At 41.4% G+C, this 144,179-nt stretch overlaps 2 protein-coding genes and 2 long non-coding RNA genes across 10 annotated transcripts; 2 read left to right on the top strand and 2 right to left on the bottom strand.

Annotated features, from left to right (window-relative positions):
• Positions 1 to 26,725: 26,725 nt before the first annotated feature.
• WNT8A (Wnt family member 8A) lies at positions 26,726 to 31,955 on the bottom strand. Its single transcript, XM_005295877.4, has 6 exons — positions 31,306 to 31,955; positions 31,180 to 31,213; positions 30,826 to 30,964; positions 29,774 to 29,899; positions 29,276 to 29,418; positions 26,726 to 28,160 (listed from the first exon to the last, which is right to left on the bottom strand). The coding sequence occupies exons 1-6, from the start codon at positions 31,374 to 31,376 to the stop codon at positions 27,600 to 27,602; spliced, it is 1,074 nt and encodes a 357-aa protein (XP_005295934.1). The 5' UTR covers positions 31,377 to 31,955; the 3' UTR covers positions 26,726 to 27,599.
• Positions 31,956 to 34,103: 2,148 nt separating this feature from the next.
• On the top strand, positions 34,104 to 44,789 carry LOC135973308 (uncharacterized). The gene is made up of 2 exons (XR_010590117.1): positions 34,104 to 34,186; positions 43,239 to 44,789. It is a non-coding gene; the product is annotated as an uncharacterized LOC135973308 (long non-coding RNA).
• Positions 44,790 to 47,087: 2,298 nt separating this feature from the next.
• Positions 47,088 to 62,692, bottom strand: LOC101933335 (uncharacterized). The gene is made up of 2 exons (XR_255892.3): positions 62,555 to 62,692; positions 47,088 to 52,924 (listed from the first exon to the last, which is right to left on the bottom strand). It is a non-coding gene; the product is annotated as an uncharacterized LOC101933335 (long non-coding RNA).
• FAM13B (family with sequence similarity 13 member B) lies at positions 62,549 to 143,882 on the top strand. Of its 7 annotated transcripts, none has more exons than XM_005295879.5 (24): positions 62,570 to 62,836; positions 81,569 to 81,735; positions 83,035 to 83,225; positions 83,723 to 83,935; positions 87,881 to 88,058; positions 88,587 to 88,731; positions 95,925 to 96,082; positions 107,739 to 107,780; positions 108,939 to 109,094; positions 112,944 to 113,079; positions 122,528 to 122,595; positions 123,300 to 123,354; positions 123,802 to 123,949; positions 127,646 to 127,711; positions 128,854 to 129,061; positions 133,948 to 134,077; positions 134,761 to 134,842; positions 135,157 to 135,386; positions 135,904 to 135,987; positions 137,896 to 137,991; positions 138,863 to 138,946; positions 139,045 to 139,217; positions 139,671 to 139,772; positions 141,506 to 143,882. In XM_005295879.5, exons 3-24 carry the CDS (start codon positions 83,069 to 83,071, stop codon positions 141,627 to 141,629), a joined length of 2,835 nt encoding a protein of 944 aa, XP_005295936.2. In that variant the 5' UTR covers positions 62,570 to 62,836; positions 81,569 to 81,735; positions 83,035 to 83,068; the 3' UTR covers positions 141,630 to 143,882. The 7 variants fall into 7 exon arrangements, with proteins under 7 accessions (XP_005295937.2, XP_042706847.2, XP_005295936.2 ...); XM_065555050.1 differs by lacking the exon at positions 62,570 to 62,836 and adding an exon at positions 68,235 to 68,762; XM_005295880.5 differs by lacking the exon at positions 127,646 to 127,711 and having other exon boundaries at positions 62,549 to 62,836.
• The last annotated feature ends 297 nt before the right edge of the window (positions 143,883 to 144,179 follow it).

The raw sequence follows: 144,179 nt of genomic DNA, 5'->3' as shown, positions 1-144,179 counted from the left end.
TGCAAAACACATTTTTATTGTTTTTCCTTTGTAGTTCACTTTTAGGTGACATGTCCAAGGTTACACAGTAAGTGGCAACGCTGGCAACAGAAGCTCCATCTCATCTACTAACTCATTAAAGTGAAGGCTTGAATGACAAGGACAATAAGAGCAGGGGGAAATTAACCACAAAGGTTTTTCCTTTTTATGCCATTTTCCATTGCTTGCTATGTTGTGTTTTAATAAAATGCACTTGGCTCTCAAACCAAGGTAGCAATGTGATATGTAAGGACTGGAGCATAGCAGGAAATAGGTAGTTGATTAGATTTAAAGGTTAGTGCACTTCTCTGTTTCAGCAAGGCCCACCATTGCCTCGGGTAGCCCAGAAAGCTCTCAATTCTGGAGATCCATTCACTGCGGGCTTGGTGTGTCAGCAACATGATTGATATGTAGTTTCCTAGAGAGGATGCCTGCCAAATTCTTGCGTTATTACCTCCTGCTCTCAGCTCAGGGGAGAGCCTTTTGTTGGTCTTCCCAATCAGAGGTGAGGCATTGTTACAGACAAATGGGCAAATGACATTCTAATGATAACACCGAAGGACCAAGAATTCTCTTTAGTTTTACTTCACAGGCGTGTTTCACAGCTGAAGCGAGATGATGCTATTGTATGAAATAGTTTGCATGACCTGTTAGAAAGATATGTTTACATAGTTTTGTCCTGTGTTCTATTTCCCTCCTCAAATTATCTTAAAATGTGTAAAAAGAACAGGAGTACTTGTGGTACTCCTGTTCTTTTTGCGGATACAGACTAACACGGCTGCTACTCTGAAACTTAAAATGTGTGGCAGAACTAGCGATGGAGAAAACTAGTTTACTCATCCTTAGTTTAGTGTGTGACGCTACTCTGAAACCTGACAGTAAAAATGGGGAAGACTTTTATTCTCTCTCTCCCTCTGACTCCATATCAGATTTGCTTGATTTTAAGGTTTTGTTTTGTTTTTTCAGTTCATCATCTTTTCAAAAATCAACCTCACATTTGAAACCTGAGCTGTTTTTATTTTATTTTATTTTTTAATTCCTCACATATAATCAGAAAAAAATTCTGCAGAGGAAACTTGGGCTCAGATTGTGAACCCCTTACTCTCATGGGTGAGCAGTTGCTCACATGAGGCAAACTCTTGAAGCCAGTGGAATTTGTGTGTGCCAGGGCCTAATTTAGCTTTAAATTCTTTTGGCTTTGGAAAAGGATTTTCCAAATTACCCATCCTTCTTTGTAATCTCATTTATAGTCAATTCCTAAACTCTCATTTCCTTTATAAGGAGACCATTATGTTCTGTGGCATTTCCAGAAGTTGTACTGATTGTCAGGTTGGGAAATTCTGCACTTCCAAAAGCATCTTGTTAGTGCTATGCTGGCCAGCGTTTCTTATCTCCTTTAGGAGTTGTAAAAGCCTTTTCTTACTGGGTGGCATTTCTGTTACAGCATGAATGACAGCAATGTTTTGAATTTATTTAGTTTCTGTGTTAGGCCTTTTCTCTTCTTTCTATGTGAGAAGATTCCCAGGAGTTTTTAACATACGCATGTGGATAAATCTCCTGCATGCACCATAAAGTCGTTTGCCGAAGACCAATGGAAAGCAGTCATTACAGACTGATGTTTAAGCTTCTGAGATTAACACAGTCCCGCAATTGCAGTTACTTATTTTTATAATGTGTAATTTAGCAAATGAGCTGTGAAAAGTCTTAGGCATGGCAAAGGCTGCTTTAAAAGCATTGGGCCCAACTATGCTTTCAGTTGTACTAGTATGAATCCAGAAGAGTGACTCCATAGTCTGCGTTCACAAGGAAAAATGAAAATCTGTGCAGCTGTGAGATCTGCTCAGCTGATTTATTATGTACCTGAAGTGCATAGTCTGTTTGTAGGGAAGGTGTAGAGAACCCTCAATTCCCACTGAAATCAATAGGAGTTGTGCCTGGTTACTCCAGTGCTGATCTTGGCCAATGTGCAGCAACACCTTCTTATGGCAAGCAGCACTTTGATGGAAGTACTGAGCCCAATCAGTGGTGGGTTTGCCCCTGCAAGGAAAGTTTGATCAGGCCCACTGAGTTTAAGACCAGTTTCCTCCTTCCTTGCCCACCACAGGTCTGGTAAGCACTGAAATCATTCTTTGTCAACTTATCACTTCCAAGGGAACCATCCCATTAGGGCGTTTCAGGATACATTTTTCTCCAGGGGCCTCCCATGCAAATATATGGAATTGAGTTTTGACCATGACTGTCTTTGTTTTGCAAACTTCTCTTGTAAACAAGACACCATGCTGACTTGCCTGAATAGCACCATCAACTCAATTCAATAGGAGCAACAAAGGCTTAGGAAATGAAATCCCCATTCAATTTCCTATTCATGTAAATGATAGCTTATCATACTGATTATTAGGTTCATGCATTTAAGATCAGCCTGATGGTTTTAAAGTCTTTTATTGCTTTTTTTATGAACTGCAATAAAACATATTGCCCGCCCTGAGCAGAATGCATCTGCATTGAATAAATGTTAACTGAGTGCTACAAAAGCTGCAAACCCATCATTACATACAGCAAAGAATGCCACTGAACTACAAAGCCAACATGAAGCCCCTTCTTTGCCATTTCAATTGCTAGTTCACTTCTGCAAAATATTTCTTTTAAATGACAACAGATCCTCTGAACTATCAATCGTGTTATTTACAAACGTATTTTTAAAATACATGTCTCCAGTGAAAAGCACCACCTTGTAATCAAAGGACAATAAGTGCTAAATATTTGACCTGGCCCAATTTAACATCGACTGAATTCATTGGGAATCTTTCTGTTTTCTTTGAGCTGGATGTGATCCCTAACTGCTAGAGCAGAATAGTGCATGTCAAGGCTATTAGATTTTAATTCTGCCTCTGCCACTGAATCTGTGTGGCCAGTGCCTCGATTTCCCTATCTGTAACATAGATGAGTAATTATCCGCCTCCCATCCAAGCAACAATGGAATTGCAAGGCTAAATGGTCCCGTTTTCAAAGAGATGGGGCTAATGCACATCCACCTGTTGCATGCACTAAACTTTGGAGTGGAAATTTGGGTAATTGTGGAGGGAAATGGGAAGTGCATATGCAGTAACCTGATCTGCACATGCAAGTACCTACTTGTGTACAGAAGTGCTGAGTTTCACGCCTGTATTTTGCATAGTTTACTAATTGCTCAGGGCCTTGATAATTTGGTCATCGGTGTTTGTAAATGTTTTGCTATAATGGCCCTCATCCAAATATCTGTAGAGAATACATGAATATGAAGTGGTATCAAGATTTTCTTAGTGTAAAGTTGGGATCACTGCTTTACTCACCAGTGCAGAGGTATTAGTGAGTCATGCTGGGTATCCCAAATCAGTGCCCACGAAACCAGGTTATATTGGCCAGTTTACTTTAGTCCAACAAAGGCTTATTTTTAACAGTAAAGTTTATGGAACTGCAAGCTTATAGAATCAGTAAATTGCACATCTGGCTTGATTTTATAATCCGTTCTGAAGGTAAATGAATAGAATATGTTGTTTTGCAATCACTATCTTATTCCCAGTGCATTACTTTAACAACGGAAAGGAAGAAATCTAATCTTTGAGGTGGGCATAGAGGGACAAACTACTACAGTAAGTAAAAAAAGTCATAAGAAAAGCATTTGTATGTGTGTGCGTGAGCATGATATACACAACCAGGGGTTCCATTTCTGCAAACAAATACGGCTGAGTGTATTTCTCACTTGCAGATGTCTCATCTGTCCATGTTAAAATATGAGGCTTACGGAACAATTCATCAGTGGTATAAACTAGCTCCAGTGAGTTCAATTGGGCTACGCTGCTTTACACCAGCTGAGGATTCATAGATTCCAAGGCCAGAAGCAGCCATTGTGACCATCTAGTCCAGTGTTTCTCAAACTTGGGACGCTGCTTGCGTAGGGAAAGCACCTGGTGGGCCGGGCTGGTTTGTTTACGTGCTGCGTCCACTGGTCTGGCCGATCGCGGCTCCCACTGGCCACGGTTCGCCACTCCAGGCCAATGGGGGCTGCTGGAAGTGGCGTGGGCCGAGGGACGTACTGGCCGCCGCTCCCAGCAGCTCCCATTGGCCTGGAGCAGCAAACTGCGGCAGGTAAACAAACTGGCCCGGCCCACCAGGGGCTTTCCCTAAACAAGTGGTGTCCCAAGTTTGGGAAACACTGATCTAGTCTGATGTCCTGTATAACAAAGGCCATAGAACTTCCTCAAAATAATTCCTAGAGCAGAACTTTTAGAAAAACATCCAAATCTCGATTTTAAAAATTGTCAGTGATGGGGAATCCACCACGACCCTTGATAAGTATCAGAGGGGTAGCCGTGTTAGTCTGGATCTGTAAAAGCAGCAAAGAGACCTGTGGCACCTTATAGACTAACAGACGTATACATGCATCCGACGAAGTGGGTATTCACCCACGAAAGCTCATGCTCCAATACGTCTGTTAGTCTATAAGGTGCCACAGGACTCTTTGCGGCTTTTACAGACCCTTGATAAGTTGTTCCAGTGGTTAATTATTCTCACTGTTAAAAATGTACACCTTATTTCCACTCTCAATTTGTCTAGTTTCAACTCCCAGCCATTGCATTGTATTATATCAACTACATGTTGTATATACTCGCTGCATCCCCAGCGACCTCTTGGTTTTCCTTTCTCTGTTCCTTTTAGTTGCAGCCAATAAGTACTCAGAAGAAGGGATCTAAATGTGAAAGCATAATATAAATGAATAACACTTGGAAATTATCTGATTCTTTCTCCGCTTGAAAAGCTCAGAACACACTTCAGCCCAATAGAGGTGTCCTGCCACAGCTACGTAAGCAAAAACCACTGGCGTTATGTCAAATCCTGCTGCTGCTGCTGGGGACTCTTTCACTGTGGATCTTCTGTTGGGGTGATGAAGTAAAAAGGACAGGTAGAGGGAAGGCAAAATGGGGAGATTAAGGAATATGTTTTTCCATTCAGCTCAAAATGGGGTGTATGTAATATAGCCATAATCTGCTTTCATCTCAGTTTGGCTTTTAGCCAGCCTCCTCCTCTGTTCCCACCAATCACTTAACTTAAACATTTATGTAGGCCTCCACCCTGCAAACACGTATGTACGTGAGTAGCCACATTCAACTCGCCCAACTCAGTGTGAATACTTGCGACAGTTGCATTTTTAAGTGTTGGCAGCTCTCACGTGGACAGCTTGGGAGATGTCCAATAGGCTGGGGGGGAAACTGAACTTCCCAGCTGATGGTGCTCCAGTTGCTGTTGTCTGGGTACACACAGTAAACAAACAGCTCCTCCTCCACCCTGAGACGTGAATGGAAAGGCTATTCGCTAGGGATGGGCGACCCAGTGTGGGATAAGAGTATTGCGCAATCCATGTTTAGACTATAATATCAGATGTGTGCTCTTGGATAGCTTATAGATTTATGCATACAGAAGATATTGAGAGAGATCCTCAGCTTGTGTAAATGACTGCAGCTCCATTGAGGTCAGTGGAGTTACACTGATGTTACACTGATGTTACACTGATGTGTACCAGCTGAGTATCTGGCCAGCTGTCTAGATACAGAGTCAAATTCCCTGGCGGTGTAAACTGGAGCGGCACGACAGAGAACTGGGCCCATATTTATCCATCAGAATATATACCTTACTAGTGAGAAACTGCCTTTCATATTTCTGTACTAGATTAGCTGTTTCGTTATAGAGACTGCTCCTTAGTTACAACTAACAAAGTTGGAACATAGAAAGATCAAAATCACTATCATTTGCATCTGCGACTCATTTGTCCATGCAAAATAAGACCAATGGGTTTTGCACAAGTAAAATCTGTCATTTGTGCCAAAAATGTTACATGCAAGTGATGGTGTGCTGGGATCTGAACACTTGGCCCAGAGAGGCTAGACTGTTCAAGGTAAGAGAATTTCCGTTTTTGAAGAAAAAGAATAAAAACTGGCTTATAAAAGTTGCTTATCTTTTAGGCCCTGGCGATTTTGTAAGGCAAATCCCTTAAGTCAAGAGTTCATTGTTTTCAATTTCATTTCCAACATAAAATGGACAGTCTTTCCTAAAATACACAGATCAAGGATTTTCTTATTTCCCCTCAGAAGCAGGTTTCTGTAACCAAAACATGTTAACATTTCTTCTGTTTTGCAAGGGAAAAACCAAAAGGTTCAATACAACGAATGTTGCAACTCTGGGGGTGTTTTAAGTTCAGGTCACAGCAGGGGGTGCAGACTCATAGGGAGAATGCAATAACTTTCTGCATCTCTTCTTTGAAAGAGGGAAGAATTAACCCATTCAGCTAAATTAGTTAGCAAGGGACCCAGAGCTGAGGGAAGACTAAAGACTCCTGAAGAATCTCTTGGTAGAAAGAATCTGAGTTGGTTTATTAAACCCAAAGATCTTTGATATTTGGGATATTCCAAAGCCTATAGGCTGAGTAATCTGTTACTTGCTTCACAGTGCCATCATGTTGCCTTTCGTTGGATTCCCACTTCTGGAAAGCAGTCACCTCTGCAGTCACCCTACAGTTTTGGAAACCTAACACTGTAACAAAATTGCTGAAAGCACTGAGGCAGAGCTTCCAGGGAGGACCTTTGAAGGGCAAAGCTGATATTTTGGATGACCCGGATAACCAGGGTAGAGCACAGTTAGTCGTGTGTGTTCTGAAGTTACAAGACTTACATGCTTAACTCACTGAGCATAGCTATGAAAAAATTGACTTAAAAGTTTATTATGGGCTTTATCTGTTCTTATTTCTTGCCTCAGCCATCCCCTGGAAAGTTAATTTCAGGACTTGGTATTCGGAACTCGGTTCCATCCCCAGTTTAGCCACAGACTTCCTGTTTGACCTTGGGCAGATCATTTAACTCCTCTGTGGCTCAGGTTTCCTATCCGTAAAATGGGGATGGTGATACTTAATGCAGTTCCACTATTCATGGCATTGGACCCAATAATATGGTAGTAGTTTTGAAAAGTTCTGTGATATGCTGGAGGCCTCCTGAGAACAATTGGACTGAAGTAGATTGAAATATCATTCTGTAGGAAGACCAATATAAAGAACAGGGTCAGCAGAAATCTCTTGCCAACAGCTTGTGAGGTAGTTCTTTTCAGTATCTTTTCCAATGCACTAATCTACCTAGAAGCCAAGTTTTGATTTAAGTGGTAGGAACAGATCAGTGGCTTTACATATGATGGCAAGATAGTTAAATTGTTAGACTTGGTTTACAAGTTAAATAGAGCCATCACTCATCCATATGTTGTGTTTCAGCCTTAGGCCTATTAGTTCCAGTGGTCTGCCCTGCAGGAAGCTAAAGACCAGGCTCTTCCTTTGTCTGTTATCCATTCAGACCCAATCACTAAGCCTATCTCCACTGCAGGGGACATAAATTCCCTCCTTTCCTGAACACATCCTTCTCTTACATGTCCATGTTGACGTATCTTGATCTGCTTCAAAGACGACCAAGAACTGGCTTTGATGGACTTGTTCCTCAAACCCTGGCATGCCAGCACATTTGGACAATATTCTGAAGTCCTCCCTCAATTTTTCTTAAATGATAGTTTTGTCTCATTAAGAACTCACTAAAACCTGAGTAAGGACTTCAAATTATGGCCCATCGTGAGCACCAAAAAGTCATAAAACTCAAAACATAATTAGAACATGACTATATAGTGCACATACCAGTGCATAGGATTGTATGGGTGTGTCACTCTTACCTAATTAGAGCACAGACGGTGCTATGAAATGTACCATTCATCTGCAGGGGACTGCCCGAGTCAGTATACTTTAAAAATTCAGTGACTATGAAGGAAAATGTCATGGTTGTAGTCCATAAGGTAACTGGAATCTCAGATAAATTCATATTCAACTGTAAAAACAGATTACTCTGTCCTATACCTTTGCCACCAGCTAATCTGACAGAGTCTAGGACACAAGTTGTCCACTCTTCCAGAGAAGTAGGCAAATGGTCAAATAATATCAAAACCAGTGTTGGGGGTATTTTTGCTTAATGGGAGCTCAAGGCCAAATCAATAGAATCTGGGCTTCTTGTCGATCCCAGATCACCCCTCACATTAGAAGAAGAGCAGGGTGCACTGAGCAGGAATAGAAAGGAAGGTGAGTTTTTCACCATTAATGTCATTCTGTGCTATCTATTTTTCTTCTGTCTGTTACCACTGATACTCATGCTATTAGGTTGCCCTTGTAATTCTTAGCTTATCACATTTAATACCACTTCAGGAGCTGGCCAGCAAGCTGGGGGCTCTGTAAGAACACATCAAAGGGAGATAGTTGTGGCAGCCTAACAACGGCAAGTTTATAGATGAGTGGAAACATCTCAGAGGGATCAGGAGAATTAAGATATTTAGGGAAAGGTTGCTGTGCTCTGAAATTGATGATCTTCGGGTGGGGGGGGGGGGGGGGAACCAAAGGTCAGTGACTTGCTAGATCATCTGGTGAATGTGATTTCTTCCGAAAATTATGCAGTGGATCTCAGTGGTGCATTTCAGCCCTCCAGCCTTTTCTGAACCAGAAATGCAGTGTGGGGCTAAATTAATAACAAATTTTAAAAAGTTAATCAAGCTGTTTTGAAACTCAGAAAGGTTCAGACTTTGGGAAATAAGTTCCCTCTTCTATATCCTCCTTGTAGAAGAGACCTGTCTAGGTCTGATCCTGCAAGGTGCTGGGTATCCTTGGCTGCCAGTGATGTAGTTGTAGGAGGTGCTTGGCTAGAGTTCCTACAGAAGGTGCTCAGCAAGGGGTAGCATCAGGCTAAGAGGAAGAATGGTCCATTATCTAGGATAGTAGCCTGTAAATTGGGAGACCTGCGTTGAATCCCCTCCATAGATTTCCTGTGTGACTTTAGGCAAGTGACTCAGACCTGGTCTACACTACAGCGTAAGCTGCCTTGCATTGACCTGCTTGTGCATGTATGTACACTTAAATTTGTCTCCCACCAATAACAACGAGGAGTCCTTGTGGCACCTTAGAGACGAAAATTTATTTAGCCCACGAAAGCTTATGCCCAAATAAATTTGTTAGTCTCTAAGGTGCCACAAGTACTCCTCGTTGTTTTTGCTGATACAGACTAACAAGGCTACCCCTCTGAAACCTGTCTCCCACCAATGTAAGCTCTCCATTACACTGACATAGTAACACCACCTCCCTGAATGGCCCTGAGCTATGGTTGATGTGTTGAGGTCAATGCAGCACGAATGTAGGCACTGTGTTACTTACGTTGGTCCTAACACTCCTCCTGCAGTTGTCCCACCATGCCCAACACTGATCACTCTGGTCACAGTTGTGAACTCCATTGCCCAGGAGTGATTTAGACCGGAAGGTGCGCTCCCCTCCCCATGAATTTTTGAAATGCTTTTTCCTGATTGGCCAGCTTGCTGAGGTCACCTAGCATCTCTCCATTATTGTGTACAACGGCCCAGCCGACCATGCTGGCTACACACTCCAGACACACTCTGGCTTGGAGTACACAGGAGATATTGGATATCATGGGCCTGCGGGGAGAAAAGGCTGTGCAAGCACAGCTATGGACCAGTTGTAGAAACCAGACATCTATGAGCAGATTGCCACGGGGGATGCAGGAAAAAGGGTACGACTGGGATCAGCAGCAATGCCGCTTGAAAGCAGAAGGCCATGGAGGCCAACAGTCGATCCAATGCCAAGCCACAGACCTGCTGCTTTTACAAAGAACTGCATACCATACTTGGTGGAGACTCCACAACACGCTGCAGACCACCATAGATACCTCAGAGGAGCCCAAGTCACAGGCCCCTGGTGTGAACAGCGTGGAGATGGAAGAAGAGGAGGATGGGGTCATGCAATTGGGAGGGACCAGCCAAGCCACGAGCCAGGACTTGTTTGAGGCTCCACCACAGTCCAGGCAGTCGAGCATGGAGGAGCCTAATGCAGGGAAAAGGCACCTCAGGTAAGCGTGTAAATTTATTTTCCATTACCGTGATGGCACCCCCAACTTAGCAGGACACAGCTATTGACTTTTCATTAATTTACTTGTGCTAGAAGAGGTAGCGGTACAACAAAGAGAGCTGGAGTTGTTTGCATCTGTTTTTCATTCCCCTGTAGAGTTAGGTGGGGTAAAAGGACACACAGAGCAGTTTGTTTATGTACACAGGGATGTCCCTTGAATTCTCCTGATAGATCTTGACGAACCTTTCATGGAGGTACTCCGCAATCTTCTCCCAAAGATTTCTAGGGATGGCAGCCTTATTTATTTCTCTGCAGCAGGAAGCTTTCCCATGCCATCTGGTGATAACGTCGGCAGGCACCATTGCAGTAAACAGGCTAGCAGCATACAGGCCAGGGTGGCTTCGGGATGCCAGCAGCAGTTGTGCTCTCTGTGCCTTTGTTACTTTCAAGAGCGAGATATCAGCTAAAATCACCACCACCTCTGGAAAATGGTGCCAGTATTGAGTGCTATTGCCTTGTATTCATAGTTTCATGCAACCAAACAATTCCCTCCTCATTTTCCTCACCCTGGCAGGCCACATGCACCATGGCTGGAGCTGTGAGTGGCACGGTGCACAAGCACTCTGAAGCAGAAGTGTCAATAAGCAAGTCTTGTTTAAAACTTTAGGGGAACAAGTTTCTGTTGTGACTATACCGACAATGGTACTACTTTGCATTTTAGCTGTAGCTGCTGCTGCTGTTGTGGCCTCGAGGGGTTCCCCCTCCACACCCATAGAACACCTGAGCCAGATAAGGAGGAGAAAGAAGAGGACTCAGGATGACATGTTCAGCAAGATCCTGCAAGCCAGTGCTGCATTAGACCATGAACAGAGGGCCTGGAGCATGAATATTGCAGACTGTATGGAGAAGAAAAGAGTTGACAGGAGAAAGGCGCAAGAGACAGAGAGGGAGCTGCACCAAGACATAATGGGGCTTCTCCGGCAGCAAACACAGATGCTGCACACTCTTGCGGACCTACAGGTTCAACAATGCCAGGCTCCCCTCCCTTTGCAGTCCATGGAGAACTCCATTATAGCACCTCCCTACAAACACCCTCCCGCCCAGCATTCCATGTGGCATACCCGTCCCACTCCATACCGGGGGACATTAAGGACAACCAACTTTCATGTACACTGACCTGTGAGAGCCATGGTTCATGTTTGTATAGCTAAAATGGACATGAATGTTCCTTCCCCTGTTCCATACATTTGTTAAGGTTTTACTGGATTTGCTTTTAACTTGTGCAGAAATTTTTTTGAAGTGCTTTTGTTAATTAGCAAAACTCTATTGTTTGGAAAATAAATCATCTTTATTAGTTGACAACATATGCTACCGACTGGCTGGTGGCACTCACTTATTTGACATTGTACACTTTGAAACAACTCATAGGATCATTGACAAACACAGAGTAATAATCATAAATGTACAGCAAGTAGCACAAAATTAGTAGGTGCATTGTCAGTGTTACATTCATAGATCTGCACCAAGCAGTTCATAACAGGCTCCCAAACTGCAGGGCCAGGTAGAACCCAGTAAACCCCAACACATTACGGTGACCCACTGTTAAAGAGCTCTTTCAAAGCCTCCTTGAGCCGTATAGCTCCACATTGAGCTTTTTTGATAGCCCTTGTATCTATCTAGACAGCCACTCCACCGTGACCCTGGAGGCAACTTTTCCTCCTTTGCCTCACAGATATTACGCAGGACCCAGCAGGCAGCTATAATCACTGGAATATTTTTCTCACTGAACTCCAGTCTTGTGAGTAAGCAAGTCCAGGGCCCTGTCAGTCTACTAAAAGCACATTCAACAGTCATTCGGCACCTACTGAGCTGGTAGTTGAACTTCCCTTGATGCTGTCCTAGTGATTGGTGTATGGCTTCATGAGCCAAGGGAATAAGGGGTAGGGTGGGTCCCCAGGATCACTACTAGCATTTCAACATTGCCGATAGTAATCGTCCGGTTGGGAAAGAAACCCCTGCTTGTACCTTTCTGAACAGTGCTATGTTCTTAAAGATGCAAGCAGCGTGCAGCTTCCCTGACCAAACAGCATTGATGTTGGTGAAGTGTCCCCAGTGATCCACCAACGCTTGCATAACCATATTAAAATAGCCCTTTCTGTTGGCATACTCTTTGACAAGGTGGTCTTGTGCCAAAACAGGGATAAGCATGCCGTCTGTTGCTCCACTGCAGTTTGGGAACCCCGTTGCTGCAAAGCCATCGAGTATGTCTTGCACAATGCCAAGAGTCACAGTCCTACGTAGCAAGACATGATTAGTGGCCAGGCACGCTGGCATGACCGGAATCCCCACATTGGATTTTCCAACTCCAAAGTGATTGCCTACTGACCGGTAGCAATCTGTCATTGCAAGTTTCCACATGCGATTGCCACTTGCTTCACCACTGTCTATGCAGTTCTCAGTCTGGTGTCCTTGTGCTGGAGGGCTGGGGCGAACTTGGCACATGGATCCAGCAATGTGGCCTTGATGGATCCAAAAATTCTGCAGCCACCACTGCTCATGATCCCAAACCTGCATTATGATGGGATCCCACCAGTCAGTGCTTGTTTCTTGGGCCCAGAAGTGGTGCTCTTCTGTTTGCAGCTGCTCCTTGAATGCCACTAACAACCTTAAATTGGTTCTCACTATGTTCCACACCAGTCTGATCTCCAGGAAATCATCATATTCCCTGCAGCTCTTCTTGTGGCTCCACAGATACTGGCGGATCGGGCGTCCGGTGCTTGCAACACTCATGACAATAGTGCAGAGCTGTGCAGGCTCCATACTTCTGTCAGAGATGGCAGACCGTGACAAGTCCCACACAGGTTTGTGAGATTTTTCAAAATAAAGTAAGAAAATTATGGGATAAAGGAGATGGCATTATGAGGTGGAGAAAGTTGCATGATGGGAACTTGACCCTGCAGTGCCAGTCACCTCTGTGTGACTTGCTTCTGCCCCACCATGCATAGACAAAACTTCCCAAAGGACTGTGCTGGAGGGTGGCAAGTTGCATCCTGGGATACCTAGTGTAAGGCTTCATGGACTAAAACCCAGACTTGCAGAGCTTGGGGCAGCACATATTCCCACATGGCTACTAGGAGTGCATGCAGAGCTATAACCAGGGAGCATATTGGAGATTAGGTACCACAGGAAGTACCGCCTAAAGGATCCAGAATGACAGTTCTCTGAGGCCCTCTGATTGGCCAAACTCACTATATCGTCCTGGAGGATGGCCCAGGAAGTTGTCTGGGTAACTGCACAGGCTTTTGTTCTGCTGTGGTTCCTGATCATCCCTTGCCTTCTGAAATCTGACCGTAGCCTGACTCTTGCTTACTGATCCTGGCTCTGGCCATTCCTCTGTTCCCTGACTGCTGTCTTGTGGCTGTGCTTGATATGTGGACACCAGCCCAGCCGTGACTACTAGGCAAGACTGCCTACAGCCCAGTCCGTTACACCGTGGTGCACCACACTGTGCATTGAAACACTCACTCCTGATGAGCGTATGCAGCGCCAATGCAAGGAGCCAAGCATACACATGCACAAGAAATATACTAACTGTGCCGTAACTTGTGCTGGCAAAAGTTTGTAGTATCTTAGTATCTCTGCACTTCAGTATCTCCAACTGTAAAACAGGAATAAAATTACTTTAAAGGTTGTGGGGCTGTCAAATAATAGGTTAATGGGGGCTGTATAAGTTCCTAAGAAAAGCTCTTAAACTGACGCCAAATGTTAATAATACAACTCCTCAATGGGGATGCTGTCTTTAAAAATAACTGGAGAAATGTTTACAGGTTTTGGAGAATTCTAGAAGGGCTCCTAATGGGCACGCTGCTCTGGTTAAAAAGCAGTAATTCAAACCATAATCCAGGGTGGCATTTATCCTAGTGAATAATATCTGAAAGATAATATTGCCATGGTTGTCAGCACATCCTATGTTAAAGTAGCTGATGTCTTTTCAGGAGCTCGAATCCCATCTCCAATACAGAAGTAGCCTGTCAAGGAAACTGAGGCAGAATTTGCTGGATGATGTAATGGGACTGTAACCTTCAAGTTAAACTAAAGTAAGTGCTTACAATGAAAGGATGGTTGTATTTTCATGTGTACTTTTAGTAGCCCAACAATACATAGCAGCCTATGGATACATAGCTGTACTTCCATTGCTAGGAAATATGAGCTCTAGGGAGATAACCAAGTAGTTGGGAGGACATAGTTCCCCAAGGGTGAAGCCACCATCTGGTTGCAGTCAAGTTTCAAAGAAAAGAAATCAAGATTTTTGTCAGCAGAGAGTTTGATTATCAGGCACAATGGCTAAACATACAATACTGTAGTAATCACAGTGACATGAAAATGGGTTACTTTCAAGATGATTTGCTACAGTACAGTTCCACACAGTGCTAGAACCCTGCTAAAACAGTGCTGTGGTACGTATTTAACCAAGCAAGAGGGGTATTTCAGGACTTTATTAAGAAGTGATGTGCATTTAAAAATAGGAGTGCAGCTTTCTAAATGTCTTACTCTGGAAAATGGAATGAGGCAGAATTCTTCAGGCTAGACTAGCATTTTATATCTTAGCACTATGATTAATGATATACCAGATCCCACTTACATAAATATCGATTAAAGAATAGATTTTCTAAAACAGTTACTTTGTCCCTGCACCAATACAAATTACAAAAAAGTCCTTACTACTAGCAATACAGAGTGAATACCTTCTACAAAATGTCTCTTAAGAGAAGACTTTTTATATCCCTAAAGGTTATGGGGTCAACAGGTTTCTTCTTCATATAAAAATTATGATATGTTGTCATATTTATCTATGTATCTATTATGCTGGCTTTGTGTACTACACCTTTAAATCTCTAAGGACTCTGGGGCTTTGCTAGTGCAATACCAGAGGGGAAGTGGCTGGTGCCTTCCCTATTTGGGGAGCACTGGGGTGAGCTAAAGAAGGCCTGGCATAGAACCTCAGGCTTGCCCTATATTGTTTTCCTGGTGTGATGGGCCTTGTGGGTTGCTGCAGGGGTGCAGAATCACCTCAATGTAAGAACTGAGGGCTGGCAGCCATTTTGTGTTCAAGTCAGTACAGACTGTTACAGAAGCTAGATACGCTGTGTGCTCTCACTTAGAGACTTTACTCTTGTTCTTGTTTTGTCATTCTCGTAATAAACCATTTAGACTGAAAATATCTGTGTGCTTGGTGGGAATGGAGATATACCATATGGGGAAATCCACTGAAATAAAAAATCAGTTTTGGGGGGGATGGACTAGATGACCTCTTAAGCTCCCTTTAACTTCCAGTCCTACATTTCTGATTCTATAATTTCCCACCTGTAGGTGACATTCTTCCTACAGATGCCCATGCACAATTACCCATCTGTGTGGGAGCTGGTCTATGTAAGGGAGAACTTGGCTATCACCATTATCAACGTTGCTGATTTATCAAGTGCAGAATTAGCTTCAGAACCTAAGCCAGCACAAATGATTTCGCAATTATAAACACCCAAAAGATGAGTTCTCTGACCTCCTAAGTAACTCAGGCAGATTTTAGAGATCACTGTCAGGCTAGATACAAATGATAAGCCCTGGGGGGGGAAAATGGAGGGACAGGGTTTGATTTTGTAGCAAAATTCATTCTGATTTCAACTGGTGCAGGATAAGTGTCCCTGTTTGATGACAGCTTGTACATTTATGGGATTTGAAACAGACTCATGATCCGTCTTCCAGCATCCTGCCTCCAATAGGGGACAATGCCAGATGTCTCACCAAAAGGTGAGAAACTCCTATAATGAACCTAACTTTGCAGTACTATATCTTGAGGGGAAGGTTCTTCCTGGTGCCAGCTGTGATCAGTTCATGTCCCAAGTGATAAGGATTGATAACCCTTGTAATTCTATTGTAGTGTAGAGGTTGTTCCTATTCTTATCAATGCCTGATCTTTAATTATTTAGGAATTTAGTGAGCTATTTGCCCCAATAATATCCTATAACACTGGGCTTTTCTGTTCATCTGTTTTAAATGTGTTTCCTTTTTGATTTTGTAAAGCACCCCCTTATTTTCTGGAACAGAGTAAATGGAAGTGCCCCACTGATAAGAAAGAGTTTTTAAAGCTAAGTTCATCTTTAAAAGACCAGAAGAATAGCTGTACTGGGTCAGACCAATGGTCCATCTAGCCCAGTATCCTGTCTTCCGACAGTGGCCGGTGCCAGATGCTTCAGATGGAGTGAGCAGAACAGGGTACTCTATCGAGTGATCCATCCTCTGTCATCCAGTCCAAGCTTCTAGCAGTCAGGAATTTCTATCAGTAGGAACTCCTGCCGTTACCAGTTCTCTTGAATGCAATATTTTCTGTCAAAATTCCACGCTCTATCAATATTGGTTTAGAATGACATCCATGCTGAATATGATCATAGCATTTTGTGTTATAAGCAGTTGTATTTTTGTGAAGCTTGAGAGAGACACTCCCAACAGGTAACAAAGAGGGAAACTGCTCTGAACTGTGGAAAATGCCTCACTCAGGGCAATCCCTCAGAGAGTGAAATAATCTGAGATGACCTAAGGCAGGCTCCCTATTGATGTGACATTTTCTGGGTTAAAGTACAGGAAGTCTTGAGCATCCATCTTCATCACCCATTTATGTTATCTCTCTGAAGGTACCTGGCCTGTATTTGAGGAGCTCTGGAAACCCGAGGTGCAATTTAGTGCTTCCAACTGCCTAAAAGGAATTGGACTGTGATTTGTGACAGTTGTCTGGTGATTGATGAGATAAAGCTGCAATATATGCATGCCCTCTTCCTATCCCCTGATCATGCAGGAAAAGAGTTGTCTCAGACACTTACAGTTGCAGATCTGAGAGATGGGCCTGAACTAACATAGCTAATCTGATCAACCCCGAACTGTGGGCTGTTTGAAATCTAGCTTCAAGTCCTACAGTCCTGAGCCCCTCTGCCGTAGATGTAAATTTTAGATATGCATGATCCAGTGAAGCGCGCACTAACGCTTGCTGTCTCTGCAGACACACCAACATTTCATATGGGAATAACATCTGTCATGCTGTCTTGTGAAAAGGGTGTTTGTTGCCTCACGTGCCTGACTGAGGGTTACATTTGCAATTTGCTAAGAGCCCCAGGGCTAAACTTGAACTCTGTCACAGAGGTATGGGCCGCAGCAGTGGTGGATGTAACCTCCCTATTCAGTGCGAGTACTCCTCCCCAGCCACTGCTGCCTCCTTGCACTGCCGAGGGGGCATTGACCACCCACAGAAGCTCCCTTTGCCCCGGCACTGCGGCAGACCCGAATGCACGGAGCTGAAGAGTGAGGCTGCCCCACACTCACCCAGCAGCAGCTGCTCCTGTCCTGTAGAACTGGGCCTGGCCCCCTGCTCTGGGCATTGTGATCTGGTGCACAGGGTCGTGGCATCATTCAGGTTTGGGCCAGCAGGGCCATATTTGAGTGGGTGGTGTTGCGGCATGGCACATGGGGTCTCAGTGCCCAGAGCGGGGAGCTGGGCCCAGCCCTGCAGGTCAGGAGGAGCTGCTGCTGCTGGGTGAGTGTGGGGTGGGCTTGCGCTTCAGCCCCCCTCTGGGGTCTTTTCATCCTGGTCCAGTGTAGAGGGTGGAGGGAGCTGCTGTGGGTTGTTGGTGCCACAAGGTCACAATGCCAAAGCAGGTAGCTGGGCCCAGCCCCGTGGGACAGGAGCTGCTGCTGCTGCAGGGCTTCTGTGGGCGCAGTTGTGGCCATGAGCCACCACTAAATTCTCCCCTGGTGTGTGGAGAGCACAGTCCCCAGCCTGCAGTGCTGCATCTTGTTTCAAGGGCTGGGATTGTTCAGCATTTTGCAAGAGGTGCTCAGCACCTCATAGGGTTGAGCCAGCTAGTTCCCTTCCTGCTTCCAGCCAAACCAGGACTTTCTGTAAGTGATCCCAGGCCCACACAGTGGTTGAGGAAAATTGGCCGGCGTGAAAAAGAAGGATGGAGTGAGATGTGTTGAAGTGGGAATGGGGAGTTGGGCCAGAGCAGGAATTGTGTGACAGGACTGAGAGTGGAGTTGTCATGTCTGTGTGAAGTACATGTTGAGGACATAAACGGTTGCTACAAAGAGAAGGGAGAAAAATTGTTCTCCTTAACCTCTGAGGATAGGACAAGACGCAATGGGCTTAAATTGCAGCAAAGGGCAGTTTAAGTTGGACATTAGGAAAAACTTCAGAACTGTCAGAGTGGTTAAGCATGGGAATAAATTGTCTAGGGAGGTGGTGGAATCTCCATCATTGGAGATGTTTAATAGCAGATTAGACAAACACCTGTCAGGGATGGTCTAGAAGATAATACTTAGTCCTGAATGCAGGGGACTGGACTAGATGACCTCTCGAGGTCCCTTCCAGTCCTACGATTCTATGTTTTATGCTGTGAGTTGCATTCCTGAACAATCAGTGCTGGCACCTGTGAGAGATTTGGGCAGATGCCACCAGTGTTGGAATTTGGACTGAACTATGGAATTGGGGGAACAAGACCCACCACCTGAGTCTGTCTGATTCGAATATCTGGGCTTTATTGCTGTCCAGAGTGGAGTAGGGATTGTGGGAAACCCCTTGCCTCCTTCAACAATGCCCCTGAACGGTATTGTGAATAATAATGAGTAGTGTGGCTTGGGGTGCTCTGCATTAATAGATAGCAAAAACATGTCCAAAAAATCCTCTTCAGAATACACATGGGACAAGGTTGATCTCACAAATGATAACAAGAGCTGGTGTGGATAGGCACTATAGGCCTAAGCAAAAGCCCATTGGAATCAGTGCCAAGAGTCCCACCGATTTGAACAGGACCAAGCTCCTAGGGGAGCTGCTCTGCATTTCAGAACTTGCCACTTTGCATGCTCCAGTTCTGTGTTGAGACAAGCCTGTTCAACAGGGCCACACTTGCAGTGATTTTGAGATGCAGTCCAATTGTCTCCAAAGAAAAGAGGCTGAAGCCAACAAACTTATTTTGCATATGGCCTGTGTTTGAGCCCAATCTGAGGTGAAAGGTCAAAGCATTAACCCTTTGTGTCTCTCCCCACTGTTTTTTACAGTCTTTATTCCATCATCATCGTCATCTTTTATTGCATACCAGGGGTTACTGAAACCATTTGAGGAGGAAATTAAGGGCCATATACTGCCTAGGCTTTGCACACATATGGCTCTCGAAGATCTCTTCTCTCCTGGATGTGCCAATATATAGCTTCCATTAATGTTAACAGGAATCACAAGTAAGCACTGAAGGGAGACTAGAAGGAAGCACTCTTAAAGAAATGAGAAGAAATCTAAAAGGCCACTGCTCAGTTCATTCTTCCCTTCCACCATGTAACCCTCTTCTCTGAACCTCTTCCTTGGCTTCCTCGCCTTCCACAACAGGTTCCAGCTCCTTGTCCTTCTAGGTTCTGCACCACTCTGCTCCTGACTACATATCTGCTCTCATTTCCTCCTAGTTACTCTCCGGGAAGTCTTCTCCCACTCTTGGCTGCATTCGTCGTCCTTATGCTGCCCACTACTCAGGGGTGAAAGTAACTTAAAGGACTTACTGGTATGCTGGAGTCCTGAGCTGGGGGTAGGGCCTCCCCTGGGAGCCCCAGGGTGATGTAAAGGGCCAGGGGCTCCGGCCGCCGCTACTGCAGTGGAGCCCCAGGCCCTTTAAATTGGCGACAGAGCCCCAGGGGCTCCCGGCTACCACTGCTACCCCAGGGCTTGGGGCTCTGATGGAGATTTAAAGGGTCTGGGGCTCCGCTGTGGTAGCGGCGCCTGGAGCCCCTGGCCCTTTAAATAACCACCGGAGACCCACCGCCGCTACTCCAGGGCTCCAGCGGTGGGGCTTGGGTGGCAATTTAAAGGGCCCAGGGCTCCACTGCAGTACTGTGGGCCTGGGGAAGCCCGGTCCGGTCCGGTCCGGTGCACAGGCTCTTGCTAGTAGGCCGGACCGGACCGGCTTACTTTCACCTCTGCCACTACTCTTGGGAGCTGCCTTCTACTTCTCAGGCATCAAGTGTTCTCCCTCTCAATAACCCTCGGGGGCGGGGAAATAGTTATGGATCCAAGCCATACAGCTGGCTCTACATCTGAATTTCTCCAAAGATCAGGCCCGTCTCTTCAGGAAGTGCTCTTCATTTTTGAAGCTTTTCAGTGCTGGTCTTTCTGAGGGTCCCCACTCGATGTAGAACTGTCTTCTGGCCTGTCACGGGTCTAAAGACTTGTCTGATTAGAATGACATTTTAGGCAACTGGGGGTCAAGGGACTGTCTCCTTATTTGCTCATGAAGTCATGAGTTTACTGATGGCACTTTAGCGGTCTGGGTGGAAATATCAAATTTATATGCAAGTTATATTTATTTGGTTGTCTCCAGTTCCCCTTACCCTTCATCATATTGCTCATCATCTTAGGTCGTATGCTCTTTAGGGCAGGGAATGTGCCTACCTCTGGTTACAGCTTCTAGTACAATCCTGAACAGGGCATCTGGATGCTATTAGAATATAAATATTTAATAATTATGAAGTTGTGTTCTCCAGTCATTCAGAGCCCAAGTTAAATACCTTCAATGCCAGGTATTCTCTCCCCTCTGAAAAATATCTGGGCAATACCTGTAACACTTGTCTTCGGTTTCGCAAAAGCTAGCAGTTTTGTAAATGCTGAAACTATTAATTATCTGGACTCTAATGAGATTGAATTGAAAAGAACTTTATATGGTTTCACTGCATTGTGCTGGCTATCACACATTAGATAGGCCTTGATAGTGAATGGATATCAAAACTCACACAAAAGTAGTTCCACTGTCTAAATGGAAACAGTTAATCTAGACACTTGCTTACCAAAGAGCTGCGTTAATGAGATCTTATTTTTGGAGCAAATCTTTGTTGCTAAAAAAGAGGGTTTTTTTCAGTGATGTCTTTAACGTGGATAGTCTTATAGACTAGTTGCAATATATTTCAGCTTCCTTCGAGCAGTTCAGTCTAGAATGTTCCTGAATACAGCACTGCTGTGTATGTAGGGGAAAAAAGAGAGAGAAAAACAACAACAGGAGAGTGGAGGGGGTTAAGGATCATTGCCACTCATGCACCTCCTGCTCTCCAGAACCCAGGAATAAGTGTGGAGACAGCACTTCCCTGAATTAAATTTGTTGGGAAGTGCAAATGCTTGGCAGCTTTGAAAATCAGGCCACTTTGGTTTAGGGGCCATTTTTTAAGCACACACTTGTAAAAATTTTAGCTAAAAATTACAGGTGGGATTTTCAAAGGCATCTAATAGGAGATGGGCACCTAACTCTCTTGAATGTCAACAGGATTTTGGTACCTAACTCCTGTAAGATCCTTTAAAAATCCCAGCCAACAAATCCTGCATAGTGTATCTCGCAGACACCATCATTGTCCTCCACTCCATTCATGTATATGGAGCTGACAGAGGCCATCCAAGTGCTGATTAAGACCCTTTAACTTTGTCATGCTAAAGAAGGTTTTTGCAAGTCGAAAAGGGCCAGTGACTTTTGTTTGAAGGCTTCAGGGAATTGCTGGGACTCATTGGTTTCACTAAACAAGAGGCGGCATGACCAGCGAGTCTCGCTGCATATGAAAAAGTAACTCACCATGTTCAAGAGAGGAGATTCTTACACTTGTCAGCTTGAGTGATGGCGATTCTCTACTCTGAGAGCCATAATATTCATGTCATACAATTGTCAGAAGCGCTGGAGATGGATGGCCAAAGAATATATTTTCCTGACACTTTAATATGATGAGAGGGGAGGATACAGCACAATCATCCAATACAGAGGAAAGAACCAGAGTGGGGCCCTGGCAGAGCAGACAAAAGGCCAACAGAGTGCGCACGTAGCACGATCTGTCCTCTGCAGGACACAAGCAACTGAAGTGAGGCTGGCCTTAATAAAGGCAGCGATTGTCTGTATTGGGAGAGAAACTGAACATAAGACTGGCCCTACTGGGTCAGACCAAAGATTCATCCAGCCCAGTATCCTGTCTTCCAGCAGTGGCCAATGCCAGATGCTTCAGAGGGAATGAACGGGGCAATTATCAGGTGATCCATCCTCTGTTGTCCAGTCCTACCTTCTGGCTTCATATGCATGCAGAGGGAATGGTATTCCTGTGCAAATGAGCAGTCATCCTCCAAATTTCTTTGCAAAGAGCATAACTTCACACTAGCTATTTCAGGACCCACCCTTCATGCCCCTCATGCACCTGTAATAGGCAACAGGCCCAATCCCATTCTCTTTGCAGTCAGTAGCAAAAGCTCCTGTTGATTCCATCTGACTGACATTGATCTCACTTACAATGGTTCTATGCAGATGTGACTCTTTGTTTCAGTGGACTTATTTTTCATTCCCAGTGGGCCCAACTCTGATCACACACCAGTGTAAACAGAATTGAGCCCAATCTGAACACGAAGGTTGTGATTCTGCAGCTGGCTTGGGCAGATGTCCCATTAACTTCAGTGGGAATTCCCATGCAGAGTGGCTTTATAATGACTCGTTCCAGCCTGTGAGGAGATGGTTTGGTAGGGAGGTAGCAAAGGTGTTGGACTGTGGTGCCACGAGTCACCCTGGAAGTGTTCTCTCTCACACCCCCACACACCATTGACATTGACTGGAGTTCTGTGTCTGGACAGGGAGCAGAACTTCGGAGAAGAGATTCAAGAATCACTGCACGGAGCTGAGAGGAGAGTTTTGACCTTAAACTAGCAGTTCCCAGAGACCCAGAAAGCTTCTTGGTTTAGCCTGTTCACTGTATAAAACAAATCAACATATGAACTGACTTTTATCTTCTCTGCCTTCAGCCAGTGGCTTATGCCACCCTACTTTTGTCTTCACCAGTTGTCTCTCCATGTAGACTGCAACTCCTGGGGTAGAGATCTTTTTTTCATTATACCTGTGTACAGCACCTAGCACAAAGGGGCCTTCAGCCCTGACGGGGGAGTATCATAAAACAAATAACGATTTTTCAAAGTATTCTATAGTTCAGTATGACTTAAATATAGTGGGCCAAATATATCCCTGATGCAACCCCATTCCAGTCAGTGAGGTTGCACCAGGGATGAATTTTACTCAGTTTATTTTTAAAACTCTCTGTTTATCACTAAATGTGGAGTACAAAAAATAATGATTTTGCACAATAAAAGCCACTAACAGCACACTGAAGAGGAGCGTAAACCCACAACACTGTGTATATGTGCGTGCTGAAGATATGTAATCACTGCTTTAGGCCAATCAAAAGTCCAGTCATGAAGCCATTTATAAAATACATTACTTTTCCCATACCAAATGTATTCCACATGAAAAAATTCCTTGCAAAGACTATCCGATTCTGAAGGCTCCATGTCCAGGGCTGCTCTAAGTTACTCTGGCTAGAACAACTCCCCTAAGAATCATCCCCTGGGTGAGGGTCAGTGAAACATATCATGCTCCAATTCTGCCTCCTCAAGTCCCTATCACCCCCCTTCCCGTCTCAGAAGAGCATCATTTCCCTGTGTCTTCTAGATGGCCCCAACAAGCTCCCCAGTGCTGAGTGGCGGAAGCAGGCAGTGTAAAACTGCCTATAAGAACTCCTTACACCATGGCATGCCTCTTTAGGGCAGCTTTAAAGTCACTTGGTCACCTTTGCTCCAGCAACATCAAATGACCTTCTGGGCCATTGAGAATCAGGTCTCTAGGTCTGAGCTGACTTCAGTAATAATGACTTTTAAAAATATGGTGATTCCATAACCATTGGTCTCATCAAATGTTTTCTCCCTCGATGTAGTCTGAGATAGAAGGTTTGCGAACAGATAATAGCAGGCCTTATTGTAATCTTAAAAAAAAAAAAAAAAAAAAAAAGATGTTGGGCATCCTATGTTATGTTAAATTTTGCTGGATAAAATGTAGCGAACTGGGCAGCAATTTAGGTAAAATTGCCTTTCAAAGAACTAAATCGGTCTGCTGGACTGGGTCTCAGGGGCAACCTCAAGGACTATTAGAATGTGACAACTTGTATACATGACATTTGCAAATGTGAATATTGTTGAAAGTGAGTAATAGCGCCCTGGGGTGTAATGGCTCTCTGTCAGTGTGGTGATGGATTGAGATGATCTTAAATTTCTATTGTTTCTTACTGAATCCGGCAGGGATTGATTGAGTACTGTATCTAAGCAACGAGATGGATGGAGAAAGAATACTGAAGGACTGTAATATTGAGCTTTATTCAAGGTGCAACTTTACTTAATTTGTTTATCATTTGTGTCTTAAGGTCTTTTCTAATGACTAAGAAACAGACATTAATATTACCTCTTCAAATAATAATTAATTCCACCAGAGTTAAAGTATCTTTATGCCTTTGGTTGGAACATATTGCAAGTGCATGATTATTGGTTGTTTATATAGTAATATTGGTTTGCATGGTTCTATATAAATAAATAGGAAAACATGATGGGGCCATATTGTGTTCTCAGGTACAACCCCATTGAAATCAGGGGAACTGGGCCAGTGCAAATGACTGGAATTTCAATTGATCCCTCTCTCAAGCAGCTGACAGTCCACGATCCTGATCCTGCAGACACAGATGAGTTTTACTTTTGGCCTGTGAGTAGGGTTGTCAACATTGTATTTCAAAAATAAAGGACTGTTTTCTCAGCATCCCCACCCCATCCATCCTCCCAATATTATCATAATCACCAATAATAATAATGATAATAATAAGCAGTACTCACCTACATTCGGAGAGGTATTTCTTGCTGCTTTTTGCAGCACTCAGCAACTCCCCATCTTGTTGTACAGAGATGAAAAAATAAGGGCTGTCCCTTGTAATAAGGGACTGGGGGAAAAACTGTACCTGTGACTAGCCCTGTTGAAGTCAATGGGACTATTCATATGTGCGAAGGTAAGCACTTTCATAAGAGTTTGCAGGATCAGGGACCAAATTAAACCAATAACATGACTATAGATTCTGGAGGAACAAGGAGTGGGGAACTTAGAGCAACTCTTCATTTAAGTCTAAGGAGAATAAAATACAAAAGGGCTCAGATCTTACAGACTGGGGTTTTCAAAGGCACCTAAGGGAGCAAGTTGCCAGAGTCTATAGGATTTCACAACCCCAGAAGAGCCTATCCCCCTTAGATGCTTTTGAAAATCCTAACCTAGTGAATAGCTGTCTTGTGATCTGCATAAAACAATACACACCCTCAAGTCTCCCCCCCCACCCCTGGCAAAAACAAAGCCCTTTTGTGTGATTTCTGGTAGAAAACCTTCCCCAAGCTGCTGTTAAAACTTTTGGTCTTAGGGCAAGTCTACACTACCACGATACATCAGTGCACCTGCCCCGATGCAGCTGCACCGCTGTAGTGTGTCTGGTGAAGACGCGCTACGTGTACAGGAGAGTGCTCTCCCATTGGCATAATTATTCCATCTCAGCGAGAGGGAGAAGCTATGTCAGCTGGAGACTCTCCCACCGACAGTGCGGTGTGGACAGCATGTAGGTCGATGTAACTTGTGTCGCTCGGGGGTGGCTTAGGTACATCAGCTTAAGCAGTAGTGTAGACAAGCCTTCAGTCTCACAATTGGGTGCACATGGCACACTTCCTTCTCTAGGCTCTTCCTGGGGTCAAATCTTTTTTTGGGGACCCCAATGTTTCTTGTGTCTATCTGCTTCCACACAAGTACTCTGATGTGCCCTACACAGGAGCTGGTCCTTAGACAGCTCTGACCATTTGTTAAAAAACCTTATCACAGTGCACTGATTTAAAAAAACCAAAACCAGACCTGATCGTTAAAGGTCAATATCTCTGTATTTATTTTAATGTCCCTCCCACAGGGGCAAGGGGTTATTGCTGGGGACTGCTTGATCACTTGATTAATGTATTTATTAACTAAGCTATTTTCATTGTATATCAAGGGAATCAGCCAATCTGAAAACAGGTAAATAAATACTTTTAAAATATTTTGCTTCCTGATTAAACCTCATATGTCAACCTCAGACTTGGGCAAAACGAGGAGCAAATTAAACCCTAGAAAAAGCGGCGGAGGCGTCTCTAACATAAGCCTGTTGATTCAGTGGAAGGATGAATCGGGCCCATTAACTTTTGCAAAGGCAAAATTATAACTGCAATGTCACAAATGAGGAGGGCAGAATCCGCACTTAAGAAATAAGCGACAATAGCAAGTGTCTCCTCCTGTTCTCCCAGGCATGCATGGCATCAGGTTGTTTATAAGAAGCATCAGCAGGGAACCTTAGCAGACACATTCACAACTGTCCCCAAGTTTTCGCTCATGCCTTCTAGTTCAAAGGGCTCATCTTGTTCCTTAGAATAAAGAATTTTGCAACAAGTGCTGATACTTACCACATCAAAGCACAACGGAGTTTGCATTGTTTGTAGAACGTTAGGCCATAGACAAATTAAAGAGACATGTGGAGTTTCAAAATTTACTTTAGCAAGCCAGTGCCTGCATGCTTAGTACTCAGGGAGGGTTAGATACTACAGTGATAGGACCTATAAAATCCTCTGTAGCGATTTAGAGCCTAAGCTAAAGCAAACTGAAGTAAGTGGAAAAGCCGCCCATTGACTTCTAGGCTTTGGATTAGCAATTAAAACTTGTTGGAAAAGAGGCAGGCTCTTTTATAAATATATTCATGCTGTACTTTTATGAGTCCAGGAGGAAAAAACCATTGATTTAATTCAAATGTTTATTGCAAAATTTAGTCCAAAATTATAACCTTTTGGGTACCATCAGAAAATATATACAGCAAACAGATTGTGTTGAATCAATAATACAACTTGCTTAATAATCAATATTATGCAGAGAGGGGTGCCAAATTCTTCTCTACTGATTTTTTTTTCAATTGGTGCACTATAAATTTCATCCGATATAAATTAGCTGGAGACTCTCTCTCTCTCTCTCTCAACCCGGACAGTTTTATATATCTGTATCGGATGAAATAACACAATATATATTGCATGAAATCTGTATATACTGTCTGTAAATCTAGGAAAGCACTTAAGGTGAAAAAAGTTGTAGTTGTCCCAATATAAACCATGATGTTGTGAAGACCCTTCTCACATCAGAAAGTGCGTAAGTATTGCATTAAAAATATTTACAAGCAACACGTGCATCAACCACACAGGTTCATATTCTGATCTTAGGCTTGTGCAGCATCACTGAAGTCAACAGGGAAGCACATAGGTACCTGGGACCAGATTTCAGCCTGGAACAGCGAGATTCTGATCTCTGTTACACTGATGCCTGCAGTTACTCCACTGCCTTCGGTGGATTTACTCCAGATTGACAGTGGTTAAATGACAGCTGAATCAGGCCCACAGACTATCATCTGATATCACCAAAAAATGAAACTACTTCTTTATCCAGATACACAAATACAGTGACTATGAGGAAGAAGCGTGTTACAAGGAAATATAAAAACCAGGAAAGTAGGCAGGAAGGCCCTAGGTCCACTAGGGCCCTTGGCCTGCTCCGTGTAATCACACAACATCGGTTGTGTGGAGTACACCCACCTGACCCTGCCTGGACAATCCCCACTTATTTGGAAGGGCAGCTCTTTGTCATGAGTCCATTTGTTAACAGCAGCGAGTTGCCGATTATCTCTTGTGCCCCCTGTTCCGCCGCCTGGTGGTGTTGGGGGACGAGCCATCTCTTCTGGAGCAGTAATGCTTGGTAACCACCTGTTTGCACTGCTGGCATTTCACCATGCAGCACCAGTGGAACTTGCAATTGCAGCTGGTGACAATCTCAGTCCTCTTCTCCTCCACTTTCAGGCCGCACTCAGTGCAGAGCCTCCTGCAACTCCTCCTCTCCCACTGAGACAAGTTCTTGCCACTCTGCAGGCATTCCCGCCCCTCGGTGCCATGGAGGCCCAGACTGGCATTCCTGACGCAGTAATCAGGAGAGTCTTCCAGGAAGACGAGTTCTGTGGCTAGCACAGTGCTGAAGGTCTCTGCTGTGGCCCCACGGCTGTCGGCACTATTCCCAGCTCTCATCCTCCTCTTGTCCATCTCCAGCTTCTGGGCCTGGTCATATTTGAGCTTCAGATAATTCCCAATTTCTCGAAACTCAGCAAGCTGGAGCCAGCAGGTCTGGATGCTGCAGCTGCCCGATACCCCGTGGCACTTACACGTCCTCTTCATTGTTGCTTTCACAGCCTGGGATGAAAAGGCAGAGCAGTTAGGAACAGCAGAAAACCGCAGCACAAACAGGATCTGTTGCAATAAAACCTCAGATAGTGGCATAAGGGGTTGCTCATCTCTCAGTCATCAGTTCTAATCCAGCTCATGCTGGTTGGGGCTGAAAGTCATTACTGTGTAGTGGCCCATGTGAAATGAACTGGTGCTCTCAGTCCAGCTCCTGATGGACATATGTTCCTTGGCTAACTGGGAGCTGGCAGAGATGTTAACATTCAATGGGCATGAGCTACTTTACCCCCACAGGTGGAGTCTCTCCAGGCCTCTTGTGAAGCAAATTGGCAAGGTAATGCTATTACCTGGGCTGTCCCAGATCTGTGGATAACTTCATTTGCGGAGCTGTCAAACCAGCACCGTCCACGCAGAAGATATGAAATAATCTTAGATACAGAATAATACTAAGTATTTATGTAGCACCTTTAATCCAAGCACTTCACCAATAACATCTACCAATCCCTCTCTATGATAATTATAGGGTGCCAACACTGTAGTATCTATGTCAGATTGTTAGGCTTTGATATAGCCTGTGAACTAGGTATGCTGAATGTTGTCATCCTCATTGTACAGCTAGGGAAACTGGGGCACAGAAAGATTAAGTGACTTGCCCAGGGACCCACTGTCAGAGCCAAGATTAGAATCTAAATCGCTTGGCTCCTGCTATCCTGCTCTAACCAACAGACAACATTTCCTCCCCTAAAGAAGGCCTTGAGCTGCACATGACAAAAGATGAGAATAGGGTTTGCTCTATTTTACTGTCTGAACAAGTGCTTACTAGCTACAGGACTCCAAAGACTAGGTTTCACAATTCTTGAGAAATGGTGCATGTCACTATATTGGCTGTTGGCTTTGCTTTGAACTGAAGTCCAAGTGAAGCCTAGTGCAATAATTTTCTGATGTCCAGATTTTAAGGCCTGATTCCAAAATCCTTACTCCTTATGCACGTGCAGTAGTACTTATTCATGCAAACAAGCAAGTCAATGGGACAACTCAGGGTTGGAGAATGGGGCCTTAAAGCTTTGTAGATGTGCTGATTATGAAGATATTTTGGATACAGACAACCTTTTTTTTTTACTTACAAGTCTCCCTGCTTCATTGTTATGCAGATTCATTAAAGCTCTGGCATCTTGTCCTGTCTCCAAAGCATCCACAAATAGTTTGGAAATTCTCTCGCCAAATTCCACATTATCACTGCAGCCTCCCCAGACCCATCCTCGGCCACCTAGGAAAGGACGCATCGTTCACAAATAATAACTATGTGCAGAAGCTCAGGGCGTAGGTGGATTTCAGTACAATATGTAAACCCAGAGCTCTAGGAAACATGTTGGAGGAGCCATTCCTGCACTGGCGGGGAGTTAGCTGGATGAGAAGAACCACGGAATCATTTCAATGTGTAATTCTTACGAATGTTAAAAGCAGGAACGGTCCTTTGAGCCAATTTCTCACTCTGTTACAAGGAAGTCAATGGGGCTGCACAGTTGGAACAGAGTTGAATGTAGCCCTACACTTTTTCCAAGTTTGAAAATTGTGATGCCAAAAGCAGACCAGGGTACTAGACCAGTAAAATCACAGCTCACCTACACGGCCATTCCTTGAATCGTCACAGCCACAGTTGTCAAAGTCTCCCATGCTGCAGTTTCTGGTGAGCGTGTACATTACTCCAGCCGAGCTGATGGCATGAACAAAAGAGGTTTCTCTGGTAGCTGGAAAGAGACGGAAAAGAGATTCTGTCACCCTCAAGAACAGAAACCCTCAGTCTCATTTTACTGGTAAGAAGGCCCCCTTGTGGAGCTTCCAACAGAGCAATTGCTGGGGGGAAGTCTTTGCATAAGGCAATTAGGACAAAAGATAGAGTGGTGCAGGAATTAAACCCTCCAGAGAACATGGCAAAGTGCTTGTGAATTCTGTCTTCTGCCAGCTTTGTTTCAGTTCCAACAACGGTTACTGGTATGACCAAGTGTCACCTTGTGTGTATTTACGTATGGAAAAGAGTTTCATGGTGACAGTGAGATTTTATATAACAGGCCTGATCCTAACACCAAGATCAATTATCACTGACTTCTCTTGATACCCAATCAGGGTTACTCTGTAGCAGCTTTCTGTCCCTGTCTGTTTTCTGATTTGGTGGCGGGCTGCTGCTTGGTCTTCTCTACACAGTAAAGTTGCATCAGTTTAACTTAAATCAGTTTTTAAACTCATGCAAACTCCTCTCTGGACACACTTTTTAATTTCACTTTAAGAAGTTTCATTTCATCTTAAACCTGCTCCCATCATAGAGGCTAAACTGCAAGAAGCCACTCTTAAGCTGAAGTAAGTGTGTGTGTGTGTGTGTGTGTGTGTGTTCATTGGTTGAACTAATTTGGGTTTAAAGTCACACCTGAGGTTAAACTGGTGCAACTTTCTCATGTAAACAAGCAAGCTCTTAGTGTGAGGCTGTGTCTGCAGTTTATCTGTCTGTTGAGCCTCCCTCCCTCCCCGCTCCAAAATTTGCTGTCATCCTAATATATGTATCTATATAGTCTAGATCCTACCTAAATAGAAACGGGCTGTATCCCATACACAGAGATGGCAGGAAGGAAAGGAAGGAGCTGTAGGTAAATCCATGCTCTGCCTCTAAATATACACTTACCACTCCGCAGTCTGTTATGAGTGGAGAGCTGCAGGGCACTTTCTGGGCAGTTCCAGCGCTCCCAGGTGAACTGGTGTTTACATTCTTCAATCCCGCTATGGGCCCCCACAGCCACGCTGGTGGAGTAGGTCAGATACGCCTTGCATAGAAAAAGAATGGGTCTGAAACTCCCAAACCTTTCAAAAGGCCACTTGAAAGCAAATGCAAATGGGTTTCAACTGTTTCCCCTCATTACACAGAGGGAGCTGGTGCCCATATGCACATCAGTAAATGTGGTTCCTTAGAAAGGCAACATTTGGTTCGCTAACAGGAAAAATCTATAATTAAATTCATAATAATCCATGTATAAATTACCTTTGGTCCAGTCATCAGAAAGTTGTTCACAGACCTGTAGCAAATAAAACAGGATAAGTGAGATAATTTAACACAGACTCAGAAGCAACACCAAAATGTCCTCGTTCAGCTGGGCTGAGCCCCTACCATGCTGACGTGTGGAAAATAGCACAATAGATCCCAATGCTGGTGAAGATGATGAAGGTGTTGCTCTTCATGGCTGTCAGCTAGGGTGAAGTTTTATTCCACTCGCTGATCTACAGCTCTCCGCACCAGCGATGGTTGACTGAGCAGGGCAGCTCTGCTTCTCTCCACACCCAAAGGGGGGATACTCAGGACAAGGAAAGTGAAAAGAATCCAAATCGCGGATATTTATAAGGTGAAGTTCTGAATGGCCAATACCCCCTATTCATTTGCTACCCAATGACCCTATGTGGTAAAGAAACCTCTGATCCAATGCGTGACAAGATAGCAAAGGAAACGCCTAAAGCTGCACTTCAAAAGCCCAGGAGCAGTTGTCACCCAGAGCCTGGGATGATTCTCAAGGAGAGTAAACTTCCCTAACAATGGGCAACCTTTCATTCTGTTAAACACACCAGCATTCATCTCTCCCTGTCTCCCTCTAGCTAAGGTCCACTTGCCTTCTTCATGATACTTTGCCTCTGCACAGGGGCTCCCTTCCCTGGCTCCTCTCAAATAACAACCACATTTCTAGAGTTCCCCCACTAGCTTAGTGCTCCTTGCTAGGAGAATTTCCTGAAGCATTCAGTGCCAGTTTTATTAAGATCTGTTGGGCTGGATCTCCTGGATTTGAAGGGATTTATTTAAAGGCAGATCCCCTCGCCCCCCCCCCCACACACACACACGCACTTTCATCGATTAAAGAATTTGTGTTCCATAAGGGCAACCAGATGCTGCAAAAATGGCATTTCATCCCTCCAGGATGTTTGGAAATCTCACTCATTTACATTTCTGCAGCCTGAGAGCCCTGTGCGAAGAGTCGGTGAGAGGTTTGCTCCGTGCCTATATCCCCATATGCGACACACTTTTTTTTTTTTAATATGAGGACAGTTTTCAGGGAGAAGCAAGTTCTGCACAGTAAAGTTCACCACACTGCTGGCTTCAGATGTGTGAGCCTCACAGGTATCCATCAGCACAGGACTGGAGGAGCCGGAGTGTCTTCTCACCTACGTGGGTGTAAGGGGGGAGTAATTCACTGACGTTAAAAGAGTTACACCAGTATACAGCCAATATTTGGGAGAGGAGAATCCGTCCCAAGGATCCGGTCCTGGATATAGGTATGGGCAATATTGTTAAAGGCATCAAAAACCAATAGTGTCAAGGCTGGAGTGATGTCTATTGGTGACAGCAGGCCTTTGTTAATAGGTACTCTGGGGTTCTATTCCTGGGTCTGCCACTGAATTACTGTGTATCTATGGGCAAGTCATTTAGCCTCTCTCTCTTCTTTAGTGTTCCCCATGTATAAAATGGAGATTATGATGATTAGCTACCTCTAGGGTATGTTGTTGGTTTAATAACTAAATGTGTGCCAAGTACTTGGTGATCTTCAAATGAAAGGCACCATAGAATTGCAATGGATTAGTTAGGCTGCCTTATATCTATGAAACACTTAGCAAAAATATACCCAATTGCATCTCACTGTGTCTGTAAGTGTCACACACCCACAACTACAAATATGGGTCAGCTCCCTGCTCCTTTGGAAAGCAGAAGGAAAAGATCATTTCTACCTCTCGGTGCCAGGTTTATTAGCAAGCAACAGAAGAAACTTATCACCCTAGGTCATGTGTAAGGGAGACCTGGAGCCAGTGTAGCAAAGCTGCAAACAACAATTTTGCAATTTGAGGATTAAAACTGTAGGTTGGTGAGAATGTAACGAATGCAAAATAAAAATACCTCTTCCCGAGCCCAGAGCGTTCACAGCCCTAGTGTATTCCTGTGGGGATGACAAAACTGGGGCTGAGTTAACATCTTAACTATTAACATCCTGAAATGACGTCTTCCTCGTACAGAGCTGCAGAAGGGCAATGTATTAAGACTAAAGTGTCGCTAGCGTATTTAGAGAAACTCAGTCATTTAAGCCCAGGTATAATAGCTTGGATTATATGATGCATTTTTATATCCAGCTGCCTTTTCTTGTTTTTACTGCCACTATCTATGCAGGCATGTTAGTGTTCATTATCTGAGAGAGATTGTGCAACTCAAAGATTTTGGAGCGTCAGTTACCTCAATTCATACTTGATCCTCCTAACCATGTGATAGAAAAATAGCTTTTAGGGGAGGGGCACTCTTCTGGGGGAGATTGTGTTATTTGACGGGGTCTCTGTCAGGTTAAAAATCCTACATTCAAACCACACATTTCCTTGCCTGCCTGGGATATTAATAACACCGTCTACTCTTAAAAACACATGAATCTTAATCTCCTATAACTTTTAGCACCTATGCTGGTTGTTGACTAGGGTGACCAGATGTCCCAATTTTATAGGGACAGTCCCAATATTTGGGGCTTTTTTTTATATGGGCTCCTATTACCCCCACCCCCGTCCCGATTTTTCACACTTGCTGTCTGATCACCCTATTGTTGACAAACAAGAGAACATGTTCTTACCAGCCTGCCAGCTCCAATTAATTATTCTCCATTTACAGCAGCATAGCTGAAAGCAGAACCTGCCCCAGTGTGTGTTCAGGGCAAGAATAAGACTATGAAGCCATAACTGGGTAGAACTGAAATATTCACATTTTTGTAGAATTCTCCCTCTCTCTCCCCATCCTACCTCCAGTGTAAAAGTGAACAGAGCTCTAGTCACTTGACTGGCATGAGAGATTTCTCCAGATATTTATAGTAACAATAATACTTTGCACTTCTCAAGCTTTTCATCCATGGATCTCAAAGCAAAGGAGGGTAACTAGAATTATTTCCATTTTACAGGTGGGGAAACCAAGGCAGGGAGCGGTGGAATGACTTGCAGAAGGTCACACAATGACAGTGACAAAGCTCCACTGGACACAGGTATTTTGAAACTAAGCTTAGTGCTCTAATCACTAAATCCCTAAGTCTCATGCATGGGTGAAGTTCACTAACACCTGTGTGAACACTGACCATTTGATCTGCCTGGTTTTGGCATCACCCAGAAATCTGCTTTGAGTTTTAGCTTCAGATAAACCTAAAATCTCAAAGCAAAAGTCGTATGAAATAGTGTTGTAGCTGTCTCAGTACCAGGATATTAGCGAGACAAGGTGATCCAATAAAAGGTATTACCTCACCCACCTCGTCTCTCAAAGCAAAACTCGGTTACTTTCACCTTGTTTTATATCAAAACCCATTTTCACTTGAAGAGGTTAGATGAACCTTTTGACACACCCAGTCTGAGCAGAGCCTAAAGCGACAAGCCACTTTGCTCCACTTGGGTGGAGCAAAATGTTCAGTGTCTAATGTGGTCTAGGTGACTGTGGGTTGATAAACTGGCAAACGTCCGTCCATTATGTTGGGCAGCAGGATGCCAAGAACCAGTCTTGAGTCTCAGTTTCAAGTTTGCAATGAAACCAAGTAAGGTTCATATTGGTGTCAGGTATCACTGGAAACAATTGATCCAGAGAACACTGTGGTTTGGTAGATATTGTCGAGTTTCAGCTGAATTCTGTTGGCTTTACTGATAAAATGTTAATATGGTGTTTCTGGGGTTTTTTACTGTTTTGGTTTGTTAATCCACTCATGGTCTGGGCTTTTCACAGCCCTTGGCACAGGAGATAATCAGTGTAATGAAGTATATGGACACCTTCCCTATCAGCTGTGACATTCATTAAACATGCAGCCTGTACTTACGCCTGTGTGCCCTATTGACTTTAGTGTGTGCTTTGTCACCCAGATCATGGGTATATTTTGTGAGATTGCATTTCATTGCAATTTTTTTGTCTTTCACCAGGAACCTAAAGGCCACATTTCAGAAATCCGATAGGTGGAATCCTGTGCAACCATGAAAGGGTTGTTTGTATGAGCTCCCCACATTGTTTTTGTTAAGATAGACACACTTCTATTGTGGAAACACTGGTGTTTGGGTTGGGATCTGGGTTCAGATCTGCTGGGTCATAGCTGGTCCAGCTGGACTGGAAAGTAAACTCAGCATCTTGTACTGGATTAGCATTTTGGTCATTTGGGCTTTCACATGTGTGATAGCAGAATTTGGGGCCCTACGGTTAAATAAAGAAAAAGGAGAATTGGAGCCACTATCCGGCATGGTGTAACTGTCAGGTTAACCCAATTTTGTTTCCTCTTTGAACAATAATTTTACAAACTGTATATTAAGTGTGGAAAAGTGCATGGAGGGAGTGGATGTGGGGTGCAGCAGGATGGGGGAGAGGAGGAGAAGGTGTCGGAGGTCTTGAAGAGATGGGCCTGAACCAAAATCAAGACCCAAACACACCTGCAATCAGAGGTATTCAAAATCTGAATCCCAATATGGAGTTTGCAAATAGCTCCTCTCTTTATAATGGGCTGTAGAAAACAGCCTGTGTTCTGGATTCCAGTGTGTATGAAATCTGGATCCATCTACACATGGCTGTGACTTGAACCCATCTCTAAGTGAGGATAATTCTTATCAGGGAGATGACCGTAACGTCAGGCTCAGATGAAAGGGCTGTATTGACTGGAACAATAGTGTTTTTCTCTGAAATATTAATGAAGATGTTTCTGTTCATATTAGGATTTTTAACTCGTGTTTCCAAAAGTCTAATTGTTGGTCCTGAATTAAGCTGACCATGCAGTTTAACTGGAGGCTGATGGCGCAGTAGTTTCTGGGACAGGTGAACTGGAGATGTTTTTGTCAGATAGTGGACAGTGTGGAGAATTCACCCAGCACTAGAGACTGGGAGAAGGCTAATGCTCTGTTAATATTTATATTGCAGTAGCACTTAGAGGTCCGAACCAAGACAAGAGTCCCTTTGTGATAATTGCTTAACTACACACAGTCCCTGCCCTGAAGAGCTTACAGACTGAATAGACAAGACAAACTACAGGCTGGGAGAAAGCCACACAGCTGGGAGTAGAACCCAAGTCTCTAGTCCCAGGTCATTGTAGCCATTAGACCCTGAGGAACACCTGTGAAACATGTGGCAGAAGCAATACCAGCCCTGCAACCACTACCATGGCCTCCGTGCAATCTAGCTGGCTATGTCTCCAGGCCCATTAGAAAATCCAGTATCTTTGCTTCAGCACTGGTGCAGCTAACAAGCACTAGTGTGGTCAGGGCTCTAGCATTTCCAGCGATGTATCCATAAAACCAACCCAACACATGCACCCGGGTGGTGGAAAGCTGGATAAAAACAACATTGGCTATATTGTTCTTAGCAAGTGATACATTCAGACCCCCAGCGTCAAATCCTGCCTTGCTGGCTCCGTTACAATAAAAACCCACCTGGGTAATTAGAAAGATCCCCCCTCCCTTCCTGGAAGGCTTCATTTTATTGTGTTCACCTGCTTTGTTCTCCATGGGAAGCCAGCATGAGTCCCCACGTGTAATGCCATATACTTGTTTGTATACAGAAACCCTCCCAAGCAGGGTGTCTGGATGGCTCTTTCCCTACCACATTTTGTGTTGTTTTAAAATAGTCCCTTGCTGAGAGCCCTGGCCTGGGTGAAATCCTTCTGCACATGCAGTTCCACACAGGAGCATTTTTTTACTCTTCCCAACTAAAGGCCCCAAATCTCCCATTGAGGGAAATGGGGTGTAATATTTGCCTTGGCTCCCCATAGATTGCCACGTTCCCCAGGCAGGTGAGTAGCCTACGGTGCTTCATGTCAGTGGGAGTTTTGCCTGGATAAGGAATATGGGTGAATTAACTAAAGTTGAACTGCAACGTTCACATCAGAACTGAAATGTGCAAGTTTAGGCTGCAATGTTGAAACCTGCCTGGACCGAGGCTCCTAACTCCATATTTAGGCACCTCCCTGGAAATGGCCTGAATTTCAGAGGTTCTGAGGTCAGTGGGAGCTACAGCTGCTCAGCACCCCTGAAAATCAGGCCACAGTAAGCAGCCGGGTTTCACTATTTGGCATGAATTCTTTTGGTTCCAATTAGTGAGCCAGATTATTCCCTTCCAGCACCACAAACCCATTGGAGGCGTGGGGGATCCTTCCAAACGTCCACGCGGTTCACCATGCTGACAGCCTGAGGCATTGTCTCCTGAGTGGGAGGAGAGCGCCGTTTCCCAACTGTGAGCCTGAGGAATCCCAGCCCCAACACCATGGCCCTTCGAGCGGTAGCCCCTTCTCATGAGGCCCTTAGGCTCCTTCTGCCCCATGGCAGCGTAGCTGGGAGAGCAGAAGCTGTGACTGGAAGTTAATGCTGCAGGGAACAGTGTTAATTTCCAAGGCAAAATCCATGTGAATATCCATGATTATCCTAGGGGAGTATGCTGCTCTCTGGCTCCACCCCTTCTGCAGCTGGCCCCGCCTCACTGACATTGTGATTAGAATGCATTTGAGTCCCTTGGTACCACGCAGTGGAAACCAGCCTTTCATAGATTCATAGATTCTAGGACTGGAAGGGACCTCGAGAGGTCATTGAGTCCAGTCCCCTGCACTCATGGCAGGACCAAATCCTTTGGCCCAATGGCCCAGCTCCTCAGGTATTTAATCAGGGAGCTAGGCACCCAGATACCTTTGAGGATCTGTTCTTATGATGTTTCTTATGTAGGGCTGCCAACTCTGACTGAAGCTATTCCAGGAGATTATTTTCCCCAACATGATGTAATGTCATTTTCTTAAAATATCCTATTAAAATCTCCTGGATTGCTTTCAATGGTCACCAGGAGACCAATGCCGATTCGGGGAGATTCCAGGCCAGTCCTCGAGGGTTGGCAACCCTATTCTTATGTGTTAATCAGGAGTGATACTTCTTTGCTTTTGCAGGCCATCTGCAGGTCCCTGAGTCCAGTCCCCTGCACTCATGGCAGGACCAAATCCTTTGGCCCAATGGCCCAGCCCCTCAGGTATTTAATCAGGGAGCTAGGCACCCAGATACCTTTGAGGATCTGTTCTTATGATGTTTCTTATGTAGGGCTGCCAACTCTGACTGAAGCTATTCCAGGAGATTATTTTCCCCAACATGATGTAATGTCATTTTCTTAAAATATCCTATTAAAATCTCCTGGATTGCTTTCAATGGTCACCAGGAGACCAATGCTGATTCGGGGAGATTCCAGGCCAGTCCTCGAGGGTTGGCAACCCTATTCTTATGTGTTAATCAGGAGTGATACTTCATTGCTTTTGCAGGCCATCTGCAGGTCCCCAGTAGGCACAGAGGTTCCCAGCCCCCATGACAGCCCCTCCATAATTGCTACTTCTTGTATTACATCCAAGTGCTGCAATCAGGATCAAGTCCCATATCGCTGAGTCTTGTACAAACACACGTCTCTGCCCTGTGGCAAGTAGTGCTTTTAATCCAGAGATCGCCACGTACTTTGCTGAGCTTTAATGACTGGCCCAAGGTCACACAGCCTAGATGCTTAGGTGATGGATTCTCTACAACTACCCAAGACTTATGGCAACTCATTGGCAGAGCCAGGAGTAAAGCCCCGTTTCCCAGACTTCCAGCCCCATTCTCAGGCTGCTGGACTACTGTCAGAGTCAAAGGCCAGGGAAACAGTTCACGACGAACTGTACGTTTTCTCTCAAAGATTTTTTTTTTTAAAGTGCCACCTCTTTAGCCCTCCAGTACAGTTAAATGCTGAGATTAGCCCTGCCATGACATGGGCCGGGCCCTGTTTGCTCTGGCTATCTCTCAGGCTGGTATATGTTTCTAAAACTCATTCTATGGAAATGCTAGCTGGAGGAATTTGCAGCCTGTGATAAGATATAGCTAGTGTGAGAATTCAGTTACGTTAAACATTGATCATACCAGACCCTCTAATGGGCATTATCGACAGCCCCTAGACAGAGAGACAGCCGCACAGGAGCCTAGCCAGCACCTTGTTAATGACAGGACCAAGGCTATGTGAACATGGGACCAGACAAAGGACATTTCTCCCCCCACCCCCATACATGACACGTCTTAAAACTGAAGTTGTGTTCTCCTCTCGTGATGTTCCTACCCCACCCCCTCTTCCAAGCTTCTGCTTCCCTCCCTCTCTCCTTGTCCCCTGCCCCTTCCCCAAAGGAACAGACCCTGTTCTCCTCAGCCAGGGAGCAATAAGCAGATTAGCTTGCAGACTCAAATGCCTTGATAAAGTTCTTGTCTGTGGTTCTGCAGCACAGAGGCACCAGCATCCTGTCTGAGCTGGGAGGGGGTGATCACACGCTCCCTCCCGAAATTCCCCTGGTAGTGTCAATGGAATGAGCAATTCCTCACTCCCTGGCTAGAATGCTTGTGAAGTTGTAGCTGCTCCCTGGTCTTGCTCCCCACCCCAGAGGTGGTTGGGTTTTAGTGACAGTAACTGTATTGCAGAGTTCATGGTAGCCCGGAGACAAAATGGCCAGTGGAGAGAGAAGCAGAGATGGGTCAAGAGCCATAGGGGGAGGTTTTCAAAGGCACAAAGGACAGTTAGGGACTCAACGCCCAGTGAAAGTCAATGGGAGTGGGGCATCTACCTGCTCTTTGTGCCTTTGAAAAGCTCCCTGGTAGGTTTCATTTCCAGCTCTACTGCTGACTCACTGGGTGAGACCTTAAGCAAGTGATTTATGGGGAGAGAGTCAAAGGCACAAGGGGCCAAATTCAGTAAGAACTGGGTGCTTAACTCCCTTAGGCCTCTTTGAAAACCCCAGCTTTAGGCTCTCTGTGCCTCACTTTCCTCATCTGTGAAATGGGGACTGAATACATCTCTACCTTTGGGCAATCCTGGGGCTTTCTGCAAGTTTTTTGCTGCATTCAGAGCTTTCAAGAAATAAAAAAGGTTTGGGGATAAAATTTTCAACATTGACCAAGTGACTTAGGCACCTCAGTCCCAATGACTTTCAATGGAACTTAAACACCTCAGTCACTTTGGAGCCATGGAAAGTTTTACCCTTTATCTTTTTCCCCTGCAAAGATACAGCCATCCGAGAGTTAACCAATGGGCATCTACCCTGGTAACCAAGCAGTCCAGAGAGCCAAACAATAGCAATCACAAAGAAGTGACCGAATCCACCCCCCACTTTATTTGCTTCCATGGGTGTGTGTGTATGGGCGGGGGTGTCCCTTCAAAGCCTACAGGGCTCGTTACATAGTGACATTTTGAAGTAGGAGCCAGTCCTTTTTTTCCTGCCTCCTTCCCTATCCCCCATTTTTTTAAAGGAAAATGAAATGCAAAAATGGCCATGAATGCAACTTTACAGACATTTGTATAATAAGGGGATGGGTCTCTGTTGGTGAGCCTTTCTAATCTAACAGGCAAGACTCAAGAAGGGATTGGGGACTGGATACAGAAGAAGATTATTTAAAAATATATAATTTATTAAATGTCTCATCCCACTTAATTATTTCCTTCCAAGCCCTATTTTAATTAGCCCTTAATCATTTCCCCTTTGTGGCCTGCCCCTATCTTTTCATGCTCTGACTCTTTCTTTTCTCTACCTCCCACAGACTTTGGGTCTAGTCCCAACTCTGCCACGAACCTGTTTTGTGGTGTTGGGAAAATCACTTTGCCTCTGTGCCTTAGATTCCCCATTTGAAAAATGGGGGTCGTGATATTTTATAAAGCACTTTGAGAGCTGCAAGTGAAAGCTGCTATATAAAAGCTTATTATTTATGTCATCCCACTGCTAAGCAGTAGGAAATGTTGGGGCCTTGCAAGTCAGCTTTCTGATGGAGGAAAAATCAGTGACATGGAGTATAGTTATCTTCGTAGTGCCACTTGTATCTAGTGTTAATAAACACCAGTCTTTGAACAGAGGAGGTCACAAATGGCATATAGCTAATCCCTTCAATCAGAATTCTCTGCCCAAAAACCAGTGCCAGGTTCCCAGAAAGCAACTCTGCACTAAGAATTGAGTTTAGTTAGACTGAGGCCGAGAGCAAACTCTCCTGCTGTTGGCAACAGTTTCCCCAAAATAATGTGCATCACAAAACTAACCACAATACCACAATTCTCCAAGGACTGGGGATTGCACACACACTAAGAAAAAGAACTTGTGTAACAATGGCACCTGGTGACATCTGCCCTAACAATAATCACAAAGCTTCATCCTCCTTGCCTCCCCATGCCCTTTGTTCAGTTGCAGATGTTTGATGTTGTTTCCATTCCTAACTGGAACAATGAACTGTGATCGCTTTAATATATATTTAAGCAGTTTGTGGATCAATCCTGTACAGTATCTCTTCAATAGACTGAGGACTGTGATATCTGTGAGAGAACATAAGAATGGCTCTCCTGGGTCAGACCAAAGGTCCATCTAGCCCAGTATCCTGTCTTCCGACAGTAGCCAATGCCAGGTGCCCCAGAGGGAATGAACAGAATAGTGATCCACCCCCTCTCGCCCATTCCCAGCTTCTAGCAAACAGAGGCTAGGGACACCATCCCTGCTCACCTTGGCTAATAGCCATTGATGGACCTATCCCCCATTAATTTATTTAGTTCTTTTTGGAATCCTGTGATAGTCCTGGCCTTCACAACATCCTCTAGCAATGAGTTCCATAGGTTGACTGCATTGTGTGAAAAAATACTTCCTTTTGTTTGTTTTAAACCTGCTGCCTATTAATTTCATTTGGTCACCCCTAGTTCTTGTATTATGCGAAGGAGTAAATAACACTTCCTTATTTACTTTCTCCACCCCAGTGATGATTTGATAGACCTCTATCATATCCCCCCTTAGTTGTCTCTTTTCCAAGATGAAAAGTCCCAATCTTATTAATCTTTCCTCAGTCAGAAGCTGTTCCAGACCCCTAATCATTTTTGTTGCCCTTTTCTGAACCTTTTCCAATTCCAATATATCTTTTTTGAGATGGGGTGACCACATCTGCATGCAGTATTCAAGATGTTGGCGTACCATGGATTTATATAGAGGCAATATGATATTTTTTGTCTTATTATCTATCTCTTTCTTGATGATTCCCAACATTCTGTTCGCTTTTTTGACGGCTACTGCACATTGAGTGGATGTTTTCAGAAAACTATCCACAATGACGCCAAGATCTTTCTTCAGTGGTAATAGCTAGTTTAGACCGCATCATTTTATATGTATAGTTGGCATTGTTTTCCAACGTGCATTACTTTGCATTTATCAACATTGAATTTCATCTGCCATTTTGTTGCCCAGTCACCTAGTTTTGTGAGATCCTTTTGTAGCTCTTGGCAGTCAGGTGATATGGCCACTGGTGACCAATTCTCTGTATTTGATGTTTTAGCTTTAAAAATGGTAAAAAAACCTGTGGTTAGACGACGCATGTCAGCTTCCTGCATTCTGGATTTCTTCCAATGGGGGACTTCAAAAGTAAATTTCCTCTATTAACAACTCCCAACCCTGAGATCACAAGTGTTAACTTTAGCTTCTAGAGACCGAAATGCAACAGTTTTGGAAGGGGCACTTCTGTGTGAGGCTGCAATAGCATACTTTTTATATGGTGGGTGAGTCTCTCTAATATCTCTATAGGTCTATATCTAATATGTCTCTCTAATATCCTGGGACCAACACGACTACACCAACACTGCATGGAACTTTTTATGAGAGCGTTAATTTCAGAAAGGATAGAAATGTTGTGAATCCCCCAGAGATTTTATGAAAAGAGAGCCTTTCCAGTTAGATTGTTTTGGTTTTTAATGATAAGGCTGGCTGTTGATCAGAGCAAATGACAACGTTCTGCTCCCAAAGATGAATTGTATTGACTTCGTATATTTGCCTACTCTGTTCCAGGAAAGAACTAGAGAATGTGCTTTCTTGGTAATATTTTTTTGGTAGCAAAGCACCATCTAGTGGAAGAATACAATATTCCAGGTACAGAGTTACTTTGCAGCAGTTGAAAATAGAGGGAGAAATAAAACAAGGTGTTTTATGGTCTAACCTGCCTAAATATCCTTCTGCTCTGATTGCATAGTCTTTTCTGAAGTGTGCTATCTTGTTGGTTTCTCTGACTTTCCTCTCTATATATTTTCAGGCTACCCAGATAGTGAAGCACATGCAGTTGCTGTATGGTTGACGTGGCTGCATTCTTCGAAGGGAGAAGCACCTGCATTTTAGAAGGTTTTCTTCTAAAGATAAATTACGCTTGTCTGCATATAAACTCTGTGAGGCCAGCAGATGACAGATTCATGTGCTTGTTTAATATGAATTGTAATCAGTAAGGACCAGAGCTTGTTCACACTGGAGTTAAGAAGAGTTTGGACATTAACTTCATTGAGAGCAGGGTTCAGTGATGATATTAGCTAGCTCTTATGTAGGACTCTCCATCAGGAGAGCTCAAAGCCCTTTACAAAAGAAGTATCATTATGCTAATTTTATATATGGGGAAATGACTTGCCTAATGTCACCCAACAGGCAAAGTTGGGGACAGAAGCCAGGACTCCTAGGCCAGTATAGGCTAGCTACTAGGCCACACTGCCTCTCACAGATAAGTGAATACAAACTACTTAGAAATTGCTTATGTTTCTGCCTTTTCTTTTTAAAGTGCCTTAACAAACACTAATAATGGCCAAGGTATATCCGCCATGACAATGCATGGCTGTTCTGTAGCGGAAAACATTTCCAGGGTCCTAAAGTGCTTTGTCCATTTATTAAAGCTAGAGTCAGGACCACTGAAGCCAATGGAAGTTTTGCCATTGACTTCAGCAGAAGGAGGTTCAGGCCCTAAGCCTCTCATCCCCTTGAAGTTGGTGGTATTATATGTATCTGACAGATGGGTAAACTGAGGCACAAAGGGTAAGGGCCTGATTTTCAGAGGCACTGAGCACCCACAATTCCAGCTGAAGTCAATGGGTGCTCTAGGTGTTTAGCACCTCTGAAAATCAGGCCCCAAGTGATTTGCCCTATGTCACACAGTGGGTCACTGGGAGAACCAGGAGTACTTGCTCTCTGTTTAGTGTTCTAAATGCTAGACCCCATTTCCCCTTCAATCAGCAGATGAATCTTTAGAGAGGAAGCCTGGGCCATGGTTAGGGGAGTAGTCTAGGACCTTTGCGTGCCCAGTTCAATTCCCTGCTCTGCCATGTGCTTCCTGTGTGACCTTGGGTTAGTCCCTTAGCCTCTCTGTACCTCAGTACTCCATCTGCTCAATGAGGATAATAGCACTGCCCTGTGGTGAGGCGAACTACACAAGAAGCTAATAAGATGCCCAGGCATTATGATGGTGTGTTAGTGAGATTTCAGTCTTCTGTAGGCACTAACGATTTCATTCCATATAACTGTGTTAGTGAGATTTCAGTCTTCTGTAGGCACTAACGATTTATCACATACGAGGTCAGTGTCTTTAAGTTAAAGGCTATATAGAGGCCATGGAAACAGCATGGATGACAGTGGGAATTCCAGGTGCACAGCAAAGATAGTGGGGGACATCCTGGCTCCATGGAAACCAATGGTAAAATTCCCATTGATTTAAATGGGGACTGGGTTTTACCTGCTGTATGTGACTGTGAGTATCATTGGATTTGCAGTCCTGCAGTAGTTGTTTTAATATTGTCCCTGTTGTACTGAGAAATAAATAATTTCTTTGGATTTAGTACAGAGCTCTCTTTTGTAAAAGCTTGTCTCGTCAATACGCATCAAGGTCGATTCTGAGCTCACTCGCATGCCGTAATCAGTCACTGGATTTACATTCATGTTACGGAGATCAGAATCTGCCTAGTATTTTAATATGGATGTAGGATCCATCTCATAGATCGCACGTTACACAATGCACTGATATTAGAGGTTAAGCACACGTCTTTCCTCCACGGCCTTGCTTTGCTGAGTGCTTTAAAACACGAAGTTTACCAAACCGGGCTTTGGAGGAAGTTGCAGCTGTATTCCCCCTGCCATACAGGTGTAAAATAACATGACTAACGCTTGGTCAGCACAGTGTGACGCTAATAATCACACTGTATTTCAAATTGGGGCCAATTCAGTCTCCAATTACCCATTGTGAACATTAGAGCAGCCCGCGTGCTGGCAAAGAAAGCTGAGCCTGGTGTTCTGACATTTCAAAGTAGTTAGGTATTTTTAAAGCACACTGCAAAAAAAAAAAAAAAAGCTGTAAAAGTCAAATTGGGATCCAAGCACTGGGCATGGTGACTGGGCTGTTAAAAAAGAACCCGTGGGACAATAAAATGGTGTGGAATGCACTTTGGAACGAAGCAATGGTGATTTTCAGTTGGGTGCCTTAAAATAAAGATCCATATGCAGCCCCCCCCCCCCCCAAAAGGCTCCCTTCTTTGTTTAAAGCCAAGACATATGTGGTCCACACCCTTCTGCAAAAATGTCTGATGAATATCTTGGAGGCTCACACCATGGGAGTGAGGTTTGGGCATGCGTATGTTTACAAGGCAGCTCTCAGTGCGCTCACAACAACGTCCCGCTCACCTACAGCCCGTGTGCACTTTCCTCCAGGGAAATGCTCTGCTTTCCCATTTAAAGCCAGCTGCAGAATGAGTCCATCCTTTCACTACATCGCCAGGCACTAGGCTGGCACTGGGTGAAAATCAAACATCAGTGACCCTGGTGTAAATCTGGAGTAACTGTGGAAGTCAGTGCAGTGACACCAGATTTGGGCCAGTGTGAGAGAATGAGATCTGACTTCCTCTTCGGCATGTTCCATTCCTCACCACCCCAATCCAGGACTACCTGAGCCCTAGTCTGGGAACATGAGTGCAAATAGGTAGCGTGGTCAGCGGTTGAGGAGAGGAAAGGCAGGTACCAGGTGGTAAGGGTTACCTGCACCCTTAGTTCTAAAAGGGGACAGCCCTCTGAAGAGTCCTGTCCCCTGCAAAATCTGGCCAGGGGCTAGGGCCGAAATGAAGCCGTAGCCTAGCTGTGGCGGAGTCCCTGGCCTTGGCAGAGTGATGCCCTGAACCTGCCATAGAGACCTCCTGAATGGAGAGAACAATACGCTCTTGTCATTTGCTGCCTCTTTCTCACGTATGTAGAATCTCTCAACAGAGTTCAATAACTGTTTTCCCAGCTTCGGACACTGGAAATGCTGGGTGCTCTCTTTGCTGAAGGACCACGGCAAAGGTTTCCCTCTGGGCTGGCAAAGAAGGAAGGAGGACAGGGGAGAATGGAAGGGGAAGCCCCCTGCTAATTCCTCCCCCAGGAGAGAAGAGCTGGAGTTTCCAAGGGGCAGTTGGGCTTCCTCCATCCCTCCTCCCTCAGCTGGGGATGCCCACGGATGTGCTGCATACTGCTTTCACGTCTGAGTGGACCTCTGTGCTGGTGCTGCAGGTGCACAAATAGGCTTTATAGATACACAGTTATCTTGCCTGATTAGATCAGGAAATTCTTATGACCTAAACAAAACCAAAATGCATGCAAAGGGCAGATGTGACTAGTTCAGCTGAAGGGCAAAGCCCAGGCTGTATCTTATTGAGCTGTGGGGAGGGGAGGTGCTGGACCTGGCACCCAACATGCCCTTGAGCCATCCAGCCGGCACTGAGCCAATGTGCTCTCTTGCTCCCATTGTTCCTGTGTGCTCCCTTTAGAGCTTGCTGTCAAGGGTGGGTGCGGCCCGGGGCCCGACCACACCAGCAGAACTAGCCCCTTTGAGGGGGGCAGGGCTGTGCCCAGGACTTCATTTGCCACACCACCACCATAAGCATTCAGAAGCTGCGCTGGATGAGTTGAGTCCAGTAGGGAAATGTCTCCCCAAGGCCTACTCTGCACTATTGCAGCCATGCAACGCAGGGCAGGGTTTTGTCTGAAGGATTTCACTGCCATCCACAGGCCAGAATATCCACGCACAGCACGGTGTTGCCAAGTCTCACAAATCTCATGATATTTGATGGCTTTCTTAAAGCCCCAGCTCCTGGAGTCCTGTGAATACATGAGAGGCTCAGCTCTAATTTTATTTCAAAGTGCCCTGATACATGCAGGTAAAAGGGAACGAGGGAACAGTGTTTTGCAATGCAGATATATGTTGAATAAATAAAAACAAACAGGTGACTCTACTGTCTCTTTGCACTACGCTTAGGGCCTGAGCCAAAGCTCATTGAGACGCAGTCTCCCCCCTACACGCATCACTGACTTCAGTGTGCTTTGAATCAGGCCTTTACTGCTGTGGTTATACTTTACGTTACATCTAGAGGTGGTTTCACTGCTGGGACACATCTGAGTGCTAAATAGGGAGGCTGGGTCGGTGGCGTGAGTCACAGAGGCTTGCCGTCTAGCTGGCTGCGAGCAAGTGGAGTTGCCAGAGTCCTGTCTGCTTTGTCTACCACAGCGTCCCTCGAGAACATGGTTTATTTTGTCTAAGCAGTGGCGTGTGCTGTGTAGGAGGCTCCCTCTGGCTCGGCAGGAGTGAGTGCTTTTTAAAGGAGCACTGTTTACTCCAATTTTATCCTCAAACAAACTGAGAGCTGGCCAGAGCCACCAGCTCCACACTTGCTTTTCTTTGGAGTCTTTGCTGCCTTGTGCATTTCCTTCTGAGTCCTACCCCCAGCTCCCACCCAGCTCTTCTGTCTGAGCTCCCCTGGTGCCTTTGATGTTCCCATGCAGCTTAGATCCTTGATCCCGCTAACCTTCTCTATTAGATGCCTCTTTCCCTCAGGCCCGGCTTGCTCCTTACGCCATTCCCTCAGCTCGGCCTGGCTCTCCCTCACATGCCTTCCTTTCCTTTTTAGGGGGAAAGATCTCCCATGTCTTGGGAGCAGCGGGAACTGCATAGTGGATACAGTGTTGTCAACTCTTGCGACTTTTTTTAAGTGCATGCCTCACAGGGTGACCAGATGTCCCAATTTGATAGGGACAGTCTAATATTCAGGGCTTTGTTTATATAGGTGCCTATTCCCCCTTCACACACACACCCCCTCCAGCTCCTATCCCGATGGTTCACACTTGCTATCTGGCCAACCTAATGCTTCACCACATTTGGTATGTGAGAAAGTTTGGTTCTGTATCTGAAGGTGTGGTTTGTGCCCAGCTCTAATTACTGTACTACAATGCAGCTGTTTAATGAGCTGTATGATACTGCATAACTTCTCTATTTATAATTATCCCCCTAGGAATGCAGGGGCTCCTGTGCTGAGCCACCCTGTGATCAAGCGCTAGGATCCTGCATAAAGATGCAGAGTAATTACAGCTGACTCATGCTGGCAGGTGGATGCTGTTAGCTCCAGCCAGGATATGAGAGTGGAGAGCAGCTTTCTGAGACAGAGTGGGAGCAGGCTTTGTGCTGGCAGTCAATTAGCAAAGCAGTGTTTGGATTATAATGTTTGTGTTTTCTGCCAGGAGTAGCGTGGGAACTCCACCTGCTATGGAGGGCCGGAAGGTAACTTGTTGCTACATCGCTTGCAGTAAGAGGTTGAGCTAAATAATGAAGGGGTGTTAGTTATGTAGGAAACTTATATTCGTTTCCTCTAGCTCATAGAGTTCAGTGCTAGAACTATCCCTAGCTAAATAGCTGGTTTGTTGGCTGGGGTAGAAAATATTTGTGGTACCCCCTGAACGGCTGAGGGGACAAAAAACAAACCTGATTCGTCTGTCCTCCCCCTAATGGTTGATCTGATGCCCCAGGAAGCTGGCATCCAGGGTGGGCACCCTGATAGCTACAGGGCCAGTCTAAGGGGCAGGCAAAGTGTCTCACTGGAATAAGGCAAGGGAGGGCCTTAATTTCTGAAGTGACACTGAAGCCTGGTGATATGAGGTGCACAGGTGACAAAGTCAGAAATGGGCAAAAAACAAGTGAGGGTTACTAGCATGTGAGCACAGTAACGTGGTGTGCGTTCAGAAATTCAAATGAGCCAAATCTCCTGATCTGATTATGGGACTGAAGGGATTTCAGCCAGCAGCAGAAAGGACCCCTTGCAGAATCAGCGTCTTCAAAACTGGCAGAGATTCTTCGGTGGGGGAAAGAAGTCAGGGTTTAGGATTTATAGCCTTGCTAGAGCTGCATTTCAGGGATTAAAGGAAAAACGTGTATGAAGCAATACCGATTCCTGCATGGCAGAAAGCTAACAAACCAATGAGGCGGCCATGAGGGAAAGCAAGTCCCCCCTCCCCCAAGTCAATGTAAACTCCTCCCTGTACTGCTCTATTAGCTGCAATATAGTAGGAGCCTGATCCTGCTTTTGTTGCTGTGAGTGGTGAAGCGCTCACTGATTTGAATGGCAGCAGCATTGGGCCCATAATCCAGAGGGCTTGGGTGTTACAGTGAGTTAGCACGTTTTCCTTTTGCCTCTGGAGACAGGGCTTCATAGGCTGGCTCCTGACCCTAATGGAAGGGGGAACCCCCTGCCAATCTGCCCTGACTTATGCTACTTGTAACTCCACTGTGTAACTCAGACCCGCTGTGGTCACAGCTGCCGTCATGCTGGCCTCTCAGCCTAGAGTAGGGGCTGTGAGAGCTCTGAAAACTAGCTGGGGACCAGAGAGTGGGGATCGGTGTCTGTCAATCAAAGGCCAAAGCAAGTTCGATAGAACGCGGTTTCAGCTATAACATGGTAAGATTTTTTGGCTCACGAGGACAGCGTTATATCGGGGTAGAGGTGTACTACTAATTCTTTGCTTTGTGAGCACAAAATTCACAGAGATGAAAAATTCCCATCACTTTCCTATTTTGGCCAAATGATTCTCTCCCCCCTATACTCAAGTACATCTATTAAAGCAAAGTGGCCAGGCCTGTGGCCTGGAACGTGGGTTTCTCCAGAGGAAGGGGGAAGGCTGTTTTCCTGCAATGTTTAGAGAATTGCTACTGTCAGTGGCACCAAAGGAATTTTTTTGTGATTACAACTTAATTTGAAGAGTACAAATATTTCTAAAGCTCCAGATACAATCTCCAGGCTGCCAAGAGAATGAAGGGCTTGTCAACTGAAATAAAACTCAGTCCAAGGGCTTGGGAATTGACTGGCATGGCTTTTAGAGGTATAGAACTATACTGGTATAGTTCACCACATGGATATTCTGTTCTGGAATACCAATCACTCTTATGCAGTAGAATTACTCTGCTCCCCAATGGCCCATTGATAGACATAGCTATGCCAGTCACTTCCCCCATGTATAAAAGTCCTGAGTTAACTTCCCTCCTGCCTCCCACTAGAAGGACTGTGATATGCTGCCTAAGCAATTTCAGAGAACTATAATGGCTTATCTGGCTGAGTGGGATTTGTTTGAGTTTCCGGGAGCTGTTGCTTCTCTGACTAGTAGAAAAACGTAATGTCACACTGAGGAATCCTCATATGGAGAATCAAGTGGATGTTTAAAGTAAGATATTTGTGACTTGTAACCAGGAATGAAGTAGATAGTGACTTTTTTTGCTTTCTCATTTTCTAACATCGCACGGCTTTCCTCTGCTTCACTTCTTGATCTCCCGAGTTTCCCATCTCTGCTTTGAATAGTTGCTTATCCTAAACTCCAGCTAAGATGGAAAACAACCCCGAAGTCAGGTGTCTCTGGGGAATGTGGTCTTCAGAGGAGGGTGTATGAGATTGTTGGTTATAATAGCAATGTATGGCTCATGATAAAATGTCAGTGCTACTGACAATAGTGGTTTATGTTCCGCTGTGTTACAGCAGTTAAGTTGGAGTAACTCCATGAAAGTCAGTGGAGTTACATTGGTATAACTGAGATCCCTGGACCTCTGTGTTGTAAGACAGAGAGCACCATACCCTCCTTAGACAGTGCAGTGTTTGGTTTTCTGCTGTTGCTGGAGATAATCTGTGACATGGCTACAATGGAAATTTATTGGCAAAGAATATAATTCATGGAGCTGATTTATTTTAGAGGCATTGAAACTAAACAGTACCCTCCCCCCCCCCCCCCCGCCCCAGCTCCCTGCCTGCCCAGTAACGTTATCCAGGCTTTCCAAATATTGGGCTGATTGTATGCTGTTTGTTGAATGGGTCTATGTTTCAAGTAACTCCAGAGAAGTCACAGCACCAGTGTGAATGAGACCAGCACTTGGCCCAGGATCCACCCCAGTAACCCATCCATGGGCCAATGGGTATGCTTGTTCTCAGTGATGCAGTGAGCGGGATAGCAACAATGCAGAATTGGAGAACAATTCCTCCCACAATGTTAGGTCAGACTGACCTCCCATTGAGGCAGCAAAATTTAACTCATGGAGTTACTGCCCAATGGTTCCCATGCGGGGGAGGAGAGTTGGGAGTGCTTGAGTGGGAAAAGAACAAGGCCTCCCAGCTCTTCCTCCAGGGGATCTAGGTGTAAAGGCAATACCACATCTGCAGAGTTTTCTGCATGGGAAGCTCCTAGGCACTGCTCCCTCCTCAACCAGGGGAGGAATGCAATCCCAGAAGGAGTTATTAAGCCATGTTGACTCCCTCCCTGAATTCCATGCAGCAGTACAAGGGATGGTACCATGGAGTGCTTCTTTTCAGCCCTGCCTCAAACCCTGCAGTGCCTAAGAGATTTTGATGGGGATTAAATTGCCACATGGTTGGCATTCCTTCCCTTCTGCACAGGCAGTGGGAGAGCTGTGCAAGCAGGCACCATGTTGGCGGAAATGCTGGGGAGGTTGGGGTTGGGGCTTGGTTTTGTGTCAGACTTCAGTATACTGTGACGATAGCCTATAGCTGGAATTTCACTCAGCTGCTACATACAGTAAGCTCTTTAGGGCTCAGAGTGTGGTAGGCTCCAACCTGGCTGAGGCCTGCAGATGCTAGTTTAAAGCAAATGATTAATAATACTTGGAAGGATTTCAGAGTTGCAAACCTATTGTGTTGGTAAGTTTCAAAGAGCAATATTTTCTCTTAGACATGGACACATACACTATAGAAGGCTCATACAGGACTTTGAGTCACAGTCCTTCTAGGACTCTGCAAAAGCAAGAGTTCATCGGTTTCAGAATACTTAATTAAAACTCCTACTTCCCCCAGAGACCAAAAAATAAACAACATTTGTTAAAACAATGAAACTGGCGCCGAACAGTGAACTGAAAACCGACCAGGAGCAACCCCTCCCTGAATGAGAAGCCGGTCATCTTTTCAGTTTTACATTCAGGATGTGCTTACTTTGCTTTTCTGTTCAAAGCTGCCAGATTCGAGAACAAAACGAAGTGTCAATAAAGTCCTGTTCTGATCAGATTGCAAAATGCAGATTTGTACAGAAACTCTTTGAGAGGGGATATAGGTGCCTTTTCTTCTGATATGATGAAGTTGAGTCCTTTCCATTCCCATAGAGCTCATGTTATTTCTTTATACAGGCTTGTGGACCAGTGTGCCGGTTGCTTTGAGCAGGGGATCGCTGTGTAGGTTTGGAGGGGAATGAATCCTCTCATTAGGCAGGGGCAGGCACTGTTATAGGAGGCCAGGCACTGCCATGCAGTTCTGCAGTCACAGACCCACTGGGCATTCCTCCCTACCCCTAAATCTCCTCCCCAGGTCCCCCATACTGCCACAAAGCAGTGCCTCTCAGAATGGAGGGTGTGGTATACAAACCTTCCTTCCTCTTGCAACTGAACCACAACTGCAGTGGAGAGAGGCGGCCAGGATTCCAGACAGTGCTTGGCTGGTGGGATTAAGCCTGATGTGGTGGCTAGCACTACTGCACCAGCATGTCAGGAGGTCCCTGTCCCAAGCCAGGACTTGGCTGTATACCCAGACAGAAGGTTTTTGGTGGTACGGGAAGTGCTGCCATTCAGATGATCTGTTAAAAGAAAGTCTGGCTCCACCATAGTGTCTCTGGATGCTGTTAGGTGGACACTTCCTGCAAAAGAGGAGACCTTGGTTACTTTTCTGCCCAGCCATCCCCCTCTAAAGAGAACCACTCACCAAGGTCGCCCAGGAGTGCACCATGGCTGCCATTGTAACAGTTCAAAGATATATACAAACCACATTTACAAGCAACCACACACATGCAGGGAGAGGGCTCACAGAATTCTGCTCTGGGGGGTGGGCAAAAAAGCCCACAGGGCACTGCCACTGAGCTAAAGAAGACTTCTGGTTATCTGAGGGTGGGAGTAGCTTTCACCTACAATCTAGGCTTCTCCCATCTACGGCAAGAGAGATAATTACACTTGAGCAAGTCTGACACATGGTAGCCAGGAGAGGGCAATGGTACACACTTGCTGCTAACCCATGATTAGACTATGTGCCTATCCTTTGGGGAACTACAGTATATAGTCTATTCAGTGAGGGGTGTTAACACTAGAATCCAACTATGTATCTGTTTCTTAAGAGACTGGTAAAATAAGTTAAACCCAGAGGGGCTGATCCTGCTTCTATATAGGTAACCTTCTCTTCAATAAGAGCAGGAGTAGTCTCACAGTGAGTATACCAACACATAAGTACAGACAAAACATCAGTTAATGACTTGTGTAGTCAGAGGACCAACTTAATCCCTGGTGCAACTCCTCTCACTAAGAGTTAAACCAGAGAAGGATTTGGGGCATTAATCCCCTGATTAGTATTCATTTTGTATATTGAGTGGAATACACCGTCTGCTGGTTGCCTTGTGTCCAATCAACCTCAGATGCATTCACTTTCTTTACATTTCACTTTCTGCAAAATCTGGTTTGTCAGACATGAGGGGTTCTGACGAAGGAAGAAAGAACAAGCTGGTGCTATATCAGCCACTGTAAAACATTTTCTGCTTTAAAAATGTAAATAATTGAAAACTAACTTTTAAAACCAATCTAATGTGAGTCATTCTGGGATAAGTCTCCCAAGAGTTCAATTTTTCAAAACAAGCAGCAGGAGAAAGTATTGGCTGTTTCTGAATCAGTGTGTAAAGAAAGTATTCAAAAAATGGAAATTTAAGAATATCTTTCTATTGAATGAAAGACAATGCATTAATTTACAATAATCTCCCTTCTCACTTAGCACACACCAATATTTTCTAGAATATCTGTTAGCAGTAAACCAACAGTGAAACCACAAATCCAATAGGAGCAAATAATTTGAAATATGATTTCTCACTGACTGGAATTAAAAAAACAAAAAGTTTCCACTTGCCTGAAACACACTTTAAATATATACATGCACTTCTGGCTTAGCTGGTGTGAATAGTTCTGCTTAACAATGGGAGGACTGGTTCACAGAATGCTTGGTTAACTCTTGCACTCAATATTCAAGTTGCATGCTCAATGTTTTTGATTAGATTTTCCTTTAAAAAAAATCCAGCGAATGTACCTGTATTAAACACTTTTGCTGTCAACACTCTCCTGCGTTAACTGCTGTTTTTTAGAGTAGAAATTTAGGATCAAAGTTATCCTGTATGTAATTTCACTGACTTCAAGAGAGCTTCCCTCATGGATGGATTTGGCTCAGAGATGGCAAATAAAATGATTCCTTATCCCTTCCTTAAAACTGTCTGATGTTACTGCAATCTGCATTGAAGCACCAGAAGTAAATATTCACAGGCGCAACCAAGGAAAAGCTACTAAAGCCATATGCTGTTATCGTTTTGCTGCTTCATGACTGAGTCAGTCTGGGGTTCAGAAAGTCGTACTAATCCCTCCTCTCCGTCCCCTCGCTATGAATATTGATTCGTTTGCTGCTCGCCTAGCTCAGCCCTTGTGCGAACCACTGACCATGGCTGCAAAAAAAGAGATGAAGGCCATTAAGGGAAAAATCAACCTGCACAAAAAGGAGATTCAATTCTGATTTTTAAGCCACTCGACCAAGGATATATAGAGCTAAAGTTTTCTCCCCATCCTTCACTTGTTTTATGGGGCCCGGATCACGAGTTATCCTATAATCTAGCATTTGCAGTTAAAAGGGTATGTACCATAGTATAGTATTTAGCCCCCAACTCAGCAGAACACCTGAGCATATTCTTAAATCCCATTTAAGGCAATGGAACTTAAGCACATGCTTAAATGCTTTGCTGAATTGGAGATATAGGAAAAAATTAGGGCCAAATCCAGAGACCAGCAATGGCTTGAGTAGGGCTGCTAGGAATATGTGTTGGAGAGGAGGGATAAAGAATCTCTCTCCCAGTCACGGAGGGGCTACAAAGCTACATGGAGGCTACTTCAACCTAATCTCTGGAGAGATCCCCACCATCCCTTGAAGGAGAACAGGAGACTTGCCTATGAGCGGACCCTAACTCGGTGCAAGAAGCCCTTGCAGAGCCTTTCCCCTGCTTCCCCCCTCATGCTACTGAATCCCACTGGTTCTGCTGCCAGAGGAACTCCCTAGTTTCAGAGAGAAACTACTCTATATGCATCCGAAGAAGTGGGCTGTAGTCCACGAAAGCTTATGCTCTAATAAATTTGTTAGTCTCTAAGGTGCCACAAGTACTCCTGTTCTTTTTGCGGATACAGACTAACACAGCTGCTACTCTAATACCATGGAGAATATCATGTCTCTGCATTACTGATTCCCCCCCCCGAACCTTGAAGAGTGGTTGGTAACTCCTTAGTGTACTTTGCTTAGCCTTGAAATGCATTTTATCTTCTAGGATAGCTGAATGAGAACACACAGTATGTAGAACGCAGTTAGTTCCAAGCATTACAGCAGTGTTTGCTAATGCCACTGCACTCAATTCGTCAGCATCTCTGTGATGATAAATCCTACTGTCAAGGGGGTTTAGCTGCACCCCTGGACATACGCTGCAAGATTATCAGAGTAATCCTTTTTGCTGTTCAATCTGGCTACTCTCAGTCCAGTTATTTTAAAGTTATTGATTGGGAAAAAAAAAAAAAAGAATTCCTAGCTGTTTGGAGCCTGATGCAAAGCCCATTTAAGTCAATGTGGAGTCTTTCCATTGGTTTCAGTAGCCTTTGGATCAGGCCCTGGGTGAGTCTGGAGACTGACATTAATGCTAATTCCCTTTGTGCACTGAGGAAAATGAATTAACGTGTATTTATAAAGAATGCCTCCTGGCCTTTTGGCCAAGATGCACCTACATTAAAATCATGACCATAATATACCAAATAAACTCCTCATGAGTGCCCCCGTTTACCTACTGGGATCAGTATTACAGCTCTCCAACCTACTTCCACACTCTTTAATGCATCCTCTTGTCCCCCCTCCTCAGGAACCAGCTAAGCCTTGAGGTATGCCCTGGCAATTAGCAGACCAAGAGGGGTGCTCTGTATATGCGTCGTCCAACTTTTACATGTAGAACCAAACCTAAGAGCAAGTTATTTCCACCCCCACCCTCCCTCTGAAAATATAGGCGTTATTGGGGTTGACAATGTATCTTTCTATCAGGTGGGAATGAACAGGCAGATGGCTGCTGGAATCTTCACTATTATATGGTAACTAAGAGTTGGCATTGGAACAACCTGACTGTCCCTTTAAAGGGTCACATCAACTTCGTCTTATTATGCAGGTAGTCAGACTAGATAATCATAATGGTCCGTTCGGACATGAACATCTATGAATCACACAAATATTTTATTTCTATTGTAACAAGTAGCAGTTACGGTTGTTACAAGTAAAAGAGATGAGGGGAAAACACTTTGGTTTTTCAGATGGTTGGGGTTCTGCATCTGACCGGACTTTGGCCAGAGTTTTCAGACAGGCTCAGCTCCCTGGAGAGATGCCAGACTTTCCAAAGAGAGGCGACCCATTTTTCAAAAGTGCTGAGCAACCAGAAGCTCACATGCAGAGCAACGGGAGCTTTTTGACAACCTGGCCCCCGTTGCGGGCACTGAGGTCTTCTGAAAAACTGGCTGAGCCCTTTGAAGAATCTGGTCTCTTGTGTACAGTCAGTTTCACTCTTTCCCCTGCATAGTCAGTCAATCCCCAGTCTCACCCATGCTATTTGTATAGGGGTCTTGCACACAGCAAAAGGAGGGAGTTGTTTTATTTGTGTGACTGTAAAATCACCAATTGGTTGGAGAATTTTGGGGCAGGTCTAGTATTTTAAAAGTAGTTTCAGGTACTTTTTTTTTTTTTTTGAGCTGACTGGTTTCCCTTTGGTTGTAGCAGGACTAGCTAGTAGTATTATGTAATTATGAGAAGAAACATGCCTAGCGTGAATTCAAATCATCAGCCACATGCAGGGATAACACCTTTGCTGCTGCATGTTGCCTCTGCTAAGTTTCCACAGTTTGTTAGGACATTACTCACTATGGTGAAATAAATGTACTGGACTCAAACATCACTTTCATGTTTCCGGATGCTGCACACAGTACAATGCCACTTATTTTCCCATATAAATCTTTGGGCACAGTCTGTCAGAAAACATTTGAGGGACAGGCAGACCAGAGTGCACTGCACAGAGTTGGGTACAGTCAGGGGTTATATTAGGGAAGCTGAATGATGAGACTTGCAATCCCAGTGGAGTTGGTTGTATTTGCTAATATGATCAGCCGTTAAATAGTTAATGATATTGCTATGAGAAATCATCAATAGGCTTCAGAGTCAATAGTTTAAATGAAACAGAGGCAGAGAATTACCAGCTCTCAGAGCTATTGTTATACGAGTGAAATGTAGCAATCTCTGTGGTGCAGACTGTAAGCTGACCAATGTACTGAACACCGCAACAACCAGGGACAGGAGAAATTTTGCCAAGCCCAACAGAGCAAATCCCTCCACTTATTTAAAACAAACACATGCACCACACCATGGGAACTGTACATGCCACAAAAACTTGATTACAGCCTTATTTATAAGGTTTTGAGGAAAAAACACCTCTTATACAGCAAAAACTGCATTTTACTTAGACTTTCATCCTTCTGTGGTAAATTGAGTCAACCCTTCCTAGGTTCCAGTGCATCATAGCTCTCGTGATACTCACAACACTAAGCCATCACCTCCCGCAAAAGGCTACTTGGAAAGACTATCAGGATGCAGTAATAGGGAAAAGGAAAGAGAGCTCAAATGAATAGGAAAGTTTAAGGGGGGATCGATAAGGCAGGCAGTCTCTTTGCTCCTGGGCTTGTTTCCTCGGCTGCAGTGATTTGGAACAGGTGAACTCAGTCACTGTGGGAGACACCCTGTACTGACGCCTTTGGCTAGTTGGGTTGTAGCATTCAGAGGCCCTGAAGGATGCTGTGTTCAGCCCTCTTCATCCCATCAGACATGAGGCCTGGAGGTACCAAGTTTCAGTATAACACAGATGGACAGTTTCTCTTTGGGTAATGGATGCAGAGGAGGTTGATATGAGTATGGAAATTGGATTGCTAGCCTTTCTGTGTGGAGAGGAAAGGGGACAAGGTACCCTTAAGAGTGCAGCATTTTAGAGGAATAGATGCTGTGGCAGATCAAAGTCTGTAACTGAGCCAATAAATTGACAACTGATTTTTATTATCATGTTAGTGCCGTCTCAAAATAACACCCACTCAACTAGGAAAGTGATTTTATTTTCATAAATATTATGGTATATTTGGTGCTCAAGGTAGATTAATTTTGAGATTATAGAAGGAAATATATGCTTTTATTTTTAAGATCAGAAGTGCTGGGCCTGACCCTATGCAGTGCTCGGTACTCCAGTTCTCATTGGCTTCAACGCAATTGAGGGTGATCAGCACCTGCCAGGGTTGCTCCGTCCCTGGCAGAATTGAAAAAGAAAACAGAACAGAGCTTCACTGAAAGGATTTTCTTAGATCACGTTGTGCCTTTTGTTCCGTCTTGCTGCCAGTAAAAATATCCATGTTTGGGAACAGAGACAGGTTCCCAGGCTGAGACAAAGAATTCTGGGTGTGCAGCTGAGGCAACAATCCCTCTCTCTGGCAGGAGGCTGGTCACGTCGCAGTACTGCTATGTCTAGATCACCTGACACTTGCCTTCCAGTATATGCTCTTATTGTTTCCTTGACTAAACTGTTAAGCCTTGTTTATCATCTCCACTAGTGCTAATAAAACAGGCCCTAGTGTAGACAGCCCTACTGCTCTAGCTGTTGTTTTTAGCTCCATGACAGTTAGACATGCTCTGAGCTTGTTTACTAGTGTAAACAGTCTGCAAATATCTTCTGAACCCAGGGCTGTCTATATCTGGGCTCCCACTGTCGCTATACAGCAGCACAATGAACTGCAACTAGCATGGATAATATGTACTTAACCTATGCACTGGGACGTTGTGGGGCTTAGTTTGTTAGTAAAGGCCAAACTTTCCAAAAGTGGACTTCAATTTTGGGTGCTCAGACTGAGATGCCTTAGGCCAGATTTTTGGAAATGCTGAGCACCCACACCTATAAATGAAGACTATAGGAGCTGCAGAACTTCTGAAAATTAGGCCCAAGGCATCCCAAGCTGGGCACCCAAAAACTGAGCACCCAGCATCAGAAGCCACTATTGAAAACTTTGGGAAAGTGTTTTTATATCTTAATATAAAAGGAGCAGAGTCAACACTCAGTCCAGGAACTTAGCCTCTCTTTCTTCTAAACAAACCACTGGAAAGTACTTCACAAGGCAGCATGTTGAAAAGTCGACTCCTGTACTCCACTGCCACGAGAAGTGGCAGCAGTCAACTCACCACGGTGAAGACATCACGGTAAGTCGATCTAAGTGCGTCGATTTCAGCTATGTTATTCACGTAGCTGAAGTTGCGTAACTTAGATTGATTCCCCCCCAGTGTAGAGCAGCAGCCTAGATCTGCGTATATTTTTCCCCTACAGAGAATGTTGGCGATATCTGAAAGAAGGTAGGAGAAACTGGCACAAAAAGGTGCACTCAGAGTCAGTTTAGAGTAGGAGTATACTGTTTCAGATCCAAAACAGTGAAGCCAGTGCTGTTCCTACCTGTCTGATAGGAGGAGCCTCCACTGTCTCCCTCCCCACCTCTTCTGTGTCAGATTTCCTTTGGTTTTACTGCTGTCAGTTGGCCAATCTAACTGCAGAAGTGTCAGCTGGAGTCCATTCTCTCCTGTGCATCATCAGCAAAACTGCCAGCTAAGTTCTGATTCCAATATCTTTATTGCTGCTTATGGGGTTCAAATCAGAAAATCCGAGCACAGCTTGAATTTCATACACCAGGCTGAGCTCAGTGCTATAGTGAGAAAAACTTAGTAACTGTTAAAGTGGGAAAATCTGCTGTGGAAGCCAATTGACAGTGAATAAATATAGATCCCACTAAGAGGTCATTTTCCCTGACCATAACATCATGTTAAAAACAGAGCTCATAATATCATACTACTACTTTTGGCAGAGAGACAGAGCATTAAAAATGGGAAAATTTCACATGAAAATGTGACTTTTTCTGTCCAATTTTGAATTCAAAACTTTGACCAGGTTTACAAAAATACATGTTTAAAATTAATATTCCCTTTTAAAAGATCCCCAAACAGTGTAAAGTATGGAATATGCAGTTAATCTCACCCTAACAACCTTAATTCTGATCTGTACTGCTAACTTCCTATCCTTTCATATCATCTTTGTAAGATGAGGTCCTTTTCGAACAAGGACTTTTCTGAATGGATTTTTGAGTAAATGTTAACTTCCTTAACACTTTAATAAATCTGCAGCATATGGTTACAGCCAACTTACACTTGGAAAAGCTGCTATACTTTTACAGTCTCTGTGTTGAGAGCAACTATTTATTACAAAGGACTGGGGTTTGAGTACTGTTTTTCATGTCTCCAGTGTGGTCCTCTGTCACCACACTAATCTTTACAAGACCTTAATTTAAAGGACCTTTGAGATTTGGGTTTAGGAAATTTTAATTCCTAGATATTCTAGTTTTTGGTTCAAATAACATTCTTATAATCTGGTAACATGCATACTTTTCAGGAATAACTGTTCTCGATAATTGATTCAGAAAATGGTAAAATCTACAGTTTTTCTGTACACTACAGATACAAAAAGGGCAGAAATCCTGTGTCAGTAAAGTACATATAAATAATGTATACATTTAATGAGGCCTTGGGCCTCAATTTTGTGAGTGGAGCTTTGAACCTGCCTGGAACCCTACTGAAGTTATTGGATGTCACAATCACCGGAAGGTTAACAACGAGGTGTTCCAGAAAAATGAATTCTTACTTCATGGGGTCATTGCTTAAATTATCCCAAGTTTCAATTTCAAGGGATAATGCTACCTCTACACTTCTGGTCATTCTGAAAGCAGTGACAGGGGGCCATGTTATAGTTATCTGGGTAATCTTAACTGCAATGCCATGCTTTTTTTGTGCTTTGTCTAGACTGGGGAAATTTACCCACCCCCCACAAATCCCCCTGGTTCTCCTGACTCAGTGAGAATGGATTTGTTAATTTCCTTTGTATAGACACATCCTTAACATGTGTGTTCAGGACTCCTAGTTTGATTTCAAGGCATTGCAGAGCTTTGGTAGTTTACCTAAAGAGTGAGGTTCTTTCAAATCATTTTTTAAAAGATTACAATTGAGTCCGCTCAATCTAAACAGGTGCTCAGATCGCTATTAGCAATGTGCTTGGCCCTGTATTACCCACGATGAATACCACAATCACACTTCTCTCTCACTTTCCATGCCATGCACACCAGGTAGATTCCTTCCCTGGGGCATTCCTCACATTTTAAAAATGTTTGGAAGTCACTCTGTGCCTGGGAAGTATTTAAAAAGAAACAAAGCTTTCTGACTGGGGACTTTGCTGGGCACAAACAGAGAAGGGCTTGATACTCACTACTGAAGCGCTACAGCACATTTTCTACTGTTTTCCATCCTCCCATTTGCTTCCATTGTGTCTATCATCTATTCCTTTTCTCCCCATCTCACTCCAAGTCTCCCTTCTTCTCCGTCCTAGCCCCAGCTCCCCCATCGTCCACCCCAGCTCCCCCTCTCCTCTCTGCCCTCAGCTCCCTCTTCCCCTCTATCCTAGCCCCAGCTCCCCCATCGTCCACCCCAGCTCTCCCTTCCCCTCTATCCTAGCCCCAGCTCCCCCATCATCCACCCCAGCTCCCCCTCCTCCTCTCTGCCCTCAGCTCCCCCTTCCCCTCTATCCTAGCCCCAGCTCACCCACTCCTCCTCTTTACCCTCAGCTCCCCCTTCCCCTCTATCCTAGCCCCAGCTCCCCCATCATCCACCCCAGCTCCCCCTCTACCCTCAGCTCCCTCTTCCTCTCTATCCTAGCCCCAGCTCCCTCTTCCCCTCCGTGCTAGCCCCAGCTCCCCCATCGTCCACCCCCAGCTCCCTCCTGTTTCCCCCGCTCATCCCCCTCCCTCTCTACCCGCCAGTTTCCCCGGCTTTCCCTCAGCTCCCCGCCTTTTCTCCTCCCTCTCTACCCCCAGCTCCCTCTTGCCCACTCCTGCTTTCCCTCAGCTCACCCCCTCCATCTCTACCCCAGCCTCCCATCCCCCTCCGTCTCCACCCCCTGCTCCCCCACCGCGCCCCGCCCCGCCCCCTCTCTGCTCTGTCCCCGCTCCCCTGCCTTCCAGCCCTTCCCTCCACCGCCCGCCTCTTGCTTCCCTTCTCAGCCCCCTCCCGCTGCACGTGACCCTAGGGGCGGCGGCGGCGCGCGCGCGCGCTGCTGCACCTGTCAGTCAGCGCGTCACTTCCGCCAGTCGCCGCCGCCGCCGCCGTTAATCCGTTGGGGACCCTACTAGCCGAGGAGCTCCAGCTACGGAGGGGCCCGCGGGTCAGATTGTGTCGGGGCTGGACTGCTGCTTCGTGCTCGGCAGCAGCTGTAGCGCTGGGAGGAGGAAAAGCCGAGAAGAGCGGCGGGGCCCACACCGGACCCCGGGGTAGAAAGAGGCGGAGGAACCTGCTGCTGCTGCTGCTGAGAACGGCGGGGAGGGAAAGTCATCACCTGGCAACGGTGAGGGGACTGGCACCGCGCATGCGCCACTGCCAGGGTCTGAGGGGAGGGGGGCTGTGGAGCGGTCAGGTGGGGGGAGGGGTAGACTCGAGTTCTGTTTGGAACCTGCCCGAGGAGCTACCCAGGTCCACGGCCTATTAGAAAATCGACCAAATCCGGGGGTGGGGGTGGCTGAAATGCAGCTTCTTTATACCCTGGCCCTTGTGGGAAGTTCTGCTGCGCTTCAGGAGCCTTCTGGAAGCAGCTCGTTGGGGTCCTGTAACTTCCTTCTTTCTCAGCCAAGGTTACAGAAGTGCAGTGTGGCGCCTAGGACTGTTCGGGCTTGGCCCCTGGGAGAAGAAAGAGGCCAAGCCCAAACTGTGTTGGATGTTTGTTGTGCTGTGGGACGTCTGTTTCCCTAGTCACAGTGTACGGCCTTCATCCTTCAAGCCAGCACTGACAGGCAGCAGAGGCTTCTTGCCTTCTTCCCCAAGACAGCCTTTGGAACTTGATCCCTCCATCCCACCACAGATCAGCCTTATGTCCCGTGAAGGAACTTAGGTTGCATTTGAGTTCAAAACTAGGCAAATCAGGGACTTACACTGATTAAGTTGGTACTGGATAGATCTGGGCTCTGTGGCTGTAGTGCCCAAGTCTTCTATGGGCTCTGAGGCCTCATCAGCACTGAGACTGTTGTTTTGGAGATTTAAGTCTTCTAGTCTGATGCAAAATTCGGCCTCGAAGGAACATGTCCGTGTGGGTCCTTCATTGGTACTGAGAGCTCCCTAGGGAGTTAAACTTATTACTAAGGCCTGGTTAAAAATTAGATCAACCTATCTATGTTGCTTAGGGCTGTAAAGAAATTTCTCACCCTGACCGCTTAGTTAGGTTGATCTAAGCCTCGGTGCAGATGCGGCTAAGTCAATGGAAGAATTCTTCTATTGACCTAGCTACTGCCTCTTGGAGAGATGGATTAACTACGTTGATTAAAAAAACCTCCTTCTGTCAATGTAGGAAGCATCTATACTATGATATAGCGTCACAGCTGCAGCACTGTAGCTGATTCACTGTAGTATCTGTAATGGAGATGTGCCCCAAGTAGGCACATTTTGGTACCAAAGTGCTGTGTTCCTTTTGGAATGAGTTGATATTCGTGTTCCCTCAATGGTAGCATGTTTCTCTGTGGTAGGGAAGTCAGCGCTGCAATATAAAGCTGTTGGTGCAAAGTCATCTTTATTGCAGTTTTCTCAGCCTTTGGGAGGTGGGGAGGGGGAAGTATGTTGTATTGAAAATATTTTGACACTGCTTGTAAGCACAAGGGAAAGAGTGTAGTGGCTGGAAATTAAATATACTACAATACATAATGAGGTTTGTTTAGTACTACTATTCCTTGGCTACATTCAGTCCCTTCTGTGTATAGAAAGTGAAACTGAACTTATTAAAGCTAGCTGTTAAGTTTTACTTTATATTTCTGAGAAGTACTCAAGGATGGAACATATGACAAAAAAAATGAAGGGCATCCAAATGCTGGTCAACTTTAAACAGGATGATTTTTAGAGCAATTAAGGTGGTGGGAGGTGAGGATAGCAGACCCCTACAGCAAATATTCCATAAAAGGTAATCATATTTGCCAATACTCCGAAAGAAAGCAAATACCTTTTGTCCTTTGGAATATGGGGAATTCTTGTTTATTTAGCTACTTCGTATTTTCTTTTCTGGTTGTCTTAGATACCCAGTAATAATTTACTGTTCTTACTTTTGGTTGCACATCCTTATTTTTGATAATACCAAGATTCTCCTGCTGACTATGAATGACAGATTAGACATTCTGGTCCACCTGCTTGGATCTTTACTGAGATTTTGGTGGTTTTCAATAGGTATATTTAACAAATCCTCAGACACCCTAATTTAAGGGTGCATTGTTTCTTGTTGGGCCAAGTCCCTTTCTGATATCAAGCAGGAAGATTTACTTCTACTTGCATTAATATTTTGAAAAAGAGAAGTAGGAAAGCTCTGGTGTATGAATGTGTCTTCCTTACCCGTCTCTGGAAAGTTTGCTTAGTCTTTTTTAGGAATAGCAATAAATGGAGCATGGTCTGAATAGTTTTCTGGTGTCTGGCAGGGGAGATAATTTTAAAATAAACTAAAACCCAGGATCTGAAGCCCTCTGGATTTTGTACCTACCAATCTTGGCAGCCTTTCCAAAACAAAAGGCATTAGGCAAAGTCTCAGATTTTTTAAAGACATCTGAAGACTTCCGTTAAGAAGTTTTGGTGATATCGAATCCGTAATCTGCTTAAACAAGTTTTATTTAGAATAATGCTGAAAATAAGTGTCATTTGTACCTTTTGAGATGCATAGTTCTGAGAGGAAGGTCAGTGGCATGATGCCCAGGAGCACTGAGATAACTTGTGCTGGCTTGCCTGCTTATAAGCATGAATGGTGCAACTGATATGTTTTGTTTTCCAAGATCTTCTGCTATTTCTGATGTATAGTGAAATAGTGCAAGACATATATTTGAAATATGGCTTATTAAAAAAACTCAAGTTATTGGAGAATTCTGCAGCAGATTTTAGTAAATTCTGACACAACCATTGCATCAGAGAACATGCAGTATAAACCACTCCCTAGTTTTACACTGTAATAGTCAATGTTAAATGGAAAAATCCAGGGTTCATCCTGACTTAAAAATTTCGTCTGCATAAGGATTTTTGTCCCCCTCAATGCTCTGGGCTGTGCAACAATGGTAGAAACAGAAATTTTAAAAAACTACATTTCACAGTGGAAGTACTGAAAAGATAAGCTATCCATCCTGCCAAAAACAGACATTTGAAATTTAAATGGGGATTCTTCATGTCTTTAACATCCGTGCAAGCTGTACTAGTCAGGCAAAAAGTGATTTGTGTAAATGACTTTCCTGAAAATCTAAGCTTCACACCTCTCTTTTAAGGCAATTTAGAAAAAATAATGAAAATTCATTAGAACAGACACAAAATCTGTTCCTCCAATCTTGACACGATTGCAAGAATAGAAGTAACACATTTTATCGTCTCATGAAATAAAGTTTTACATATCCTGGACAAGTGAATGAGTAGAGTTTGTGTTTCTTATAGAAAACAAAGTGGCAGAAGTATACCTTGCACTTGGAACAGAAGGTGGGAAGGCTTGGTGATCCTTAGTTCCTTTGGGAGTTCATTCCTCTTTGAATACACAACCTTTTGAAGAGCTACCTTTGGGTCACAAGCCTCCGTCTGAGCCTCATTGAAAGGGCAGCGCAAACTCCCACGCTGTGGGTGGATAGAATTTTTCAAAATTGAAGGTGTGAAAGGGGAGTGAGTCTGGTAATCCTTTTTCTGAAAAGGAAGCTGTGGATGTGAAGAAGAGAAATCCGTACAGAATTAAATTCTACACGTAACGCCAAATAACCTTTGCTGCTGGCTAAACACCTGGCTAAAAGAAATAATTAGTAACTCACTATTGGAGGGTGAGAGAAATTATTTCTTGCAAGGCTGCTAAATGTTTGGATTGTGAGGAAGGAAAGTGATGATAACAGAAAAAATGGGCGTACCATTTTAGAATCAGTTATGTTTTTGCTGGCCACTCTAGGGATAGATGCTGTTCTTTAGAAACTTATTTTATTTAATGCTTATGCAAGTCTTTGAACAATTGATATTCCCCTCTGCTCGCATGTTTGTTCATTTATTTATATATATATATATATTGAGGAATGTGACGGGATATGGTGGGGGTTGGTTTTTTTGTATGCTGTTCTAATAGTGATCTGCTGAATAATCTGTGTTTGTAATTTTTCATGCTGAAGTTGGAATCCAACCTAGAATCTAAGTATTATTTCACTTTGTGAGAAGCTAGCTAACCTTTTGCAACCCCTTTTTGTGCCTGTTTCTTACTGAACATGTCTTTCTGCACATTTCAACACATTTTCTTTAAAAAGAATGGTATAGTGTATTCCTTGGTAGAGTTAGGGATTAGTTTTGATTTCTGGAATATATTCTTGATCTATTGTTGGTAACTGAATCTGAGTTGAACAGACTTTCACACTGCTCTGAGAATACATAGAGATCAAATCACAGATTTATATTTCAGTGCAACTTCTATTATATATTTTCTTTGGAGTGCAGTTAGAATATAGTTTCTACAATACTGTATGTCATATCAGTTTCATAAAGAGATAAATGCATTAGAACCTGGGTACAATGAGTACATCCTTTATTTTAAGTGTGTGGGAGGAGCAGTGTAATGCTAGAAGTGTGCAGTATTTTGTAGATGTATCTAGGTCTGCTTTCTGGCTGTAGCCAAATAAGGAGCATTATTGTGATATGGTAATTAATAGCTATTCTCTCTTTAATTTATGATTCCTCACCTGTGTATGCATAAAGGTCCTTCTAGTCTCTTCTTTGGGTATTCTGGGTATTTGTCTTAAGTACAGAATATGTGTTGGAAGGGAGAAAAATTTAATTTAAACTATAATTATTGCATCACATTTAAATTCTTGTCACTACAGTAAAGTTTATGGCCCTGCTCCTGCAAACTATACATGGGCAGGTGGCCTAATCAGAGCCCCATTTAATTCTATTAAATATAAGAATGTGTTGGTCAGGTTAATTACTTGCAAACAGCAATTGTAAAGATTTTAACAGTGTTCATTATATCCTACAAGCTTCTCTGCTCAGACAGATTCCCTTTCCATTCCACCTTTCCCTGCAGTGTATTAATTAAAACTTTACTGCATGCGTGTTTGATTACATAATGTAATACTTGGACAAAATAAAGCTAAATGTATTGTGATTGGAGTGGCAGCTGGTTTGTTTCCCCTTCTGCCCCACTTCCTATACTCTATCTGCTTTTTTTTCTTGCTTGGGTGTAGGACTTTATATTTAATGAGTATCCAGTCTGTCATTGCCTAAGACCCTCACTGCTCTAATCTTTCCAGGTCGCTTTCAGTTTGATTATGTCATCCTGTGTATTTTTTACCCTTTCAGTTTTAGTGATTTTTGTAAATTTGGTTGTGGTTGAAGTTGCATTAAGAAATGCTGAACCACAAGGCTCATTGGCAGTTGTTCGTTCCTTTGCAGCAGCTCAAATAGCTGTGGAATGGAATTCTGTATGAACAGTGCATGCATGCACGTTCAAAACTTTCTGGGACTGTAGGACCACCTTTTTGTTTCAAATGGTCATCACCATAATAGAGGCAGTCTGCCTGTCGCAAGTGGACCAAGCACTGTGAAGCATTGAGTCCTCATGTGTTTTTGTTCCCCTACTGAGAGGGGGGGAAATAGAGACAAATCTCTATAATGGGATAACATTATTTATAGTTATAAGTGCATTATGTACTTGCATTATTTGCCTTTTTGGGGTGGGGGAAGCTATGTGAAATAACTTGATTTCTGAACAGGAATCAGTCTGTAGCAGTTACAAAAATTGATTAACAGTCTTGTTTACAGAATGTGAATCTCTTTAATTGCATAGCTCTACTGATATTTTCTTTCTGTTAATATATTAGTTACTCAATTGTGCGTTTTTTATAATGCCATTACATTTATTAGGTTTGTATTATCTGATGGGGGTGGTAAGTACAGGTGCTTTTTTTATGGAGTGCTGTTTTTCATTATTGTAGGGCAAGTAAGACAAACATAATTAGCTCCTACACAAGATACAAAAGGCTTTTTATTTATTAACTAGTGGCTGTTAGGAATGAGATGTGATCTGTGCTAGCAGGAAGTTTCTTTACATTTCTGCACATGAGCATTGGCAGCAGCTGAGGGAGAATCTGGCAGTGTTTAGTGATGTGTGTAAAGCAGAAAGCAAGAAACCTCCACTTTTGTTTTCTGGTGGTTTAATTCATTTTTATTGAAAAACTAAAATTACTTAGGAATCTTGTTTTTAAGTTGCTGAGATATGCTGTTAAAATTCCCCTGGATTTGAGCTAGTAAGTGAATAAAATGATGTCTTTAATATATTAGTGAGCATATTTTCACAGAATGATTGATTTTTAGTGGTGCTTGGACTAGTCTTTAACAGATTGCAGTGTTTCATCGGTGTATTCTTTGTGAAATGATTGTAAAATTGCAACCTAGTGCTTACGTTTAAATCAAATCTGTTGGTATTGGTTTAGTTTTTTATTAAGTTTACAAATAGAATATACAACTGTACAATAAGTATTTGAGATAAGACTGGTACATTTTTCTAAATTTTGAGTGTAATTACTATAAGCAGTGCTTACCTTTAATGATAGCCACTAGAGGTTATGGCAGTGTTGAATAAGACCTGTTTTTGTTTGATTTGTGAAGAAAATGTAATACGGATTCTTCCTCTGAAAATCAAATGACTGTAGACTGAATTGTAAAGAGAAGAAAATACATATAGAAACACTCACCATCATTAGTCTGTTTTTTGTCTACTGTTTTAAAAATTAATTCCAAACAAGTATTACATAATACTTTTATTAATATGTGGTTTAAAAAACTGGTTGTTTGTGGTTGCGATGCAATTGTTCCATTACATTTCTTCCCTATACTGACAGAAGTGCCAATTTGGCTTATTCTAAGAGTCACTATGGGAATGCAATTTTTATTTCTGACAAGTACATCATTCTAACAAAATATTCTGTGTTTATATTTGTTTTGTTATAATACTAGAAGGCTTAAGTACTTTCTGAGGCTGTCTGGTTATGCAGGAAAAACTGATGGCAGCGTAATCTGGTGTTTGGGGTCATTCAGTAGAAATCTAGTCTTGTGTATATATTGATACTAAGTTTATAATGAAAGAACAAGCAGTGTGGATATTTCTAGCTCTTTTGATGATGTACAAAATTGCTGAGGCTTGTTTCCTTACAGCCAATGTATTTCAGTTAACTGGTTAGATAAGGAACATGTGAGTTAAATAATCATCAGGTTAGGGACAGAGCGAGAAATGAAATGTTAGTATCTTTTTGATAAGGCAGTCATTTCTGACTAAGCTATAAAAATCGTCTCACGAACCTACACATTAGACTTTGTACCACTGCTTGTCTCAGATCATCACAAATTTAATAAATCAGTTCTTAAATAGACCAAACGGTTAGATCTAAAACTATAATTGAACACAAGCCTTTTAATTGGAGACCTGTTAACTCAGTTTTACACTAGTATCTACTGGTGTTGTGTCATAAACTGCAAATAGGAAATAGGTACAATATACTATCCGCTCTTATATAGCGCTTTTCATCTTTAGATCTCAAAATGCTTTAAAAAGTTCAGTAAGTAACATAACTTATTATTCAGTTCTCAAACACAGAATCAACAATAAAATGTTCTTACCTTTTTATGCACTTGAAGTTCATTTAAAAAGCATTATTTCATTGGTGGGTGTGGAATACTTGTAATTCTCTTGCCAAGATAAGCAAATACCATTAAGATTACAAAAACCAAGGCTTGTAATGCTGTTTCCCTAGCCGACATTGTGAAGTATTCATTCACCATAAAAGGAATATAGCATACCAATAGATAAAAGTCAAGAAGTTCAAAGTACAGAATGAAACACACACTTTCACCCTAATGTGTAACTGATATGATATTGTAGCTGATATATTTAATGTGACTTACTGTTTTTTCATCTCTCTAATACTGTAATATTCTGTAATACTTGGTCATGTGAGGATGAATCTTTCTATTTTATATGATTAAGTGAAACTTTAGCATTTTTGGGTGATTTATATAAAACCTATCCTCACAATATAGAAAGTATTCTGGATTTGGAGAAAACCCCACATTTGTTTTTTCACTAAAACACAGCCTAACAGGTTTTTATTGTCATGCTGAAGTATTTGCATTTACCCTTTTTGAAGAGGACGTAATTCCATTTTAATTCTAATATATGGGATGAGGTGAAAATGTCAGGGTACTATTGGTTCCTAATCCACAGTGGCACTCTTTCTAGTGTCAGTGGGACGTTTGCCCAAAAATCAAGGGTGAAATTTGTGTGGTAACTACATTTTTCGTTACTGGTTTGTTCAGTATCTTGTCCCTTGGCATCCCTTAACGGGAAATGTGTTTCATCTTTAGGATCACAGCTACTTTTTTCCCTTCATCTTTATCTTTCTTCCCTTCAACTCCTAATTTCTCCCTTCTCCATCTGAACTGTGAAAATGATTGGGAATTAAATAATACAGGCATTTAAAGCGTAATTTTTAGGCTTTGGGGTCAACGCCCTGATATAATCAATGGAGGGCAAGGGAGTTAACACTTCTGGATTGTTGTTTCAGGTTGTCCACATATTCAAAAAGGCAATATTGCATTAACTTATTCTGGTGGTTCCCAAAAGTTATTGCTTCATGTACCATCTTCTTAATAAAAAAGATGTTTGAAGGTATGACAAGCAAACTTCTCTTTTTAGTGCACATTTACTTTAGGACTTCACAGACTTATTCTATGTATTTCCAGACTTTAGGCTTCCTTAGGAATTTATTTTACTATAAAATGTTTGATTATAAAGTCCTTTTTTAAACATCTCTGGTTTTTAGACAGTGCATCAAAAAGAAACACAATGAGGCAGACATAATTATTTGTCTTTTGTATTATTCAAATTACAAGAAACAAATGTCATAGATGACATCTTGATATATCTTGGTATGTAGCTGAACTGCATTCGTAGCTTGATTTTTTTTAACTTGGCTAATTTTAAATTTGAAGTTACTACTCCTTATCTAGATCATTGTTGAACACAAACCAAAGTTCACTTCGCTTCCTGTTTTACAAAATTTAAATAAAGAAAAATACAAAACATTTTGAGTAGCTCGGGGGAGAGGGGGAAGGAGGAAGTGCCATTAAATGTGGGGATGGGGTGTGTTTGTAAAAGGGCCAGTGGGCCTTTGGGGGAGTGGGGACTCTGCTGAAAGTGGGGGACTTTACTTGGGCATAAGGCAGCTCCACTCCAGGTGGTCTCTTGCTGCCCATCAGTTCCTGTCCTGGATGTCTGTACTGCTAGGAAAACTACACAGGGGCTCCTCCTTCTGGGAACAGGTTTCAGAGTGGTAGCCGTGTTAGTCTGTAGCCACAAAAAGAACGAGGACTACTTGTGGCACCTTAAAGACTAACAAATTTATTTGGGCATAAGCTTTCGTGGGCTAAAACCCACTTCATCAGATGCATGCAGTGGAAAATACAGTAGGAAGATATATACGGAGAGCATGAAAAAATGGGACTACAAGCCATCAGGAACAGTATCCCCAATAATGTCATGGTAAACCTGGTGGCTGAACTTTGTGACTTTGTCCTTACCCATAACTATTTCACATTTGGGGACAATATATACTTTCAAGTCAGCGGCACTGCTATGGCACCGCATGGCCCCACAGTATGCCAACATTTTTATGGCTGACTTCGTTCTTGTCCCTTAACACCCTTACTCTACTTGCGCTACATTGATGACATCTTCATCTGGACCCATAGAAAAGAAGCCCTTGAGGAATTCCACCATGATTTCAACAATTTCCATCCCACCATCAACCTTAGCCTGGACCAGTCCACACAAGAGATCCTCTTCCTGGACACTACAGTGCTAATAAGCGATAGTCACATAAACACCACCCTATACTGGAAACCTTCTGACCGTTATACTTACCTACATACTTCCAGCTTTCATCCAGACCACATCACACGATCCATTGTCTACAGCAGTGGTTCTCAAACTTTTGTACTGGTGACCCCTTTCACATTGCAAGCCTCTGAGTGCGACCCCAGCCCCCATGTAAATTAAAAACACTTTTTTGTATATTTAACAACATTATAAATGCTGGAGTCAAAGCAGGGGTTGTGGTCGAGGCTGACAGTTCATGGACCCCCCCCCATGTAATAACCTCACGACCCCCTCAGGGGTCCCAACCCCCAGTTTGAGAACCCCTGGTCTACAGCCAAGCTCTAAGATACAACCGCATTTGCTCCAATCCCTCAGACAGAGACAAACACCTACAAGATCTCTATCAAGCATTCTTAAAACTACAATACCCACCTGCTGAAGTGAAGAAACAGATTTGACAGAGCCAGAAGAGTACCCAGAAGTCACCTACTATAGAACAGGCCCAACAAAGAAAGCACCAGAACGCCACTAGCCGTCACCTTCAGTCCCCAACTAAAACCTCCCCAGTGCATCATCAAGGATCTACAACCTATCCTGAAGGACGATCCCTCACTCTCACAGATCTTGGGAGACAGGCCAGTCCTCCCTTACAGACAGCCCCCCAACCTGAAGCAAATACTCACCAGCAACCACACAACAAAAACACTAACCCAGGAACCTATCCTTGCAACAAAGCCCATTGCCAACTCTGTCCACATATGTTTTCAAGGGACACCATCATAGGACCTAATCACATCAGCCACACCATCAGGGGCTCATTCACCTGCACATTTACCAATGCGATATATGCCAGCAATGTCCCTCTGCCAGGTACATTGGCCAAACCGGACAGTCTCTACGGAAAAGAATAAATGGACACAAATCAGATGTCCAGAATTATAACATTCAAAAAACCAGTCGGAGAACACTTGAATCTATCTGGACACTCAATTACAGACCTAAAAGTTGCAATTCTTCAACAAAAAAACTTCAAAACCAGATTCCAATGAGAAACTGCAGAACCAGAATTAATTTGCAAACGGGACACCGTTAAATTAAGCTTGAATAAAGACTGGGAGTGGATGGGTCATTACACAAACTAAAAACTATTTCCCCATGCTAATTTTCCCCCTACTGTTACTCACAGCTTCTGTTTGAAATGAGCCATCCTGATTATCACTAAAAAAAGTTTTCTCCTGCAGATAATAGCCCACCTTAATTGATTAGACTCATTAGAGTTGGTATGGCAACCCCCATTTTTTCACGGTGTGTATGTGTGTGTGTATTCCTACTGTATTTTCCACTGTATGCATCCGATGAAGTGGGTTTTAGCCCACGAAAGCTTATGCCCAAATAAATTGGTTAGTCTCTAAGGTGCCACAAGGACTCCTCGTTCTTTTTCCTCCTGGGAAGAGACTCAAATTGCAGCCAGCCAGCCGCTCTGCTGCTTGAAGAACCAGGTGTGTCTCCTTAGTTCTGTCACCACATTTTTATTCACTGTGACACCCCCTGCCCCAGCTTCACTGTGGAGATAGGGGGTGTGCATGGGGAATTCCCTTGTCTCCCAGCCCTGCGGGGGCCAGGCTGCAGCCTCTGTAGTGCCTCTGTAGTGCTGCTCTGCAGCAGCTTCCTGTATGGGGGCCCTTTGATCTCGGGGCTGCCTGCAACCAGGCCTTTTTCAGCCACTTTGAACTGGGCTTGCAGCCGTTGATTGTTTCCGATGGCGTGATATGGAACTTTGGGAGTTCACCTCAGTATCTTGAACTATGCAGCTGGATGGAAAGTGAAAGCTAGGCCTAGCAGAAAGCCTGCCATCTGTGTGCCTCTTGAGAGTACAGCACCCATCTGCGCTGCCGCCGTGCATAACACACTGCAAGTGTTGTTCATTATGGCCTAAAGTGGCCAGGAGAGAGTGCATTTTGCTTCACAGGCATTTTCTGGCATGCTGCAGTGCATGCGACAACTGTTCTTTTGAAATGGAAAGATTTTTTGATTTTTTTTTAAAAGAGCTTTTAGCATAGCACTTGCAACAAGCTTACATCACTGGTGGTACATGTAGTCCAGTTTGGGAACCTTGGATTATTCTCTGTTCACTTTGGAAAGTTTTTTCTTCACAATCATGAAGGTTAGATTTTTGTTTGTTTGTTTTTGTTTTAAAGGAAAACTTAGTTTCTAAAGAGCCGGAATATCATGTGGACTACATAAATATATCAGTTGGGCCAGATTAGGTTTGTGAGATATGAGTGTATTGTCTCATTGTACTCCGCTGTCTGTCTGTCCATCTGTTGTGTCTCGTCTTACATTTTAAGCTCTTTGGGCCAGGACTATCTGTTTTCTGTGTTTGTACATCACCTAGTATATTGAGGTGCTGGTCTGGGGCTCCTAGGTGCTATGAAAGTAGACATACATGATTCATAAATTTAACATACTTGAAAATTTAACACTGAAACACTCTATTCTAAAAAACTTTGAAAGGAAAATGAGGAGAACATCAAGATAATTTCTAATTACTTAATTTATTCATAATAAGAATCTTGAAGCCTGCAAGGGAAGAGGAGTGGTGATTGAGAAAGAGAAGGCAGTGCCTGGGGTTGTGAGCTGATGGGGACTTGATTTGCTAGAATCTCCTGGAACATGGGCGGAGAATGTGATAGTATGGTTCTCTATAAAGCTAGATTTCTGATGATAATTTTTAGACTTCTTTGTCAAAAGCACTAGATGATGGTTCATGATTGTAACTTAAGTAAACTTGGAAGCTATTGATCAGTATTGCAAACAGGTAACTAGCATTTAATTAACAAACACCGGTGTTGCAGTCCGAATCTTTTTATGGATTTATCCAACACAACATGCTTGGTAGGAAATGAGAAAATTGAATAGATTTGAGAAATTACACTGCTTTACAGCCAAAATGCTTCTGAAATAAATGTAGTCAAACTTTACTAATTCTGGGTCACTGAGAACGAAAATGATGCTTAAAATTGTTGATTGGCTCTAGTTTTCAAGATATGCTATTGGGTCAGTATTTACGACCCTTGACTTGGGAATGGCGGAGGATAAGTGAGTTATAAAGGGAAGGGATCTCAATTTAAACCAGAAATAACTAAAATACATCTTTGACTGGATCTATGAATAAATCTATGACTGGGTTTGGACAGTACTTGCTTTTTAGGCAAAACAATGAATGATGCAATCTGAAGCTGGTATTGCGTCATACATGATATGAATTGCATCATGTTATTCCTAGAAGTCATGGATGATGCAATCAGAATGAACCTTACATCACTCTGCTGAACAAATTGCCCTATATCAGCTATAGAAATCATACAGTGTCGTGCTCTCTTATTTGTCAGTGTTTGATTTTGCAGAGGGACACATTTCTGTTTAGCCAAAGTGAGCAGAGATGCCTCGTACTTGTGTGAACAGTGCAGATAACTTCTGCTATGTTTGTGGTGAAGTGACTTTTGCATCACAGAAGCGCAGTATAACCACTATGGTTAAGAAAGCCTATCACCTTTATTTTGGCTGCAAAATTGGAGATCAGGACAAGAGGTGGGCCCCACACATCTGCTGCAACACTTGCGCAACAAATCTTCGCCAGTGGTTGAACAGGAAAAAGAAATCTATGCCTTTTGCAGTGCCAATGATTTGGAGAGAGCCAACAGATCATACCAGCAATTGTTACTTCTGCATGGTGCCTCCAGTTGGGAAAGGTGTGTCAAAGAAGAAAAAGTGGACTGTGCATTATCCAAACATTCCATCAGCTATACGCCCAGTACCCCACGGAGAAGGACTGCCGGTTCCTGATGCACCAGAATCATTCTCACTTGAGTCAGACGAGGAAGAGGATGAAACTTCTGGTCCTGAACCATCAATGTCACAGGACCCACATTTTCTCCCATCCTCCTCCTCTGAACCACACCTCATAACACAAGGTGAACTGAATGACCTTGTCAGGGATTTGGAACTACCCAAGAGTAATGCAGAGCTGTTGGGCTCCAGACTACAGCAGTGGAATCTCCTGGCAGGTGATGTTAGGGTTTCCATATTCCGTGACCGTCAAAAGGATCTTGTCCCATTCTTCTTCATGGAAGGTGATCTTGTAGCCTGCAACAACATCGATGGTGCGATGGCAGCCCTCAACATAGTTCACGATCCAAGTGAGTGGAGACTGTTCATTGATTCATCAAAGACGAGCCTTAAAGCTGTTTTACTGCATAATGGCAATGTTTTGCCATCAATTCCAGTTGGTCATGCAGTCCATATGAAGGAAACCTATGACAACATGAAACAACTTTTGAGGTGCATAAACTATGACCAACATCAGTGGCAGCTTTGGCGATTTGAAGGTTGTTGCTCTCTTGCTTGGTCTGCAGACTGGATACACAAAGTACTGCTGTTTTCTCTGTGAATGGGATAGTTGTGCAAGAGATTCCCACTACATCAAGAAAGATTGGCCACTCCGACAGTCAGTGGAGCCTGGGAGGAAAAGTGTTCAGCATCCACCACTTGTTGAATCAAGGAAGATTTTGTTACCACCCTTACACATCAAGCTGGGTCTGATGAAGAACTTTGTCAAGGCCATTGACAAAACACAAGCAGCTTTCAAGTACCTCCGTGGAAAATTTCCAAGGTTAAGTGAAGCTAAGATAAAGGAAGGTGTCTTTGTTGGTCCTCAGATTCGTGAACTTCTTTGAGATGATGCATTTGACCATGCACTGCGTGGCGAGGAAAAGATGGCATGGAAAGCCTTCCAGTTAGTGGCAATAAATTTTCTCGGAAACAACAAGGCAGACAACTACAGGTTGTTGGTGGACAACCTCCTCAAGGCATACAAAAGCCTTTGTTGCAACATGTCACTAAAGATACATTTTTTGCACTCTCATCTAGATTTTTTTTCCACCCAACTGTGGAGCAGTGAGCGACGAGCACGGTGAGCGATTTCACCAGGACATTGCAACAATGGAGAAATGCTATCAGGGCAAATGGAGCCCATCAATGCTTGCAGACTATTGCTGGACAGTGACAAGAGATGCTCCATTTAATGAATACAAGAGATAAGCCAAGAAGCGCCGAGTAGACACTGAATAGGACTAAACTATGTACAGAATAGTTTTTTGCCTTTTGTTCCATAATAAATTTTATTTATATAACCCTTTTGCTGATTTTTAAAGTGTTACATAAACAGGACAGGTGAAATATTATCATGTAAAGTAACCATAAACACATGAAAAGACCTAGGTTTACAATTTGATTAAAACTGTACTACTATCTACACAATATACATAGACATAAAATGTAAAAACTTAAATATCTTAGAAACAGTAGCCAATCATTTGTTTTAATTGTCATATTTGAATTCAGCACATCAAAATACATAACAAATAGCACATTTTATCTCTGAAGCAGATGACTTCTCAAAAATTGTAGACCAGTGTTATCTGTTTTCATTACTTTACTGTAAAATATTAGCGTTTTTAAGAGTTGCTAAGTAGCAAGGCAGAAGGGATTTGTGCTCATTTCATAGAACCAGAAAACTTATTTCTTCTGAGTCTTCAAGACATGGCACATTGGATAAAACTTTGTTTATTGAAATGTAGCAGAGAATATTGATCCTTTTTGATGGCTCTAAAATTGAGATAAGTTTTCTTTGCCAGCTTAGTAATCGTCATTGGAACATAACCCTAGTAGTGGATGTTCCTCTCCCATGCCTTCGGCAACTCTTTATCAGCTTCATTCAGGAGTAACCTCTGTTTGTCTTGGCCACCTAAAAAATGACAAATAAAATTGTGATTAGAACTTAAAAGTAAAGGTCTGAACATGAGAAAAATGTAGCCTTGGTTTATACTAACATCACTTTCAGTGTTGCACAAAATGGGCAATATAAAGAGATGATTTAAGTTTTGTCCTGGATATATTTTTCCAAACTTGCTTAAACTTGCATAATTACCATTAGCTGCTGCAAGTGATAAAATAGAGGAAAAAGAAGAACCTATAAGAATCAGTATTGATCGTTCAAAGATGGTTGGCTGAACAGGAGAAATGGCTAGATCATTCCTAAAGGTTTTCATCCATACAGGAGAAAATGCATTCTCACTTTAACATTACTGATTTTACACCTGAAAAGGAGTACTGCAGAATATTTTGTCTAAGCTGATGATCTTGTCTAAGAATTCAGAGAGAACTATGACCAGGAGAAACAATGAGGAGTCCTTGTGGCACCTTAGAGATGAACAAATTTATTTGGGCATAAGCTTTCGTGGGCTAGAACAGCCCACGAAAGCTTATGCCCAAATAAATTTGTCCGTCTCTAAGGTGCCACAAAGACTCCTCATTGTTTTTGCTGATACAGACTAACAAGGCTACCACTCTGAAACCTATGACCAGGAGGACTGTCGTTTGCTCGGACAACAAAAATGGAATGCAAAAGTTGAGAGATTCTCAGATGCAGTCATCTGAAACTCCTGATTCTTCATTTCATTTCTTATTTTTTTGAGAAAGAAATGCCACCTAACACAGCTTTAAAATATGCTGAAATTTTAAAACTGCTTCCAAAACTATCCTCACCTTCTTGGTTGGTCGACCGAAAAAGGATTGATAGTCCATGTCCCCAATTACATTTGGTAGAACTCAGGTGATAGTGTCTTTACATCAGTATGTTTTCATCCATCTACCATGACTGTTGAAATTTACATGGAGAAGAAGGAAGACTTTGATCAAAACATACATTTTACACAACAATAGGGATTTTACAAACAACCACTAAATTTACAAAAGTAATCAAGAGTTTTTGTAAGGATTTGATACATTACAGGTGGATGACACTACTGTAACTGTCTTGGTGGAAATCTGGCTTGAGCTAATTCATTACTAAGAACTGCATAAGGACAGAATTAAAAATGATTCATAAAATTATGGAGCCTTTCCATTATGTAGTAATATGACTGACCCTCTAACAATTTCAGAGGTTAATCCCAGAACAGTAAGAAGAGACTGAAGCATGGCTGTGGGAACATAATCTGAAGTTTCCTTTCTTCTTTACTAGTACACCTCTACCCCGATATAACGCGACCCAATATAACACGAATTTGGATATAATGCGGTAAAGCAGCGCTCCAGGGGGGCAGGGCTGCGCACTCCAGCGGATCAAAGCAAGTTCAATGTAACGCAGTTTCACCTATAACGCGGTAAGATTTTTTGGCTCCCGAGGACAGCGTTCTATCAAGGTAGAGGTGTATTCAGTATTAAAGATCCAGTCTTCCACCCCAAATCTAGCTTTACAAAAGGAAAAGTTCTAGAAGAAAAATCATGGGGGGAGGACAGTCAATTCAGTATTAATCAAGCATAGTTTTTAACATATTTGGATTGCTCTAGTTGAAATTTCATAATGGATTGGGGTCTGGAAAAGTGAATAAATTGGTGAAACTGTCTGGGTTGAAGATAGAAAAAACAAAACTGAGACTGTATTTAGTAGGCTGGGAACTTAATTGTGTTCTTATAGAATTGCAAGCTTTTCATTATAGACAATGTGTACTTTATATTTGAGGAATGCTTATAATGTGCATTGCATAGTGGTTTTTGTTTCATTTCATATTCAGTGACATTTTTCACTGGGTTTTTATTGTTTTTTTGCTAGTGGCTTTTTTTTTTTTTTGATTTGGGGAAAATTACAGTAACGTTGCCACATTTTACAAAATATGCCTTTTGTGCACATTACATATGAACTAAGCTGTGACTAGTTTACCATGAACAGGAATAACCACATTGTGCTGAAGGTAAACATTCTTCATTTAGCAAATGCATGGCAACTCCTATAACTTAAAAAGGTGAAAAATTGGGTTCAAATGGTCACCTAATGTATTGTTGTTTATTCCATTATGACTTTGGGGGTGGGGGGAAATGTGCCTTTAAAGAAGTCCTTTAATATGAATTTACGTATATAGTGATAATATCTTTATATGGATAACACTTCTTAAGGGAAAAAAAAGTTCTTAACCTGTGTAACTTGGCATTTAAAAATGTCCATAAAGTACTTACTTGGTAAAGGATCATTGTTGAGTGGACTGCTTTTCAAACATTTTCATATTATTTGAGTTAAAGTGGAAAGGAACTTTTTGAGCTGGCTTTCAGAAACACACATTCGCATGGTGATATAAGGAGATGTGTGCAGAGCTTGGAAAATCTGCTCGTTAGTGGTGCGTGGGGAACTTTCCCTGGTGAATGAAGGTGCTGAAGCCATCAGTTTCTGCAGTGCTAAGCTTCCATTTAAAAATATTCCCCTAGCCTATCTACCTTAGAGAATCTACTTTATTGCAAATTGAAACTTATGTTTCTGAGGTTAGACAGCTCCAGCATCTCTGCTGCTGCTCATTGCTTTGCTAAATACCAACACAGTAAAATTATCCAGACCTGTTGGCTCACTGTCAAGAATCATGATGCAGTCAAGCTGCTGCTTGGGAAAGCTGAACAGCAGCGGAGACTGGCTTTAAAAGAAAAAAGGTCCATAAAATGAAGGCTATAGGAGTAGACTAGTGGAGGACCCTGATCTTTCCCCAGCAGCTAAGAAGCAGAGGTGGGGGTTGGGAAGAAGGGTTGACTGCCTTCCCCTTTTAGAAGGTGGAGGGAAGTGGAGATTTAAATGCGTGAAAACTACTAGCCAGAAGCAGATATGAAAGATGAACTTTCTAAGCATGGGTATAAAGCCTCACTTTTCCAAGCAGTGGGCAGAGTGGGCTGGATGTCTTTCAATGCATTGTCCTTGTACCTAGGTGGTCTGTGCTCACTAATCCTGTTTTTCATATTTACTTCGTCTTGTAGGTTTAGTCCTCCAGCTAGGAGGTGTCTGGCACATCTGTAATGCTCACTGCATTCATATTGTCTCTGGTTACTTGTGCTGATTATTAAAATTAAGGTAGCACATGATTAAGCTTCGATTAACTACTGTGTGAACAAACTGGATTATGCATATCTGTTGTGTGTTGCTGCGTGTGAGCCAGGTTGGTGGAAGCATGAAGTTGGTTCTTAAAAGTCACATTTGTTTTATCTTGAGCCTGAGAATCTTTCCAAACTAATATTTGGACTTGCAAGTATTTTAAAAAAATTAAAACATTAAGGACCTTCCAATATTTTTCATATTTTTAGATTAACTGCTGAAGTACTGATCGAATTCTGCTCTTCTTCAATGAGGAACTACCGGCTCATCTTCTGCCATAATCTCAAACAACCGTAAATGACAAAAGAATGCTTGGTCAGTGAGGGCAGCTGGCGTAGAAAATATTTTTTAAACTTGGGTGTTTAAGTACTCTGAGGTAAGTTTCCTTACACTGCTATTAAGTCTTGCTTTTTAAAAATTGAAGTAGGAAAGTTTGTGGATTCTGATCTGCCTGGTGCGTTGCAGTGTGACAATCCACTCATCAAGTAAGGATAATCCACTTGCATGTAAAACATACTTTTAATTATAGTCTGTACATATAGTATTTTCCAAAGGGGACTTGAGTGGCCACCTGAGTCTAACCAAGCATATTTTTTCTTTTGCTATTCTTTCTCCAGAAGAGGGCAACTTCCTCTGTTATAACAAAAGTAGCTTATTTTGAGGCATCTCTGAAACAATAGTATGCACCTATTTTATATACATCTTTCCCAGTACTTTTTAGTGTTCTTTTAAGACACCATCCTTCTGTGCCTGTATTGGTCAATGACTCAACTAAAGGAGTTGGATCAGTAGCTGCTTCTTAGGATTCAATTACACTGCCTCCTCAACATTTTCAATCCCTGTTAGATCACTAGTGGAGCAAAGATCAGCAAACAACAACTGGTTTTCTGCATGGTAGGAAGAATGCTACCACTAGGTCATTGGTCAACCTGAGAGATCTTTTTCATGGGAATTTTCAGTAAAAATATTCTGAGAGCGAGACAGGCATTAAAAAATTATTTAGAAATTGGTTTAAACATTAAAGCCTTTTGCAAATACATTTTGTGGAAGCTGAGTTGCATAGGCTGCGGTGTCTTCAGATTCCGTGGAAATTCTGGTGGTATTGCAGCTTTAGAACACCAGATTTTAGCTTTTCATATAGCTCCATCTTGCATAGTTACGTTGACAGAACAAAACTAGACAAGACTATTTTATACTGGTAGGTTTTGGTAGTCTCGTCCAGCTGTGTTCTTCTTCATCAGGTTTGGTGCATGGAAGTTCAATTTAATACACTCAGAAAATTCTCTGCGGTGGATTGTCCAAAGCTTATGAACAAGCTTAGTTAGAAATAGGGTGGGGAAAATCAGACTTTATCTAAAGCAAGTTGAACATTACTTGAATAATTGTCCAGTAACTGGAATTTTCCTGAATGTCAACCAGCTTTGCTGCTGATTTATCTGATTTGATTAAAACATATCTACAGAAATTAAGGATCAAGAGGAACAATCTCCGTATGTTCTACTGTGCTTGGATCAATGATCCTAATGAAACTGTTTCATACTTGTGATCCAACAGAGATTGGAAAGTATTTAAATACTAATGAATGTACTTGTATGTAAAATATCAGTGTCTCATTTTCTTAGTCTTCTAGTCCCATCGTAAACATTTTCTTAGTTTAATTCCTTTCATTTGACAGAAAAGACAGCTTTGATTTTTGGCTGCAAAAAGATATGAGGAAGAGCTCCTCCCCTTCCTTGAGTAACTGCAACTCTGTTCTAGCTAACAAAATATTTGGAATTCCACTTGATGAGCTGCAGCAAGAAGGGCAACCAGACAATGAGGTTCCATTCATAGTCCGCCACGTTGTGAACTATATTGAGGAACATGGTATGTATTTATCCTCTGTATTTTAAATGAGGAACACATCTTAATTGGTTTTAATTAGCATTACTGTTTTTGTATTTTATTCTGGCCTTGAGAAACTATTATGGTTTCATGGGTCAAACTTTTTTTTAGTTTCTAATTTCCGTGTTGTATGTGTTTCACTCCTTTACTTCTGCAGTTACATTTGATTGAATTCATAGTATTTAGAAAAAATGGTACCCAACCAAGTACAGTACTTTGTAGGAAATTATCTTTTTGGGCTGGAGAATGTTTTATCTGGCTATTGTACTTTCAAACAAGGTACACGCATGTTTGGGTGTTTGGTTTTCAGAGAAATTTTACAAAATAACTTGCTTTGCCATTTTCTTGTAAAATGCATGTGTTAAATCATGAATCTACAATTATCAATTGTAATTCATAAAAATGATTGATTTGTAGTAAACATCAGATAAAACAAGAGTTGGGACTGAATTTATTTTTGCAACTTTCTACTGATTTAGGAGGTCTGGAACAAGAAGGACTTTTTCAAGTCAATGGGAATGCTGAGACAGTGGAGTGGCTTCGGAAAAGATATGATAATGGAGAAGACGTGGACTTGGTTAAAGAAGCAGATGTACCCTCAGCTATTAGCCTTCTTAGATTTTTTCTTCAAGAACTTCCAGAGCCGGTGATCCCAGGCAGCTTGCATATTCATTTGATGCAACTTTCTCAAGGTAATGAGAATGATTTTGAATAGGATTTGGGTGGTAACAAGTGGCTTTAAGGCATCATTCAATAAATCAAGAGGTTTAAGTGATTTCTAAGATTTTTCTTTAGTGTTCTATATGTATATCAATACACTTTTATTTTGTATATAATTCTCCTTTCCAAGTAAATAGGCTCTGTTCAAATAACTATTTATGGGCTGAGAGATGGAATTCACCAATTGCTTGCAGGCAGACAGTTAAGCAGCCACATAACCTTCATATCAACCTTTTCCCAAGCCCCCCCCATCATCCTGTGCATGGATTTCTGGGATGTTGGATATGTAAGTTTGGACAGGGCTACTGAATCCAAACAGCCCACTCCATCATGATCAATTTAGAATCAGGATGGAACCCTTTTCTCTTCTCCCCATCGCTGCTTCCTTCCCACTGATCGCATGGGGTTTGACCACGCTTCTGATTTAGGGCTTTAGTGACAAGGAGATGGAGTCTTCAGCAGACCCTCTTTAGTGGGAATTTTACCTTTTTAGTGTATTCTTCAGTTACATTCCATTCCTGTAGAAGGTGTGGTGGTCAGCATGTAACGGCTAATTTTATTTTATGTCCATCATAGAACCGTTTTTGTTCCAATTGCCACCTATATTTGCCACCTTTTTTAATTCCCAAATTTCGTCCATATGTATTCACTCTCCTGGGTCTTGGCCTTTGCTGTGTTGTGTAGTGTTGGAGGAGTTAATTCATAACTTGACTAGTAAAAGCTTTTGTCTTGCAGCACTGCTATTAGTAACACATTGTGCGTTCCTCAAAGGGTATATAGGCATAGTTGTACCACACCTTGTAACGTAACTGGTGTTTCTATAGTTCCCAATGTCATCTGTAGGAGTTTGACGTGATTTCTCACTGTTGTTTATCCTTGTTCTTTCCTAGTGTGATTTTTTTTGTCTTTTGTAAGTTTGTTATGTATTCTGTTAGGGTAAATTAATTTAAGTTTCCATGTTTGAATTTAATGCTATGACAAGCGTAGGCTTGACAGCTTTCGTGGCAGAAGCCATGGTTTATAGTGGGATACAGTATGGGGCAGGGTTTTAGGTCAAGTTTCCCAGCACTGTTCTGCCACCCTTGTATTAATGATGAAGGGTGAGAAGGTAGTTCAGTTTCCATGCCTATTTAGATGATACCTTCACAAAAACGTTGAACATACATTGGTTATCTGGATAGCTGGTTAATAGGAACTGCACACCAACTCATTTCATATAGGATGCCAGTATCCCTGAGATGATCATAACTTTTGGCTACTAACAATCTGGGTCAGATTTGAATGGATGTCCTAAAGATGAGGCACCTGTATACCATTCCTTTGAACAACAATCCCATGGTAATAATGAGAAACTGAGGTGGACAGCAGTAGACTAAATTTTATTTTTACAATGACTGCTATTTTGTCTCAATGTGTTAGCTAATCTGGTGAAGTGAGAGATTAGCATAGTGGTGAATCACGTGATTTGGGAAGACTTGAGATATACCTTGTGGATTCTTATTTTATTTTATTTATATTTTTGCAAAAGAAGATTCCATAACAAAGCATTGTTAAGTCACAGGGGAAAGATTAGTGACTATAGTTCTGTTATCTAATACAGCTGTCAATCCCAGTTTCTCATTGTTTTTCTAACAGAGTTGAAACTCTTTTTCCCCGCCACCCACCCCTCTGTGTCATGGGCCAGATTTTGGAGGGATTTCATCTCAGGTTATATGGTATATGGGCTATTTTCAGAGGTCATAATTCCCATCCTTATATATGTTTGGGATCCTTGTATGTCTTGACCTTCCCTATTCCCCATATCTTGAGTAAACTTTTAAGGGTATGTTGTATTACAGGATATTTGGTACTTAGTTTATTTTATATTAGTACACATGCATGAGAATTGTATGTTTAAGATGAAAAAAGTGCATACTTTTTCCCTTTTTAAAAAGAGGGGGGGGGGAAAGTGATTTCTTGAAGCTCTTGAAAGTGTTTTTTGATTTATTTCCTGGATGTAACTAAACACACCACTAGGAAACACAACATTTTACTAGAAAGATTGATTTCCTCTTTTTTAAGTTGAAGGTTTTTAACAACATTTTTATCATGCTTTATTTACATTTTGAATGTCTAATAGAACCATATCTCTACTTCTTAATTTCCAGGATTATAAATCAATTACAGTTTAGGAAAGGGAATGACTGAAATAAGCAGGATTATCAGAAGATGTTAGTGGCTTTTGGTACATGGTTTTCTGTAGCATCCTCGCTCTTGAACCGGTTCACTCTGCTCTGTAGGTTGTTGTAAACATAACTTGCGGTTATATAATAAGGTGTGGCATATATACCCTTTAAGGCTCGTTCTGTGCAGGCCTAATGGTGGTTCCTCGAAGGCAAGTGTCTTTACTAATTGAAGTGTGAATTTGACCCTGATGCCATAGGCCATGTGTCTCAGAAGTGTGTATCCATGGACTACATTCAGAGGACTTCACTTACAGATAAGTACTTTCTCACTTCAGGTCTTTGACTGTGTTGTTCAGAACTTAAATTTTAGACAGATTAAAACATTTTTTAAAGGGCAAAACCAGTTGTGATTGTTGTGGGAAAGTGTTTTCTTCTTTGCATTGCTCTGTTTCCTAAACTTAGTCTAAAGTGAAGTTGACTGTGTGTTATATTTTAAAAGAAAGTATTACCACTTTATTCAGCTCTTTGTTTTACTGCACCGATGAGATTAATTGTTCTTCTGAGGCCGGTTGCATATGGGTTCAAATCATATAGGTTTACCACTCCCTTAACCATTTTCATTTTCCCCAAATGGAAAAATCCTACAGAATTACCAAATGGCATCACTGCACTTTATGCTTTTACACAATAGGGCTTTCTGCTTTAATTTTTGATGTTCCAGACAAAAGTGTTTTGGTCTATTTTATTTTATTTTTTTGTTTTGCTGATCGAGTGTCCATTCATTAACTTTCAGACAACTCCTCTATTTTCCTACCCAGAATAGAAAAGGCATAGTGAGTTTCTGTCAGAGAAGAAAGAGAACTCTGTTTTGGTCCAAGATGTGACCCATTCTGCTTCTCCTCCTCCTATATGACTTTTCCTGTCTGTAAAAGGAGTTTCCCAGCAATATGGAACCCGCTAGGGTTTTATATCTTGATGCTGATAATTAGTTGTTAGACTTCATTGTGATTTTTAAAATATTACAGTTTCTTGTTTCTAATTGAACTTGTCCACAAGTGTTTTAATATTTAAGGAAGAATACATCTGAATAAAGGGTAGGAGCTAGCCAGTAGAGGGGAGTGCAGCTGGGTGAGTGTTTTGGGGGGAAATACCTTGGAAGGTGGTGATTGGACTTGCTAGGTAGAATAATTAAGCAGCAGAGGGGAACACACTGGTCCAGATTATCAAATGCTTTGTTGCAGAAAGCCAGTTTACAGTAAAGAAAAGTCACCTGACAGCATCACATAAATATAGACTGGAGACTAGTATGTTTCAGTGTTCTGGTGGCACCACTATATGAAGAGGAACTGTGGAGGAATATGTGAAAGTTCTTGCTGAGAGAGGCTGACATAGTAAGGAGGGAGGACAGCTACAGAGACTGAATTGAGAAAGAGAGGAAACAATTGAGAAATGTTATGTTGGTAATAAGGATGGAAGATGTAAAAGTGCCCCTACCCCATCCTCCACCCCAATTTGTGGGATGGATTTCCCCCCCCCCCCCTTCCATTTGGAAGAGCATGGAGTCAGAAATCCTGGCATAGCAAATGAAATTCAAATCCTGGGGTGGCAGGTTGTAAATTGGTATATCTGTTTGAATTTCAGCGGTGAAATGGCTTAGTTTTAGTCAAAATTTGAGATTCATAGTAATATCAAATGTGAAAAATATCTGAACTACATTAATTTAGATTAAAATCCTTTCATTACATTTTACAGATTATAATAACGAAGATGAATTTGGAAGAAAGTTGAGGTTCCTCTTGCAGCAGCTTCCGCCTGTTAATTACAGTTTGTTAAAGTTTCTGTGTAGATTTTTAGCCAATGTAGCATCGCATCATGAAGAAATTTGGTCTGCGAGTTCTTTGGCTGCTGTCTTTGGTCCAGATGTTTTCCAGTAAGTTAATTTGACACATTCATTCCATCCTTTATGTGACTCTGCATAATTGCTGTATTATTCTAGTTGTATCATTATTCATAAGAATATATATATATATATAGTGTATTTATACAAATAATATTTAAAATAGTGTAAAACATAGGGAGGGAAGTTGTTTAAGTTAACTCTGATTGCATAATAGTTGTTTCTCTGTATCAGGAAAGTGCCATTTTTTACTATATAAAGATCGATTTTTAATTGCAATAGTTACATAAGCTTGTTTAAATCAACCTTCAAGTGTAAACTATTCAAAACAAAATCGTAATGCCCCTTCTTACAATGCATCCCTTGCAGGCAGAGCTCATATGGAACATCTTTGAAGTTGGGACTTAAGATTGTAATTCTGTGTGTTCAGAATATGAAACAAGAATCAGTGTAAAGAATAAAGAATAGCTGTCTAGTCGATCATAAAAGCCATTCACAGGAATTTTTTGAGAATTAGGTGGTTTTAGTCTTTAAACTAAGATAGTTTGGAATCTTTATTAGCATTTACACAGATGTGGAGGATCTGAAAGAGCAAGAAATAGTTAGCAGAATAATGGCGGGACTTCTGGAGAACTACTATGAATTCTTTGAAAATGAAGAGGAAGATTTTTCATCTACTAATGATTTAAGTTCAATAACTGAGCAGGTGAGTATATTTAAGTGGAAGTATTCTGTCACTTTAAACTTCTGTTACAGCAGTTTGTTTTTCTCAAGATGTGTTGGAATAAAACTAACTTTAATATACTGTTGAATATAGCCTTTTAGAGTGCATACTGTTAAAACTTTAGCTAAAAAATAAAGAATTAAGATAAAGTAGCTATGTTTGTGAAATGATCCTTTTCACAGCTCGTATTTATAGGAGAAGGGTGCACCATAGAATTCGAACTAAAATAATACCTTACCCTTACGAAGAGGTGGATCGTGTCATGTTGAATGAAAAATATAAAGCGTAACTAGCTGTGGAGCAGTAATGCTAAAGAGCTGGAGAGCTAATTAGCAAATGGATTCAGAACCACAAAGTTAGTGATTATGCTGATAAGTGTGTGGCTTCAGTGGAACTCAGACTTGGGTTCTATTCCTGGTTCTGCCACTGGCAAATGATTTCCCTTCTTTGTGTCTCAGTTTCCCTCTCTGTAAAATGGGGATGATGATGATGATTGATGATACCGCCTTTGTAAAGTGTTTTGAGATTGAAGAATGAAAAGTGCTGTGTAAGAGTGAGTTGGTGGCATTATTTTTTATTGCCCAAACTTGCAGGGCCTTATGCTCCACTTGATGGAGCTACCGTGTTTGGATGTGACATGATAACTTTTGAACTCTGTAGCTGATCAATTCCAAAATCTCAGGGAATGCTATAGTCATTGCTGGGCAGAACCCTATTGATTTTTGGAGAACATTGGAACAACGAAAGAGGGAAATGTGGGATGTATGGAGCCCCTGCTGTCTGGTTAGCAGAGCTACCAGTTTCAACCACCTTTGTAATTCTTGATTGAGGGCAGCTGTTAACCTATTTCAGCATACCAGTATTCCTCATCTTAACTCTGCCATCCTCCCAATACAGTTGAAACTTTGAAAGAGAAGTCAGAAGAATAAGAGGAACATGAGCGGGTACACGCAAAGCCCCTAGCAATGGGGTTAAGAATGGGAGACCTTGGTAATGGGGGGGAAAGGGGGTTAGGGTTAGCCATAGTAGGAAGCCAATGGAGGACCCTGGTATATGATGGAAGGGAGAAGTGGAGAATGGAGGGTAGGGGGAGAAGGAGGTTACGTAGAGACACTGGCTTGAGGGTTGTAGTGCAGCGATTTACTGAAACAGAGAGGTTTGGGAGTGGGGTGGGGGGGGGTATGCATGAGCTTGTCCTGCAAAAGCAACAACTTGTGCAAATTCCCCCCCTCCTCCACAGTTCATCTTAACTCTGCCATCCTCCCAATACAGTTGAAACTTTGAAAGAGAAGTCAGAAAAATAAGAGGAACATGAGCGGGTACACGCAAAGCCCCTAGCAATGGGGTTAAGAATGGGAGACCTTGGTAATGGGGGGGGAAAGGGGGTTAGGGTTAGCCATAGTAGGAAGCCAATGGAGGACCCTGGTATATGATGGAAGGGAGAAGTGGAGAATGGAGGGTAGGGGGAGAAGGAGGTTACGTAGAGACACTGGCTTGAGGGTTGTAGTGCAGCGATTTACTGAAACAGAGAGGTTTGGGAGTGGGGTGGGGGGGGGTATGCATGAGCTTGTCCTGCAAAAGCAACAACTTGTGCAAATTCCCCCCCTCCTCCACAGTTCACGTTTAAATTTTTTGTGCAATTTGAATTAACATACTCTCACAGCTATTAGTCTAGGCTATCAGTCAGACTCCAGAAGATATCCTTGCACTTTGTCTATACTTTGTTCACAGCTAGACTATCTTTGAAAACATAAGGGCTAAAACTTTAATTTTAAAGAAAAAATGTTAAAATCCATTACGAAATTTTTCAGCTCTTGTTGGATTCTGCAGGTAATGCTCTAGAATTGAAAAATACGCCAGGCACTGATCAAGATTTATTACTGTGATGGTTCTTGGGGTACCCAGGACTGCGAGTCACGTTATTAACCCTCTGCCTCCAATGTGAGGGAGTGTGGCTTGTGTTTAACTCGTTATCAGATTCCTGCTGCCACCCAACTAATCAGCCACCCAAACACTCTTCTCTGGGCTATGCCAGCCCTTACTTTGCCTTGCAGGTTAACAGTAGATGCATTCTAGTACCCCATAGCATTCCTCCTGTAATGTTCAGCCCCTTCAGGATTGAAGAGTCACAGAAATACAGGTCTGCTGTCCCCAGAGGAACAGGATATACACTAGCTTATATGATTCAACTCAGGATCAGCACCTTGCTTAATATCACAGCTCTTAGCTATTCTGGTCTTCACTATAAATATAAGTTTATTTCCAAATATTCAAGTGATAGTGAGTAAGAATATTGGAAACAAATGTTTACATATAAAACAATCATAACACACTTTGTAGAGACTAAACTTAACTAACAGGTTAACTTCCCCTATCTAAAGAAGTTTTTCATCCCCAAAGTCCTCTGCAGCATTTCAACCAAGGATCCCATGTTCATGAATGAAAACGCACTGCCTTTTTACTTCCTAGATGCAGGATAAAGGGGTGTGTTCTTTGTCTTCTGCTTATACGCCCCAAAGTTCATTGTCTGTACTCAGAGGCAGGATAGTCACTTGTGGCTTAATTTTCCTCTGTGCTGCTTTCCTGCTGACTTCACATCTTTATTGACTTTGTATGTTACGAGTTACTCCTTAAGGCATTCTGCACCAAAAAAATAAAAATACTGTGCACAATATTTTAAAAGTCTGCAAATTTTATTTGTCAAATAACTGTGGAGGTTCTAGCATGGCATTGGGGAGCACAGGCCACTGGCTGCACAGAAGTGGGAAATCACTGTGCAGCTTTCTCCCCCCCCCCCCCCCCCCAGGACACAGACTCAGTGGTGAGACTGCACCCAACCCCATCACAGCGCAAGGACTGGGCCTCCCCCAGAAACATCCCAGGGCCCTGCCCTTCCGTGCCTGGTACACCAGGTGGGGAAGGCAGGCTCAGCAAGGCAGGATCCAAGTGTGGAGGGGCTTAGTGGGGGTTGGGGGGGATCCAGGTGTGAGTTGAGAGAGTTCTGAGCAGGCGGCTCAGTGGGGGATCCAGGTGCAGAGGGAATGTGGATACACAGGGACTTGTTGGGGGTTTCTGGGTGCAACGGTAATGGGACTCTGCAAGGGGGTCCAGGTAAAGATGGTTGGGGCTCAGCGGGGGAGGGGGGGGCGAGGGCTGGGTGTTGAAGGGACAGAGCTTGGCAAGGGGGGTCTCAGTGTGGGGGGCTATGTGGGGGGGTCCAGATGCTGGGGGGTGGGGCTCAGTAGGGTGGGGATCCGGGTGCAGAGGGAGTGGGGCTTGGCAGGAGGGTCTGGATATGAGGGGGTCTGGATGCACAGGGATGGGGAAGATGGGGGAGCAGCTCCCTGTAAAGGGATCCCTCCCCCTGCCACTGAGGAGTGATGAGTGCAGGAAGCAGGGTTGGGGGGGAGTTTTCAGAGCTTCCTGCAGCTGGAGGAGAAATCTAGGGTTGAGTCTAACCCGGCCTTGGATGCTGTGCAGGGGAAGAGGAAGTCCCCCGCCTCCCCAGCCCAGCTGGGACTAGCACTTGAGCTTGGTGCACGGTAGGAGCCACCAGCCAGGTCTTGCTCAGTCCTGCACCCTATCCCATAGTCATTTACCTCTCTGGGCACCTGAAACATACTGCTGGGGAGGGTCGTCTGACCACTCTTGTGGCTTCCCTTTGCTTCCCCGCAGAAAAATGACTTTCTGATGGGGAAGCAAAGAAATCTGCGGGAGTCATAAATTCTGTGCATGCACAGTGGTGTAGAATTCCCCCAGGCATAATGGGTATCCATTGTGTTGGCTTTCAATGCTTAATTAACATTTCAACAGAGACTCAGGTGAATTAATATCTCTTGTCGGACAGAAAACCTATTTTTTCCACCTGTGCTGTGATACACAATCTAAAAACATATTTTCAGTGTGTGTGTGTGTGTGTGTGTGTGTATATATATATATATATATATATATATATATATAACTCCTCATATAGTATCTGTATATACATTTCACAATGATATTAATGACCATTGTGACCCTCTCCTTTAGTTTAAGACCTCACATGACATTGTTTGGTGAACTAGAATTTACCTACAAGAATCAGGACATTCCTGTAATTCCCTTGCCAGTTGGCATTGAGGGGTTCTTGAGTCATTAGTACTATATATCTTTTGATATTAGAACTTTGTGGTTTTGCTTTACTACAAGGACTAAACTTTCAAAACCCTGCGCCCAAAAAAGGGACATGCACAGACAATTGGTACTCAGGTAACTTGGCATATAGGTCTTTTACCAAGTTAGGTAGTAGGTGCACCCATGCATAAATCTTTGAATCCTTCTGCAGATCTGGAGAAATGAGTGGGGTGGGCAGAGATCCAGCTACACACTTCTCTTTGAGAACACATAAGGGCAATTACAAAAATATGTGCTCATTTTTAGGTTGATTTCATTGTATTTAATTTAGGATTTAGAAGGCAGCACACCTTGTGACATTAGGAAAAGTGTTCTAGCGGGTCCTGGAAAAAGGTGAGCAGATTTAGGCAAATTGGGGAGGGAGTGAAACCATTAATTAGCCTTGAGGTTGTGAGACCAACTTTATTTTGTACCGACAACTCCATATAATTTGTAACTTAAAATACTTATTGGAATTAAATGTAGGGAGAGAGACTACAGGTATAGTCCATGGAAAAGACAGACTTAAAAATAGGTGGCGAGTCAGCGAGACAGACACAAGACAGGAACTAGGTTGTTTTAGTAGGAGAGATTGTGCCAATAAAGAGAAGGCTGGTGGGAAAAGAGACTAAGTCCTCGATGTAGCTTAGAGATGATATAAGGAGAGCAATTTTGAAGCATATTCTGAAATGAATGTGGAGGCTAAAGCACTTGTTTAGCAGTGGGGATGATGCAGTCTTGATATGTAGGAGAAGGCAGCATTTTACATATTAGAATTTGGCTAGCTGAAACGGATGGCCACTGAAAAGAGAATTTAATAAGGGTATAAAATATGTTGGCTTGGAATAGGGTTTTAGTAGAGGTGGAGTGGTGATAGGCAACTCTGTAGATTTAGATGGAGGAGGAGAATTCAGTGTCAGGAATGACTAGGGAATACCAAATTTAGGCATAATGGAGGCAATTAGAATCGGTCAAGATGAAAGGCTGAGTCATAAATTTACCTAATCAAGAAGATGGAGTGTAAAGTTATTAAAGGTGTCAGATATACAGACCAATATAGTGCAAAAATTATAATTAAAGTTTTGAGTTATTTATAAAATGCGGGGGCGGGGAGTACCTAGAAAGGAAACAGTGCTGAAAATTGGCGCTTGTAGGACTGCATGGAGTATTTGTATCTAAATTGAAGCAAACCTTTTTTTTTTAGTTTTACCCATCACTAATTTACTAGTCTGCTTACATCTTTTTTTATTTTCCCCCTGAAGTAGCAAAATTCTTAGCTTTTTAGTTTAGAGTCTTTCCAAAGAACTACTGGAGGCATTCCAGCAAGAAGCAAGTCTTACTATTTTTCATTTATATAGAATCGAAAGTATACCACCATAATATATCAATGATGCTCTCGAGAGAAGTAATCCTATATAGTTTTTCCAACAACATGTTAAATGGTAACATTAGTGTACTGCTTAGTGAACTTCCTATTTGTCTTAGAAGCTACTGGCTGCACACACACACAACGTTGTGATCACCAGCCAATCAGTAAAAGGTTCCTTGCCAATAGTAAACACCATTGCATCTAGGTGTGGTGTTATGCAAATGAAAAATGATTTTTAGTCAAATTCCAATGATGTCACTTTGCTCCAAGTTCCAGCAAACAACATACCTGCATATTTGCCATTATTGAACAAATGCAAATCCACTTGAGCTGCAGTCCCAAATATTCCTATGTATTTGATCCATTCATTTTACCCGTCGTGTAAATGAAAAACTGACTGCCGGTCATTGTTGTGGATACACTCACATTTTACCACTGATTTGATAAATTCTGTTAATGTACAGAAGAGTGAGATAGTAAAAAAAAATTAGTCAGTATAGTCCCATATAAAATTTAATAACCTCATAATTACTCTCCTCCTTACTTTCCACATAGTAGCTGTTCAGAATAAACTTAGAAATTTGATTGATATTTGTTCCTTAATGAAACATTTTCACCTATCATATGCATATGTGGATATTGAAAAAAATCTGTTTTTGAGAGAGTCATGAAAATATTTGGGGTCAGAGAGACACGATATTATGAACTTAGGAATTAGAAAATAGTAATAAATATTGGCATTAGTTTGTGATTTGATTGGGCAAATGTTTTGTTCAACTAACTCTGAAAATCTAACCCTGTATATTCAGTTCAAAAGAAGTAACTGTGTCTTTGGATAGGGGTTGACAGGGCTGTTTTTTAAATATGAAATTGCTGTATCAATCAAGTGGGAAAAAAGCAGAAATTCTTTAAGAGCAAGGTTTACGTATTCAAGTATTAGAAAAGCCAATAGATTAAGATGTTCCAGTCTTTAAAATACAGCAAGTTGCACCTGCTGCCTATTTATATTCACACTTAATTGCCAGATTTTAATATGCTCATCTTATGCACCTGGAAAGAAAAAGAAATTGGTTAGGGTCCTTGATAACCTGCTAAATCACAAAACAGACTGGGCACAAATCTATGCCTTTATACTATTGCACTTGAAATTGGTATTACTATTTTGAAATCCTTAGATTGAAGGTACTATAGAAGTCCAAGCATTTCTAGGATTTTCAAGTTCTTTTCAGACATCTAATGAATAAATCTTGAAAAACCCTGTAAAGTAGGTAAGCATTTTCCCATCCTCATTTTTGAGGATGGGAAACTTGGGCACAGTGTCACATTACATCTGTGGCAGATAAGGGAATAGATACCAGATCTCCTGACTCCTCATCCTTTGATTTACTGCTTTACAGTGCTTTCTTTCAATTTATATTCTAATGAAATTTTTAGTGGCTTATTTAGCAGTGGAGACTGTTCTGCATTTGTATTTTTAAAGGCGTGGTTTGGGCTGCTTCCTTTCTAGTTTGTGTTTTGTAACTTTTTAAAAAATTTGAAAAGATGTTTTTCTCTTCAAGTGTTTTATATCCCATAACACCACATATTTCCAGCTCTGTAAAATTATTTGAATTTTTTTTTAATAATTATCGAAACCCTATTAATCTTTCTGTAGATAAATGATCTCTTGGAGGAGGAGGAAGAGGATATAAAGCTTGAGCAAACCGAAGAACTTCCGGAAGATAGCACAGAGAAACCTGAGGAAAGGCCAGATATGGTACATGATATGACAGAGAGCATCTTGGACTCCAGCAGTGTTACAGCATCAACGAGGTAGAGATATGTTTCCCACAGCATCATCTAAGCTTCACATTTTTATGGTGGCTTTTTTTAATAGTTACATTTGATGAAGTTTTCTTGTTGAAACTTCAGGAATTTGATATTCTTTACACTTCATTTAGTTTGCAGTGTGTATGAAAGGAGACTTGAGATTCTACCAATTTTTACCGGTGGTAGTGGTAAAACTTCGGGGGAATGAGAACTCTTCCTACATTTTCGACCATAATGATTCTATGGAACTAAAGTTAGGCTAAATTCCATAAATCTGGGGGGAAATGGAGGGAAATTGTAAACTAGTATTTTCAGAGTGAATGTTTATTTGAAATGGTTTGTAAATTTAAAAATCTGAAGATCGATAGCTTCAAATTCATTCTGCCCCGTTTTTTCTTGTTTATTTACAACATCTGTATAGAAGTATGTGTTTGTATCTGTTAAATTATTTGAAAACCAAACCTGACTGCATAGTGTGTAAGAAATGTCAGGTTAATTTTTTGTCCATATGATTGTGGGGAGAAGGGATCCAATAAGGAAAACTATTTCCAAGGGTTTGTTATAAATAGCTAAAGTGTTTTACAGGTATTTGCAAGTGGCTCATCTCCCTCTTGTGCTGGTCTACGTAGAAGATGACAAATTATTAGTGCTATCAGTTACTCCAGTAGTTCAAGTAGCAGAGGGCTGTGTGGTGGATCTAAAGGTTTTTAACCCTGCTAATGAACTTTGTCAGTGTCAATATGATGCTACATGATGGAATTAGGTTTTGTTTTTTCAGTTTGCTTTTTAAAAACCTAGGAAATTGCCCACAAATGATTTTAAAAGAATGTTAAGGTTGCAAAATCAAGCACTCAAATGCTAGGAAATGTCAGAATTGAGATTTCCTTGTATGTATACATTATACAGACTTTCCATGATCACATACTGCATTTTTTTCCACAGGACCCTGCCTCATTTGGTGCAGGCTGGATGGTGCTAAATTAATGAGCAGCTGTTCATTATTTCATTCTTGTTCAATGTATGGCCCTCAGCCTTATTTACTGCATGCTGTAAATACCCTGCTATGCAGACAGAATTGTTAATTTCCTCATTGGCTTTTATATGGAACTCATCCTACAGTAGCCAAGGGCTTTACAAACAATTAATAGTCTTCACAAAACCTGTAGGAGGTGACCATTTTAGGAGATGGGGAGCTGAGGCACAGAAAGTTTAATGTCAAAAGCATCCACAGATTTTGGATACCCAATCTGAGATGCCTAGGACCTGATTTTTTCAGAATCCTTAGCATTATATAGTACTTTGTGTTCAAAGCACAGCTCCCATCGACTTTACTTGCAGCTGTGAATGCTTAGTACTTCTTGAAATTGTGCCCCTGGTCTTAATTTGGATACCCAAAATATGAGGAATATGCAGTTGGTGGCCACCTGTGGAAAATTTGGTTTAAGTGACTTGCCTCACATAGGAACTGTGTGGCAGAGAGAGAATCTCATTCTCCGGGACAGCATTCAACTGCCTTACCATGAAACTATTCTTTCTCTTCCTGCAGTTCCCTGCCTCATTCACTACATACCTTCCAACTTCAACAACAGAGCCATGGCTGTTGTTGGTAGGATCTTCCTTTATTACACATCACCTATTCCTCCTGAGACCAAGTCCCTCCTGCACACTGAATGAGATGGGAGTCCTGTCGAAAAAATAGTATATGATCATGTAATTAAAGACTGTGCCATAATGCATATGCTCAAGGGTCCCAAACTAAGGTTTCACGAGCAACCTTAATTCTGGCTTTTCCAAACTTGAGTGCTTGACTTTGCAACCATAACAATCTCTTTTAATGTAGTTTTTTTTGCGCGTCATTAAAATACATTCTTATGCCCTGATGGAATGTTATGAATGCATATATTGCAAGATATGTAGTGTTATATTATGGTTCCATATTTTTATTATATGTACAAAAAGAAAACGGAGTAGTGTTTGTTCAAGGGGAACTCCTTTGAACTTCTATATGCTCATTTTATTATTAGGAGAAAAAGAGGTGGTGGTCTTGATAGTTAAAGCGTGGGGTTGAGTTAATGGACCTAGGCCCTGTCATTATAGAGAATTGCTGTATCTTAGTCACTTAGTTCATGGCACAGTTTGCTCAAGTGTAAAAGGGGAAAATACCCTTGTGAAGTAGGGAAGTAGGCTGAGGCTTTATTCATTAGTATTTGTAAAGCACGTAAAGTTTCTCTATATGCATGATAACCTTGCCAAAAATAATAGGTACTTAGCCCCTGTTACAGACTTCAGACGTGGATGATGCTCCCACCTCTGGGAGTTGCATGTGTAGTGATTACCAACAATTACAGGTTTATTTTGTAAAATTCAAATTAATTTTTTTTAAGTCTACCTTTAAAAAAAAAAATTATAGCTGGAAGGAATACACCAAAGCTAAGTCCTGCATTATCCAAATAGATGTAATTCCCAGTGAAGCCAGTGGGAGTTTTGCCTGCATCGAATGTAAGCTGAAGCCAAAATGGTAAATTCTTTATTGGCCATCCATCAAAAAATGGCCAACTTATTGTAGTTTTAAAAAAAATTCTCTGCTCCACTTCATTTGGATTGAATTTTAACTTTGGTTATAAATTATTGAAAACAAATTTATAATGGAAATGTGACACTTAGATTTCTACAGGTGTCATAGGTGTGCATGGTACTTTACAGAGAGCTGTAAGGTCCTGGGATTAACTAAGGCCCTGATCCTACAAAAGTCTCTGTTCGGGCAGCCTTCTGTGTCCTCACAGATCTCCTTGCAAGATTGGACCCAAATTAGAAGCAGTGCAGCAGAGTATGACAGAAAATGGGATGGGATATTAAAGAAAAAATGGTTGCTTTTTCATTTGCACATTTTAGTTTTGTTTATATATAGTTTTAGATATAGAAGCTTTATATTTTTATAGATTTAATATATTATAGTTTGGGGGAGCAGAGTCTAGCAAGAGGGCAGTGAAATGGATTGGAAGTCCTCCTTTATTTAGCGAAGACAGATCCTTAAAGGAGACGCATCAACTTAAAAAAGAAAATCACACTTCTATCTGAAAATTTACTTACTGTTGTCACAGGTAATGTCTAAGATTGTTTCTGTGCTTTTTCAGTTTTACTTTATGCATTTGATAGCACTGTGTGTGCAGTTGTTTTTACAACTTCCTATGTGTGCTCAGTTTTCCTTTGGGACATTTCTCATAGTAGCAGGGGAGAGAAAAGCATGCTGAAAAAGGAAAAAACAAAAGAATGGTGAAGGGGGGGATTTAGGTACAGGGTTAGTGCCAGAAACTGACCTTTTGAAACTGGCAAGGCTCCAGGTTGATGTGTCACTTTAACTACATTGACATACTTGCTGTAGTAATTTATAGAAAGAATGCTTGTGCTAAAGTAAATGGTTTTTAATAAAGAGGGTAAAACTGCCAAATGAAAAAGAAACCCATTTGTGTTGTTTTGTAATTTAAATGACATTTGTTGTGCTGTTAATATTTCTTATCCATCACATTGTAGTTGCTTAGCTTGCTTAAAAAAAAAAAAACTATCTCTCTGCCCAAAAATAAAAACCAGCCAAAAAAAACAACAACCCCAAGGCCATTGACTGGGCAAGTTCTGTAAGCAACTTTTAATTTCTTCAATAATATCCCTTGTTCCAGTACAGGTTTAAAGTGATTGTAGTAGTATCCATAAGTTATTCACGTGTTTGGAATTTATAAATATGAAGGTAGTGTAATAATATATTTATCTTTAAGCTATTATGTGTTAGCTCCCAAATTCCATCTAATTTTTAAAGCAATCCTAAAATTTAAGAGTCAGTCAGTAGTGCTAACTAGTCTTTTTTTTGTTTTAAAAATAAAATCTTTAATATTGGATAAAATTTGGATTGTTTATATAATTTGTTCTTTTTGAAGCATCCTCTAAACTCTTATTTTTATAGCAATTAAATAACCAGACTCTTAAAACTAATTTCTCATAGTTTACATTTAAAAATGTACAGTTTCTAGTAAAACTGGAGAGGTTATTAAACTGTTAGTCTAACTGGACCTAAGGAATGGATTGTCTGTGTGAAGAGGCAATTTGAACATCATAGTCTGGAGAACATAGCTCTGATAATACCGTTCCTGAATATAGACCCTTCTGTCATTTCAAGCAAATGCATTCTGAAGTGGTTACTAAAAGACAAACAGGAATTCTAGGTGTCTTGTGTTGTGCAAGATATTAGCTTATTAATGTTGTTTCAAAAAGATTGTACAGGGATTAAAAGAAAATACTTGCTCCAGTTCTTTCATTTAGTGTTGAACTGAAGAGGGTTTTTTAAGAGACCCTGTGAGTCACCATATTTCTTTTCATGCAGTATGGGATATAAAAATTTGCAGCAGTTTTAACCCTCTATTCCTTGTGGGAAAAATAGTGTGTGGTCATGTAATTAAAGACTACATACACACAAGGGGCCAAACCCAGGCTGCATAGGTAACCTTACTTCTGCCATTTCCTAACTTCTGAGAACTTGACTTAGCAAGTTTTGATGTTTAACATTTCTTAAAAAAAAAAAAACAGACTAGGAAATTACCCACACAAATTGGAAACAGACATTCTATCATGTTGACCCTGGCATGGGTCATCAGCAGGGTTGGAACTTTTCAGATCCACCACACAGACCTGTACTACTTGAGTGAACAGAGTAACTGATATATGCAGTCAAGTATCAGAGGGGTAGCCGTGTTAGTCTGAACCTGTAAAAAGCAACAGAGGGTCCTGTGGCACCTTTGAGACTAACAGAAGTATTGGGAGCATAAGCTTTCGTGGGTAAGAACCTCACTTCTTCAGATGCAAGTCATATATATGCAGTGTTATTGTAGCTGTGTTGGTCCCAGGATATTAGAGAGACATGGTTGGTGAGATAATCTTTTATTGGACCAACTTCTGTTGGTGATAGATAAAAGCTTTTGAGTTTACGTGGAGCTCTTCCTTAGGTAACTCATAGCAGTAGTACGTTGTCTTTCTCTTTGTGGACCAGCACTAGAGGGGGATGCAACAGATTAGCAAATGTTTTGCAGATATTTGCTGCCAACAGCGTGACTGTCCCCCTTGGCCCCTCAGCATAGTCCCAGTCTCCTCACCTAGTAAGTCACAGTCTTTACTTTTCAGGCTTTTCAATCTAGTCTTCCTGCCCAGCCAGTCCTAGTATCACCCCCCTCCTGATTCCACAGTCAGTCTTTCTTTACAACCCTGGCCTCCAGTCATGCCCCTCACATACATTCTTCTTCCCCATTGGCTCCCAGTCCCAATCTGTCATTCTTTCTTTCGCTTGGATCCTCATTCAATCTCATTCTACCCCCTTTCCAAGCTCCTTGTCTCAGTCTCTTTGCCCATTCAATCCCAATTCTTCCCCTGCACGCAGCTTCTTGTCAGCTTTGTCTCCTCTCCCCTTTTCCCCCTGCTCTACTGGTTCTCTCTCCCAGTTTCCTTCTCCAGCCAGTCCCTGTCCCACCTTCCACCTGTTGGTGCCTAGTGTTCTCCCCTTCATCCAGCTCCCAGCCACCCCAACTCCTCCTTTGTAGGTCCAGCTCCTGTCCCTTCTGGATTTGAATTAGGCAATTTCCTCTTCCATACTGGATGGTGTCATTGAGAACACAGGAGAGACTGACTCCCTGCTGTCAGTTCAGATGCCAGGACCAAGAACCTAATAGTCCTCAGCAGCCCAGAGCTGCAGTTGCAGGGAAATTCTCAGCCCCAGGCTGGAGAATGTCATGTGTAGACCGAATCTTGGGCGATTTTAGCTGTTAAGCAAGTCTCGACTGTGCATGTATGAACTGTGATTTTTCAGATACTTCTGAGGTGCCCAAATTAGGGCAGACTTTTGTGGAAATAGCAAAAGGCACATCCCTGATGCATAGGCTCCTCCCCCCCTACCAAATTTCAGGTCCCTGCTCCAGATCATGGGGGCACAAGAGATTGGTTTTGATTTGTCTTACCAAAGAAAAGGTTATCAGAATTCTTTAACATGGGCAAAACCATATTTTTTCCTAGCCTCATTCTTGGAAAGATGTGAACTATTTTGGCTGAAAATTTCCAAAATAATTCAGCCTGTAGCAGACACCTGGAATGGAAAATTTCAGCTCAAATGATTAAAGTTTGGCAAAGTTTTATAAGCAACTGAAAATAGGGTCTTGTAATGGCAAATGTCAGATGACACTTAATAGGCAAGTATCAGAGGGGTAGCCGTGTTAGTCTGGATCTGTAAAAGCACTAAAGAGTCCTGTGGCACCTTATAGACTAACAGACATATTGGAGCATGAGCTTTCGTGGGTGAATACCCACTTCATCGGTATATACGTCTGTTAGTCTATAAGGTGCCACCGGACTCTTTGCTACTTAATAGGCAGTGCTACCAGCTCTGCTTATAATAAATATACTAAACTAGCTAGTGGCTACTTCATCATCAAAAGTGCAAGTAATTAATGTATCACTCCCCAGTCCCTTTCTTCCTGCCTGGTGCTTAGTACTCTTGTGTTGTAGCTATGTAAACATTGATATACATAGGCTCCTTCCTTTTTTGAGGATCTAAAGCATATATTAAGTGTGTGTTTTTAAACAGTTAGTATTTGTCTTCAGTTATTTAGAGATTTTTTCTTCACTGTTGTATCAGGTTTTTAAGATGGGGGAAAAAAACTTACCTTTAAACATGATATATTCTGAATGAGAGTTTTTGTTAGCTTTTTGGGAACCAAATATCAAAGACCGACAGTCACAGCTCAACATTTTGCCTTATAGCCTATCTGCAAAAACTCCTTGAGAGGGAAAGGGAGGCTGAGGTGGTATGTTCATCAGATTAAGGGTAATGTGGCACCTACGTTAGACTCCATTAATTGGAAATTCATTTTAATAATTTTGAATATAACGTGCTATAATTAAATCTAATGCTGTGCACTGTTTTCCTCCTCTTTTTGACTATTTTCTTTTGAATGTATGGCTTTAATGCTATTTCTGGTCTTTCTGTGTGTTTATTATTTGAAAACATGGACAGCCATCACTAATACAGCCTGATTTAGTGACTGTTTGAAAATGGTACCTAGATTAAACAGTCAAATAATCTTTGGGTAAAATGGGTTATTAATCAGTCAGAGGAACACTTGTACGGTAGGTGACACTACATATTTAGAAGCCTTATTCTTCTTCTTTCTAATGCATCATCAGAAGCCTATCACCAGGGGACTTCAATTCATCTGCTCTGCCAGTGCTGACTTTCATATGTTGTTTGCTAACTTACTTTTACAAACTAATTTTAAAGAGATCTTACTGAGATAATCACTAAAATCCTCATCTATTAAAATTTATGCAGAATTTTCAACAGTTATGCTTGCTGTTTACTCTTTGCAGTTCATTCCTAAAAGTTCTAGGTTCATTCTGTTTTTACTGCTGTAAAACTATTTTGTGTATTCCATGGGGTTGTCAAAGAGAGATGCATGAAAGATAGTAAGTTCTAGAACATATCTCTTCTTTGCATAAAATTCAAAAAGAAGTTACTCTTCTGTACCTATAAACTGTGTGGTATTTATTACATTAGACACTTTTAATAAAGCAATTTAATATTGCCCTTGGTTTATGAGGAGTAGGGCATATTAAATAAATACATTGTCTTGCTTTTCTACTTGTACTGTTTCTGATCATATTAAAAAAAAATCTAGAAAATGGATTATAATATTTAGGTCAACATACAATAAACGCCCATGTTTCATGCCCAGAATAAGTAGTGTGAAGTATACACTAGGAAAGCTTTAAAGTGTTGATTGGGCAGCTTATTGTCAGTAGTGACCTCATGTTGCAGTCTATTTCTATTTAGACTGCAGGGTTTAGTGCAGCACTCCAGAAGTACCGTCTGACAAGCAGCCATAGAAATCGAACAAGCAGTATGCATAGTCAACGGCCAACATCATACTTTATTGTTTTTCAAATGAAGTATTTTTACATGAAGTGCTCATTTGGAATAGCAAAAATAATCAGAATGGCCTGCAAAGTTCTGCTGCACAGGTAAATGAATTAAAAATGCTAGTTTGGAATGATTTGAAATAACAGACTTCTTTAAGCTAGAAATGCTATATAAAGACTAAATATTTACTCTTGGGGAGGGTTATAAAACAGTATGAAACAATATTGTGTAAACATAATGAACTATAAAAATGCAATCAATAAAAAACATTAAGAAAAAATCTGATTTTTTTTTTTTAGTTATTTAATTGCACTTTTGTATGTCATTTCTCTTTTTAACATGGCTATTCGTGGACAGGAACGGAGGGATGGTATCAATTATTAGGTGTTCCTTAGTTGCCAAAACATGGTAGCACTTTCAAACCTAAAGATATGTTTACTTTTTGTCTCTTGCTGTGTCATTCTGCACTAAGACTGTATACAAGCCATCATGTAGTTTACAACCCGCAAGAATTCTTTTGACTGTGGTAGCAGGTTCTGAAGTGTGATATATTTTGAACTAAGACTGATACACTTTTTGCAAAGTGCTAACTTGCTAAACTGATTAGAGTTGGAGCTATAAGAGATTCCTTTAAAAATAAGAGAATTCTTCAGGCTTTGGAATAGTGCTGATTTATGCACATCTTCTGCTGAGTAACACAAGTGCATCCTAGATGTGTATTAAGAGGACTACTGAATGATATAAAGTGGCCTGGGCTGGAGGACGTGAAGTTTGCCCTTTAGAGCTGGAGGGTTTGGTGGTCTCAGCATCATGTCTGAAATAATTTGAACTCTTTGGAATCACTAGTTTGAATCCCAAAAATATTGACACCGTCTTCTGTAATTTTGAAGGTGGACAGACAAAAATCTATATGAAGCTCGGTGAGCACATTAAAGGTCTCTAGTCATCACAGTTTCATAAGATGGTATTGGCACTAGAGCCCTTGACTAAAATTTTCCTTGCTTCCCTCCTCCCACTAGTGTTTTGCAGTGAGCTATGCTCTAAGTGTCTCCTTAGCTGCTACCCACCATCCTAGAGGTGACTATATTTTAATGGTAAACTGATTTGTTTATTATTTGTAAAACATTTCAAGATGAAGGATGGAATATAATATACACCTCTACCCCGATAGAACGCTGTCCTCGGGAGCCAAAAAATCTTGCCGCATTATAGGTGAAACCGCGTTCTATCGAACTTGCTTTGATCTGCCGGAGCGCGCAGCCCCGCCCCCCTGGAGTGCTGCTTTACCGCGTTATATCAGTATTCGTGTTATATCGGGGTCGCGTTATATCGGGGTAAAGGTGTAAAATACGTCAATATCTGTTAAAAGAGCTGTTTACTAATTAAATCTGTTCTTGTAAAATAGCTTTTACAAAACCTCTGTAGTGATTGTCAAGTAAAATATATTAATTGTGGTGGGTTTTTTTTTTTTTTTTTTTTTATTTCTTATCATTCCCACCCCTGAAATCGTTGCTTATCTTCCTCACCTACCTTATTTTTGTCCTGGGTCTTAATTTCTCCCCATTTTGTTCTCCTGTTCCTTTCCCAACTGTCATTTTTGCTTTGTTTTCCAAATGTTTCTACTTAAATATTGTCAAAATAAAATTTGCTGATAGAAAAACTCAAAACACTTTGAGTGGGTGTGGTAGGGTTGAGTTGAATTATTGTTCCCCTTCATGTCAATGAAATTTAACTGTGCACCTAAAAAATAAATTCAAAACTAGCCTCTTTTATCCCAAAAGCATTGGGAAGAAATTAATGTTGGAAGGCTTGGGTATATATTCCTGCATCTTTGAAATCAGTGGATGCGGGATCAAGCCTGTAAAGCAGGTATGTTTTAATTTTCCTGAGCTTAATGGGAGTATCTGTCTAAAATGGTACCTCAGAACCACCAGTGTTCTTTAAGCATACTGAAAATGGATTTGTTTTTCCTTTCACTAAAAACTGGCTGCAAAATTGACTACCCTTTACTAAAAAATTAAAAGCCAGTCCATGCACCAGCCTTGTTTAAATTCCCATCATTGTACAGTGCTAACTAATTTATTGAAGTGTTATATTACACACTGACAATATACAAGTCATATCAATCTCAGCTATTAATAAGGCCAAAACCATCCTTGTTTTTTTTTTTCCCCTCCTTCTGTCAGAAACCATCAGTAGAGAGTCCTTTCCTGCATGTAATCCTGTTTTCCACCACATCCTTTTGGGGGAAGGAAATACAGGAAAGCTTTACTTGTTTGGATAGTTAGTCCAAGCTACTTACTAACCTATGTGACGGTAGGTATTGAGCAGCTAGCTAGTATAATACTTACCTTATGATTAGCCAGTATCAACAAGTTTGAGCTGGGCACTCCCAGATGTATTCAACCTATGGTAAAGTCAATAGGGAGATAGCCTGAGCTAAGAGTGAACACTGATGCCATATAATGCTGACCAATGCTGGTGGGATTTCAGTTGAATCTTCTTAATATAATTGCAAGGAGAGGTACTAATGTTTCCACTAATACATTAGGGTTTCCACTGTACATTTTGGTTGTATCTGGCATCAGATCACCAATTTTTTTCTGATTGCTGGTTCATTTTTCTTATATGGTGAAGTAGCTACCGGAATTTATTTTTCTGTATGATGTGTGGAGTACCTAGAGCTTGGGATAAGTGTCCCCTCCTTTTCCCCATCCTCTTTTTAGTTTAAATAAAGTTGGCATTTCTCTCTAGTCTTGTTTGTGTATGTGATCACATCCTTATCACTGACCATGAGAAAAGCATAAGGCTGTGACTGTCATTGTCATTTAAAGTAGACCTTAGTTTTGTTTCAATTCACTACAAGCATATTTATGCAAGTCTGTCTGAAAAATTGTTTTGGAGCAATCGTTTTATTTGTGATAGTATGCAAAATTGAAGCTTTGTAATTAGAATTTGCAAAGGAAAAAATGTTTTTGTGTTTGGTTGAGTGGGTATACCTTGCTCAGGCATTTAGTATACTTCTCAATTAAACAATGCTCACAGTAATACTTTGAAAACTTTGAATGAAAAGCACCAAAATGCAAAGTGCTTAATAGCAGGTAACTAAGCCTCGAAAACCTGTGAGGTAAGTGTCTGCACTTAAATGGCAGCTGTTTCTGGGGTGGGCTGCAGCATTTTCTCACACTGCACAGTAAAATTCTGCAATAGTTTCACAGGGAGTGAAAAATACCTTAGTGAACTGGTACTGTAGAGGGAAGCAAGGTAGGCAGAATGTTTTGGAATTTGCTGTGGGCTCTGAGGTTAACATCTATATTATGTAAAGCCTCTCTCAATCTTTCAAGAGCAAATGATTAGTACCTCTCATATGAAAGACTGCATGTACAGCAGCTCACTGCTCCCTAAAGTGTTTGGGGTGTGGGTTCTTCAATTTCTTACAACTACAGAATTGCTGTTGACACAACTTTCTGCAATATATGGGTGTTTCAGACCTCTTCTATCCAAATATTGGTCCAGCTTTTCCTTGTTTCCCTTGAGGTTGGAACCATGGCACATAGCAATACTATTGCTGGCCAATATGTTTACTGCATGCATATGTGTATTTCTTTGAGCTGATTCAATTTTTTTAGTATCCTCAAAGCTCCCTTTTGTCTTCCAGAATATTTGTGTAGTGTATCTTTGTGAAGATAATCAATTTCTTCTTTATTACAGTGCTCATCTCTCTCCCATAAGCATCTTGCCAGCCTCTGCAGAGTAAGTATAACTAATATATAAAGTCTTTGTATCCCAATGTTTTGCTTTTACCAGTCTGTGCCATAATTGGCATGCCTGCTTTCAAAACAGATAAGTTAAATACATGTGACCACAATAATTTATACACCAGACTTTTAGTACTGAATATACGCTTTATGAAATGTAATTCAGCATTCAGAAGTAAAAGAAGCTCATTGTATTTATGCATGCTGTTCTGAACTAGACACGGAACCATAGGTTTTCACGGTATGGTAATACCTATGTTCCTAAATATCCTGTTTGCATTTTTTCCCCCCACTTTCTTTGGATGGGTGCTTTATAAACTCTGGTGTAATGCCAAAATTGTCATTAGGTACTTGCATTCGCACCTGCAGTTTTACGGTTTCTTCTAATTGGTAGTGTGAGCCCAAGTTTAGCTGGGTTGCAAATATAATTGCAGATCAAAAGTAAACACAAATTGTTCCAGAATAGATGGGAGTGAAGGAGTTTGGAAAAAACTGTTGTGACTCCCGCTAGGGGCCCTTCTTTAGAAGTTTGCATCTTATATTCTGCCAGTTGACAAAGACTTGCTGCCACAGCTAGTCTGTGTTAAAATACACTGTTTTGTTACTCTCCCACCTTTCCATCTTATTTGTCCCATTCACCTGTTATGTCTTATCTTTTTTTACATTATTAGCCCTTTTGGCTGGGATTTTCATAACCTATGTTTATACAGTGTCTGGCCCTATGAGGTATCTGTTTGAGGCCTCTTGGCCCCTACCATACTGTAAATATAATAAATTATATAAATGTCTTGCCTATCATTTTGTCTGTAACTAAAATCCTATTAAGTAAGCAAATACTGATGAAGTGGGTTTTAGCCCACAAAAGCTTATGCCCAAATAAATTTGTTAGTCTCTAAGGTGCCACAAGGACTCCTCATTGTTTTTGCTGATACAGACCAACGCGGCTACCACTCTGAAACAAATAACTCCAGTTACAGCTGTGGTCGTATTTGAGAGATTAGCGAGTCTTTTGTTTTGTCTTGTCTTGCTGTATTGGGGAGCCTAAGGTCTCCTAAGGGTCTGATTTTTCTATTTTCTGCCCGCACAAATCCACTGATGCCAAGAAAAGTAAAAATATGTCTTTAACATTAATTCTCTGACTTTTATTTGTTAGCATTTTAGAAAGAACAATTAGAGCAGCTGTGGAGCAGCACCTTTTCGATCTGCAGAGCAGCATAGATGATGATCTTAAGAATTTACAGCAGCACCGACTGGTCTGTAACAATGAAGCAAAAAATATTAATAGGGATGAGGAAGGATCTAACAACCAGTAAGAATTTTTCTCTCTCTAATGCATTGCTTAGGGACATATATTTGAATTCAGACTTGCTAAAAAGCCACAATAGAAGTTTTGTATGTTTATAAACTTGAATTTGCCTTAAATGAACTCAAATTCCATTTGTTGCTGTTCTTTGCTCTAAAAGTAAGTGTTTTTAATAGATCTCTTCTTGCACGTTTTGTACTTAAGTGAGAGGCATTCAAGGGTATGATGCACACAAGTCAATGGGGAGGCAGTTACGTATTCTAGATTTCTAGACAAATCATAATTGACACTAGGACACTCGGCCATAGGTTTTTTTGTTCTAATGATTGAATGGGCATAAAGCCTAAATTGCTCTGTCACCCCTAGCTTTGGTTGTTCCTGGCAGAAGTCTCTTTTGATTCCAGGTGGGCAAGGCAGTGTGTGCAAGCTTGCACTTCTGCCCACCCTCTTAATCAAGAACCTCACATGAGCAGTAAATTACTTAAAACTCTCACACGCGCGCACACAAGCTAAAATGATTTTTTGACCAAATTACTATAAAAAACACTCCCATTTTGAAAAATCACAACCTGCAGAGAGACATGGGACTGGAGATAATAATTTTCACAGTTTTAGGGTAACTGCACCAGTATTCCCCCTGTGTGGTACGCCAAGGGCACTCGCTTAAGGCACCTGGCTCCTAGCGGTCACCATGTTTCACTCCCGCCTGGCCTGGGTTTTAAGACTGCACAGCACCCTGGATTGTACTGCAATATCCCCACCAATCCAGACCACTTAAACAGGCCAGTGCATGCACTTTCCTTTCTCTCTGAAGTCTATGACGTGTCTATTGCCTGCAGTTATAAGTTACCACACGGCTCCTTCTAAGTAAGCCCATTTATTCTTAATCTGTTTTTCATAGTAATTCTTTTACCTTAAAACAACAAAATAATCTACACACATGCTAAACAGTTTACCAGATATCACCCATCAGTCTTACGGGGCTGAGAAAGTCAAGTCCTTCTGCTTGCATTGGCCTTTTGGACAGAAGGCCTATTCATTTGCTGGATGAGAAGGAAGGCCTTGAGTCAGTTTAAACTCAAGCTATTTGTTCAAAAATCCTTTCTTTGTTTGCTACTCTCTGGAGAATCTAGTTTCAATGTGTAGATGTGAACCTCCCCAGGAGGTGATACCTCTCTGCGGGGGGTTACAACCTGACTGATTTGCCTACACCACCCACTGTTTCTGATTCCAGGAGCAGCTATGGTAGCCCTCCTCCGTGGGGTGGAACACAGCCATACATAAACCATTCATTTAAAACAATGCACCCCAAAGATATTGCATGTGGTGCAGTATCTGTCTCAGTACTCTGTTATAAAACCTTCAGAGAACAATTACAAGTAATTTATATTTTCCAAAGACGACAAATTATTATAACAGAATTTTAGTTTTATAAGCTAAAAGTTCCATAGATTAGTTTATAAGTAAAATTGTATAGTTGTCTGAAAGTCCTTCTGTCCACAAGCTTCTCCCCTTTTATACATCATGAGCGCTTTAGTGGATGGCCAGGCTTGCATCACAGGGGTGCAGGCTCCCTTATTTATCTTAAACTTGAAACCGATAGACGTTTTTGGCACTGGTGCTGCATTTCAACACTTGTATTCATCCTAGCCACTGAGGATTAATAGACACTCTATGGTAACATTCCTTCTAGAGGCATCATGAGCCCTTTAAACACTGCAGCCAGTGGATTATTTGTACTATGTACAAGGCCAAAACACAAAGAAAACATGCGAAGTAAAAGTGTATGATTCAGAGAATATATTATTGAAAACTTAGAATACTGGCACAAAGCTTAATTTAAAAACAAAGAGAATAGTTACTTGTTAAACTTTCAACCCATCTTGTTGGACATCTGATACAGGGAGAGCGCTTGTTAAAGGCTGTTGGAAGCTGCTCAGCAGGTTAGTATGTTGTAATAAGCCCCTGGATGCAGAGGGGGTAGAAAGAGAAAAGGTGAAGCAGCCAAAGGTTCATGATATATTTTTATCACATAGTGCTGCAGTTTATCACATGAATACTGCCTCTATGTATGCAGTATATGTGGGGTAAATAATTGTCTCTGTTCAAAAATTCTGGAGTGTTTCACAATTCTATATTTATTCTCCACAATTTATTAGAAGCGTATATCTGAATATGTAAAATATTTTGCACACAGTTCTAGTAAATGGAAGAAGGTAAGAAGAATTTTTTTGGCAGGAGCTTTTTTGCATCTACCAGTTTGGGTCTATAACAGGGGCCGGCAACCTTTCAGAAGTGGTGTGCCGAATCTTCATTTATTCACTCTAATTTAAGGTTTTGCATGCAAGTAATACATTTTAATGTTTTTAGAAGGTCTCTTTCTATAAGTGTATAATATATAACTAAACTATTGTTGTATGTAAAGTAATTAAGGTTTTAAAAATGTTTAAGAAGCTTCATTTAAAATTAAATTAAAATGCAGAGCCCCCCGGACCGGTGGACAGGACCTGGGCAGTGTGAGTGCCACTGAAAATCAGTTCACGTGCCGCCTTTGGCATGTGTGCCATAGGTTGCCTACCCCTGGTCTATAATCAACCCCCCCATTTTTGTGAATGGCAAACTTAATGGGTGTAGTCCTAAGGTAATTAACAGTTGCTTTAATAATGCTGTTGAGTGGACAGTTAATCTTCTGAGTCCTCTCAGATAAATCTTGATCCTGTTCTGTTTGAGAGACTTTTTTTTTTTTTTCCTTAAACCTCAAAACTCCATGCCTAGGTTTTACAAGGTGTGATACATTTGGTAGAAATGGAAGAAACTGCTAATCTCCTAAATGGTGAAACATAAAAGTCTCAAATACCAACTGAGTAAAAGGTTTCATCTAGTGATATTTTTTTAAACTATGGTTTGCTTAGTTTAATCCAGTTCTATCATAAACCAAAAACTGATATCTAAGAAGTGAATGTCAGCAACTTAGGGCTTGTATACACAATGCGCAACATGCTAGTGCACGCTGGTATTTACACCTCCTGGTGCAGACTAGTGCACCAACAGGTCCATGTGACAGTTTCCCTAGTGAGTGTTAATGTTTCCATTTCAAACAGTACTATATTAATATGCACTAGGAATATTTCAGTGCACACCAGCAAGGTCCACACCGGCCAGTTAATGCACAACATGCTAGTGCACACTAGAATTTACACCGCTCTGGTGTGAATTAATCCACTGTGTATACAAACCCTTCATCTTCTTAGCCTTCAGTGTCCTAATGAATAATGGCAACACATTGTCGCAGGTAGCGAATGTCTGACTGGCCTCTGTGCTTAATGTAAAAAATGCTTGCCAATACCTTGATTACTACTATGGATCTCACCATTAATAACTGGAAGGATACTTCTTTTGTTATTCAACCTAAAATGATTGGTTTACATTTCAATCAATGGATAAATGGTTGGCTGTATGGTCAAAATTCTTGTGTAAGATTCTTCTTACAGAAGAAACATCTATGCCATTGTGTGTACTACTTAATGGTCATTAGAATGTCAACTGATTAGAAAATACATATATATCCATGAAATAAATACTATTCCAATAAATTTTGTTTTTCCTTGTTCTAAATAGTTTTATTAAAATAGCTCCAAATGTATTATCCTTTGACATGTTACCTAACTCTCCAGGTAGTGCCAGTCATTTTGTGTTTCAGGATAGTTTTGTTGCAAATAACCTGTAATGTTCAAAATTATTTAAAATGTCAGGATTTTTAAATAAAAATAACTTTCAATAACTCTTTTGAACATGTGAAGCCATGACATAGGCTATTGTAAGCTCTTCTGAGCTGCTTGTTTCTGTCTCTTTTAGGGATGATGTTACTAAAGATAATGATATTAATAGCAGTGAGAATACTAGAGACTGCTTTGAAACGTTGGCTTGCACTGATTTAGACAGTGCAGTTATACAGCCTGATTCTGTATATGAGGAAGAAGAAAATGACCAGGTAAGAGGAGCAGAGGGCATGCTTTCTATATATTAGAGCAGTATGATCTTGTGATTAGAGCACAAGAGTTGGACTGCAGACCTGGGTTCTACTTATGGATGTGACACTGCTTCGCTTTGCTGTATTGCCTGGATAAAATCACTTGCCTCTTCTGCCAAACTCAGTCTCTTTTTGAAGTATATGTGGGTAGGACTGATCACATTTAATTTGTTTGTATCTTAAGGGGCCCTTGACTCACCATTTCCTTTTTCTTCATTTTCACAGATAGCAACCCTATCTCTTGCTCATATGGGTTTGTGCATCAGCAGGGATAGGGCGAGCTGGAATAGCACCTGGGTTAGCAAAGGCTTCCTGAAGAAGATGCACCTTTCCCAAAAGAAACAGCCCTAGGAGACTTAGGGGGAAGGCTGTGGAGAGAGTGTTGTTAGTTTGTTTTTTTGTTTGTTTGGGGAGGGTAGTGCAGAGGAGCCCACTAGGTCAGTTAAAGTAACATCAGTCCTAAGTGTTAGATAGCAGTAGGAATTGTGCAGAGGTTGAAACACTGCAGCTGTGTCTGGCAGGCCTTTGGTATGGTTTTGTGGGGAAAGTGGGGGTTTGTAACTGGCCTGTTGTGTTCTCCTATCCGAGCATCATCCCCACACTCCTAATTTTTTCCCCAGCCCTCCCCCACACTTCCCACAGACTTTTGTGGTGGGGATATGTGTTCCTTCCTTTTTTCCCCGATACTCCTCCCAGTCTCTTTGAAGTAGCTTCTGTTTCTTTTCAGTCAGTCTCTTGCCCCAGGTGCTGCTGCGGTGGTGGCAGCTGGTCCCATCTTTGCTGATGTATGAACTTAGGTGTGCAGAGGGAGAGAATTCTACCCGTGAAGAGGAAGAAAAAGCAGTCAGTTGGGGTTCCTAAATGGTCCAGAGCTTAACATAAAATAAAATTAATACCTTCCTTTAAACAGACCACGATTGGCAGTTTTCCCATCCTAGAGGGGAAAAGGCCACACTTTAATAGGTGTTTGGACAGTGCTGTGGGATGTTCTGATAGCATATATATAATATAAAAAAGTTCCTAAGTATTATTTTATTCCTACTACTATTGTGCTCAAAAACATTACAGCACTTAAAATATCTGTAGGCTTTGGAAGTTTAGAAAGTAACTATAAAAATGAATTTTCAAAAATAAAATGCAGACATCAACTGGCAGACTAAAAATTTGCTTTTTGTATGTTACACTTGAATTCATCACACAAAACCAACTCTGTGTAAAGTTGAACAGAAGCATAACACTATGGAAAAGGTTTTGAAGAAGTATTTGTTGCTTCATATACTACCCTGTGTTGGTTTATGAGCTGCAAATTAAATCTCTAGTTACACACACGCAAAACCATGGATCAAGGATGATCTGGTGTATGGCCTGAAATTCCCAAACTCATAATCCTAAACCTTACCAGCTGTTTTGTTTCCAGTGGAACATGGGTTCCCCCCGTCCTTTGTATTCTTATGAGATCAAACAATGTTATTAAAAGATATGCACTGATAAAAACCAAAACAGCTGACTGTACTGTGCAGAACATAACTTGTCCAGGGTGTATAAATGATAAACACTTCTGAAGCAAAAGTACTACTATCTGAAAATGGTTGGATAGGTGGTAAACAGTACTGTTTGTTACGCAAAAATATGCTAACTTTAGTTTATCCATACCTCTTCACTGTGGGATTCCTCCACCTGTTCCCATATAAATCTAGATTATAAAATGTCTGGACAAAGACTCTCTTCTTACTACATGTTCACGTAGGTCTTAGCATAATGGGACTCTGGCCATTGATTGGAATTCCTCAGCACTACTGTAGTATAAATAACTACTGCTACTAATGTAATCAAATATCTGAATGTATTCTTCATCTAAATGTCCTGTTCTCGCACAAAACTGCTGTTGTTCAATTACTTTTCTCTTAAGCCACCTAAGGAACTGAATTTATTTTTGATGTCTTGTGAAATGATGTCCCTTAATTTTATCTCTCTGTATGCTGTTGCAGCGATATCAGGATTTTCATTTATTTTTGGGCAACTACCGTTTTTGAACATACGAATTCTCCAGATTCTTTCCTTAAGTTTTAATACTAAATCTCTTTATAAAGAGTTTAGTGAAGTGCTGTCCACTGAAGTAAAAACTAAAACGTGAAATTAGGTTTTAAAATTAGCCAGATGGAAAATGTGAACTTCTTGTCTTTTATAAACAGATTAATTCCCCTTCCCACTGGTAGCCTTTTTTATTCAAAGTCATTTATGGTTTAAAGTAGCCAGGGAGTGTTTTTTCTGATATTGACTGTTTTAACACTTCGATTTTGTTGGTAAAATGCAGGCTAAGCTTTTGTTAATCTAGTTATTTAAATTAATAAAATATCAAAAAATCACTTTTAATACCAGAAATCTTAGCTAGACTGCTAAAAAGTAATTTTATACTGATATGATCAAAGGTTCTCTTTCATGCTGGTGAGGTCCAGACCATGAAATAGGACTTTTTGAGACCAGAATATTTGCAATATCTTAATGGAATATTGCCAGTTAGGACCCCAGACATGAAAAGACTTACACATATGCTTAATTTATGCATAAATATAAATTCATTGGTGTATATTCTTTGCAGTATGAGGGTCTTAAATTAGGTTCAAAAGCTATATGTTGTAAAATTGAAGATCAATAGAGATGTATCCACAATTTAAAAAATTGAATTTCAGTGCAAGCTTTGTTCTTCAAGTACACCTCTACCCCGATATAACGTGACCCGATTGTAACACGAATTCTGATATAACGTGGTAAAGCAGTGCTTGGGGGAGGCAGGGCTACGCACTCCGGTGGATCAAAGCAAGTTCAGTATAATACGGTTTCACCTATAACGTGATAAGATTTTTTTTGGCTCCCCAGGAGAGCGTTATATCGAGGTAGAGGTGTATGTCAGTGTGGGTTCCGCTGTAGGTGCATATGTGCTTTATGTGCATGAAACCAGATTATTTTCATTAGCAGCGTCCACTGGGACCACACATGCACCTTGAGCCTCCTTGTGCTCTTGCATGAGGGCATAAAACGTGGGATCTGTGTCGCTCCTTCAGTTATCTCTTGCTACCTGTGCTAGTGAGATGGAACTTGGAAATGTCTGACCTGCTGGTGCGCTAGCATCAGCTATCTTGTCAAAAACTTTCAGATCTTCTGAAGAATCTTCAGAACAGCCTTTAGTTTCTTCATTTTAAAATCTTGGACTGAATAAACTCCACTTGGATTGAATTCTGCTCACCTGACACCCCCACTTCTCTGGTACCAGGACTCAAGATGGCGGACTCAAAATCCACAGGCTTTAAGCCTTGCACATCCTGTGATTAATTGAATTCTGCTCGAAGACTTGACATAGCAGGTACCTATTCAGCCCACATACCCAGCAAGTACTTAGTCTGCTATTTATTCTCCATCCAGACCCGGAAAGAAGTCTAGAGAGACAAGACTGAAGCTCCAATTCTTAAACCCGTAAAAGAGTCATGTTGGACCTTGAAGACCCAGGTTCCAGGACCCTGTACTGGTTAAGCCAGCACAGTCCAATGGACCAGTGGGCGCACTGCTTCATTTCATCTGGCGCGAGGCAAGTCTCTGTGTTGCGGGCTGGAAGCCCCAAGCCTTGGCGCCCTCCCACCTCGCAGGGCTGGAGCTGCACACGCTGCTGCGGGGGGAAGCTAGGGTTGCCAGGCCAAGCTCCCAGAAGCGATTGGCATGTCCCTGCAGCCCCTAGGAACAGGAGCGATCAGGAAAGCGCCGCGCTCTGCCTTCAGCACCAGCTCTGCAGCTCCCATTGGCCAGGAACCACAGCCCCCCCCCACGGGGCTGTGTGGGCTCGCAAATGACTTTTTGCTGTGGATCAATGGCCCTTGATTAGAAAAAAGATTCCCCCCCCCCCCCCCCGAAGTAGGCAGTTGATGCTTAAGACTTTGGCAGAGAAATTGGCACTGAACAAAGAGCTGGCTCTGACATCCACGTTGATGTCATACATGGTGTTGGATGCATCCAGAAGCTTAACATCAAAGGCATTGCCCCAGACCTCAGAGCAAGGCACTGAAAGGGAACTCCTAGAACAACAGGGGAAGGAGCTCAAGGAAGAGCTCTACATCATCTCATACAGAGAGACCCAGACATACCCCCTAGGCTTCATTCAACAGCAAGTGAGATGGAGCAGACTACACTGGCACTGTGATTCGTATCAAAAGCATCCCGGAAATGTACAGGAAATTCTGATGCAGACCAGGAAAGAAGAACCTACTCTGTGGAAATAGAAAAGGTTTTCCATATGGGTGACTCAAACCAAGGTGAATCCAGGCAAAGCACTGAACCCCAGGATCCTGGACTATGTGCTGGTTCTGAAACTGTCAAGACGCTCTCTGTCTATCTAGCAGTAATGAGTGGACCATGTGCCAGTTCAGTTGCATTCCATTTTCTTATGACCCACGGTGTCAAGATTCATCAAGGACCTTCTCCATGCCTATTCCTTGGTTAGAGACCCAACTCTCACCCAGGACCTTAGTGTGGTCTGCTTGTGGCTCATGGAACCTCATTTCGAACCTCCATCAGAATGTTCATTGTACCACCTTACCATCAAAATGGTTTTCTTGGTTGTCATACGTCAGCATGAAGAATCAGCAGGATCTAAGCTGTTATGGCTAAACTGCCTTATGCTCCATTTCACAGGGACAAAGTGGTGATGAGACCACACCCCAAGTTCATTCCCAAAGTAGTCTCAGAATTTCACTCGACTCAATCACCTTACTGGTTGTCTTCCCAAGAAGAAAAGAACTTCACACTCTGGACTTCTCCAGAACTCTGCTCTAATATCCAGACAGACCATCTCTGTGTGGCCATATCAGCTGTATCAAAAGGCTCAGCATTCTTCTGAAACTTTCCAAGTACATCACACAGTGCACTTCCACCTGTTCCTAATTGTCTTGTGAACGTCTCTCTCTGAATGTGAAGCTGCACTCCACCAGGGCACAGGCAGCCGCCTCAGCCTGCTTTAGAAATGTGCCAGTTCCAGAGATTTGTAAGGAAGCTACGTGGAGTAATCCGTTGAATTTTGTTAAATGTTCTGCACTTGACTTGGCCGCCAGGGTAGACACCAAGTTTGGAAGGGCAGTGCATCAATCTTTATTTGATTAACACAATTGATACTCCTCATACCCACCATCCCCATACAGTTACTGCTTGCCTATATCATACAGTGAGATCCACAGTGACACATACTGTACTTGACAAAGAAAGTATGGTCACTTCCCTACAGTAACTGTGGTTCTTCAAGATTTTGTAGTCAGTGTGAATTCCAAGATCTGCCATCCATTTCTGCTTTTCAGAGTCCTCTGCCTCACAGGAATTGCGAGAAAACTGAGGGGGTTTCAGAGCCCACCCCCCTTTTATGCCTTTATAGGAGTACGAGGAGACTCAGGGTTTGTTCAAGGCCTTGATGGACACTGCTAGCAAAAAGAATCTTGTCTGGCTCATATGGGGTGCATGTGCACCTACAGTGGGATCTGCACGGACTACAACATCTTGAAGGACAACAGTTACTGCAGGGTAACTATGTACTTTTTTTTTTTTTTAAAGAGTAAACGTTCCCTTTCAATATCAGAAGTACAGATACTAAGAACCTGGAGGGGAATCTTGATTTTTTTTTTTTTTAAATATGTTGAAATCACATCCTTTTACATAGATGCACTCTTGTTTTTGTGCCTGATGTTCAGCACAGTGGAGGTCTTTGGGACATTTTTGCCTTTTGATATGTGTGCACTGGGCCAGTGCTAATGGGCAAACACTCCTGGCACCGCCCACACCGGCCATGTCAACGGCTGAAACAGCAGGACCCTGCGGCACTGTCGGTACCAAGAAAATTAAAGCTGCCAAGCAGCTGAGCTCGGACACAGGCATCAAGGGGAAAATGAAACTCCATGCTGTGGAACCACCAGACACGACTAAACACTTCATACCGAGCATGTCGGCAACCACGCTGCTAATGATGCCACTTAGTGCGGGCATCATGCACTCCAGTCACACACTGGTACTTACATGCCATTTTCAGCATACGGTACTGATTCCTGCCACACTGGTACCGATGCCATGTGCTTCGCAGCAATTCCTGCGCCAAAAAGACCTCTCCGTCTCTTTGGTACTGGTGTCTCCCATCTTCTGCACTGACCGTACCTCGGTCCTCGCAAAAGCTAGTCAACCCAGCTCTCCACCTCTTTCTGCTCCACAATTCTTGAGCGAGGATGAAGATGGAGATGAGGATGCCGGGCACTCTCCACAATATTCCTCCCCTGTGGCTGCTCCCATCACACATGCTCCTCCATCCAAGGGTTACTCAGCAAATCCTCTGAACCAACCCTGGTACAGGCAACCCTGGATGCCCACTATGCCCTTCCCACCACAATGGCCATTTTGGAGCCTGTGGTCAGCATATCCACAACAACAACGTGTACCTGTCAGTCTTCCCAGAGCTGGCATACATCAATTATCTTTATTAACACAGCCTGACACCTCAGAATGGGGCCGAAGAGGAGGAGGAATTCTCTGACCAGGACGATGCACCTGAAGTCCACTTCTCTTCATTCTCATCTGACGACACGATTATGCCCCCACCTGCCAACACAGGTGATGATTTCAAACAATTCCAAGACCTCTACAAGAGAGTTGCCACCTCACTGGACATTTCTCTGAAGAAGTCCAGGAGTCTGGACATAAATTAGTAGATATACTGCACCTATCAACCTCATCTAAAATTGCCCTTCCAATGAATTATGTGGTTATGGACCGTGTGTAGTGGCTCTGGCAAACCCCTGCAAAGATTCCAGCTACCTGTAAGAGGTCTGATTAAAAAGTACTACGTGCCTGCGAAGGGCACTGAATTCCTCTTTTCACATCCAACGCCAAACTCATTGGTGATTGACGCAGTCAATGAATGGGGTAGACAACAATACTCCAGAAACACCCCATATGACAAAGACTGGAAACGACTCCACCTTTTTGGCCGCAAAGCATACTCTTCTGCGACCTTACAATTATGAATAGCCAACTACGAAGCCTTACTGGCAAAGTATGACCACGATAACTACGCGAGTCTTTCTGAATTTACTGAGTTTATTCCAGACAACAAAAGAAACAGTACAAATTGGTCATCACATAAGGTCAACTCATAACCAGAACAGCATTACAGGCTGTTCTTGACTTGGCAGATTCAGCAGTGAGATCTGTAGCAACCGCGATGGTTATGAGGAGGGCTTCCTTGCTCCTTCTATCTTGAATTCCAAAGCCAGTACAGTCGATTGTAGAAGACTTACCATTCGAGGGAGCCAAACGCTTTGCGGACAAAACTGACGAGTCGTTACACACTCTCAAGGACTCAAGGGCGACTTGTGATCTCTGGGCATTCACACACGTTGGATCAAAAGAAGACAGGGAAGTTATCAACCCCCTCAAAGATTCCGACCCCCTCTGTATGCACAACGCCATAGATACTATGACCATCAGGGGCGGAAACAGAAAACCTCAAGGAGCTCTCATGGCTGATCCACCTTACACAATCTTTTTCAAAGATAAAGTGTCCCTCAGACCACATTCCAACTTTCTACCTAAAGTTGTCTCATCCTTTCACCTCAATCAACCAATCCACTTACCTACATTTTTTCTCAAACCGCGTATGGACAGACGATAGTCCAGATTACACTCCTTCGATGTCTGCAGGTCTATAGCCTTCTACATTGATAGAACAAAATCTTTTCACGAGTCTCCAAAACTATTGGTTTCAATCACCGAACGATCAAAAAGCAATGCTATATCCAAACAACAGCTATCCAAATGAATATCAGACTACATTAAACTGTGTTAACCCCAGCATGACTGACAACTCCCTACGGGGATCCGCACACATTATGGAGGCTGATAGGGCTCTGGGAGAGTGTTTCTTCACAATGTTCCCATCACGTAAATCTGTAGAGCCGCAGTCTGGGCCTCACTACACACGTTTACCCAGCATTATGCTTTGCAACAACATGCATCTTACGATACCCTGTTCAGTCACACTGTACTCTCATCTGCTACAACTTCAACTCCGAAGTCCCTCCTTCCACCGGAGGGCACTGCTTTGAAGTCTCCTAAAATGGAGAATCCACAGGGACATCACTTGAGGAAGAAGAGAAAATTACTCACCTTGTGCTGTAACGGAGGTTCTTTGAGATGTGTGTCCTTGTAAGTGCTCTACTACCCTCCCGCCTCCCCTAATAAACACTGCTTCGGAGTTTATTAGTAGTTCTTGCTGTAGAGAAGGAACAGAGCAGGGGTTGGTTGCACAGCGCCAGTTAACTGCCTGAAGCAGTGCGAGACTGGAACCGTGCATGTGCAACCCAACCAGGCACTGCTACCATAAATCTCTGATCAGGTGTCCAGGCGCCCCTGCGCTCGTAAAGTTGAGCACCCACAGGGACCCGCATCTCAAACCTCCGTTACTGCATAAGGTGAATTGGCCCTATCTGATAGAAGGCTGTCTATTTTGCAAAAGTGACTGCTGTACATGAATTTGTATTGATTTAGATGTATTGAGTAACATGCTGTTTAAACAGTTTTCATTTGATTTGAGAGCTGCCATATTAACTTTGTGCTTCAGACACTAAGGTAATTTAGGGTCTTTCTTGTATTTCATACTGTTCCGAATAACCATCCCAAATATGTCACTTGCTTTTTAAAAGGGTACCCTCTATGAACATTTGTTTTTGTTTTACCTGGTTACAGTAGCATCTAGTCTTTAAAATTCAGTGAACTCCAAGCTGGAGCAATCAGTCTTATTATCTACATTAGGATTTAACAGACAAAATGGTGACGCATATCCATCTAACATGCTTTTCTGAGATAGTGTCACAGTAACTGCCAGGATTTCTCCATCTCTTTACAGCCCTGTTGTAGCTTTATTTAGTAACCAGGATTAATAGTCCCTTTTTAGAAAGTCCATCAGACATGTTTCATTTTACACATACTGAACAGAAGCCTTCATCCAACATAATTATCTTAGACTTAGGTAATGTTACTGTCTTAACAATATTCAGGCCCAAAATTTGGCCTAAGATTGGCACATTCCAGTGAATAATGCTGCCCACATCCTAAACAAACATAGGTGGACAAAAAAACCTTATGGATGTGCTGAAAATGGAAAGCTACTGCTGAACTTCTAGTTCTGTGCACTGTGTGTTCTCTCCTTATTTATTTGTGTAAAAGGGTTTACTGGTTTCATTTGAATATAAAAAAAATCATGCAATTGGACCTGACTTATATGATCCACAAAAAGCTCTGGCTTGTTTTTTGCAAGGAGTGACTATAGGAAGATTTTCACTTTACAAAATATCTGTCTGAAAAATGTCTAAACTTAATCTTTTGCCCACAGACTGTTGGCATATTGCTGAAGCCATGTAATGAAGATGCAGAAGTTGACGAAGAAAACAACAGTGAAAGGTATGCATTTCACTTTCACTAATATCAGTTGGAAGTTGTGGATTATTTTTTAAAATGTGTTAATTTGTTTATGGTAATTGGTCACAGTGCAATAACATACAGAGGCAAAAAGGAGCATTTATGAACTTGCAACTTAAAATATGAAAGGTGAGGCAGAAAAACTTTCTGTAGTGTTGGCATCCAGAGTTCACAGAACTTCTTTTTTCATTCAAAAAGAAAGATTCAAGGCAAAAACATGATTGTCTGACTGTGTATTCGCACAAACGTGTTCTGGGAAGGAGAGAGAGGGAAGGTGTCAGAAGCAGCCTTGGTGCAGCCGGAATACAACTGACATATATTTTTGATTGTTACTGCTCAAATCTTAAGTGCTGGGCTGGGGAAGAGCAGAATGAAGAATTAAAATACTAAGTTCAGTAATATTTGCTACCCAATTTTTTTCACCAATACAGCAGAATATTCTCTTCAGAAATCCCACTACAGTTCTAGCAATTATTGCAAACAAGAGAATAACAGAAGGTCTTTATATGACCGGTGTAAAGTCCTCCACACACAGATGTCTAACAATTTGCCAGTTTCCTAGATGTCTCCTTCCATCTCTATAGGGTAGTGTTGTCATTACTTGTGAAGAGCAGAATATCACCAGCCGCTACTATCAGCTAACAATCTTTATTTAAAACAATAACCAGTCTGTCTCTTATTTTTAGGCAAGATTGTGAATCAGTCGATGATAATGATAAAATGTCTTCACAATTGGTTCTGGTAAGAAATTGCTTCTTTCATTTGCTTTTTCCTTATTTTTGTAAACTAAAGTTTTCAACAGCTTTTCCACTCTGTCAGCGAACTTGGGTTACGATTTTGATAATTTCTCGTGTGTGTGGTATGTGTTAGTGGAAAACCATGTCAGATGGCTATGCATAGACTTCTAGCAGTGAAATATTCTTTCATGAACAATGAAATCTTTGGTTGGCTAACTCTTTTTAAAAATGTTTGAAAATATAAAGAACAATACAGAGTGCTGTACAAATTTTAGTTACTCTTATAAGAAGTTGGAAGGTTTATGACAATATGCTAATTTTTCAGGTAGGGAAGCAGAGAGACATTAAGCCACACAAAAAATTAATGGCAGTGCTAGGATTGGCACTTGCTAGCTCCTGGTGCCTAGTTACCAGATGATGAAAATAAAATGTAGTATTTATTTAAATACAGGATTCTGGTAGCAAGATTTGTGACCTGAATGCAAACACTGAATCAGAAATATCAGGAGATGGAAGTGTTAATGTTCCTGAGGAATCAACATGTATCCAAGTACCACATCTAGATCTGAAGAATGTATCTGATGGTGACAAATGGGAAGGTAATTTTTACTCTGATTTTGCAGTATATTCAAAATCATGAAAATAAGTAGAGCTGCCAAACGATTAAAAAATTAATAGTGATTAATCACAAGATTTAAAAAAATTAATTGTGATTAATGTTAAACAATAATATAATACCAATTTACATTTATTATAAATATTTTTGGGTGTTTTTCTACATTTTCAAATATGTTGCTTTCAATTATAACACTGCATACAAAGTGTATAGAGCTCACTTTATATTTTTTATTACAAATTTTTGCACTGTAAAAATATAAACAAAAGTAATAGTATTTTTCAATTCACCTCATACAAATTCTGTAGAGCAATTACTTTATCATGAAAAGAAGAACAGGAGGACTTGTGGCACCTTAGAGACTAACAAATTTATTTAGTCTCTAAGGTGCCACAAGTCCTCCTGTTCTTCTTTTTGCGGATACAGACTAACACGGCTGCTACTCTGAAATTTATCATGAAAGTTCAACTTACAAATGTAGAATTTTTTTATATAAAACTGCACTCAAAAATAAAACCATGTAAAACTTTAAAGCCTACAAATCCACTCAGGCCTACTTCTTGTTCAGCCAATCACTGAGACAAATAAGTTTGTTTACATTTATGGGAGATAATGTTGCCCACTTCTTATTTACAATGTTACCTGAAAATGAGAATAGGCATTCAGATGGCATTATTGTAAACGCCATTGCAAGGTATTTATATGCCAGATATGCTAAACATTCGAATGCTCCTTAATGTTTCAACCACCATTCCAGAGGAAATCTAACAAATCTAGTTAATTTGTTTTGCATTAATCACTTGAGTTAACTGTGATTAATTGACAGCCCAATAAGTAAGATGTTTTCATTATTTAGAGGCTAGCTATCTGACCGCTCATGCTTGTGTTTTTTCTTCAGTTTTATCTGAAGAATGCATATTTACACTTGGGTATGACCACCACCATGTATAGAACTTTAAACTGCTGAACCAAGAGGTCATTGCCAATCTACAGCCCAGTTAAGAAAAGGACCTTTAGAAATTGAAAAGAAAAAAATAATTGCTCAAGAGTTTAAAGAAACAAACAAAAAAATAGCCAAGCAGCAAACTGCCGAGTTTAGACTAGAGATATTCTAAGGATCCTAAGGGATTTTATGTGCCAAAACCCTGGCACGTAAGTCCCTGGGGCTCCTTTGAAAATATTTGCTTTAATCTTCTGCCATAAATGATATAAGCAAAGTAGTTTTTTGTGAATGACATTTTTTTTAACTTAAAGCGCATCAGCCCTTAATAGTGATTTAAGGCAAGATAAATATTTCTACATTTTATTGAATTGCAAAACTAAGGTATTAAACACTATCCATACAATTTACGTTTGATTAGGCCTGAAAGTTTTTTTAAAAGTCTACTTGTTTTTTACCTTAGAAATATCAGGAATGTCAGGTCTTGTCTTCCCTGTTCCACTGGAAGACGTAAAATTGTGTATTGAGAGCTTTTCAGCTTTCAGTTGAAGAAAGGTATTAAACTTTTTAAAAAAAAGTTTTCTTCCAAGTTTTCAGAAGTTCAGGTTTTGTAAGGGGTTAACAAAAGTGTTTTAAAATGTATGAATAAATATAATTTCTTCTCTCAATTCGATTTCTCTATAATGGTCCTACCAGTTCACTATAGTCTTACATGATAAACAAGACCTAAATTCCTAACTTAGGTTCTTAACTCCTCATCCCATGTGATTGGAAATAACCTTTCAGGATTTCTGTATACATCATAAATGCAAAACCCCCAAAAACCTAACTTTTTCATGCATCATCTTTTGAAATATTTGTCTTAAGTTGAGTCTGATCTGTTTTCCTCCTCTGGTGTTGATACATCTGAATTTTTATCAAACCACCTACACCTAAGCTAAATGGAATTGAGACACTGGGAAAATATTGTTCACTGCCATCAATAATCAGAGTCCATTTACTTCTACTTTTTATTTTAAAAACCAAAGAGTAGATAGCATTTTTTTACAGATTAGTACAAGGTCTAATACAAACAGTTGGGAGTAAAGCTGTATTTTCATCAAGCTGTTCTGATGACATGTTTTTGAGAACAAAGTTTGAATGGTTTATAAATCACCAGCAATCTTTGATAGATTGCAAACTTCCAAGAGGGAAGACTGTTCCTTCCCTTGTTGCCCTGTGACCAGACTTAAACCTTAATGAAATATTCCTAAAGTGTACATAAATTAGTGACACATCAAGCAGATATAGCACATCTCAGTTAGTAAATAAAGTTATACTCTGAAGATCAAACAGTGATAATCATTTGAGAAAATTGCTATTCTAGTTTGTCATTTATATAATGATGCTGATTTTACCTATGCATATTATTTGCCTATAATTGGTCTCCACAATAATTTCCTGCATGAATCCACACATTCCCTCCCATACCTTGCAAAATGGTTAGCTTTGAGCCAAAAGAAACTGTTTGTTCTATTTATGTGTTTAGATTAGTTGTCAGTTTATGCTCTTGGGTGCTAGTAAAATTTTGTTTGGAGGGCACAACATTTGATAAAGGAGTAACTATGCACAGGATGTTGAGGACCCTGAGGCCAAGTTTTCAATCTTTGCTCAAAGTTACGCATCCAAGTTTGAACATTTTGGGCCTGTTCATCGTTAAAGAAAGTAATTCACGTTTTCAGTCGCAATAGCTTATTTATATTATATTGTAGACTGTCAGTGTTAATCTGTTCTCATTATATATTCTTATAAGACCTATGTGGCTTTCATTTTTCTTTTTTTTCATGAATTCTCTACATGTAGAATATACCTTGATTTCATATATCCAGTTCTTCAGCTAATTTTATGATCAGTTTTGTTTAAATTATTTTAAGATACGAGGATTGTCTACTTTACATGTTTTTGGGTTGTAAACTCATGATGATATTGTATGCAAGATAATTTGCTTTATTTTATTGCTGCAGTATTCTAGGTTTGGATGTTTTCCAGTCCTGTTTAGAATTATCATTAGGACCCCAATCTTCCAAGCATTCATGCTGATGCAGACCTTTTTGGCATCCTGTTTAAGCCAATGAGTGCAGGCCCTGTGACTGCAGAAGTCTTCATTAGTGCAACTGTTTGCAAGATTGGGATTAATTTTCATTATAATAACTAGTTGGCAGAATCTTAAAAGGTTTGTGACCAATCAGATTCTTGCCTCATCTAAATGGCATTAAAAGCTTGCTCTTCTACTAGTGAAAAAAGCAAATTCAGGGACACAAATCATTTAATCTTATTGTTGGAGGTTGATAGCGGGAAGAAGAAGCTTTCCACATTTATCCTGTGTGTATAAGGATTACTGATCTCCATTACTTACAAGTTGTGAACAAAAGCTGCATTTTGAAAAAGTGTGTTTGTTAAAATGTGAAGATGCCATGTGGGTTTTTATTTGAATTGCAGTCAAAAATTATTTTCTTTCGTTAAAACTTTATAAAGTCTTTCGATTAACGGCCTCATCGGGCAAGTGCTGAGAACCCTTAACTGCCATTGAAGTTACTGGGAGTTGAGAGTGCTCAGGACCTGGCCCAAAATGAGCAATTGAGTAGTGGGAATGCTTTCCCGTGGTACTGTATCTTCCTGCTTTACATGTTATGTATGGTTTGTTCTGACTGTGCTGTGTGTTCACTTTAGTATTTTTGCCATTCTTTTTCATTTTATTAGCGTCATGCCTTATCACTTACCCCCTCATTGATTTCAAAACAATGCATCTGCAGAGAGAAGGGGAGGGTAAGTATGGTTAACCATATGTTCAGTTATCTGCCTTTTTGATGGTTTATGGTTTGCTTTCTAACTAGCCCTTCACCTGCTGTTCCCATATCTTGGGACAATTCTTATCTTCAAGTGAAAAAGCTTCCCTTTTTGTGTCTTACACTCATGTTTACAAGTCAATTGTTTAAACAATTATGAATTTCTTTTTCAATGGGAAGCAGGTACAAGGGTTATTTTTTAATGTTACATTGTGGGTTTATTGTCATTCTGCACACTTTGAACTCAGTTTTCAAATTCCAGACTTTCACTGGAAAATACAGATTCTGTTACCTTTTGAAAAGAGAAATGAATTATTTTTTAGAAATATAAGCAAACTGCTGGGCAATAAAACATATTTCAGAATTTTAAAGGACACTATCAACTGACTTGTTAAGATTTTAACTAACTTTAAACCTTCTAAAGATTCTCTATTGTTTTGTAATCCCCTGCTTAAAAGCAGTCTCTTCCAACAAATAGTTTCCTTGCTTCTAATGGAGCTTGACGGTATAATTCCTTTTTGTTTACCTCCTTGTTTGTTCACCAACAAAAACAATTTTGCCAGCACAGCACAGCTTCAGGAGTAGTGTTGAACTGTGACTGCAGGGCAACACGTGGAGAAGTCTTGAGTTGTGTAGTCCCTACACAAATATTGATTTCCCCCCACCGTCATCATTGTAAAGATGGATTTAAGTAAACAAACATTGCTCCTAATTGATAGTGTCCATTTTAACTAGCACTATTCAAATGTCAAGAGGATAACTATATAAATAAATTGGTCAAGTACTCTGGAAATCCATCTGCTCTGTAATTTGCTGCAACTCTTACCGAAAATGCATACTTCCCATAGTCTCCAAGTTGCTTAAGTCTAGAAATAATGCACAAATGTGCTGTTGATTTGTGCAAAACAAATGCATACTCATTAGATATACTTTGAAATACCTGACAGAATTTGTAGCTTTCTAATGTATTTCACTATATTTATTCACTTTGTGTGTGACACATTGTTTATAGCATTCAAGATTAAGCATTGGATACACATTTATTTTTCCTTTTGACACTGTTGTTTTATTACTCTTTTAATAGACTAGTGCCATTTTTGTGTTCTTGTTTATATTTTGTAGAGCCATTTCCTGCCTTTAAATCTTGGCAGGAGGACAGTGAATCTGGAGAAGCCCAGCTTTCCCCACAAGCTGGAAGAATGAATAGTCATCCTTTGGAGGACTGTCATCCAGTGTTGTCGCATCGTAGTTTGGATTTTGGACAAAGCCAGCGTTTCTTGCATGATCCAGAAACATTAGACTCCTCATCAAAAGCACTTTCTTTTGTTAGGTGTGTACGTTTGTGCAATTTAGAAAAAACTGTTAGCATGAAAATAAATGATGTTGTATCTCTGCTTTCTATTGTTTTTCAAGACTTGGATGACTAATTGAAGGTCTAAGAGTACCATGTGATTATGTGGCCATTCAAATGATGACATAATTCTCCCTTTTGTAAAACTGCTATATAAGTGCCTCCTCATGCCATAATTAGTTGGTCAGGGAGCTTTGTTTTAAAGGGACCAAACTGAAGAAGGCATCAGGTGCTGGGGTGCTGCTTTTTGAAGAAGTGCTTGTCCTGCAGAGTTCTTACAAAGACTGAGCTATGGAGCTCTGTAGAATAGGCTTCTCCTCTAACTGGGGAGCTTGCTAAAGAGGGACTTCCTCTTGCACACTGGAGCTCCTCTAGAGTAGGGGCAGGGCAGGCTGACGCTTCTGTGCACTGTAGGATCCCCACAGCTGGGGATGTGTCTGCCTTGTGTAGGTCCTAAGCTTGGTTTTAATGTTAACAGCTCCCCAACTGTATCTCCTTCAGACTTCCCCAAAGACAGATCTGACTTTGAGACTTTCCACCTCCTTCCCAGCTGCGACTTCATGTCACTTGGGGAAGAACGGGAGTTCAGTTTGGATGAGACTTGTAGCAGGCTAGTTGTGGGGAGAGCAGCCCTAGGCTAATCTCTGGAGGGTTCGTGGCATCGTAGTGAGTGGGGGTTTCCTCTGTGCTGTCTGTTGCTGCGTAGTTTAGCTCTAATGTGCCTTGTAGTACAGGAGGTTTTGAAAGATGTAGTTTGTAGTTGAGAGATGCTGTTTTAAGTGGGAAGAGTTCCCTAATAGTTTGGCCGACCAATCATCACTATAAAGTTGCTTCCAGCTCTGCTGAATTGGAAGAGTGATTTAGAAAAAAGTTTTCAGTCAAGACTCTTGTACCTGTACGTTCCTGTTCTTACCACAAGCTCTCTTCATGATGGACAGTAAAGGCAGTTTAAAATTGCTATATTTGTGAAGCTTATTTTAGTTTTTAAGATTTCTGACTACAGGGAAAAGTCTTATTAGAATCTAACAAGAAGATACTATTTCCTTTGTTTGGGATCTTGGGTGAAGAATAACAATTTTTTCTAAATCTTCTAGATTGCAGAGCATCTTTCCACTCTGTGTTAGAGGGAACAGAGATGTATGTTACCTGTCTCCAGAAGCAGGCAAAGAAATGTCCTGAGTTCACTAAAGAAATCACCAGAGTACTTTTTTTCAGTGTCTAGGAAAAGTGCTACTTTCTATTAATCTAGACTTTGAGAGTGGAGAGCTTCAGAAGGCTAGCATCTGAATAGATAATAAATGTTTTGTAAACTCCAAAGGAGAAGTTGCATTGTATACAGTTATCTAAAATGAATGCTACTATTGTAACCTTGGAGAAGGATGCAATCAACAAAGAACGTCTAGCCTTGAGGATGAGATGTACATGAAGACTGAAGACTTTTGTCCTTGAAGTATTGAAGCAGCAATAACACAGACTTTTATACCCTCCTTTATTTTCAAGGGCTTTGGTATGGTAGCTTGGTGGAACAATCTGAAAAGACCTTTCTGAAGAGATAAGTTAGTCTTGGCAGGTTCTTTTGTGTAAGGTACTCCCTAGGGCTTTCTTTTGAACCCTGCATTATGTGTGCGAAGAATTTTTTTGGTACTAGCAAAACTTTCAAGAGGGAATTTATCAAAGAAAATTGTTGAAAAAATTTCAGGCAAAGGTGTTTGAGTTAGAATTTTGTTTTGTCCATTGAGAACCAAAGGGCCTCTTGCTCTCCTATGCTTTTTGGAGCCAAGGAGAATCAAAACTGCACACAAACTGGGCAAGGAAGTGTGGAAGGTAGGAAGGCCGGCTTTAGTGCATGGAACCTTACTTGCCCAAAACCCTATGGAAGCAGAGGCATTCTCTGGAGTCTAGCTAGATTCACAGGTTGGAAGCAGACAGAGCTGTATGACAGCTGCTTTATGTGGCATATCCATCCACACCCCATGAAAAGCAAAATGGTACAAGCTTGTTCAGCCCAAGCCTGCAATAACAGCTTAGGTTCTGCATCTGCGCTGTGGAAAAGCCTTTGCTCCCAAGAAGTATTGGAAGGTAGCAGTGGTTAGGGGGAGCATTTAACACTACAGTTTCTGAAGGAGTCATGCTGCCAAGCAGATACTGGGGAGATGGGACACTGCCAGCAATGTGAAGGCATCCAGGTTCTGTATGGGTGTCCTTACTTCCACTGGATCCCTAAGATCTTCAGCTATAGGGGTCTGAACCCCACGTATTTTCTGCTGTGAAGAATGAGTTTCAACTCAAGGAGTTGCAAATTCTCTATATGGTAATAATCTGCTTAGGGGAACATGACCCTCAAAGATAGCCAATTATTCAGTGTCCTTTTCTGTCCGATACTATTACTCTGAAAAGCACTTTTTAAAAAGTGCTTGAATGTGTGTTGAAAATAGTTGTCCCAGGAGAATTTGGGAACAGGAAGACCAGATGGGACTCTAACTCTTCATTCAGCTTTAAATGTTTTGACATGAAAAGTTTTGTCTCTTCCCATTCCCTCACCAAAGTCAAGAGAAAATTAAAAGTTTGGGAAAGACCTATACCATGGGGCAAATTGATGAGTACAATCTCAGAAAAGTGCATATCAGATCATAAGATCTATACTCTTATTCTGCATATACCCTTCATAACACTAATCAAGCATGTGAGCTCTTTGAGGACCAGGTATCCCAAACATTGCTAGTGGTGTAATGATACCCTGTTCTGTATACTACAGACAGGTGCATTAGTGGAAATTCTGTAACTACTGATTCTTGGTCTTGAAATGTGGAGGAGTTTCAGCCGTGTTGGATCCCAAGATGCTGAACAAATGCACAAGGAAATCCAAATTCAGCCTGAGGACTCCATCTTCAAATCTGTCATTAATAAACCCTAGGGATTGTAGGGTTTATATATTTGGTGGACGCGTATCTTCATAGCCTTGTGAGACTTAAAAGCTGTTTTTAATTGGTAAAATCATTACTAGTATATTATTTTATAGCTTATTTTCAGCAGCTCTGTGTTTTTCACCAAAAGGCTATTTGTATTAGTGCTGTCACTGAGTCTAAAAGGGGAATATTTGTTTTTCCTTTTTAACTAGCATCTTGATTAAGGAAAACTTCAGAGAATAAATAACTCCAAAGAATAATCTAGGATTTGAGATGAATGGGCTTGTTGATAATACGAAGAAAGCAAGCTTTTTAATCCAGTCAGATCATCTCTCATCTAGGAGTTCAGTTAGGCATTAGAAGAGTGATCATCTGTGCTTTGGAAGAGTGGGTAGCATACTACAGAATCGTTATTTTTGAATTAATTCAGAACAATTCAGGGGTGGGTGTGTTTAAAAGAACAACCCTAGTGTTACAGTACTTGGGGGTAGGGATTCTCTTATTTTGATGTCTTATCACTATCCAAGGCATCAAGATAAGAGAATCCCTATCTCCAGAGGCTGCGGTTGTTCTTTTAAACATGTGCACACACCTGAATTGTTCTGAATTCATGATGTTTCTCTGTACAGTTGGTCATACAAAAAATTAACCTGTATTTTCTAATCTGAGTTTCAATCAGTCTCTGAATCACTGATGCTAGGGACAAGCCAGGAACACTACTGCAGAGGCCTCTGCTACAAAATCCATCAAAGGAACTGTTTTTAGAACATATGCTCTTTGACGCAGGGATATCTTCCTCTGTGTTTATAAAGAATTTAGTACGTTTTGGGCACTCCGGCAATCTAAAATAATATTTGTAGCAGACACCACCCTGAGAGTAGTAAGTGTGCATTGAAGCAACTTGTTGGTCAAGGGAAAATCTCTTGAAGAACTCACTAGGAATAAGCATTTTTTTCTGTATTCTTTTATTTCCCTGTTTGTTGTTTTACTATTAATTTGTTTCTGTAGGGAGGATTGATGGACATGCTCTCTGTGAATAAATGAAATGTCTTGCCTATTTATTTAGAGGTACCATTTTCACCAGCCTGATCCTTACATTTGTGTTTAAAGGAAAGATTATGGTTTTCCTTGTAGAAGTGGGTTTTGTAATAGCATAATAGTTTTTAGATGTCATAGTTTGCAGCTTTTTAGCTGAAATCATCTTGTGGCAAGAGGAAGGGGTGGCTCTTATATGTGACTCCCCACTTGAATGGCAACTTTTCCAGTTGCCCATGTTTTCATCTGAGCAGAGTACAACTTTACAGTGATGATTAGTGGAAATGTAATGTCAGAGAAAAGAAGTTAATAGGTTGGAACATTTTCCTTTTCATTCTGCTTAGTCATAAAAACAGATCAGTGCCTTTTGCAGAATTCCATCTGACCTGTGAAATGCATGTAAATATACAGTTGCTTGCATTGGTTACAGCAGCAGTTTCCAAACATTTTCCCTCTATGACCCCACTTTCACGTGTATTGCTTCCTGTGACCCCAGACAGCATGGAAGACACCAGTTAAAAATGGTGTCTCCATGCAGCGTGACCTTGCATGCCCTGTATGTACAAAATCACACTGCATAGAGGACACCATTTTGCTTTATAAAATGGCATTCTCCTCACAGCATGACATCAGGTATAGTGTGTGAGGTCATGCTACATGGAGGGCACCATTTTGTATTGCAAAATAGTATCCTCCATGTGATATGACCACACATGTATTGTGCATGTGAAGTCATGCTGTGTGGAGGACACCATTTTGTAAAATGGCATCCCCCGCACACTCAAGATTACTATGACCCCATCTGCTGATGGAGTGACCCCACTTGGGGTCGCAGCCCACAGTTTGGGAACTGCTGTGCTACAGTCTTTAAAACGTACAAAACTTTGACTGTTTTTTTTTTTTTTTTTTTAATTTTTAATTCAGAACACGAAGGGCATCCTTTAGTTCAAAAGATGACAGAAAGGAAGACAGGACACCCTATCAGCTGGTCAAGAAGTTGCAGAAAAAAATAAGACAATTTGAGGAACAATTTGAAAAGGACAAAAATAGTAAAGTAAGTTAGTGGTCTGCAAGTTAACATCCTAACAATGTTTGATTTTTTTTTTTTTTAATCCTTTTTTTTTTTAATTTTTCAAGGCTACAGTCTGTTACCCTTACTTACGTTGAAAGTTGCCTTATTCCACAAGGAGTTCCACTAAAAATTAACATCTCCTTGTGCAGTAAGGTGTGACTCCAACGTGAATAAGGGTGACATTCTGGCCATATGTGCCCAGCCTTTATGTAGGGGCTATGTTAGGGGGTGCTATGATGGGAGGGTGGGCTTTTGGCAGATGGAAAGAAGTTAATTCGGGACCATATCCTTCAGTGAGTCCCTGCAGGGGCTTTCTCCTACTGGAACTCGCCCATCTTCTCCACTCTGTTCTCCTGATGTTACCTGTAACCGTGCCCCTCTTCCTGCCTCAGACTGGAGAACATTGGTAGTAGGCAGCATACTGCTAGTGCTGAGACCGAAGGAGGTCCAGCACTGACCTGCATGCAGGTTAGTTGGAGCTGTCAGATGAGATAATGTGGGTGTGGAGGAGAAGAGGAGGAACAAGAACAACTTAATTAGAATGCTCTGGCTAGTGTAAAAATGTCAAATGTTTGTAAAGATTTCACTCAACAAGCTTTAAAGAACAAACTTGCTGTGGTTTTCTTTGCTCCTGTGCAAATGTAGTTTATGTATTTTTTTTCCAGCCCTCCTATAGTGATATTGCAGCCAATCCAAAGGTTTTAAAGTGGATGACAGAGCTTACCAAACTGAGAAAACAAATAAAAGGTATGGAATGTTGCACAAGTTTTGTTTTCAGACAAAGATACATTGCCTCACACTAAAACTGAAATAATTTACACATTCAAGAACAACCCTGGGGGTAGTAGAAATCATTTAACTTCTGTATCCTTCTGATTTGTTCTCCAAAACCAGGAGTAGTTTACACTTGTCTGTGGGACTTCAGGAAGGGCTAATTGAAAATAGTTTGTATAAATAAAATTTATTATGTCCTCCATCAGTTCTTTTGTCATCTGTCTGTTTAGTTCTAAATAGTTTTTGATATCTTTGTTCTTTGGGATGGGGCAATTTTCTTAATCCAGATGAAAAGCACAAATGCTCAGATGGAGAATTCATACCTCAAACACGTCCACGAAGTAACACTCTTCCAAAAAGCTTTGGCTCTTCTCTTGACCATGAAGATGAAGAAAATGAAGATGAGCCCCGGGTTATGCAGAAAGAGAAGAAGCCTACCAAGGAGGCTACGCTTGAACTCATTTTGAAAAGACTGAAGGAGAAACGAGTTGAAAGATGCTTGCCAGAAGACATAAAAGTAAGTCTAAACTGGCATTTCTTAGAAACAACAGCTTCAAATACTGTCTAAAAGAGCAATAAAACATCAGTCATCTGAGATGTAATTTTATCAGTAGGTTAGCTTATCTGTCTGGCAAGATTAGATTTATTTCAGATGTCATTTAATTTTGAGGATGCCTCTGAGTAAAGCCATGGTTTTATTCAGAACTTCACTGTCTTCTAACTATAGTATAGTCTCGTTTGTACTTGCGGTGGAAAGGAGATGGTTGTAATACTTCTCAGGAATGTCCACTTTTAAGCCACTAATGTATTAGGCTTACAAAAATATATCATTGCAGCACATTATTTTGTTTTGCCAAAATATTCAAGTGTATGTTATTTCGGTTTCTTTAGATAAGGACAGAATATATGGAATATAACTACATTTTCTGATTTGCTAAGATGCCTATCATTTACCAAGTTGCCTAATGTAGTGAAGCTATTGAAAAGAGGTACTTGCATGTTTGACATAGATGTGAATTATTCTTGTCTAACAGAAAATGACAAAAGACCATTTGGCAGAAGAGAAAACATCTCTCCAAAAAAGTCTTCTGTACTATGAAAGTCAACATGGACGGCCGGTAATCTTTTCTTAACTTCCTCAAAACTACTCTAAAATACACCTAGGCAGCAGTAACTGGTATGCAGTGAGGACACCGACTGTTAACACAGTTATTTACCAAAAAATAATATAATCTATCAATTGTGCTAATCAATTTCCATGTTACCATTGCTTCTCGCGTAGTTGTACATAGTTTTAAAATTAACATGATCACATTTACTCATTATGTAGGGCTTTTTTTCTAAAGCAAAATGTTGATGTTGAAGGCAGGCTATGGAATGGATTGTATGTATAGTTCTGTAGCTGCAGAATTCTGCCCATTGACTTACAAAGAAAAGAGAAATCTTATGCAAACACATTCCAGTATTTTGGGGATTCAAGCCTTTTTGCCAGGATTCAAATCAGATCATTGTGATTCAGATCACTGAATTTCTCACTTAAATTTGCATGACAAAATATTCTTAAATTTTTCACAAAAATAGAAAATTGTAAAGGTGCGTGCATTTAATGTTTTGTTGTCTTGCTGACTATAAGTATATAGCATATTTTTTTTATCTAATTCCCATATAGAAGCTAAAACAGATCTGTGACTTGGCTTTGCAATATAACTCTCAGCCTGCATACTACGTTTAACGTGACACAATGCTTTGCGTAAATATAACATTAAGACTTTAGATCTAGCTTGGAAGACTTTAAGGACAACAAAACTCATGACCTATAGTTCAGCTGTGAAATGGAACTACTGTACTGGAAACAGTTCTGTTGCTTGTAGTTGTTACTTCATATGCCCAGTTATATATGAACTTACCTTATCCCGAGCAATGATAGAATGGCTATCAGAATTGTGATGTGCTGAAAACCAAACTGAAACAAGTTGGAAGCAATATTCTTGCATCATTCTCTATTTGGCATTTTGGAAGAGGTGTAGTTTGAGCTGATGAAACAGTGATACAAATATGCTCTAAACCACTCCCAAGTTCTTTAAGATACAGTAAATGTCCAAAATGAAATGCAACAAGAAATCTGTAAAATGTACTAGTTTTGAATGTCTGTACTTGAGGATACAATACAAGAGGGCTTGTATACTCTATTTATAACCTTGGAAAGACTTGGATCTAAAATTCTATATTTATTGCATTTTCTTGCTAGATGATTTCAGCAGCAGTATTTTTCTCTCCACTTATTCATAGTTAATTACTCTAAATGTGTCCTTGATGGATTGGAAGAAGATCCAGTTGACTTTAACCTGCCTCCCTATATGTGTCCCTGATTGAGATCACTAGTTGTCCAACCACTGGACGTTCCCAAGCCCATTTCAAATTGCTGCTATCCTCCTATCTCAAGGGGCCACTATCCCGGCTGGGGATTACCAGTGTGCTTATGCTATAGGCCAGGAAGCGGATAGTGTAGAAGTTTAGCTATGCTGGCCCTACATCACTCAGGGATTTCCCCATACAGAGGAAATCCTTAGCTAGCCATTTATACCAGCTTTCTGGCTTCTTTATGCTGTCAGAGTAGTGACTGAGAATCTGCAGTAAAACCAGATGTTCTGCCACAATAGCATCTTTCTCTTACTTTGCTTATCATTTCTAGAGAATTGTCAGAATCCATCTTCAGCCTGCCTCTGCTGTTATCACTAGCCACTGCTCCAATCTTGGTCCCTTTTTCTCTTTCCCATGGCTCTTTGCAGTGAGAAACTACTTTTCTATGTGAACTGCCTTGTCTATTGGGAATTCTTCCCATCAGTTTTTCTTTAAATCATTCCTGAAAGCTGTCTTTCTTTTTGGTGTGTGTTTCTCTTAAGTGTTATATTAGGTTAAAAATAAACCACATTATATTACAATGCCTAATTGAGCAGGATGTCAGAGCTGATGGCTGTTCATGTGAAGTATGCTACTCTGTTACATATTTCTTTCTCTTTCTTTAGGTTACTAGAGAAGAAAGGCATATTGTTAAACCTCTCTATGACAGATACAGACTTGTGAAACAAATGTTGACTAGAGCAAGCATTACTCCCATCCTTGTAAGTATAGCAAATATATCTTCATGTGTTAACCAGACTATCACCTGACAAATGTTTTCAAATAGTTAATTTGCAAAACATATCATGAATAAAAGTGCTCCATGCTTTTAAAAACTATAGGGCACAGTCCTCGTGCTCAGGGCTGTTGAAGATGTGAGATGGTAGCTCTAAGCCACCCTTGGGGACTGCCATATTGCACTCCTGCCTCTTCCTGGAGCACTGTACCTAGCCTGAGTGTGCCATCCGCACCAGGGTGCCAGAAACGGCTGGTGAAAAGCTGGTTGTGCTAGCTTTTAACAAGCTCAGGAGTTGTCCATTCTGGGGGAATCCTCATCGGCCTCCTTTTTAGGGCTGGCATGAGGTTCCTTTCTGCCACTTAGGTGGTGCAAAGTATCTTTCCAGAGGCTGAGGATCCAGCCCGATATAGAGTGTTTCCCTAATTGACTTTGGATTTTGTATGTGTATCAAGAGTAAAAGTGTGAATGGAAATTCAGAAGGAAAATATTTGAATTTTATGCAGATTGTTTGAGAGAGAGCATGATATGGTTTTTACTTTATTTTAAATAATGGAGTGATGGGCACAGACTGTATTTTATTAGTAAGCATTGATCTTTGTAAAAGAGGTACTTATGACTTAAAACTGTAACATCCATTGCAATTCAATTATCTGCTTGGAATAGTTCATTATCGGACATCTGTTTTTAGGATTTACTGATCTTATTTTGTTAGTGTTATAACAAAACGTGAAAATTCCAGTTATGTGCAAAAATGGAATTGAACAAGATTAATTGATTGACATTTCTTTATGTAAGAGCTTAGAATAATCAACATCCATTTGTATATAACAAAAAGCAAATGTGGAATATTGTAGGGGTCACCATCAACTAAGAGGCGGAGTCAGATGTTACAGCCCATTATAGAAGGGGAAACTGCCCACTTCTTTGAAGAAATTAAGGTAAGTAGAACACTTATCAAATATTTCAGTTCCTCCTTGCATAGTCAAGAGAAATGTTTTAAATCTGTGTTGTAAACTTCGACTTTATCACCATGCAGGAAGAAGAGGAGGATGTTGATAGTTTGTCGTCAGAATTTAATGATCTCTTAAAAACTGCTGTCCAAACACAGTCTGTTTCAAGCCCAGCTGAAAATTCGGAGTCTGATCTTGAAGACAGTCAAGAAAAGCTGACTCGGGACCTCCGACTATCAAGTATCCGAGCAGCTTCTATGTGCGTATGACTAGAACGTGATTAGTGCTGTACTATTGTGAGAGTTACACTGATGTACTTAAGACCTATAACACCAAATGTGGAGTTTCTTAATATAAGCAGTTGTCTTTCTGTATCTCTCAACAAATGTGTCTGTTGAGTGATTCAAATGAAAAGGAATTCATCTGAGTGTCCAGTCTACTGTTCAGCTAAGTGTTTAATTCTCTTAGTAAGTTGTTTCAAATGATTTTGGGTTGATGACTGAAGAACTGTATCTCTTTTATTAATGATTAGCCTATGTTGGTCTCTCCCCCCCACCCCCCATAAAATGTATCATGGATACCAAACTACTTCTGAGCAAAATCAATGTAATATCAGTCCACCTAGTTTCTTCATTTTGTTTTTAAGAGGGCAGATGAGGGTTTCCTTCTTATTAGTTGGCCAATGTCTTTTTCTTTCTTTCTTAATTTTTAGGCCTGAATTATTAGAGCAACTTTGGAAAGCCAGAGCTGAAAAAAAGAAGTTACGCAAAACTTTACGAGAATTTGAAGAGGGGTTTTATCAACAGAATGGGAGGTTAGTTTAACAGAACAATGAATATCAGGCTGGTGCTTCATTTTTTATTTACTATTGCTTTTTATTTATCATACATTTTAAAAGTTTACTCTGGGAAACTGAGGCACTAATTTTTGTAGCAGTGTCATCTTAATGTCCACTTAAATATGACCAACCTTCGTGCACTTCAGTACAGTATTCATTATCAAAATGTTTTACCGCTCCTTCCATATTAAACCAAGAATCCTAGCAAACAGAATTTAATCTGTTTTGTATCAATAATCCAGTTGTATGTACTCTTTCATTATGCATAGTCTCATGAGGGGCACTCCTTTTAATGTAGGACTAGGTCAGGGGTGGCCAACCTGAGCCTGAGAAGGAGACAGAATTTACCAATGTACATGGCAAAAGAGCCACAGTAATAGGTCAGCAACCCCCCCCCTTTCCCAGTGCCTCCCAGCAATCAGCGCCTCCCTCTCCCTTCCCGCACCTCCTGATCAGCTGTTTCGTGGCATGCAGGAAGCTCAGGGCAGAAGGGGGAAGGAGCATGGGCACTGCAGGCTGAGGGCAGGGGGCGGGAAGGGGTGGAATGGGGGCAGGGCCTGTGGCAGAGCCAGGGGTTGAGCAGTGAGCACCCCCTGGCACACTGGAAAGTTGGTGCCTGTAGCTCCAGCCCCGGAGTTGGTGCCTGTACAAGGAGCTGCATATTAACTGGAGCCACAGGTTGGCCACCCCTGGACTAGGTAATAAAATAATCCAGATTCTTCTGTGCATTTTAATAGTGATGGTGATGCACTCTTCAGTCTTCCCTCCCCCCCCGTAAAGTGTGAATGGAAATCAAAAAGAACAATTTATCTCATTTTATAAAAACAGGATAATCCCTCTGTTTCTATCTAGTGAAACTTTTCTACTAAGAAGCATCTACTTCTCTAGTGTTCCAGTAGATCATTCTAAACAGAGGGTAATTGCTTCATAAACAAGAAGGGGGGCATATTTTTGTACCTTTTTTTTTTTTTTTAATATATATTCCTTAGTCCCTCACAGTCCTCATTCTTAGGTGTCTATTGTTGCAAATTTGGCATAACCTGCTACTGTGCATATATTAAATGCATTAGCTGTTTTTTCAAGGTAATAGTTAATCCACACCCACATATGAATAGACCATAATTTATCTTGCTTAACTAAGATTTATATTTACCTTTTGGCCAGCTATAAACTCACTGGCAGCTGTAGATACAAATTCAGTTAGTAGGGCTTCATTGTGTGCTCATTAAAGTCAGTGGCAAAACTGACATTGACTTCAATGAGTGAATGATCAGGTCTATAGTGAATGGCAAATAACTTTTTGAATATTTAATTATAGTTTTAGATCTATTTATTATTTTTTCTTACCTCAGAATTGGATTATAATTTGTAGATATCCATGAAGTTATTTATTCCCAATATGATTAAAAAAAAATTCACCTATGGAAAATTTTTCCAGAAAAGCTGAAGACATTTTGTAAATATGCTACTGGTGATTATGCTGAATTAATCTCTTCAGATTTTTCTCTCTCCCAAGTATTTTTAGTCAGTTATTCTACTAACTTTAATCCCTTAGCCCTGGAGCAGTTGCAGTATGTCTGTTGTCAACCAGGCTGCATGCCAAAAAGGTCATCCAGAATCATATAGCTAACTCATACTACCTCAGTGTGTGATGTTTGACTTTCGGAGATGTACAGGATATTTCTTTAAATATTTTCTTCTCTTTACAGGAATGTACAGAAAGAAGATCGGGCTCCAATGCTTGATGAGTACAGGGAGTACAAGAAAATTAAGGCCAAGCTTAGGCTTTTAGAAGTCCTAATCAGCAAACAAGATTTTTCAAAATCAATATAGATTGTTTCTTAAAAAGACTGAATAACATCATGTTTCCTCATACTACCATAGTACTTATCAGGTGCTTGTGTTCATTTTGTCATGCACTGTTGAAAGAACCCAGTTTGTGCACTTTATTATGGTGCCACTATAAAATGTTTGAAGGGTAAGTAGGTCCTGTCTAGAGAGCAAATAAAATGTTCTAAATTAAGAGACTGCGCTATCCAACTTTAGCAAACACATAGTTTCCTTCAACGTTTTATATTACAGATGCATCTTGTTCCAGAAAGACTATAGAATTTTGTCCTTTAAGCATTCAAGAACTTTGGAGAGTCATCTTTTTGTTATCAACTTTTTGTTATTACCAACTGTTTGCATTACTGAAGAAATTAAGGTATATATCTATATCTTAATGCTACACTGAACTACTCCTGTTGCCTTTTATTATGGAAAACATGACACAAAATTCCACACCCGACTCTTTTCCTGGAATACCAAAAGTGAACAGAAATTCCTTTCAGAGAACTGCTGTGGAACACCTTTGTTTGATTTCTGGTATTCTAAATTACATCTGTCACACGGTAATATGTATTATGATCAATGGATTTTGCTACTTAGAGGTCACATTTCCTCATTGATAAGGATGACAATGGACAAACCAGAAAGTGACCTTGCTTAGTGTACTTTTAAAACTTGGAAAAACTGAACAGTTATATCACATGCTGCCTACAGGACTTATGTTACTGTTGTTCATTTTATCAGTTATTGTTTATCAAATAGTGGTCACATAGTGTTTTGTCTGAATTGGATACTGCATCTCACCCTTCAGAAAATTTGAGAAACAAAATAAACATTTCAGTTAATGGGAAATCTGATGGTGCTCAGACATTTGCAGCTCCAGCAGATAAGAGCTGGTTTAGGTCAATTACATAATTTTGCTGTATCTGAAACAAGTTTATGAAGGGCTAAAATCACTGTAGTTAAAATGCACCTGAGAATGGACAGTGTCAGTCTTAGGGGGGGAAAAATTACTGCTGTATATCACAACGCGTTATGCAGCCGGGGAACAAAAATAAATGGTTTAACCCTTGTGATGTAAGCAAATAGTACATGGGCCTCGCATGATTCAGCTTCAGAATTGATACTAAAACAATGTTTTGATTATCACATCCACTGTGTTGACTGATTATTTAGCTTGCTTATGCTATACAATACAACCGCCATCAACAACGGTTTTTGATCCGGCAAAAACTAAGTGTTAATTTTAACTGGTGCTTTTTGGATTTTTCAGTGTGCATCAGTTTGTTTGTGGCCATGTTTTGCATGCACCTACTCTCACTGCATGTTTTTATGACTGGCTAATGCCAACACCAATATTATTCACACTGCTTAATAAAAGACCAAAAATGATTTTTTTTTCACAAAGTTACTAAGAACTGACTAGCATGTAACCTCATAGATTAGTTGTTCTGTCATGTAAACATATGGAGTAGGTTCAGAATGGGATTTCTAGTGCACCAGGTCATCTGTGTGCTATAAAATAGTTTTTTTTTTTTCCTTTTCACCGTGATTATTGGCATGTAACTTTGGAATTTGGAAGAAAGCACTAAACTAGTTGTGCATTGGTGGTTTGCCTTTTTATACAGCAAGATGATTTTTAGTGGACCCTACAGAATTGAGAGGTTAAAACTAGCCTTGAGACCATTTCTCAATTTTATTCAACTCCATTGTGCAATGTACACTTTCAGTTACTTTTCTTCAGTCTGCAGACGCGGGTGTATCCAAACATCGAAACTAATGTGTACTGTATGGTGTTGTACATGAATGTTTGTGTTTTATATATACCACATGCAAAATGTCAATATGCACTATTTAAATGTTTTAAATAATATATTCCTCCTTTATAATGCTTAAATCTATATGATTCCAATATTTTTATAAGTGAGTGAATGATCAGACTGGTTCCAATTCAGAATTAACAGCTGCTTTGTGTGTGTTATGCAGTGTTTGGCTGGTTATTCAGTAGAGTAGATGAGCATGGCAAGAGTTATGCTACAAGTGTGTTTTGTGCCATCCTTGTTGAGCAATAAATAAATGGTAGAATTAGGCATTTTGTGATATAACATAGTTTTACTTTGGTACAAGTAAAAACGATATATCTATATATCGATATATAGATATATATAAATATATATAAATAAACCAGATATAATTGCATTGCTATGTCTGGCATTCATTGTATAGACTTTTATAATAAAAGTACCTTAACCTGTATTGTCATATTTCATTGCAGTAGTTTCTTTTCATATTTTCTTCAATACAAGGTCCTAAAAAGAATGTGGGGTCCTTTAAAATTCCTTTGGGTTCATACTGTATTCTCATTCACTCCTTAGCTTGAGCCTTAATCTTAGATGGACTTTTGGTAAAAAATAGTTTTGTCAAACAATTCACCACCTGCCAGTTAGGTCAGAAATAGTATTCACTCATAAAATATGTACTCCCAACTTTACTCACTCCTGTATTCATCATGGCCAGCAAATACAGCCATTGCATACATTTTTGTAGGCATCA

Source organism: Chrysemys picta, chromosome 8 (genome assembly GCF_011386835.1).
Source record: "Chrysemys picta bellii isolate R12L10 chromosome 8, ASM1138683v2, whole genome shotgun sequence".
Lineage (NCBI taxonomy): Eukaryota > Metazoa > Chordata > Testudines > Emydidae > Chrysemys > Chrysemys picta.
Note: the sequence above shows the minus strand (reverse complement) of the source record. Positions and strands in the feature narration are given on the sequence as shown.

Bases quoted from the DNA above. Each gene is read 5' to 3' on its own strand.
- WNT8A (XM_005295877.4), bottom strand. From the start codon at position 31,376: ATGAAGAGCAACACCTTCATCATCTTCACCAGCATTGGGATCTATTGT. The intron at 31,214-31,305 runs GTAGGGGCTCAG...TATTTGCTACAG, and splicing joins ATTTTCCACACGTCAGCATG to GTCTGTGAACAACTTTCTGA. The intron at 28,161-29,275 runs GTAAGTAAAAAA...TTTTCATCCCAG, and splicing joins ACAATGAAGCAGGGAGACTT to GCTGTGAAAGCAACAATGAA.
- FAM13B (XM_005295879.5), top strand. From the start codon at position 83,069: ATGAGGAAGAGCTCCTCCCCTTCCTTGAGTAACTGCAACTCTGTTCTA. The intron at 123,950-127,645 runs GTAATTTTTACT...TCATTTTATTAG, and splicing joins TGATGGTGACAAATGGGAAG to CGTCATGCCTTATCACTTAC. The intron at 139,218-139,670 runs GTGCGTATGACT...CTTAATTTTTAG, and splicing joins AGTATCCGAGCAGCTTCTAT to GCCTGAATTATTAGAGCAAC.